Raw genomic sequence first — 144,179 nt, 5'->3', positions numbered from 1 at the left:
GCTGTACACGTCTCCAACATCTAGACAGAAGTCAGACTCACAGAAAGTGCATGATACTATTTGCATCTTTGGATTTGCTACTAGGCGGTGTATCCACCCCTTATTACATACCATCTACATCATGCCCAGGTTCCACACTTTCCAATACATTCCAATTGATCACCATCACCTTTCCTGTCTTTTGATATAAACACAGAGATATCATTCCCTTAGTCTATGGCCATCCCTCTAAAATGTTTGTTGAGTTCATTTAGTCCATGACTTTGGGCTCCATCTGTCATAACAGTCCTTCAGGGCAGGAGAGATGGTGTGAGGTGTTGGACTGTTGCATGCTGAAGCCAGTTCTGGTTCCATTATCACTGCGCTTTGCTCGGTTTTCATCAAACTTCATTCATCATTAATCTGGGTGATTCTTACTGTAATACAGTTGATATGGCATATAGCCACCATAGAAGTGATGATATACAGTATTATATAGTAAATTAACAACATACAATTTAATTCATTGGCTAGTCTCACCCAAATTCAAATCCCCTTAAGGTACACATCAGACTTCCCCATCCTCCTGCATCACCCACCAAGTGCACCCAGGTCCTTGAGCAAAAGCAATCCCACGGATGGGTTTGCCTTTGCCCGAGGCAGGAATAACCCAGACTGTCTTCCCCAGCATATATTCTACGTGCACTACAGGGACCTTATCCCCTTCGACAGTACGTAAAAGTTTTGACTGGGCAGGACCAGCTCGATTGGCAGATCCCCTCGTGTTGACTAACCAGGTGGCCTTTGCTAAAACATTGTGTATCCCAATGTTTGAACGTCCCGCCACCCATTGCTCTCAGCGTAGTCTTTAACAGTCCATTGTATCGTTCAATTTTCCCAGAGGCTGGTGCATGACAGGGGATGTGATATACCCACTCAATGCCGTGCCCTTTGGCCCAGGTGTCTATGAGGTTGTTTCGGAAATGAGTCCCGTTGTCTGACTCAATTCTTTCTGGGGTGCCATGTCGCCATAGGACTTGCTTTTCAAGGCCCAGGATAGTGTTCTGGGCAGTGGCATGGGGCACGGGATATGTTTCCAGCCATCCGGTGGTTGCCTCCACCATTGTAAGCACGTGGCGCTTGCCTTGGCGGGTTTGTGGGAGTGTGATATAATCAATCTGCCAGGCCTCCCCATATTTATATTTCAACCATCGTCCTCCATACCAGAAAGGCCTTAACCGCTTGGCTTGCTTGATTTCAGCGCATGTTTCGCATTCATGGATAACCTGCGCAATAGGGTCCATGGCCAAGTCCAACCCTCGATCACGAGCCCATCTCTATGTTGCATCTCTTCCTTGGTGGCCTGAGGTGTCATGGGCCCACCGAGCTAGAAATAATTCACCCTTATGTTGCCAGTCCAGATCCACCTGAGCCCCTTCAATCTTAGCAGCCTGATCCACCTGCTGGTTGTTTTGATGTTCTTCAGTGGCCCGACTCTTGGGTACGTGAGCATCTACGTGACGGGCTTTTACAACCAGGTTCTCCACCCGGGCAGCAATATCTTGCCACAATGCGGCAGCCCAGATGGGTTGGCCTCTGCGCTGCCAGTTGCTCTGCTTCCATTGCTGCAACCACCCCCACAGGGCATTTGCCACCATCCATGAGTCAGTCTAGAGAGAGAGCACTGGCCACTTTTCTCGGTCAGCAATGTCTAAAGCCAGCTGGATGGCCTTTACTTCTGCAAATTGGCTCGATTCACCTTCTCCTTCAGCAGTTTCTACAACTTGTCGCATAGGACTCCATACAGCAGCTTTCTACCTCCGATGCTTTCCCACAAGACGACAGGACCCATCAGTGAACAGAGCATATTGTTTCTCATTTTCTGGTAGTTCATTATACATTGGGGCCTCCTCAGCACGCGTTACCTCCTCCTCTGGCGATATTCCAAAATCTTTGCCCTCTGGCCAATCCATGATCACTTCCAGGATTCCTGGGCGACTGGGGTTTCCTATCCGAGCCCGTTGTGTGATCAGTGCGACCCACTTACTCCACGTAGCATCAGTTGCATGATGTGTACAGGGGATCCTCCCTTTGAACATCCAGCCTAGCACCGGCAGTCGGGGTGCCAGGAGGAGCTGTGCTTCAGTGCCGATCACTTCCGAAGCAGCTCAAACCCCTTCATATGCTGCCAGTATCTCTTTTTCAGTTGGAGTATAGCGGGCCTCGGATCCTCTGTATCCCTGACTCCAAAACCCTAGGGGTCGACCTCGAGTCTCCCCTGGTGCTTTCTGCCAGAGGCTCCAGGTAGGGCCGTTCTCCCCGGCTGTGGTGTAGAGCACATTTTTTACATCTTGTCCTGCCCGGACTGGCCCCAGGGCTACTGCATGAACTATCTCCCGTTTAATTAGTTCAAAAGCTTGTCGTTGCTCAGGGCCCCATTTGAAATCGTTCTTCTTCTGGGTCACTTGGTAGAGAGGGTTTACGATCAGACTGTAATTTGGAATGTGCATTCTCCAAAAACCCACGACGCCCAAGAAAGCTTGTGTTTCCTTTTTGCTAGTTGGTGGAGACATGGCTGTTATTTTGTTGATCACATCCATTGGGATCTGACGACGTCCATCTTGCCATTTTATTCCTAAAAACTGGATCTCCTGTGCAGGTCCCTTGACCTTACTTTGTTTTATGGCAAAACCGGCCTTCAGCAGGATTTGGACTATTTCCTTCCCTTTTTCAAAAACTTCTCCTGCTGTGTTGCCCCACACAATGATGTCATCAATGTATTGCAGGTGTTCTGGAGCTCCACCCTGTTCCAGTGCAGTCTGGATCAGTCCATGGCAAATGGTGGGTCTGTGTTTCCACCCCTGGGGCAGTCGGTTCCAGGTGTACTGGACGCCCCTCCAAGTGAAAGCAAACTGGGGCCTGCGCTCTGCTGCCAATGGGATTGAGAAAAACGCATTAGCAATATCAATTGTGGCATACCACTTGGCTGCCTTTGACTCCAGTTCGTATTGAAGTTCTAGCATGTCTGGCACAGCAGCACTCAGCGGCGGCGTGACTTCGTTCAGGCCACGATAGTCTACTGTTAGTCTCCACTCTCCATGTGACTTTCACACTGGCCATATGGGACTGTTAAAGGGTGAGTGAGTCTTGCTGATCACTCCTTGGCTCTCCAGCTGACGAATCAGCTCATGAATGGGAATCAGGGAGTCTCGGTTGGTGCGATATTGCCACCGGTGCACTGTGGTGGTAGCAATTGGCACCTGTTGGTCTTTGACCTTCAGCAACCCCACAATAGAAGGGTCCTCTGAGAGACCGGGCAGGGTGGACAGCTGTTTAATTTCCTCCATCTCCAAGGCAGCTATACCAAAAGCCCACCGGTACCCTTCTGGGTCCTTGAAATACCCTCTCCTGAGGTAGTCTATGCCAAGGATGCACGGAGCCTCTGAGCCAGTCACAATGGGGTGCTTCTGCCACTCATTCCCAGTTAGGCTCGCTTCAGCCTCCAATACAGTTAGCTGTTGGGATCCCCCCATCACCCCAGAAATACAGATGGGTATTTGTAGCTTGATGGCATTAGGGTACACTGTGCACGGGTGTCCACTAGAGCCTTATACTCCTGTGGGTCCGATGTGCCAGGCCACCGAATCCACACAGTCCAGTAAACCCGGTTGTCCCTTTCCTCCCCCTGGCTGGAGGCAGGGCCCCTCTAATCCTCGTCATAGTATTCGTTTCTCACTTCTTGTACATACGAGTCAGAAGTCTCTTCATTAAGATCAGAAGTAAGATCAGCCCTTCTACTCTGTCTGGGGAACTGCTCACTGGAAACTGGAGCAGCAATTTTCCTGGAAGAACCCCCTTTTGTGATTGTTTTCCCTTGCAACTCACGTACCCGTGCCTCTAGGATAGGTTTCCCATCCCACTTCCTCATGTCCTCTCCGGGGTCACGCAGGTAAAACCATAGGGTGCCCTGTGGTGTGTACCCTCTATATCCTCTCTCTTGTGCAGAAGAATGCTGACTCCTAATGGCTGAGATACTGGTCCATATAGGTGGGAAGTAGGACCTATCCTCTTTGAGTTGCTGGACCTTCCAGGACAGTTTCTCCACAGCCAAAATGAGGGAGGAAGAGAGACTTTCTTTGTATTGCCGGAGTTGGCCAGCCAATTCATCTACCGTTGGTCCCTCTTTTTCTTTCCAGGTCATCACTACCCATGAGTTGGCATATGATGATGGTGCGCTCCTTACAAACTTCTGCCACATGGGTCGTGTGCACTTGACTTCATCTGGATCTTTGGATAACTGCTCATTGTTCAGGTCATCATAAATCACCTCCAGCACAGCTAATTCTCTCAGAAACTGGATACCCTTCTCCATGGTGATCCACTTGCCTGGGCGACATATGACATCTTCCTTGAAGGGATACCTTTCCTTCACGCTTGACAGGAGTTGCCTCCAGAGACTGAGGGCTTGTGCCCCTTTTCCAATCGCTTTGTCAATGCCCCCTTCCCTGGAAAGGGATCCCAGCTGCTTGGCTTCCCTACCCTCTAATTCCAGGCTACTGGCCCCATTATCCCAGCATCGGAGCAGCCGGGTGACAATATGCTCACTTGGACGGCGGCTGAAATCTTTTCGTATATCTCGCAGCTCACTCAGGGATAGAGATCGCGTGATTACCATCTCATTTATGGGTTCTGCCTCTTCCTGCTTGTGTTCTTGTGGTGGCCCTGGTTCATCTTCATCCCTTACTAAACCAGCTGACTTTCGCTTCCAGCATTTCTTCTTGTGTGTACGGGTGACTGATACCAGCACAGGTTGGTTCTCTGGTTCAGCTGTAGTACCTCTTGTGGTGGTTTGAGTAGCCGCAGTGCCTGCCGCTGGAATTGGTGTAGCCACAGTGCCTGTTGCAGGGGTTGAAGTAACTGCAGTGCCTGTCACCAGGGTCGGAGTAGCTGCAGCGCCTGTCGTTTTGTCATCAGAGCCAGAGACCTTCTCTTCCCTTTGAGGGTACTGAATGGTGTTGAACAGGGCTCGGTAGGCATGGGCCAGGCCCCAGCACGTTGCAATGATCTGCATCTCTCTGGAGTTGCCAGGGTGACAGCATACTTTGTCCAAATATTCTACTAACTTTTCAGGATTCTGCACTTGCTCAGGGGTGAAGTTCCAAAACACTGGGGGTGCCCACTGTCCTATGCATTTGCCCATGCTATCCCACACACCCTGCCACTCGTAATTATCCAGCCTTGGGGCAGATCTCTGGATGATATTCTTAAATTGCTTATTAACCTTAGAGAAAACCGAAACAATATTCCCAAGAAATACCAATAGAAGTATCATCTTAACTACCCAAGGATGTTCAAAATACTGAAAAGTTACTGTAATGAAGGAGGAAACACCATAGAAGAAGGTAGCGACGCTGCCATTCTGTATTTCGTCCATAAAAAACCTCTCAGAGTAAGAACTGTAATTGCTAATTGTCTGCACGAGGTAGTACCTGAAGTACAGTAATGGCTTCAGTACAAAGCTCAAATACCAGATTAAGCTCAAGGCCAGTGTTTTAATAACAAACCTCCCAGGCAAAACATCACCAATCACTGCAGACCACAGCAGACTGCAAAAACCAACACCAATCTCTAACATGTACAGCAAAAAAACGAGCACGATGCAGATTATACAAACCAATATCGAGAACAGATGAATCAATATTGTGACCCGCAACTGTTAACAGATATAAATTCCTTAATGCGCTCTGGTTAATCTGTTATTATCTCAAACCCTTCGTGCCCCACGTTGGGCGCCAAAGAGGACTGTTGTGGTTTAACCTCAGCCGGCAACTGAGCACCACACAGCCGCTCACTCACTCTCCCCCTCCCCGGTGGGATGGGGGAGAGAATCAGAAGAGTAGAAGTGAGAAAACTCATGGGTTGAGATAAGAACAGTTTAATAATTGAAATAAAGTAAAATAGTAGTAATAATAATAATAAAAGATTATACAAAGCAAGTGATGCACGATGCAATTGCTCACCACCCACCAACCAATGCCCAGCCAGTCCCCAAGCAGTGGCCCCATGGCCAGGTTTTCCCTAGTGTATATACTGAGCATGATGTCACATAGTATGGAATACCCCTTTGGCCAGTTTGGGCCAGCTGTCCTGGCTGTGCCCCCTCCCAGCTTCTTGTGCACCTCCAGCCTTCTCAGTCGGTAGAGCATGGGAAGCTGAAAAGTCCTTGACTAATGTAAGCATTACCTAGCAACAACTAAAACATCAGTGTGTTATCAACATTATTCTCATCCTAAATCCAAAACACAGCACTATACCAGCTACTGGGAAGAAAATTAACTCTATCCCAGCTGAAACCAGGACAGTATATCAGAATAAATCTTTAGTATTATATGAAGAGTCTGACTCATATTCCTGCTGTGTTGAGCTGTGAGAGGGAAACCAAGAAGGGGAAAAGCAGAAGAAAAACTCCAGAGAAGGTAAGGTTGTTTTTTAGAAAAGCCAAGAATATTCACCATTCCAATGAGAGTCAATAAAAAGTTCACAAAAGAAAATTCATTAACTGGCCCCCTAATTGCAAAAAAAACAATATCTTGATGCTTATAAAACATCAACTCCATGCTATCTATCTTGAAGAAAGGATCTATAACATTCTCATTTTTCTCAAAGCCAAATATACCAAAAAGCAGGGGGAAAAGGCCTTCAGATGACCATGGGTTAGTTCACTTCAACTTATAAAACTGGAATGCAGATTATTCATGTTTTTATGAATGTCAGTGAGACATCATAGCTTTATGATAACTTTAGTGTAGTAAAAATGCAGGTCTTCTCTGTATCTGTATTTTTCAGGAACCAAAACTTCTAGGAAACTGACTAATCCTGAAATACTTCAAAGGAGAGGTGCAGAACAGATATGGTAAAATCATTAATACACATTTTATCAGGAGAGAGAAAATCCTGTAGTTACTCATCAAAGGAGGAAGCTAAGAAATTAGTTCTCAAAGACACCTATATCTCTCTTGGGGGAGCTCTTCCACTTTCTCAGTGTTTACCACAGATACTCCTTGTATGGTAGGTGCTCATGTTAAAAAAAAAAACAAATACAAATCAACATAGATGGTCAAAAGTTATAGGAATATAGCATGCAGAACATTTAGTAAAGAGGCAATTAAATCTGTCCTAGCAGCCCTTGTGTTATATTTCATGCTACATGCTGTAGCTGTGTATATTACATGTTTTACCAAATGCAAAATATTTATGTTTGTTTCCCTACAAAGCAACTGAGTCAGAAAACATAACAACCAGGCAATTTTCAAAACAAAATCAAGAGGAGGAATTTTTATAGGATTTCAAAACAGGTAAGAAAAGTACTTATTCCACAAAGTGTTCCAAGGTACTGAGAAGTAAAAGAGATAAAAATGCATCTTGCATCAATCAGCTGATATCTGTCATCAGTAAAGTTACTTTTTATTATTATTACTGAAGGCAAGTAAAGTTGATCTTATCTATCTGAATTTCAGTCAAGCATTTGCTGCAATGTTAGAGGAGAAATCATTAGCTAAACAGGAGTAGATGGAAATCAGTAGCAGAACTCTGGTTGTAAGCAAGGGAGATAGTGATGGTTGTACTGAAAGAAGAAACATAGAGCGAGAGGAAAAGCTCTATAAAATCATAGAAAAAATAGTAATTAGTAAAAATTAGTTTCTAAGGACTGGATGTGGCCTCATCTGAAAATTTGGGTACAATTCTAGTCACCCATGCCTGGGGGAGGAGGAGGTTTGGTAAAAAAAGGAAAGTATAAAATAGAGGAGGTTCAAAGGAATATCTGCTCAGAGCAGAGGGAGGTGGTAAAACAGTGTAGTTTGTTTAGCCTAGCAGAATGAAAGTTGGGAAAATCTTTGATTATCAGTAAGCTCCAGGGAGAAGAAATGACTAAGCTAAAAGGGTAGTGCTGAGACATATTTAGGAATTAAATAAAAATAAAATCAAACCTGCAACAACATATGATCCTAGAAAAAGTAATGAAGGCAAAAAATTTAGTGTGTTCTTGCAGTAGTATGAGATCAGACTCAAGTGACCAAAAGAGGCCAGTTTCAGTCTGAAGTCCCATGTCACATGGGAGAATAATATCCTGATCACTGTGGTAATAAAAGATGTGAATATATTAGATTACATTTTATTTTGGCAAATGTACTGAATGAGAATGAAATAGGAAGAGAAATAGCTTCACGTTTCTGACATTAAAGAGCAAGAAAGAGTTAAAATATGCCAAAAATGCTTGTTGAAGTAAAAAAGTCAATTTATGAAGTATTTAACTGAATGGTTGTTCAATATAAACAGCATCCAGATGTCTATTGTTACAGTAGTCCCATAAGACTCTGTATATACAGTATCTTCAGCTTGCTTTATACATAAGTGAATATAGTTATGATTTTTTAAAAAAATCAACCTATTTTCTCTATTTCCTTTGGTTTTATTACTGACAAACCAGCTAGCCAGCAACTTTACAAGCTGAGTAAAGGTTTGTATAATGGTATAAAACCAGAAAATCAGTGAATTTGGAAGCAGACATCGTTCCACATCTTCTAATCCCTGCTTAATCTATTTTACAACTACAAGTCTCTGGCTTTCTGATGTGCAAAGTATATATGTGCATAAAAATGAGTCCTGAAAGATTTATATTAATGGCAACTGACACTGTTAAAGAAGAATTGTTGATACTTTCTTGCCAAAAATAGTTAATAACAATTATTTAAAGATTACTACATCTGTTACAGAAAAATTGTAGGAATTTTAATTTATACCGGGACTAAACTTCATTGGTAGCTGTTTTATCATTGCTATACCATCTTTACTCCTGCTGTGATAATTTAGGACTTGGCAGAGCTTTGTGATTCAAGACAGCTTTTTTTCCATACTCTTTTATCTTCAAACAAAATTTCATAGATACTTTTTCTTAATATAGACTAATCATAGTAATGGTGATTTTGGAACAAATCAAGTGATAAAATGAGATTATTTATATGGCTCCTTTTTTTTTTAGGTAACCGTTATAGTGATTAGTCTCTATTAAGACTAAAACATCTCTGAAATTTCATTTTAAGATAAAATAACTTACAAAAGAAAATAAAGAAGAAAACCTGCTTTGAATAGCAAAATTCTGCCACACTGCAAATTATCACAGCAGGGTAAAGATACACTTTCCCAAAGCTAGCAGGGCACCTTAGAGTATTTTCTACAGGGAGAGAAAAAACCAGCACACATACAAACACACACACACAGAGACACACACTTAAAACTGTAACTTCGAGATGGTGAGAGACTTCATAACACACTACTAGTCTCATGAGCCATTGAGTCCTGGGGATTGGTAAATGGACTCTGAACCTTTCTACTACTAAATTCCTGTTATGAATAGCTTGAGTTGCTCAGGATAAGACATCATTACCATCCAATGACTGTTTGGTCAACTGTGTGAAATGAATTGGTGGCCTCAGTTCAGTTGCTAGTGTACAAGTAATTACCGCTGCTGTTGACCTGTGGGCTCTTTTTCACTCCGTTACACAGGTACAAACAAGTAACTCTAAAGGAATTGAACGAGTGTAAATGCAATTAGATTCTGGCTCTTTGGTGGCCTGTTGTAAGCCCGTGTGCCAAGTTTCATGCAGTTACGTCAATGTAAGCATTGCCCACATTAAGCAAATTCCAACGTAAGCAAGGAAGTCCACAGTGTTATGCAGAATTTACACTGTGTTTGTAATCTTGCTATAGAGCTACAGGACAGTCTAGGAGGAGTCTTCACAGTCTACAATATGTAATGAGGATGATGGTGGTTAGCATCAGCTGTTATGTGCACACCGTTGAGAAGAAAAAAGCACAATCTGAATTATGTTGATAGACATCTAAATTTAGGATTACACTGTAACAGCCCATGAACTTTCCTTGTGAAGAAATCAACATCTTAATTCACACATAAGATACTGTGTATGAGAGTAAAGTTATCTTTAAAATATCAGAGAAAAAGGGACATGTGATCTATTTTTTATCTTATTTTTTTTCAGATTAGAATATGCATGAGTAAAAAGCACACCCATGTACATATACTTTGGACTGCTGCCTTCCTGAATAGAAATGGATTTATGTAGCTTTTGAAATAACTTTAGCACTTTCAGAAAGCAAAATTAATTTCTTACCTATCAAAAAATTAGAGGTAATTAGGAAATGCTAGTTAAACAGTTCATTGGGGGCAGTCCAATTTATTACGGAAGATGCAATGTAAACCAAGTTTTCAAAACTTGTAAATCGATGTAAATCGAGCAAGTACCTCTTATCTTCCTAACTCTAAAAGTCCATTGGTGTAAATGCGAACATAACTGGGTATTCATAAGTAGGAGTTCCTGGAAGAAAGAGTTTTTCATTTAACATGTTGAGATTTGTCAAAACCCAAATGAGCAGTTTTCAGGGCAAGTCTGGGGAAAAGAAACCAATCCTGACCAGACAACAGGCAAGAAATTGGATTCAAATGCTTGCTCTGTTTGATGAAAAGCAGATATCTGAATCTACACTCCCCATGCAAAATGAAAACCTTAAAGATTAGGCTATTCATTCATTGATCTCAAATTGCTCCTGTTGGTACTATTCCCTTTCCAGAAAAACAGCTGAAAGGACAGGGAATTAGAGCTCAGTCTCCCAAAGCCAGATGAGAACATGAATGGCCATAGGAGTGCCCTAATTATTGCATTCACACTTATTCTACACCGCACTCTACCTCTCTCCTTTTAACCTACTAATCCCAACATTTTTTGCCTTGCCTACCATGTGGGATGGAAACAATTTTCATCTCACATGTTCACAGGATGAGAAAGTGTGTTCTCCTTGCCTACCACAAAAGGTACACAGAGTTTTGGCCACAGATAGGTAGCACAAGCTGCCGCATTGAGGCGTGTATGGAGCTGAATGTGTTAACAATGCAGTAAGTGCCTTCAGTGTCTTTGTTAATAGGGGTTTAAGTCTCAAGCTTGACATTATTTGAATGTCGTTCTCTGTGGTTTAATTACTATCATTATTATTATAGATACAGTAGTAATTATCTCTTCTTACTGTCTCATTATGTTTTGATTAATTCACATAAAAGTTTACTGTAAATATATGGTTAGGTGACATTAAAGAAAACATATAATTATGGAATATATAATAAAATAACTTCTAAACATTTGTATGTTTTCCAACAGTTAAATGCTTTTAAAATAAACAATTGTTTTTAATAGGCAAGATGCAGCTTTTGAGGCAATTAATATATAAAGCTTTATTTGTTGACCTCAAATTACTTTGCTCCTGTTATATTTATAACATCTAGGTTTCTCTAAAACCTGCTGGCACAAAACCTTTTCAGATTTATTAATGATTCAGATGGCAGTTTCTGAAGAGACAAGTCCCACAGAGAAGGAGCACTTGATTAATGACCTGGAAACACTTTTCCTTTTCAGCTGATTAAATAAAATTGACTGGATTTTTACATTTTTATAATAAAATGACGCAGTGAAAGCAGCATGTTCACTCTTCAACAGATTTTTATTTTGTCACTTGTAAAAATGAAAGGGCTAACCACCCAAGCAGAAAAATGCACTTTATCACCGTTCACTGCTGACATGCTGACAATTGCTGCATACAAATACAAAAACTAGGCTGTGTTCACACTCAGATTTTGTCTAATGATGAGAAAAGGTTTATGACTTCTTGGGGTTGGAGTGATACTATTTAATTATTATGCAAAATAGATTTATAACAACACTTCTGGCAATCATAAAAGGCTTTATAATATGGTCAATTAGAAGGGATACCACATACTTTTCCAGAAATTTACATATAACAAGAACTTCAGTTTTCTAAAGCAAGATGGTAGCTATTCTTAAACAAGTGAAACTAATACAGTTTGCAGTTAAATTAATTGGAGAAATTGCACTAGCCATTACAGAAACAAGACCAACTATCCTCTGCAACAAGTAAAAATAACAGATGAAATATATTGTCTCTAAACACACACACTTGCACTCACAATGGCGTATAAGGCTGTTGTATGTAAAGCTATAGAAGTAGCTGCTACGCCTAGTCTGCCTGAGTATGGCTCAGCTTAAGAACTCCATTCATCTCTCCCTTTTTGTTTTCGTTGTTTCCTTCCTTGACCCTGCCCTTTGCAAACAAGCACCTTAGCCTGATAAAACAATCAATAATTTCAGTCTGGTTAAGTAATCAAAACTGTTTTGCACTCTCTTAAAAGCTGTTTATGTGTCTTTCTAATACTAAACTGTATCAATATCAGTAACCCCTTGTGGGTTCAGTGGGCTGATATAAATGATCTATACCTCATATGAAATCTTATATGAAATCTATATCTTCTAGCTTAACTCTCCCCCTCTAAAACAGAGACACCTTATCCTGACTACTGGGAACAGTTCATGGCCAACCTTAATATTGTAATCAAGCCCAGATATTGGCTGAGAGTTTTAGATGGATTGAGTCAAATACACAACGAGTGTGGTAATTGTTAAATAGTGTCAATTATCATATCCCTGAGCCTTGACACAGCAGTAAACCTAGGGTTACATCTAAGAAAACACCAAAAATATACAGCATGTCCAGACCTTCCCAGAACTGCCAGGGTTACTGTTCACATGCAGAGTTTGTGTACAGCTTCTTCCTCAAGTTTCTTTTTAAGCCTAAAGAACTTAACGGTCTCCTTTGGAAAGAGTTTCTCCTAAAGAGTCGATGCCTTGGATCATTCCAACATCAGTTGTCTTCTACTTTGTTCTGTATCTTAATATCAGAGAAGCTTACAGTCTTCAAGCCTGCAAGGGAGGGAGATGCATAGCTTAACAACATTAATCTAACATTTTATTTCCAAGTTGGATCACTTCCATCATCTCTTTACAATCCAATATTTATCTGTAGCATGTAAACATGCATGGTTAAAACAACTGATATTTCTTTGCTTTTCACATGGGTGGTGTTGTGAGCTTAGGCAAGGCAGTTGGTAGAACCAGTGCGTTCGTATTAACGCTGCCAGGACTAACATAATTTACATGATTTTTGGCATCTATTCATTAAGAGCTAAGCTAGGACTTCAAACGTGGCTGTCACTTTAGCATCATTTTAGGTCATCTTCTCTCTAAAAAAAAATCTCCAGCAAAATAAAATTGTTAATAATGTGATGCAGAAGCTTGAGTATTGGGTCTCTTAAAACTGGGGAAGAAGGCATTTGCACTCTGCCATATGTTTTACTGTTTAAATTCAGTCAGAATGTGGTCTCATCTCTTAGACCCCTTCCCATCCATCCACACAGCCGGTGGGGACAAAGAAAGAATAAATATTCTTAAATTAGCTTATTTTTCATTATAAATGAAAACCATCATGGTAATGGTGCACAAAATAGTGCTCAAATACACTCAGCCTCCCACAAAATTATCTGATCTCACTAATTAGAGTGACGGGGACCCTTAAACTGGATAAACCAGATAAAATGTCAGGTTGGACATGAAATAACAGAAGAGGGGGAATAATCTACCATAGCAAGGTACGGCTATTACATCAACCCATATATTTCCACATTCATGGCAGCATGAATGATCAGAGATCTGGGAAAAATGGACTTGCAAGGAAAGAGCTGAGAGAATACGACTGTTTAGTCTAGAAAAGAAAAGGACTGAGACATAATGCTTTTTGAATCTTCAAATATATTCCATAGCTGCTGTAAAGAAGAATAATTTATTCCTCATGCCTGTGGCAAATACAAAGGTAGAAAGGGAGATTTAGATTGAATACTAGGAAATATTTTCTAACTATGAGAGTAGCAAAGCAAATGAATTAATTGTCTGGGGAGATGCTGGCATCTCCTCCATGAGAGAGGAGACTCTCTTTAAAAATAAATTAAACAAATGTCAGAAAGGAATAACACCGGTATAGCTGATCCTGCCTTGGGGCACTGGGATAGAGCTGATGACCTCCTGAGGTCACCCCCCAGCTCTGGGACACCTCCCAGGTTTGGTGACTGCAGCCAGATGTGAAGACAAACTGTTTGTTGACAGGCTCCTGTGGTCTTTTGAAATTCCTGAAATGCTACCATTTGCAACATTGAAGCATTTACTATGTCACCAAAAATACAGTGTTACCCAATAAGTACATTTTATGGCCAAACTAGGCTGAGATACTGTCTCTGAAAGGAGATGAAAGTGAAAAGTGCACAGCACAGAAATTTTTCACTTGTATTGCACTGAAATGTAAGTATATTACAAAATAGTGGCAAATGATTTTAAGGCACCCTAGTGGTTTCACTGCTAAAACAGGCCTTTTAATAAAGTTTATACTAAATGCATTAATAAAAATATGTATTTTTTGCTATTAGAATTGACTAAAAATATTAGAAGCTTTTTACCATATTTTTAGGTTCCATAGCCAGAGGTTTAACTCTGTAATGTTTTCTGAAAAGTCCTGAGGAGACTGATGCCTGGCAAGTTCCTCAGCACACTTAAAATGTGGGGAAAAAGGGAAATGCTATACATTTACTGCATAGAGGAAAAATTATACCACTGCATTCAGCTATATCTTTATGTTTTAAAGTATTACAAGAATCCAGAACACAAACTTTCTCAGGCATCTGTTCCTATTTAACTTAGGTAGCTAGAATGAATGCAGACCAGCGCAGTTTACTGATTTTTAATGTGGACAGTATAGAACATTTTCCTTTAATTGCCTATGTGGGAATATAAGACAGATGAGTTTGTTCTCTGTTCTACTGTATTTACTGCTGTATCCCTGATACTTACCTCCAATTTTAATATTAGACTAAAATAATGAATGCTCTTGAATCAATGAGGACACTTTTGTGCACCTTATAGCCTTATTGAGAGAAACTGCAGCCTAGCAGGTACCTGAAGTTGATAAGCTTTCATGTCGTATTACATATTTTCTAGTGTTCCTCTCTGGAAAGATGTATTTCTTTTGTCATTTTGTCCTGGTTTCGGCAGGGATAGAGTTAATTTCCTTCTTAGTAGCTGGTACAATGCTGTGTTTTGGATTTAGGATGAGAATAATGTTGATAACACACTGATGTTTTAGTTGTTGCTAAGTAGTGCTTACACTAGTCAAGGACTTTTCAGCTTCCCATGCCCTGCCAGTGAGAAGCTGGGAGGGGGCACAGCCAGGACAGCTGACCCAAACTGGCCAAAGGGGTATTCCATACCATGTGACATCATGCTCAGTACATAAACTGGGGAAAGCTGGCCGGGGGGGGCCGCTGCTAGGGGACTGGCTGGGCATCGGTCGGCGGGTGGTGAGCAATTGCATTGTGCATCACTTGTTTTGTGTATTATTATTACATTATTATATTATTATTATAATTTTATTTCAATTATTAAACTGTTTTTATCTCAACCCACGAGTTTTTCTCACTTGTGCTCTTCCAATTCTCTCCCCCATCCCTCCGGGGGCGGGGGGGAGTGAGCGAGTGGCTGTGTGGTGCTCAGTTGCCGATTGAGGTTAAACCACAACAGCCCTTTTTGGCGCCCAACGTGGGGCACGAAGGGTTTGAGATAATAACAGATTAACTTGAGTGTATTAAGGAATTTATATCTGTTAACAGTTGTGGGTCACAATGTTGGTTTCTCTGTTCTCGATATTGATTTGTATAATCTGCATCGTGCTCGTTTTTTTGCTGTACATGTTAGAGATTGGTGTTGGTTTTTGCAGTTTGCTGTGGTCTGCAGTGATTGGTGATGTTCTGCTTGGGAGGTTTATTTTTAAAACATTGACCTTGGCCTTAATTTGGTATCTGCATTTCGCAATGAAGCCATTACTGTACTACGGATACCACTTCATGGAGACAACTAGCAATTACAGTAACTTTTCTGAGAGTTTTTTTACGGAGGAAATACAGAATGGCAGTGTCACTACCTTCTTCTATGATGTTTCCTCATTCATTACAGTCTGATTGTAAACCCTCTATATCAAGTGACCCGGAAGAAGAACGATTTCAAATGGGGCCCTGAGCAACGACAAGCTTTTGAACAAATTAAAGAGGAGATAGTTCATGCAGTAGCCCTTGGGCCAGTCCAGGCAGGGCAAGATGTAAAAATGTGCTCTACACTGCAGCCAGGGAGAATGGCCCTACCTGGAGCCTCTGGCAGAAAGCACCAGGGGAGACTCGAGGTCGACCCCTAGGGTTTTGGAGTCGGGGATACAGAGGATCCGAGGCCCGCTATACTCCAACTGAAAAAGAGATACTGGCAGCATATGAAGGGGTTCGAGCTGCTTCGGAAGTGATCGGCACTGAAGCACAGCTCCTCCTGGCACCCTGACTGCCGGTGCTGGGCTGGATGTTCAGAGGGAGGGTCCCCTGTACACATCATGCAACTGATGCTACGTGGAGTAAGTGGGTCGCACTGATCACACAACGGGCTCGAATAGGAAACCCCAGTCGCCCAGGAATCCTGGAAGTGATCATGGATTGGCCAGAGGACAAAGATTTTGGAATATCGCCAGAGGAGGAGGTAACGCGTGCTGAGGAGGCCCCAATGTATAAAGAACTACCAGAAAATGAGAAGCAATATGCCCTGTTCACTGATGGGTCCTGTCGTCTTGTGGGAAAGCATCGGAGGTGGAAAGCTGCTGTATGGAGTCCTATGCGACAAGTTGTAGAAACTGCTGAAGGAGAAGGTGAATCGAGCCAATTTGCAGAAGTAAAGGCCATCCAGCTGGCTTTAGACATTGCTGACCGAGAAAAGTGGCCAGTGCTCTCTCTCTAGACTGACTCATGGATGGTGGCAAATGCCCTGTGGGGGTGGTTGCAGCAATGTAGGCAGAGCAATTGGCAGCACAGAGGCCAACCCATCTGGGCTGCCGCATTGTGGCAAGATATTGCTGCCCGGGTGGAGAACCTGGTTGTAAAAGCCCGTCACGTAGATGCTCACGTACCCAAGAGTCGGGCCACTGAAGAACATCAAAACAACCAGCAGGTGGATCAGGCTGCTAAGATTGAAGGGGCTCAGGTGGATCTGGACTGGCAACATAAGGGTGAATTATTTCTAGCTCGGTGGGCCCATGACACCTCAGGCCACCAAGGAAGAGATGCAACATACAGATGGGCTCATGATCGAGGGGTGGACTTGGCCATGGACCCTATTGCGCAGGTTATCCATGAATGTGAAACATGCGCTGCGATCAAGCAAGCCAAGCGGTTAAAGACTTTCTGGTATGGAGGACGATGGCTGAAATACAAATATGGGGAGGCCTGGCAGATTGATTATATCACACTCCCACAAACCCGCCAAGGCAAGCGCCACGTGCTTACAATGGTGGAGGCAACCACCGGATGGCTGGAAACATATCCCGTGCCCCATGCCACTGCCCAGAACACTATCCTGGGCCTTGAAAAGCAAGTCCTATGGCGACATGGCACCCCAGAAAGAATTGAGTCAGACAACGGGACTCATTTCCAAAACAACCTCATAGACACCTGGGCCAAAGAGCATGGCATTGAGTGGGTATATCACATCCCCTGTCATGCACCAGCCTCTGGGAAAATTGAACGATACAATGGACTGTTAAAGACTACACTGAGAGCAATGGGTGGTGGGACGTTCAAACATTGGGATACACAATGTTTTAGCAAAGGCCACCTGGTTAGTCAACACGAGGGGATCTGCCAATCGAGCTGGCCCTGCCCAGTCAAAACTTTTACGTACCGTAGATGGGAATAAAGTCCCTGTGGTGCACATCATAAAAAAATATGCTGGGGAAGACAGTCTGGGTTATTCCTGCCTCGGGCAAAGGCAAACCCATCCATGGGATTGCTTTTGCTCAAGGACCTGGGTGCACTTGGTGGGTGATGCGGAAGGATGGGGAAGTCCGCTGTGTACCTCAAGGGGATTTGATTTTGGGTGAGAATAGCCAATGATCTGAATTATGTGATGTTAAGTGCTACATAATATTATATGCCATACTAATGATATTACAATAAGGATCACCCAGATTAATGATGAATGAACTTTGATGAAACCGAGCAAAGCACAGTGATGATGGTACCAGAACTGACTTCAACATGAAACAATCCAACACCGCGTACCATCTCCATCTTTCCTGCCCTGGAAGATTATTACGACAGATGGAGCCCAAAGTCATGGACTAAATGAACTCACCAAACATTTTAGAGGGATGGCCCGTAGACTAAGGGAATGATATTTGTGTGTGTATATATATTAAAAGAAACCCAGGAAAAGGGGTGGTGATTAATGGAAATGTACTGGAAAATATGAGACTTGAGCATGATGCAGATGGTATAGAATAAGGGGTGGATATTGTCCTGGTTTCAGCAGGGATAGAGTTAATTTTCTTCCTAGTAGCTGGTACAGTGCTTTGGTTTGGATTTAGGATGAGAACAAGGTTGATAACACACTGATGTTTTAGTTGTTGCTAAGTAGCGCTTACACTAGCCAAGGACTTTTCAGCTTCTCATGCTCTACCGACTGAGAAGGCTGGAGGTGCACAAGAAGCTAGGAGGGGGGCACAGCCAAACTGGCCAAAGGAACATTCCATACCACATGATGTCATGCTCAGTACATAAACTGGGGAAAGCTGGCCGGGGGGGCCGCTGCTCGGGGACTGGCTGGGCATTGGTTGGTGGGTGGTGAGCAATTGCATTGTGCATCACTTTGTGTATTTTTATTATTATTATTACATTATTATTATTGCTATTATCATTTTATTTCAATTATTAAACTGTTTTTATCTCAACCCACGAGTTTTTCTCACTTCTACTCTTCCAATTCTCTCCCCCATCCCACTGGGGGGTGGGGAGGAGTGTGCAAGCGGCTGTGTGGTACTCAGTTGCTGACCGAGGTTAAACCACAACACATTTGGAAGCCATTACAATCTGGAAGTACAATAAATCATTTCAGCCAGTAGAGTGGGAATACGCTTTTAGAAAATTTTGCAGCCTCCATTTCTCTTCTAACATGTCAAAAGAATAGAGAATTAAAGTGTGACAGGGAACCGCAAGAGCAAGGTGAGCTGAAGAATTAGCTCAGAGAATTATCAGTAATTGACTGCAATCATCACGGAAATAATGAGCTCCCATAGATGGAAAAGCCCTATGGCAATGCCATCAGCAGAAAACTTACACCCTGAGTAATTTAGAAAGGGAGACCAGTGCCATGTTAGTTTATTTCTTGTGTAGAAGAACTTCAAGCTAATTGAAACTTTTTTCTGTAAAACTAGTTGGCCAAAATTGAGATGACAAATGAGGGTTTTCCCCAGAAAACAGACTCTCCCGCTTCCAGTGGGGAAAGTCACTCTGCCTATAAAAGGGTGGTAGCAATCCAGTGATGGAGGCACCTCTGCTCAACAGAAGCTGTGATCCCACAAAGTAAGGGATACGTTCAGAGAAATGCAGTTTTGGACATATCACTACCTGGTGGATAGCTTTAAGTAGTTTTTTGCTCACTGAATATTTCATATCTCTTTCCTAGCTGTCCACCCTTCCCCATACACTGTGCAGAATACTTAGGTAATTGATAAAGAATTAGAGATTTCACTCAAAGTCACATGTTTAAGTTAAGTGAAATGTCTAGATGTTCCATGATGCTAGATTTCTTGTAACACTGTTTGGAGGAAGAAGAATTAAGTCAAAATCAAATACAAGAAAAACTAATCGAAGATTCTTTCCTATGTGCTTTTAAGAAAAAAGTGGTAAAGAACAGATGTCTTCAAAGATACAGAGACCTTAAAATACAAGCAGAGCTTTTTCCTATTCTGATAACTCAGCATTTTAACAAGACAATTATCTGTGCAGTAAAAGGTGGGGAAAAAAAAACTTAAACCTTAAACTGTGAGGAATCCTTTTATAAGGAACCCTACAGGATTGAAATGGGGTGATGGAGCTGTTTGGGCTCTGTGGAAGTCTCACTCAAGGATAGGAGGGTTGTGTTGGATCAATTTTTCCTTAAAAGTAATTTTCTTAAGAAGTAGTCATTTTCTCTTTTTAGTCTCTGATTTGGGTTGTTTTCATTTGTTTTTAGGTGTGATACACATGGTTCTGTCCTCTCGTGGGAATGTATAATTCTCACTATTCTTGTAAAAGAAAAGTCTATGTTTTAATGTGTAGAATGGTAGGTTCCTTTTTTTTTCCTTTAAAAGGCTTCAGTATCATGTTCCAAATATTTTCCTAAAGGTTTATAGTGGTTTATTTCCATTCTCTTTGTGAGAAATTTCATTTTCTTAGTATTGTTTTTCTAGAATTAGATACTTAATCTGATCAGTATTTTTAAGAACAGGCATGCAAAACAGAGATTCTTTGTGAAGTTCACGATATTTTGAGCCAAACTGGATTACAAAGATAGAATTGGACAGAGTGTTGCCTGCTACTACTTCTTCATTGGCATTCAGCAGTAGCACATTCCTACTTCAAGCTATCTGATTTCAAATGCGCAGCAACCAGGAGTGAGGGATTGATGTTATGGGAATATGAAGCATTTTTATACATACTAAATCTGAAATGAATGATCATAGAATATATACTGTACATGAATATTAAGTCACTCTAGGACTAGATAGGGCCATTTGGGCGGGGGGGTTGATACCCAGTGCAAGTTAGAGAACAACCTTTCATTTGCAGGTATCTAAGCAAATCTAAAACCATATCCTTCAGCTTGTAATGTTGATTATACATATTCAGAAGAGCAGGAAGCTAAATGGATGCTTTACAGTTGGAGGTTGAACTAGCTCTCCTTGAGAGTTAAAAGGGTTAACCACTCATCAAGTATGTCAATGTCCCTTACTGCTTTCCAGAATCCTCTATCGTTTATAAAATCTACCTAGGGAAAACTTCATCCTTCTCAGCAATAATTATGGAAAAAAGGAGTACTGTTTACAATCAGATGTATGCATTTCTTGCAGCAATAAAAATCACTGTCTCTTACAAACAATATTTACACTTTTTTCCTCCTAGATATGAGTATTATTTCCTAATAACTGCTTAATTTTCCTAAAAATTAGTTTGAGCTACACAATAACTTACGAGAGCCAGATCATGAGTTTGGTTACTTTAGGGTAACTCTAGCTACAAACAAAACCACATAATGCATTTAGAATGTACAGAATTTAGTACAGTAACAAATAAAATTATTTTTAATTGAATTGCTTCAATCTATTAAGAGATTAGAATTATAGAATTAATGTAAAATTATTTCCTCTGCCATTTTATAAAGATACCTGGATTATAACATAACTTTTAATGTTTGAGGAGAAAGCATACTGCCTTTGAAAGAAATGATCCAATTTGTGGTCACTGCAAGCAGAGAGGTTTCCAAAAGCAACATTAGGATCATTTGTACTAGCACATATAATTCTGAATTTTTTCTTTTTTCTGTAGAATCCTGTTTTCTGATATTTTGCTTTGATCACTAATCACAAGTTAGCTACAAGCTGTTTAAAGATTCTGGAAAAAAATTTGTATGATTCATACAAATTCCAGAAACAAATTGTCTATGAAAGCTAAGGTTACCTATTCCTTTCTCATTTGTACTTTCAAAATACAGTGCCAACTTCTAAAAGCAAATATATTCAGCTGCAAGCAAAGCTAGTGCAGCATCAAGAAAATAGCTACAAACTATGCACATAGGACTCAGAAAGCTTACACTTGTGAGTGATATTTTTTGTTATGACTGGCCTATTAGCAAAAACCTCTTTGAAATAAAAATGTATGCATGTGTTTACATCACTTTATGGTTTATTAATTCTACGTGTATTTTTTCTTAATTTCTACAATCTGAGTCTTTCATCTTGCAAAGACTTTTTTTATTACGTCTACAATAAAGTCATTAAAGGCACATTCAGAAAGTTCAGTTTTCATTGATACTAATATGAATATTTTAGCTCTGTTGCATAATTTAAAATTATGTCCAAATCATTGATTTGAGAATAAATATTGAAAATTGTTTCGGAAGGTTACTTGAAGAGTGTTAGGCACCAAGACTTCTAAAACAACATCAGCTGTGGAACTGACTAAGAAAAATCAATGAACTTTCACAGCCTGCAATCAATTATATAGCCTTCTAACCCCATATATGAGACCTCATGCAGAAATGTGTAAACGACATTAAAAAAAATAAATTTCTTTATCAGTCTTCATAGCAGAATCCCAGCTCTGAAAATCTGTAATGAAAACAGTATATGGCATCATTCGAGGACAGAGGAGGAGGCAAGGACAGTAGGGAGATGGCATTGTAAGGGCTGATGAATAATGGGTCTGTTTAGTATTGTACATATAAAGCAACATCTAACTTTGAATTAAGTTTTGTCTTTTTTTACTCTCTTATGGAGAGAAATGTCTCTAAGAGACACTTCACCTTCAGTTCTACACTTCAAAGAGAATTCTAACACGTGGCATCTGGAACTCTTGTTTTTTAAACAAAACAAATAGTACAATTTCAGGAATTGTGAATATCAACCAGGTCAGACCTCAAATGTGAGAAATAGCTCAAAAGAGCAATTTGCATATGTAAGTAGGTTTTTGAAATACATTCTTTGCTTCTGAATATGGAACATTTCAGCCGTACAGTTGTATAAACCAGGACTGTATAGGTCTGGGAGTGCATTAGCTAGCTCAGCTCTGCAGTCACATAAATGACTCCTTTGTGGATTAAGTTTTCCAGATTAGCAAGCAGTGAAACACACAGAGTCTACAATTCGTCTGTTCCTAAGGTTTTTAAATTGTTTTTAATGACCATTATCTGAGACAGCTTCCACCAATATGGAAATACATATATTAGTAGTTGTTGTGGTTTAACCCGGCAGGCAGCTAAACACCACACAGCCCTTCGCTCACTCACTCCCCCCCACAGTGGGATGGGGGAGAGAATCGGGAAAAAAAACTGTAAAATTCATGTGTTGAGATAAAGACAGTTTAATAGGACAGAAAAGGAAGGGAAAATAATAATAATGATAATAATAATGATAAAAGAATATACAAAATAAGTGATGCACAATGCAATTGCTCACCACTCGCCGACTGATGCCCAGCCAGTTCCCGAGCAGCGGTCACCATCCCCCCCGGCCAACTCCCCCCAGTTTATATACTGAGCATGACGTCACATGGTATGGAATACCCCTTTGGCCAATTTGGGTCAGCTGTCCTGGCTGTGCCCCCTCCCAGCTTCTTGTGCACCTCCGCCTTCTCAGTCGGTAGAGCATGGGAAGCTGAAAAGTCCTTGACTGGTGTAAGCACTACTTAGCAACAACTAAAACATCAGTGTGTTATCAACATTGTTCTCATCCTAAATCCAAAACACAGCCCTATACCAGCTACTAGGAAGAAAATCAACTCTATCCCAGCCAAAACCAGGACAGTAGGTTAAGTTTTTTAGTTTTCAGTTTCTCTTTGATAATAGCTTCAGGTCCCTCAGTCTTTTCCCTCCAAGTTTAATAAACAGATATTTTAAAGATTTGACAACGACCAGCCTCAACTGTCTAAATCAGACTAAACAGACTGGACAAACTAATCCTGTCTTCCAAAGAGCCTTCTGTCATTGTGGTGGAGTTATCTTGCTTCCCTAGAGGTAGGGAGATTGCTGCCTTCATATGCTCTTCCCTTCAGTTGGTCTGTCAGAGACACTGACTCTAGCTACAGACTTCTGTTTGAGGAGGACTGAATCAGTAAATTCCTATTTTCCACAGCTCATTGTCATGGGCATGTGTGAAAATTGGCTAAAATGGATACCTTGGGGGATAGAGGAATGTATTAATTATCCTGTGTGAGAGTTACCTGTGAAAGCAATGCTAGGACAGGCAATGCCATACTTACCATGCAGAAATAGGGTTTCTCTACCTTACTGGTTTTTCAAGACCTCTGGAACTTTCAGGCAGCAAAGCATGCAAAATAACTATATATCATACCTGAGAACATTGTGCAAAGACTCACCTAGGGAAGATCTGAAGTTTTTTTTTACCTGAGACATTACTTCCCACTAGATTGCTTTGCTTAAGGGAAAAGCCTGAACTATCATTTATTTTCTAAATAAATGTAACAGTAACATATTCAGTGTAATAGAATATCGCTTAAAGAAATTTCCATGCTATCATGCAAGTGTTGAGCTTCTTGGAGTCCACTGAGCCTGTATGAAATTTATATCAGAAGTCAAATCATTACTGGCACTAAACTGTTTTGTAACTGCTGGATCTAATAAGTGATTTTTGGCAATATAATAAAACCAAAGCAAACCTCCCATCATTATTTAAACAGAATGCTCAAAACTGATTGCCAAATTCCGTGATGTCTGCTGTTTTTTATATTTATTTGAAGTTACTTCTTCATATGTTCATTCAATAAAATCTGTTCAATGCTGCTTATTTTTTATAGATTCAATTCTGACTACTGAACTAAAATTAGTATAGAAAGTCTATGGTTGACATAAACAGTAATCAGGTAACTCCTTACTGATAAAATATGCAGGTTTGGGGATTATTTATTCTTACCACTGCATGGTCAGCACAGGGGATGGATGGCCTGGTATCTAGAAATGTAACTCCGGGAAAAGTTCTTACACCTGCTTGAATACTGGCTGATTTATTTTTGATTTATCTACAATGCTTTTTCATATGCATTTTCTAAGCATTTCTTAATCAAATACTCTAACAAACTAAAATATATTTTTACAAGCTAAGCATAATTTTAATATCAAAATTGCAAGAACATTTATTTTAAATATTTATAAAAATGTGATTATTATGACTTAATCTTGCAGCTCCTTACTTAACAAAGAGAAGTTTAGCAAGAATTCAAGCATTCTAACATACAAAACCTTGTCTTTTTATTGTCCCTGCCAAACAGCAAAGAAGGTCACTGCAACCTATCTGTACAAAGGAAGCATGTGATGTTGCAAAGTGTTTGGTCCAAGCACACTTTCCAGGAAAATTTTTCCTGTTTGCACATCTACAAAGAAAAAACACCTTACTAAGAGGTTGTAACCTGGACTGAGAAGATTGGCAGTACTCTGTTATAGATATGCTTCCTGGCACATCCAGTTTGCACAGCTCATACTAGGTATATAAATGACTGTATTGGGTTTGCGTGGCCAGGTTTTGGTAGCGGGGGGGCTACAGGGGTGGCTTCTGTGAGAAGATGCCAGAAGCTTCCCCCATATCCGATAGAGCCAGTGCCAGATGGCTCCAAGATGGACCCTGCCGCTTGCCAAGGCCGAGCGAATCAGTGACGGTGGTAGCACCTCTGTGATAACATATTTAAGAAGGGGAAAAAAAACTGCTGTGCAACAGCAGTTGGGAGAGAGGAGTGAGAATATGTGAGAGAAACAACTCTGCAGACACCAAGGTCAGTGAAGAAGGAGGGGGAGGAGGTGTTCCAGGCACCAGAGCAGAGATTCCCCTGCAGCCTGTGGTGAAGACCATGGTGAGACAGGATGCCCCCTGCAGCCCATGGAGGTCCACAGTGGAGCAGATATCCACCTGTGCCCATGGAGTTGTTTTTCAGTAACTCCCAGAATAACCTTCTCCATAATTTTATCAGGCACTGAAGTGAGACTGACAGGCCTCTAATTACCAGGGTCTTCCTTCTTACCCTTCTTGAAAACTGGGACAACATTTGCCAGCTTCCAGTCGACTGGGACCTCTCCAGACTCCCAAGACCATTGAAAAATAACAGAGAGAGGTCCCACGATAACATCGGCCAGCTCTTTCAGTACCCTGAGATGAATCCCATCAGGCCCCATAGATTTATGCGCATCCAGCTGGAGCAGCAAGTCTCAAACAATTTCATGGTCAGCTGGGAGTTTATGATCCCCCCAGTCCCGGTCTTCCAACACAGGCCTTCAGGGGTCCCAGGGCCCATCATTGGTGATGAAGACAGAGGCGAAGGCGGCATTAAATGTCTCTGCTTTGTCTACATCCCTATTTGTGAGGGGACCGACCTCATCAATCAACGGCCCAATGTTATCTCTGATTCTCCTTTTGCTGTTAACATATTTTAAAAAGCCCTTTTTGTTGTCCTTCACAGTGCTGGCCAGCTTGAACTCTAATCAAGCTTTGGCCGCACAAATTTTCTCCCTACAGTGGCGAACAGCATCTCTGTAGTCCTCCCGTGTCACCTGTCCTTGCTTCCAATGTCCATACACTTTCCTTTTCCGCCTAAGTTCTAGAAGAAGATCCCTGCTCAGCCAAACTGGCTTTCTGCCCCGCTTGCTTGACTTCTGACACTTTGGAATTGTCTGCTCCTGCACTCTTAGGAGATGGCTCTTAAAAAGCGGCCAGCATTCCTGGACCCCAATACCTTCAAAAGCAGATTCCCAGGGGACCTTACTAACTAGCTCCTTCAGCAGCCCGAAGTCTGCTCTCCCCATATCCAGGGTCAAAGTTTCGTTGGCAGTTTTTCTCTTATCGCCAAAGATTTGAAACCTGTCTGGAAAATAACACCTAAATTTTGCTTGAATATGGAAAATAAAACCCATCAGCCTTCTATATATTAAGCCTCCAAACTGCCTTCCTTCTTTGCAGGCTACATTCAACATATAATTACTGCATCAGTAGTATATGCAATATATAATTTATTACACTGTTGAAGAGTATCTTAAGTTTTACTGAATCTTTAGGTTGTGAAATAATCGACTATAAGAACATTTTGATTCCAATAAGTTAGCCCCTATGGTAGCGTTATGTATTGGATGCTGTGTTACTTATTATTTGAGGCTGTGTTGCTTGAAGTCTCTATTCCCTATTCTCTGGACTCTCTAGACCATAAACAGAGCCTCTAGGTTCTATTGTATATGGGATGAGTTATTTGACAACCTGGCAAGGTAGATATCTAGCTGGCCAACTTGGCAACAAAACCTACTTTTAAGGTGTCCTGAAGTGAACTGCTTTCATTATAATACTAAAAAACACACCCACAGGTCAAGAAGACCCTTGCCCAGGTGAAGACCCTTCCCCCGCGCAAGCATAGTGACAGAAGAGAATGACATAACCGATATTATAATTATATGTAAATCACTAACCAGTCATTGTAACTGGGAGTGTACTACCTTATAACTTTTGTGTATAAATGTAATGGTGATCTAGCCATAGGTGTGCTTGATTTGTGGAATTCCACCTTGCACCCGGCCGTAATAAAGAATGCCTGCTTTCTAAAACTCCAAATTGAGTCTTAGAGAGTTCATCATCTGCCGATTTACGGTAACAACACTGTGTACCAGAATGTGCTGCTTTCAATGAGTTCTGTTTCTCATCTACATTTTTTGATTACTGTTAGCCCCCAAACTGCTCTAGGAATCAAGAGATTTCAAGAACACCATAAAAGTCAGATTATCACAGCAATTGATAAAAAGGACTTGAAGTATAATTGAAAGCACATAGTACAACAAATGAAAGTTATATAGTAGTGTAATAAAATAATGTTTTAAAAAGGGGAAATGTAAGATAAATATGAAGAAAGACTTTTGCTAGTGAAGTGTTTTATGATGAGAATAAATCTCCTAGAGAAAATAAGGAATCATCGCTTGTGGGTTTTCGCACCATGAATGAACAATGTTTTCATTAGATTATTGCATTATATGATTAGAGATGTCTTTAAAACGTGCTTTCTATCTTCTGCCTGCTATATCTGCTAATCAGAGAAGATATGTTTCTCAATGATTGCAGTAGGAATTATGTAAATTGCTTAAAGTCAAAATTTTCACTCATGTGTAACCTAGTTTTCCAACTTTACATTAAACAGTTGAAAATATATGCAAATCCCAATGTAACCATATATATAAAATGTGTGACATTTATATTTACTGTGAGAAAGTTGTTTTGTATTGATTACTTCAGGAAAAAGAAATTAAAATAGGCAATTGCATCACAGTGAACACCATAGTAATGAGATGAGAAAGGCTCCACATCTTTAAAAATATTGGCATTAATAAGCTGTCCTCAATGTTATGTTGTACAAGCTAATTAAAACAGAAGTCATACTTAATTTTTGAAAACCTTTACTATGATTACCTTAGTATTTCTTAACATTGTTACCTTTCTATCTTCTTCAGAGACAAAGCAACTGCACGGAACAACTGAATGAATTTACTGCACAGTATCTGCTAGTTTATTGGTGAACTGAGTAACAATTTTTACTATTTCTTTTCCACTACAATACATTTGAATGAATTAGTTTGTTATTATCTGGAAGGAAAACCCATGCACAAAAGCTGTGCAGAGGAATATGTGCAACCAGAAAAAAAATTCACTGTAAGTCTGTCCATTTTTGCCAGTCTTCCCCAAAGACAGGAAAAGTTCAAGGAAAATGGATGAAACACTGAAGGCAAAACTATATAGGAAAATATTTTAATAAGTATATCTCATTTGAAAAGCGTTGCTGCATGTTTTAGATACTTTTGAACTGAGTAGCATTTTTCTGTACTATGAGAGTGAAACAGTGAGTAAACTGTTTTGCTTCTGTTAACATTCTCCTCCTCAAACTTATGCTGGAGGACTCAGTGGCATACAGACAGCTCAAGATCACAAGGCCACAAAGAAGGCTTCAAATCAGTTTTGGAGGTACACACACAGTACAGTAGTTATACACACCAAAAGCTATGTGCTCAGCAGTGTAACTGTAGCAATCTGTGGGCAAAGAATGAGAAATATAGAGTTTTATCAGCTCTGGCCAAAATTGGCACTAATGTGATATAAATTTGTGTGAGTAAACATCAGCCAGTGGCCATCTCTGTGTTTGTCTGAAGACATAAATCTGCAGGTAAAATGTGTTTAGTATTCAAAGTAGCCCTACATTCACAAAGGGTTAAGGCTTTGGGAAGATCATTAGTATGGAAGTGGAAGCAGTTTGAGATTAAGTCCTCAGAACATACCTAAACATGCAAGTACTTGCAGATGTGGCAGTTCATGCTTGGCTCTCGTTTGTCACCGTGTATCCCTAATGTTTCCAGATGCTGTCAGATGATCATCCTCAGACAGGACAACCTATTGCAGGCTGCTCTCTTAGACCGGCTGGCACTGCAAGCAAGGTTAGACAGGAAGACTAATGTTGGGCTTCCCTGAAACTAATGTGACAGGCTGTAGCTGAGGGTAGATGTCCTGAAGGAGAGAGGCTGCATGCGTGCAGGGAAGATCCTGGAGTGCCATGTTCATAAAGAAGAAAAACACCCTGCTGGGTCAGACCAGTGATCCTTCTTCTAGCCCAGTATTCAGTCTGAGGGTGGCAGTACAAGATGCTACTTTGGGAAAGCATGTGAGCCTCACCGCTGCTGAGGGCCATTCCTCTCATAATTCCCCAGCATCCTGAAATATTAGACAATATAGCCCTGCTTAGCCCTTCTGTTGTCCTTATGAGGACCTGCTTAATTTGCCTAAACTCTTTCTGAACCTGCTAGTAATGCCTATCTCCACAATACCTGTGGCAGCAAGTTCCAGAAATTCACAGACTGCTGTATAAAGAGGTATTTTATTTGCTTTAAATTGATCTCCTACGAGTTTCATAAATTGCCCCCTAGTTCTGTCATCATGGGATTTGATGAATGGAATCATTTTACTTTCACCTTATCCACTGTCTTCATGACTTTGTAATTCTCAAAACTTCTATATGAGCTCAGCAGGAAGAAGAGATTCAGAATCTCTGAGTCTAGGATCTTATCTAAGGGCTCCTACTGAAATGTCTTAGGGTACATTTACAAATTAGATATCATAGAATCATAGAATCATTAAGGTTGGAAGAGACCTCTAAGATCATCGAGTCCAACTGTCAACCCAACACCACCATGCCCACTAAACCATGTCCCTAAGCGCCTCATCTACACGTCTTTTAAATACTCCCAGGAATGGACAATCAACCACTTCCCTGGGCAGCCTGTTCCAATGTTTCACCACTCCCTCAGTAAAGAAATTTTTCCTCATGTCCAATCTAAACCTCCCCTGCCGCAACTTGAGGCCATTTCCTCTCGTCCTATCACTTGTTACTTCGGAGAAAAGACCAACACCCACCTCGCTACAACCTCCTTTCAGGTAGTTGTAGAGAGCGATGAGGTCTCCCCTCAGCCTCCTTTTCTCCAGGCTAAACAGTCCCAGTTCCCTCAGCCGCTCCTCATAAGACTTGTTCTCCAGACCCCTCACCAGCCTCGTTGCCCTTCTCTGGACACGCTCCAGCACCTCGACGTCCTTCTTGTAGTGAGGGGCCCAAAACTGAACACAGTATTTGAGGTGCGGCCTCACCAGTGCCGAGTACAGGGGCACGATCACTTCCCTACTCCTGCTGGCCACACTACTTCTGATACAGGCCAGGATGCCATTGGCCTTCTTGGCTGCCTGGGCACACTGCCGGCTCATATTCAGCCGGCTGTCAACCAATACGCCCAGGTCCTTTTCTGCCAGGCAGCTTTCCAGCCACTCTTCCCCAAGCCTGTAGCGCTGCATGGGGTTGTTGTGGCCGAAGTGCAGGACCCGGCACTTGGCCTTGTTGAATCTCATACAGTTGGCCTCGGCCCATCGATCCAGCCTGTCCAGGTCCCTCTGCAGAGCCTTCCTACCCTCGAGCAGATCAACACTCCCGCCCAACTTGGTGTCGTCTGCACACTTACTGAGGGTGAAATCGATCCCCTCATCCAGATCATTGATAAAGATATTGAACAAGACCGGCCCCAAAACTGAGCCCTGGGGAACACTGCTCATGACCGGCCGCCAACTGGATTTAACTCCATTTACCACAACTCTCTGGGCCCGGCCGTCCAGACAGTTTTTTTTACCCAGCGCAGAGTACACCTGTCTAAGCCGTGAGCCGCCAGCTTCTCTAGGAGAATGCTGTGGGAGACAGTGTCAAAGGCCTTACTGGAGTCCAGGTAGACCACATCCACAGCCTTTCCCTCATCCACTAGGCGGGTCACCTGGTCATAGAAGGAGATCAGGTTGGTCAAGCAGGACCTGCCTCTCATGAACCCGTGATGGCTGGGCCTGATCCCCTGGTTGTCCCGCTCATGCCTTGTGAGCGCCCTCAAGATGAACCGCTCCATCATCTTCCCCGGCACCGAGGTCAGGCTGACAGGCCTGTAATTCCCCGGATCCTCCTTCCGGCCCTTCTTGGAGATGGGCGTCACATTGGCAAGCCTCCAGTCGTCCGGGACCTCCCCCGTTAACCAGGACTGCTGATAAATGATGGAGAGCGGCTTGGCGAGCTCCTCCGCCAGCTCCCTCAGCACCCTCGGGTGGATCCCATCCAGTCCCATAGACTTGTGAGCATCCAGGTGGCGTAGCAGGTCGTTGACTGCTTCCTCTTGGATTATGGGGGGTTCATCCTGCTCGCCGTCCCTGTCTTCCAGCTCAGGGGGCTGAGTACCCTGAGGATAACTGGTCTGCCTGTTAAAGACTGAGGCAAAGAAGGCATTGAGTACCTCAGCCTTTTCCTCATCCTCGGTGACAATGTTCCCCCCCCCCGCATCCAATAAAGGATGGAGATTCTCCTTGGCTCTCTTCTTGTCATTAATATATTTGTAAAAACTTTTTTTGTTGTCTCTAACGACAGCAGCCAGATTGCATTCTAGCTGGGCTTTTGCCTTTCTCATTTCTTCTCTGCACGACCTAACGAGATCCCTGTACTCTTCTTGAGTCGCCTGCCCCTTCTTCCACAAGCGGTAAACTCTCCTTTTTTTCCTGAGTCCCAGCAAGAGCTCCCCGTTCAGCCAGGCCGGTCGTCTTCCGGGCCCATTCTTCTTACGGCATACGAGGACAGCCTGCTCCTGCGCCTTTAAGACTTCCTTCCTGAAGAACGTCCAGCCTTCCTGCACCCCTTTGCCCTTCAGGACTGTCTCCCAAGGGACTCTCTCAACCAGCATCCTGAACAGGCCAAAGTCTGCCCTCCGGAAGTCCATGGTTGCGGTTTTGCTGCCCCCCCTCCTTACTTCACCGAGAATCGAGAATTCGACCATTTCATGGTCGCTAAGCCCAAGACGGCCTCCGACCACCACATCTCCCACCAGTCCTTCTCTGTTTGTAAACAGCAGGTCGAGAGAGGCACCTCCCCTGCCTGGTAGGCTCACTTACCAGCTGTGTCAGGAAGTTGTCTTCCACACACTCCAGGAACCTCCTAGACTGCTTCCTCTCTGCCATGTTGCATTTCCAGCAGACGTCCGGGAAGTTGAAGTCCCCCACGAGAACAAGGGCTAGTGATTGCGAGACTTCTGCCAGCCGCTTGTAGAATGCTTCATCAGCCCCTTCGTCCTGGTTGGGTGGTCTATAACAGACTCCCAGCAGGATATCTGCCTCGTTGGCCTTCCCCCTCATCCTTACCCATAAACACTCGACCGTATCATCATCACAAGCATTGAGCTCTAGACAATCGAAACACTCCCTAACATACAGAGCCACCCCACCGCCTCTCCTTCCTCGCCTGTCCCTTCTGAAGAGTCTATAGCCATCCATTGCAGCACTCCAATCGTGAGAGTCACCCCACCATGTTTCTGTGATCTTATCTCGATCCATGAGCCTTTCGTTATATTTTCTCTCCCCTGTCCAGCTGAGGAGGGGAGTGATAGAGCGGCTTTGGTGGGCACCTCGCATCCAGCCAGGGCCAACCCACCACACTATGGGACATGGTAATCTAGAGTATATTATTTTGCGTTGTGCAAGGACTTAAGATTCACTTGAAATTCAAAATGTACAATAATGCAGCAGCATCTATAAATCAAAAAAACAATGGAAAGAAATGGTGGTGAGGCACTGGAACAGGTTGCCCAGAGAAGTTTTGGATGCCCCATCCCTGGAAGTGTTCAAGGGCAGGTTGGATGGGGCTTTGAGCAACCTGATCTATTGGAAGGTGTCCCTGCCCATGGCAGGGGGGTTGGAACTAGATGATCTTTAAGGTCCCTTTGAACCCAAACCATTCTATGAATCTATGATTCTATGAAAGCAAAACTTTCTAACCTATTATTAATATATTTCATTTCACTCAGCAGATAAAATTCAAATTACTGATTTTTTTGAGATATTGGCATGAAATCACTTAGAAAAAAATGTATTACTGCACAAAAATACTCTTCCTGTATAACTATTGCATTTATAGTGTTATGTGAGCTCAGGAATAGGGTCTTTTCCATTTTCTTTTTTTTTTAGTTAGTTTTTTTAGTTTCTTTTTTTTTTATTTTTCTTAGTGTTTTGGGGGTTGGACTAGATGATCTTTAAAGGTCCCTTCCAACCCAAACCATTCTGTGATTCTGTGATTCATTTACCAGAAAAGGCATATTTACCAAAAGGAATTGTAATTTGTTCCACCTTAAACTAAAAATAAGATACCTGGTATCCAATTTATAGCTTTTGCTTTATTTATTTTTCATAATTATACTTCTGATTCATTTAAAATCCCTTTTGAAATGTTGAATATTGGAAAGGCAGCACAGATGCTGATTCTGTTTGCAATGCCCTAAAAAAGAAAAGTGCAAGCTTTAATCTGATGTCTAGGCTGCATTAAAAAAAATGGATTGAAAAGGATTAGATTAGATTAGATTAGATTAGACCTTCTGGATTTTAAAATGTTAAAACTTCATTTATGCTTTAACATAATCTCCTTCCACTCTCTGGAGCCATCAAGCTGAGCACTGTCCCTTGCAAGTATTTTTTATTATTAGTAAATTTGCTTCTTTTTCATTTTAAAATCCTAGTTTCTTATTTGTAACAGCAAGAAATCCTCTGAGACAGATCTAAAAGTTCTTTCTGACCTGGTCAATGGAAGGGCAGGCACTTAAACCTCTGGTTTTTACAATGATTTTATGTATTTGTGCACAGTCACAAATGTAAATATTAATAGCTAGTTTTTAAAAGCCAAATAAGAGTGAGTGCTTTTAAGAACTTTAGAGGCTTGTGAGAGTGGTGTTTTACAGTACAACAATTTATTTACAATACATTATTATGAAGAAATGCTCAGTTTAAAAAGCAATCATGCATTTTACTAAACCTGAAGTACCTATTACATACAGCATCTGTAAATAAAAAAGTTATTATAATATTTGCAAGATGATGCCTGATACTTCAGAATGCAGATTGGATTTTATTTCTCATAAAAATAAAATGAAAATATTATTTGAGAGTTATAGGACAGCATCTCTCAGGAGCAAAATGGAGGAATAATAATATCCTTCCTGGGATCAACACAACCTTTTCAATGATGATGATGACTACTGCTTAATTTCTGAGCATTCCACGCCATGGGTGGGACTATCAGTTTTTCCAACATCACTCACTCTGTATTAAGAATATTTCAGGCAAACCAAAGATATCTAAAAATATTCGATAATACTATCTAATATGTGAGAGAGATTATATCAAACCATTGACTCCATCTCTGTTCAGCCATGGTGGATCAGTCCTTTCTGTTCATCCATGGAGCTGTGATAAGTCATGTGACGGGGCACACCATCACACGTACCTTATTTTCTGCCACTAGGCACAGGCTCTGGATAACATCTAGAAGAGCCAGCATCATGATTTGGTCTGACCTAGCAATACAAATAACTAGGTGCTATTATCAGAAGGGTGGTGTTTGCTGAGCTGGGCTGGAGATTCCTTGAGTCATTCAGGATATCTGGTAGGACCCAGCAAGGAACTATGTTTGCTCTAATTAATGGACCCCACTGGGGAACCTGGTTCAGGATATTAAAAGTGAACTATCCAAACTAGTGTGAGTCTTTGTTGTGACACCATCATAATAAAATGAACAAATAATCTGGTCAACAATCCCCATTCTCAATGTAGCTATCATTATCGGTTCATCCAATAACTGAAAAGATATTTATCACATCTATAATAAAGAGTAAGGGTCACTAGCTAAAAAGTTTTGTTACTCAATTTGCTATGCTCTTTGTGAGGCTCAAAGCTGTCAAGAAGGTGTAACTAGCAGAACACCATTTTCCCTTAGCACCACCAGAGAAACTGAAATATTTGATCACTTCGGTGTTTTTTCAAATCTTAATCTGCTTGTTTTTATATACTTTCTTGACAGCCACATTTGAGAACACAGATGGTTTGCGTTCATAGCACACATTCAAGTCCAGTACCTGAGCCAGATTGCCTCTAATAAAGAGCAGGTTGGGTTTCAAGAGTTCATTTTCATCGTCCCTGAGATATGGGTCATGATATACCGTCCACACTTTCTCAACTTCTTCAGCTAAGAAAGAACAGTTTGTTATGTTATTTAGTACAGGAATCCTGTACTGCTGGATAGACCGCCAAAATATGAGCAAACACTGGGCCCATGAGGAGGAGTAATCTCAGATGTAAAACCCAGCTAGCAACTAAGAGTAGTTCCTATTAAGAGAGTCATAGTTACTCCCCCTGTAAAATGTACAAAGATCTGTGACTAGCCACAGGAAAACTGCATCACTGTTCGTCCAAACACGAGAAAGAAAAACTGTATGAATTGAAGATGTGCTGGTTTTGGCTGGGAGATGGCTGAACACCTACCTGCTGATGGGAAGCAGTGAATGAATTTCTTGTTTTGCTTTGCTTGCGTGTGTGGCTTTTGTTTTACCTATTAAACTGTCTTTATCTCAACCCACGATTTTTCTCACTTTTACTCTTCTGATTCTCTCCCCCATCCCACTGTGGGGGGAGTGAGCGAGCGGCTGTGTGGTACTTAGTTGCTGGCTGGGATTAAACCATGACAAAAGACTACAGAGTATCATTAACTTACTTATCCAATGCATTTAATTTAGCACTGATAACTGGAAAACTGGGAAAATCCGAGATGCACTGGTCCTAGGAAACGTATTTCTTGTCAGCTATTATTAAATCAGAGAGAGTGAACAGCTGCTACCAAAAAAAACCCACCAAAAGCAGTCTAGAACCCCCTTATTTAGAGGCTGAAGTGATTTAGGTCTGGGATTTGTCACTTTCTCCTCTACTCTGCAGTCAAGGTTATGACCAAAATGAACTATCATTAATGGGGGAAACAAAGCACCTGGCTACAATTAACCATTAATCCTAACAGCAGAGGCTGTTAGGCACTGGAGAGAAACTGGAAGGACTTCTGGAAACCAGATCACAATCCTTGCAATGAGAAGAGAAATGTGGGTCTTGGATGAAGTGCAAACGGAGGGAGTGTTGTAAAGTAGGTCGAGAAGATTGTGCTACTTTAGGAAAGAGTACCGAGCCTACAGTGCCTTGCTCACTGTGGAGGTAGACCTCCACACATCTAGCCAGATGAATTATCTCTAGTTTTGAGCTTATAGGAGTTGCATTAGGTCCCTTTTGATTGCTCTTGAATGGAGGAAAATATCAGGACTGATATTAATCAGTTTAAATTGACCTCACCTAAAAAAAGATTTTTATCAGCCACTATGATATTCCACTAGACTATTCTAATTATTTTAATATTTCAGTTCAATCCTGAATTGATACAAAATATAAAATACTGAAACTTCAGTTGGAATAGAAAAGTTAGAAAAACAAACAAACACCACAAGTTGATAGCAAGGCACTGCCTATTGATGGTTTTGATCTAAACATATTTAAAATTTTCCATGGCATCAATGGGGAATATTATTTTCTCCTTATGACTGAATAGGACTTTGAGATGCCTCTGATAGGCCACATTTTTAACTCTCACTTTGGCATTATCCAATAACAGTATGAAAATAATTAGGACTTGCCTTTTCCATGCTTGCTGTTGATGTCAGTTCCAAGTTCCAAAGTAGACAGACTGAATACAGCTAAAATGCTGCCAGTGAAGGATAAATATTTTTTGTGGAACCTTTTGAAATAGTAGGTCTTATACATTCATGGGGCATGAGAAAAGAAATTCCATGCCAGAGTTTTCCCATCATTGTGCCAACACAAATCTTTAATTTGTCAACCTAAAACACTTCCTCTTGACCTTGTTTTTCTATCTTTACCTGAGCTTTTTTATTTTAATTACTGTTGAAGTCGCAAGTGTTCCTATTTTGTCTTTATTCTGATCAAATTTCACCTTATATGATGAAGCAGGGTCTCTTTCACTGGCAGAAATACCACAATGGTATACCACGTTCTCCCAAGATTCTGGGTAACAAGGCATTTGGCATTAGCCATGGCTGAAAATATCTGTCAAATGATATAGTAAGAAATACTGATCTAGGGTAAAATTCACTAGCCCAAATACGTCTTCTTAAATTTAAGCAATTTAATTGCCATTAGAAAAAAATTTAAACTGGGCATATGCAGTGTGGAAGATGTGATTAATATTTTAATAGTGTCTACACTATTAAAAACTTTTGAAAGTCATTTAGATGATTGTACTTCATGGTATTTTACAGGTGACAAATATTTTCTAGGTAATCTTATTTTTTTCCTCTCTCATTCTGTGGTTTCTGATTAATTGCACAATCATCTTCACTATCATATATTCAAAGTACTAAACAGTATTGATTGTCTATGTGTTAAGTAAGCAATAGGATACAATTAGAATAAATAACTTCATGAAATATATGCAAAAAGCTATAATTCCACTTTCCAGAAAATATTATAGCTATTGCTAACTCATTATTAAATCCTAAACTGGCATGATTATTTGATCTGATAGCCTTAAATCTATTAAATAGATAGAAAGGTAATATACAAATATAGACTAATATCACTATGAAGCACTGCTTCTCTGATTTGCAGCTCAGAAAACATTTTCAAAAAATGTATTTGAAAAATTCTAACTTGTTTACATGATTTCTGCAGCCCAAGTCAATTAATGTATATCAAAACCTTATATTTAGTATTACTGTACAGAGTTTATAGAATCAGCACTTTTACTTGTATATAATCTTGAGGCTATGCCCTATAGCAAACTGTCAATGTGAATAACTACTCTTTTGACTCATCCTCACAGTAGAGCAGCTGGTTGAGGACTGTAAAGTTCCGCAGGTTAAAAGGCTGAGTAGGTCTTTACAGATAAGGAAAAACTACGAGAGGGAAAGGAAGACTTACAGGAGAAGGCTTAGGAAATGCCAGTGTCTGAGGACGTTGTGCGTAAAGTCAATTCCAAAGTGTTGAAAGTCAAGCAAGCAGGGCAGAAGGCCGGCTTGGCTGAGCAGGGATCTTCTTCTAGAACTTAGGCGGAAAAGGAAAGTGTATGGACATTGGAAGCAAGGACAGGTGACACGGGAGGACTACAGAGATGCTGTTCGCCACTGTAGGGAGAAAATTTGTGCGGCCAAAGCTCCATTAGAGTTCAAGCTGGCCAGCACTGTGAAGGACAACAAAAAGGGCTTTTTAAAATATGTTAACAGAAAAGGAGAATCAGAGATAACATTGGGCTGTTGATTGATGAGGTCGGTCCCCTCACAAATAGGGATGTAGACAAAGCAGAGACATTTAATGCCTTCTTCACCTCTGTCTTTAACACCAATGATGGACCCTGGGACCCCTGGAGGCCTGTGTTGGAAGACCAGGACTGGGGGGATCATAAACTCCCAGCCGACCATGAACTTGTTTGAGACTTGCTGCTCCAGCTGGATGCGTATAAATCTATGGGGCCCGATGGGATTCATCCCAGGGTTCTGAAAGAGCTGGCCGATGTTATCGTGGGACCTCTCTCTGTTATTTTTCAATGGTCTTGGGAGTCTGGAGAGGTCCCAGTCGACTGGAAGCTGGCAAATGTTGTCCCAGTTTTCAAGAAGGGTAAGAAGGAAGACCCTGGTAATTACAGGCCTGTCAGTCTCACTTCAGTGCCTGATAAAATTATGGAGAAGGTTATTCTGGGAGTGACTGAAAAACACTTGAGAGACAATGTTGAATATGTCAACAGTGTGCCCTGGCAGCCAAAAGGGCCGACCCTGTCCTGGGGTGCATCAAGCACAGCATAGCTAGCCGGCTGAGGGAGGTGATTGTCCCACTCTACACTGCACTGGTGCGGCCCCACCTCGAGTACTGTGTGCAGTTTTGGGCGCCTCAATATAAGAAGGCCATCAAACTATTAGAGTGTGTCCAGAGGAGGGCGACCAAGATGGTGAAAGGCCTCGAGGGCAAGACTTATGAGGAGCGGCTGAGGTCACTTGGTTTGTTCAGCTTGCAGAAGAGAAGGCTGAGGGGTGACCTCATTGCAGTCTACAACTTCCTCAAAGGGGCAGTGGAGGGGGAGGTGCTGATCTCCTCTCTCTGGTGACCAGTGATAGGACACGAAGAAATGGAATGAAGCTGTGTCAGGGGAAGTTCAGATTGGACATTAGGAAAAGGTTCTTCACTGAGAGGGTGGTCGGTCACTGGAACAGGCTCCCCAGGGAAGTGGTCACAGCACGAAGCCTGTCAGAGTTCAAGGAACGTCTGGATGACGCTCTTAGTCATATGGTTTAGTGTTAGGTAGTCGTGCGAGGAGCAGGGAGTTGGACTCGATGATCCTTATGGGTCCCTTCCAACTCGAGATATTCTATGATTCTAAAAAAGCCATACATACAACTTTCCCTCAGGGCTCTTTTTTGCCTCTTTCATGAAATGTCAACCTTGGTCACTGAAGTTGGGAAAGGCTCTTACACTTTTACACTAACCTAAGGAGCTATTTTCATTTTCCAGCTAAGTGGACTGTTTAGGCTGACAAGGCAGGGTGAGCAAACCTACCATCATCTGACTGCTGCAACAAGTCTGACTCCTCTTGTGCTCCCACCAGTTACCCTGAGTTAAGAAGTTGAGTTCAGTCAGCTCACAGAAGGACCCAGCCTGAAGGGGAGACTGGGACCACAGCCAGGAGCAGTGGCTGGGGGCTGCAGGGGAGCAGCCGTGGAGAGCCATAGGATCAGTTGAGCCACAGATGAAAACAAAGCCTTCATATTGCCAGCCTGCTCAGTTAAAATATCTGAATAACACAGACAAAGGAACAAATTTCAGTGAGAATATTGGTATCTGAAAAAAACTCCAGAAGAGTTCAAAAGCTATGTGTTCTACCAAGGAAGCAGTCTCCCCAGCAGGTGTAGCCCTAGATGCACAGTATGCCAGAATATAGAAGTCTGTAGGTCAATGGCAGGTCTAATGGATAACAGACAAGTGAGGGAAAGAAAAAGTTTTTTCCAATATTATCTCACAAAAGTAGATAAAGCAAAATACTTTTATACTTTTTCAGTGGTGTTTCCTGGGTTTAATGTTCTTAATAATTTTTTTTTGCTTTTAAATTTTTAATCTTAAGTGAGATTTCAAGGTAATTGAATTACAAGAAATTATTTCCCAAATAGTTGTATGGAGAATTTAGAAACTTAGGCACAAGTGTAACTGTTTTCTCTGTCACAGCAGTGGAAGGAGGAGGGCTGAATCTTTGTCTCAGTAACAATTCAGTCCTTGATGAGCTGTTGGGACAGTTCAGATATGTACTGCTCCCTGTCAAAACCATTTGTGAGATTATAGTATCTTGCCGTTCAAGAAACGAATCTTAAAATGCCCCTGGTTGCAAGCTCTGAGCTGAAATGCCTATGCCCTGTGCAAAAGTTCTGACAGATATTTTTGTTGTGTATTTTGGTGTGATTTTAGATTGATTTTTCTGCTACATCAGATCTTTGACATTTGCTGTAGTACATTTGCTTGGTTGATTTTTTTTTTATTGTTTTTTTTTGATCTTGAGCTTACCCTTCTGAATCTCCCATAAATCAGAAATCAGTGAAAATTTCCACTGTATACAGCTACTCATGAAATAATAACCTGTTTCTCTTTGTGCCCTTCTGCACTTCCATTAGTTTTGATTTCACAACCTTTAACAAGAGATCAATGGATTGAATCACCAGTGCCAGTAAGCCTGCCTATCATTTTGCATTTTGCAAAGATTTAGACAGGAGGAAATAAATTTTTCTTAACTCAAGATGAGCTAATTAGCTGCTTCTGCTTATTCCAATTGGATTTGTGGGTTATAACCAGTGCACTTATCGGATCTAGTCTGTCTATACATATGACAAGGACTGCCATGGTTCTATCTACAAGAGCAATGATGGTTATTTCCGAACAGCATACTCTCATAAGCAGGATGCCTTGCCTTCATATTCCAGTCACTGAGCTTTTAAAGAAACATAAACACTGAAGGAGGCAGATAACAGAAGGATAAAGACAGATGTGAAGGTAGAAAGAACTGACAGACAGAAGGGGGAAAGAAAGGGTGAGAAGAAAACAGAGGTTCGCACTCCAGTGGCATTTGTGAGAGGAAGGAAATGCATTCTAGAGTATACACAGTATTTTGATGCACACACTTCATGTAAGTACTTCTCCCTTAGGGATGGTCGCATTGTGAAGTGTAGAAATACATTTCTACTTTTATTTTGCAAAGCTTGTAACCCATAATATGTTCCTAGTAAAATCTCTTCTCCCTGCTCCCTTCCTCCTTTCATTTGCCCCTAATAACTAAATCACCCTTAAATAACTAAATAGCACTCTAATTAGATGACATAGATTTAAAATCTCCAAGTTGATATCTAATCCTAAAAGCAGTCTGAAGGTGTCAGAATTTTTAGCGTGGAACTACAACTTCAGCACTTACTTTGGAAGGTTTCAGCCTTGGCAGAGTTAAACACCTCTGTGATTAGCAGAATTAAATACTGTTAGGATTTACAGATGAACGACCCTTTGTTTGTGCTCTCGCAGGCCTTCATCTGAGAGATGTGCTCAAAATACAGAGTATACTCTAAAAAATGTAGCTTAGCCATGGCCATAGCACTGTCTAGCATGAGTCAGGGGCTTAATTGTTCAACTTGGGTAGTAGCAGGTTCAATTTCTTTCTAAGCATGAGGATTTAAAACCCTAGAAGTAAACACTGACCACCAGGAAACTGGCTTTTGAAATGGAGGGATACTGTGACTCAGACGTTGAAAACTGTCCCATTTGCTTGGCATTATATAGAAATTAGACAAGTAGAACTGACCAAGTTGTTTAGATGGTCCACTGAAAGGGAAAATTTGGACTCTAGTCCTTAAACTGACTTTTCTACTATTTTACATGCACTGTTATGCAAATATTTGAACACTGTCTTGAATAAAAATATGATTAAGAATAATGCAGGAATTAGGATCAAAATAAGAAAAAGTGGTTTGCAAAAAAATGCCAGAATTCATTAAATTTGTATCCATTATTCATCAGTTTTCTGATAAATTTTCTAACATCTGGTTTTATCCTTTTGTTCAAAGCATTTATTACTTTTTTGACAGAAATCTACATTCTCATGTAAATGCAATATACAATTTCTGCATATTAGATTAGTAAAATGATTCCATATTTTTTATAACTCTCACGGGATTTATATTTTTATAGATAGAGTGATATACTGCAATAGGATTTGTGTAAGTTTTGGGAATTTTCCTTAGTTTCCAGTCAGTGAGTTTCCAATCTTTAGTGAGTTTATGAAAAGCACAGACTGCAGAGTCATCACTACCTGCCCTAATGAGCTTAGCTGAAATACACTGACATGATGGAACAGATCCTTTTTCCACCAAAATTGACAGTTTTCTACTGACTACAAAATGGGTGAAGACCAGGCTGTGCGATACTTTTTTTCTTATCTCTGTACAAAAATAGTTCCCATTCAAAATATTTTCTAGGTCACTCAGCTTCCTCTTAGGTCCTTTTTATCTGCTACTCTGATAATATTTAATTTGAAGTTATGCTAAAGGAGAAAAACTGAGAAAACACTGTACTGAAGGTTGCGAGGTAAACTGTTTCAGTAGGCACATAAGGATATAAAGCAGAAAACAGAGTTTTCTATATATTTCTATATGCATTGAAAATCAGACACTTAGAAAACACCTCTAAGCAATGATCTTTTCCTAAGGAGATTTACTGGATGACCTAATAGGTAGTTCTTTTTTGTTCAGTCCTAGACTCTCCATAAAAATAAAACATCTATCGATTTCAGAAATAGACTTATCAAGTAAAGAATTTTGCATGTAGTCCTCATGCTTCTTTACATCATATTCATAATATTTGCAGATATCATCAAAGTATCTAAAATTTATTTAAATCATCTAAAATTTTTCAAAACAATGTACTTTCTCCTCACTTTAAAAGAGGAAACCCACAGTTCCTAGATTTAGGCATAACAATATCGGACATTGATTTCCAAATGATGACATTTCTTCTCGGATTTTTTTTTAAATACACTAAAAGCAGGGGAGGATGTATAGCTATTTAGAGTCCCTATATGTCTTTTTGAACAGTAAATAGGCATGTGAACTGCATGTGTTATCTTGGATTTACTACATCTGAACACATTGCTTCATATGTGGGGTGTTCACATTTTTGAGACTTGCACATGCTAAACACTTGGAAATCTTAGGCAAATGCACTGAACTGGGCAGTATCAATGGCAGTAGCTAAAGTCCTTTTAGCCTCTACTTCACCACAGATTTGTTTACTTGAGACAGTGTTCCTGAATCATGAGTAGCCAAATTAAAAGTGTTCATTTAGATAAAAATTCATAGATGAAGTTGATTATTAATATTCTGTTGATGTAAAAGTATCATGTGACACTGAGTGGCTGCCATCAGACATGAGTAATGGATGCTGGACATTTCATACAGACCCATCTGCCATCATCCTGTCATCTAGCACTTTGAAAGAAAAGCACTTGCAAGATCAAGGAATGGTTTGCTAATATATATCACAATTGGAATAATCATTTCTTCTTATTTGTTCAGGTCATGTTAATGTAGCTTACCTGTTTATTTTAAGTCACTCTTGCTCTTGGCTGAATACAGTATAGACAGGAATACATTCTGTCTTCATTTGTACCTTGCAACTGGACTAATGAAAATGAAATTTTATGACCAATAATTGTCTACAATGTAGCACATACAGTAAAAAGTTGTGTGTCCTGACTGGTGTAAATTGGCATAACCCTACTGAAAGGATTGTCTAGCCTCCAAATATCAAAGAAAATATATGTAATATATTTAAGCAATATTAGAAAACAGTATATTCCTACTCAATTCCAATCTAAGCATTAGCACTTCAGAAACAACCTTGATTCCAAGTATTAACATTCACTTAATCAGATGAAATGATATAGGTGTGGTTTGGTTTTTTCTTTTTTTTTTAAATAAATTATCCTCAATTCCTCTGGAAACTTTTAGCGCCAATGAGACTGAATTGTATAAGATCCACTGTTTTATAGAGTGATTTTTAAAAGCTGTGCAAAGCACTACTATCAATAATTCAAAGATGAACTTAAAGAAGGGATTTGTTTTTACCTAGCTCATATGTAATAAATAGTATGACAGTTTTCTCATTAAAATTGAAATTTGGGGACAGCAGCCACCTTAATTCAGGTAGCCATTTATAGTTCTGCAGCCTGGAAACAGACTGTATTTGGAAAGCAACAATCCTATTGTGTGTCTTATCAGAAGCAAATTGCTGTGATGTTGCATCTATGAAAGGATTATCCAAACTGATGGAAATTTTTCATAAAATGTTTTAGCAAATAATTTTTTTCTATAATTGTGCATAAAAAGAGGAAAAAAATGTGGCCAGAGATTGGTTAAATATAATTTTAAGTGTTGCTATGAAATATAGAAACTTCATGCAGAATTCATTCCAGATTCAGAGAACAAAAAGTGAGAGAGAGTGCTGGGAGACATTTTCCTTTCTATAAAGCCTGGTCAAAACTGTGCCTTCCACATTTTTTAGATTTTTGTTTTCTTTCCACGTGCATGAATAATTCTGTAAAGATGGCCCTATGGAGAAGAGTACACTGAGATGCAGGATGTTGCTGCATTCTCTTGCTAACTGCTGAGTAACTCTAGGGAAATCACTGCATCTCTGCTTCAGTTCCCTTTGTGTGAAGCAGGGACTGCTTCCACCCTTCTTCTGTGTTTTTTTCCCCTAGAAAGTGTTTATTCCTAAATAATCTCCTATTGTATCTTTGTACAAAATGCGGTGAAACCCTGACTTTAACTGGACAATTTGAATTCACTGATCAAAGATCAAACACAGCTGTCCAATTTGCCAGTTTTAATTCAATAATTTAGAGTTGTGCCAATAATAAAGATTAAAAAAAGAGGTAGAGATTAATCTCAGATTATTTGTCAATAATTTTAAAATAATTAAATAAGTGTGGTTCTCTGGGTGTTAAATCTTGCTTATTCTGCCATAAAAACTTGCAAGTTTAGAGTAAATTGCCTTGAAATGAATATGAGCCATTCATTAACAGAGTGTCGTGGGAACAAAGAGAGTTATGTTTTCCACTACTCAAAGGGTATTAACCTTTCTTTAGTCAGCCCTCTCCCATTTGTGAAGTGAAACCATCAATGCTTTAAGGAATGGTAACAATCTTTGAAATGTGCATGATCTAATTTTTCACCCAGATCACAGCGAACTGACATTTGGAAGACTCAGAACCTAAAAATTACTTGTTCTCCTCCCTTCCTTGGAGAACCTTGTTTTTTAAGAAAGTGAAGATTGAATAAAAGTTCTCAGTTTCAAAAAAAACCTCCAAAACAAACAATATATTTGTTGTTCACTAATCAGTTGTACAATACTGCTGCCAAAGCTAATTCTGTGGAAAAAAAAAAAAAAAGACGGGGGAGAGAAAGAAAGATACCCCAGAAAAATCTGTATACACATGGGTTGCCAGTTTTCCAGGACACTTATCTCTCAAGTGCATGCTGCACACTTCTGCTAGCCCTCTAGCTTTTAAAGTCTCATTCTTTATGATGATAATGAAGATGACAGGCAGCAGATGCTTCATCTTGACCATGAAAGAGAGGCAAAAGTGTGAATCTGGATGATCTTAAGCAAATGAAGATTGTGATCAACAGACACTTGGGAGATTAGCATAAACACTGTGCTCAAAGCACATTAAAAAATGTGGAGAAGCTCATTAATGTTATAGCATATGACTACTCTCCAGGGTTAAAGAAACATGATAAAGTTTATGTTAGCGTAGATACAAGTAGACTACCAAATAAACAATTCAATTAATTTGAACTCTCTGTCTCTTATTGTGAAGAACCTCTCCTTTAATCCTGGTGCATGTTTCTTTTTTCTTTTGTTCCATGGAAAAACAAATAGCTGAGCTTGCTGAGCACGTGCACTTGTTACCAACATTTGTTATCTGTGAGCTAGTATACAAGCCAAAGAACATTAAAAGTGAGCAAGCTCTTCAACTCCCATGAAAATTAGAAACCAGATAGAAGTGCGAGGGAGAAATAGAGAATGGCAGGATATATTTTGAAAGATGAAAGGAAGCTAGAAGAGCAACAGTCTAATTAAACCAGAAGTGGATATGCTACAACCAGAGCACTCTTCTGTAAATGATACATTGTTAAAAGACATTAAAGCTTCATTCCTGAGGAAAATTATTACAACTAAAATAAGAGATGAGAAAAACATGAGAGAGACTAAATTAATGTTATAAACTCCAACCCCCTAAGAATAAAGATAAAGGACTGGAAGAAAAATACCTTTTAAATAAACTAATTCTGGAAGACATCAGAGAAAACAAAATACAGAATATTAGAATGAAAAAAATAGCTAGTCATAAGAGCTACAATGTTGGTTATTATTTTCATATCTTATACTATCCTATTCATATGATCAAAATATTCTTCATAAACTTGACCAAGGTGCCAGAGCATTCATAGTACTACACAGTAATCTTTTATTGATGCATGGGGGCAATAGAGGGCAACTTTTCAAAAGCAGTCATAATTTTTTGATACTGTAGCTTTTAGGTACCCAACATATAACTTAAAATAGGCCTGTTTTCTAGGCGAGCTAAGTACTCTCTATTCTACCTGAAGTCTGCAGGATCTCCTGTGACATCTTTTGAGCCCAGGGCATTACTCTCTGGTCACAAAAAATGGATGCACCCATTACCTGTAGCCAGTTCTGCAGCAGGGGCTGTAAGTCATGAATCACAGAAGTCCATGGCAGGGCCAGAAGTAGAAGGATTTATACCTGACTACTTTTTTTTTATTTTTCACAGCTTGATCCTCTTATTAGGCTGTTATGGATAGCTGCATCAAAAAATTAGGAAGCAGGTTCAGCAAAACATTGCTGAGAAGATGCTGTAATAGTGATATGATGCTTTTGCTTCCTCTTGACAAGCATATATCAAAACACAAATGTTCAAGTGTAACTGAACTATATGTGATACTCAAACATTTATTAGTAATGTGCAAAAGACTAGCAGATAACCTTAAACTCTGCAACAGGAATAATAACTAAGGTCAGTCGTAAACTGAGATGGTTCCATAAATGACCCCAAATGAATAGCGATTCATCAAAAGTCCATTCCAGGAATATGGAAATAATTGTTCCCCCAGTTTTTTCACTAAAGCAGCTATATTTACAATGTGGTTTTATTTGCTTGGATGAGGGCTTGCACTGCAGAACAATTTGCAAGGTTAAGTATGCTGAATGGAAAAGCAAGGGTGTAAAAAATTGGTTGTTGTGAAAACATACTAGTATTTCAAAAATTACATTTCAGCACAGTTAATTGAGATGTGTTTGACATTCAAAAGAATCAAAATATTTTGGTCTTTAAGTCAATAGAGGAAAAAGATAAAATAAAAGACACAGGACCCTAGTCTCTCTCAATGTGATCTATTGCAGCATTATTCATCTCAAATAGTCCCTTCACAGCTTCCACCAGAAAAGAATATGGATTATATTTTCTTAGATTATACATTTTTAAGAAGTGACTGTGTTCCACTTGCTCAAGGGAGCCCTAGGGATCACAAGGATTCTGAGTACTATATCCGTGTAACTGATAAAGAGTTGCATTTAATCATTTATGTTAATACAGAAATAAAGAAAATTGAATAGTAAAAACAGTAACTATCAAGTTGACATTAAAAATGAAGTCAATTTAAATCTCCACAGACTATTGCTATGTCAGATGGTGCTTGAAGAAAGACCAAACCCAAGCTGAATTTAGGCTTGTTGCAAAGGCAATATTCTTGCTGCGAGTCAAGTCTCAGGAGAGCTCAAGATAAAACAGCTAGTTCAGAAATACTGAGTAAGATCATGAGCATATAGTTAGTCTGTAAACTGAAATGACAGTTGTTAGGTAGTGGACTGACCTACTCTATGTTCAGATCTTCAGAGGGTTTGCAGGAAGCAAAACCAAAAATGTTGTCATAGTACAGATAAAGTGCACAGAAGAGAAGCAGGAACAAGCAGATGAAAAAGGGATCACTACTCTCCACAGGACCTGGAGGAAGTCACATGCATACCTTTGCTGTGCAGGCACTATGGGAAATTTAATCTCTTTTTTGTTGTCTACATTGTAGATTCACTGTAGCTGTTCTTACTATCTCCAAATAAAGCTTACTTTAAAATGTTATTTCAAATGCAGTCTTAGCAATTCTTATGGAAGTACTCAAACTTTGCAAAATACGAGATTGTTCAGCTCTCAAGTTATATTCATGATCTTAGGACTAGTTTCAAGGTATGGAGTTGATAATTCCTCGTGTTAAACAAAAATTCCCTGATATTTGCCCCAGTATGAATGGATATAGTTTTTAAGAGTTTCAGTTGTGATATATTCCTTTGAGAAGCTTCCTTTTGCTTTTTACAGTAATTGTTATCTGCATAACTTTCACAAGAGAATTTGATGTTAAACTGTTGGATATGACGTGGGTAAAAACCTGGGTCATGGCTAATACATTTGAATAGCACAGAAGCATTCTCCAGCCCTTTTGAATGGAGTAGTGGCAGCAGCACATGTACTGAGAGGAGATTCTTGAGTCTCTGAAAACTGACTCTAGTGACCCTCTAAGAAGTACTCCTGGTTTACCAGGATTCTCAGCATAACACATGTAGTTAGAAGATCAGTAACTGTCAGGCAGAGCCTTGGAGAGGAAAGGGTACAAAGGGGTGAGGAAAATTGTAACAAAATCACAGGTAGGCAAGACAGAATTTTTAGACAGAACTTCTGTCACCAAACAATGCAGGGAGAGAAAAAAAACTTTCTTCAAGACCAAATGGACTCATGAAAAACCCTGACAAAAAGAATGGAGGCAGCAAATCCAACAGTGATGAAGAAATGCAGCTGGGGTCAGTTTATGTTGTGCAACAAAGGTGAAACAGGCCATGGCACAGGCTGAAATTGCAGTCAGTTGTGGAAGGAATCAATTCCTTCAGCGCTGCACTTATTGATATTAGTTCATAAAAGTAAAAGGAATTTGTTCTATTCTCAGATAATCCATGCCCTTGTTTTATTAATATAAATACTGAGCTGCAAATGTAACTATTTAATACTTTAAACTGGATGTAGAGCCTTTGGCCAAAGTAAGCCTCTTCCTTACACTGTGGTGTAATGAACCAAGTGGTTTTCAGTGAAGCAGTTTAGTATACATAAAGGTGTAAGTGAAAAGAGCATTTGGTCCACTGAGTGCAGTTTGCTGGGGATTCCTAAGGATTTTGAAAAATTATGATTTTTTTTTTCCAGATCAGGAGTTTTAGTACAGCAGAGGACTCTACTTTCCACTTGTGCAAAATGAATGCTTATTGAAGATTAAAAAATAGCATTAAAGGTTAACAAAGGCCCAACATTTAGGTTACAGAAATGCTTTCAGATAGCCTATATTGAATTTAAAAAAGATGGTGTGATATTTTTTTATTACATTTCTCCAAAGGGAAAAATACAATCCTTACAGGATTTGTAACCTAGTGGAATGTATGAAAAATAAAACAAGAAGCTGACAGGAAGATAAGTCAAATTTGTGCTGCCTTGGATGTCCTAAGAATGTGTACCTTCTGTAAATGGAATTGAAGCTCTTTCTTATAAAAGTGGCATTTTTACTATATAGAAGCTTAACTAGTATATAAAAAGTACCATTCCCCAAGATGTTATCTTTCAAATTCTGTCCCTTTTTCTCATTCTTGGATGTGGGGGGTAAGGGGAGCAGGAATTCATTTCATGGAAGTATGTTATAATCTAAAGGACATTACCAGTCTCTCTAGGGGAAATCTAAAGGATGTGCACCTTAAAATGACACCTAGTAAGTCCTTCAATCTAAAGATCATAATGAAGATTACTTTTCCAGTATTAGAGTCTATAGCGTTAGTTTTTCCTGATGCCCTGTTTTTCTCTTTGTCTGTAACTGATATAAAATAATATGGCTTTGGAGTATGTCGTGGTTTAACCCCAACCAGCAACTAAGCACCACACAGCCGCTCGCTCACTCCCCCTCAGTGGGATGGGGGAGAGAATCAGAAGACTAAAAGTGAGAAAAATCGTGGGTTAAGATAAAGACAGTTTAATAGGTAAAGCAAAAGCCACGCACACAAGCAAAGCAAAACAAGGAATTAATTCACTACTTCCCATGGGCAGGCAGGTGTTCAGCCATCTCCAGGAAAGCAGGGCTCCATCACGCGTAACGGTTACTTGGGAAGACAAAAACCATAACTCCGAACCTCCTCCTCTTCCTTCTTCCCCCAGCTTTATATGCTGAGCATGATGTCATATGGTATGGAATATCCCTTTGGCCAGTTGGGGTCAGCTGTCCCGGCTGTGTCCCCTCCCAACTTCTTGTGCACCCCCAGCCTACTCGCTGGTGGGGTGGTGTGAGAAGCAGAAAAGGCCTTGACTCTGTGTAAGCACTGCTCAGCAATAGCTAAAACATCCCTGTATTATCAACACTGTTTTCAGCACAAATCCAAAACATAGCCCCATACTAGCTACTGTGAAGAAAATTAACTCTATCCCAGCCAAAACCAGCACAGAGTAGCAAGGATAGTTAATGTCGTTAATGCCTCCCTTACACTGTAGTGATAGGGCAATCGCTACATAGCATAACTTATCTCTAAGTACTTTATGAAACTGAGCTTTAGAATTTATTTTTATAATCAAGTAAGAAAGAAACATAACCATCAGCAAAATCTGTTGCTATATTTAAGTGTTGTTACCAAGGTGAATGCAATGCTACAGATCTGTGTACAGTGATTCCTCATTTCATCATATATTCGCTCATGGCCAGTGCTGGCCTGAATTTGGGTCACACTGACACTTCAGTCAGTGGATTCGCTTTCAGCTGATGGCTTCTTTCTCAGTCATCACAATTAACTCCTGGTTTAGTCTAGTTTCTAGAGTGGGATATGCTCTTTAACAATGGCCCTAATAATGGTATCTCTTATTAACATTATGAAGACTATGCTTCTATCCCTGGTCAAGAGTCAAGCCCCTTTGGGGGGTAACGCTGGAGAATGTGGCACTTGTCTTACTCTTCTTGACAGGTTCTATAGAGGAATAAACATCAATGGCCCCTCACTCATACTTGCATTCTTATCTTTGGGGATGCAGCCTTCAAGGAAGCAAAGAAAGGATCATAATCAGCCGTTGAGACTTTCCACATTGCTGTCTATCTGGATGAAAGCAGCAGACTTGTCAGTCACAAAGCAAGAAAGGAACTGAGTTCATTAAATCGGGATAGCTAAGAACTGTCATTAACTATCTTCCTAAAAAGGACACAAAGCATGTGTCAGACTTACTGTTGGCCCAATGGATAGGTGAAATCTTGCAATCAACATTAAGAGGGGAGAAATGAAAGGGAAAGAAGAGCTACTTACAATGCTTTGTTACCTGCATTGTTTCAATAAATTACACTGTTTCTTTGTACAGATGGTAAATGTTATCACATCTACAGCTCTTAACTATGCATCCAGTGCTGGTGTTCATAACATCTCCTACAAGCTTAAAGCTGAATGATTTGTCATCTCATTAAGCCCTTTGGAGACAGTTATGCCTCAGGGGGCTCAGTCAATCAACAGCAGTAGAGAAGAGCTGAATTTCAAATTTTCTTATTTATAGAACTTGAATAAGCAATGAAAGTGGGTGCAAAATACTTTTAAATTAATCATGCAATCATCATAACTTGGAATCTGAACAGATGACATTCAAAGTTGAGCAAATTGCTTATGTTTCAGAAGACACACCAGAGTTAATCGGCAATCAGAGATCGTTCAGCTGGTATGCAAAACAGGAATGGGGAAGAAGGGCAGCAAAATGACTAGGAAAATGGTGGAGATGAACAACTGGAAGAGATCATTCAATCAGTAATATCACCAGCAAAAAGTGCAATAATACAGTTGTCATCAATTGTCTTGTGTACATCAGCAGGGGAATACCCACAGAAACCATGACTACAGCGTGGTTATACTCTATCCCAACAGGTACCCAAAGGATGCTGCATATAACGTGCTGTGTCAGAAAATGCAGAACAGGCAGGACAAGGCACACAGTGTTTTAAATTACTACTATACACATGTGATACTGGGATGACCGACAGAAAGCTGAAGAACATCGCTGTGTGGGATAATTGACTTGATATTTCTGGGACTGAGATTTCAGCAGCTTCTAGTGACAGACTTAACAGTCTGAGCTTTCAGGCCACAGCACTACACAGCCTTTCAGGGATGTCCAGCTCCTGCGAGACCATTTTGATCTGTATTTTTAATGTCCTTGCTTTGTGTGTATAAGAACATGCTAAATAATACAAGATATAGAACGAGTCTTTCTGTACTCATTGTCCCCTCTGTGCTTGGTAAACATGTATCCAGAGCAAATATATTACACAGAGCATAACCTTCTACGTAATGGGCAGTGTTCAAATGCAAAGCCTTTGCTGCTGACACTTCAGTGCTGCCAAAGCACTTTCACCCCTTTTCCATAGATCAGTTTTTACTCTGCATTAACGTGGCCATGTAAAAAATGGGCCGGTCAATGCATTTTATTCCTGCACAGTTCTATTGCACGTGGTTTGCAGTGTTGAGGTGTTGAAGTCTGGAAGCAGTGGGTCATAACCTCAGACAATATACATCAGTATAGCTCTACAGAAGTCATGAAGTAAAACCTTTTTTTACCAGATGAAGAGCAGTACTCCTTATCCAAAACCTGTAGCGTGTGGATTGTAATTTCTAAATTGACAGCAATAACTTCTACTCAGCTTTTCTTCCTTTAAGACCTAGTCCACCTTAAATCACATATGTGTATATCCTTACTATTTTAAATACTGACAGCTGCCATTTCTGTTATTGATTTGATCCTCCCTTTATTCTGCCTCAGTAAACTGTTCTTGAGGAAATTTAGTTTTATGACATGTCTTAAGAGCACACAGGACAGTCTGAGAATATTAGTAGAGTTTCTACTAATTTGCAAAAACCAGGCCCACATATGAGTGATTAAGTGTGCAAAGCCCAAAACATATTTTTTCCTGTAATTATTTAGTGGTTTAGGCTTCAGTGTCAGAAATTATGTCTGAATTACATCTGTAAATATTACTTCTTATTTAGTAATATGCCTGAAGATCCATTCAGTATGAAAGCCTTAAAATCAAACGATTACAGAGAGTTTTCTTAAAAACAAAACTTCAAGTGGAAAAATGAGAAATGTGGGAAGAAACTCTATTGTTAGCATTGGAATATATATTTTCACGTAAAAGAAGTTAAGATCATCTGTTCTTTTCTGCAGAAAAAAGAAATATTTCATCATTGCTAAATGCTATCTTCCAGTCAAGAAAACATGAATGTGAGACAGTCTGCTTTGGCACAGGGACAGCTCCATGAAGAGACATTCTAAAACAGGAACTGAGCAAAGTAGTTTATGCTAAGAATATTAATTGGCTGCCATAGAGGTACCTGGAAAACTCCCACTAATTTCAACGGGAGTTGAACTTGACTGTATGTTTACAAGCCATTTCCAAGAAGTATGATTAAGGAAAAATATCAGTAGAAAAATGTGTTAAATACAAATGCCACTAGATGGGGAACACAATCGTATTCTTCAGTAAAAGGGAAACTTAATTATTGTGTCATTTCAACTGAAAACAGATTCATTAAAAGACATTAAATATATAGGAAACATATTAAACAACTGCAGTACATATAATCAGAATGTGCCCCATTTACAGGTCATTTACAGTTTGCTAAAGATATTTTTTAAAGTGTCCATAGAGAATATTTAGAAACAAATTTAATAGAGTAACTGTCCTGGTTTCGGCAGGGATAGAGTTAATTTCCTTCCTAGTAGCTGGTGCAGTGCTGTGGTTTGGATTTAGGATGAGAACAAAGTTGATAACGCACCGATGTTTTAGTTGTTGCTAGGTAATGCTTACACTAGCCAAGGACTTTTTAGTTTCCCATGCTCTGCCGACTGAGAAGGCTGCAGGTGCACAAGAACCTGGGAGGGGGCACAGCCAAACTGGCCAAAGGAACATTCCATACCATGTGACGTCATGCTCAGTACATAAACTGGGGAAAGCTGGCTGGGGGGGCCGCTGCTCGGGGACTGGCTGGGCATCGGTCGGCGGGTGGTGAGCAATTGTACTGTGCATCACTTGTTTTGTGTATTATTATTATTATTATTATTATTATTATTATTATTATTATTATTTTATTCTATTTCAATTATTAAACTGTTTTTATCTCAACCCACGAGTTTTTCTCACTTGTGCTCTTCCAATTCTCTCCCCCATCCCACTGGGTGCGGGGGAGTGAGCGAGCGGCTGCGTGGTGCTTAGTTGCCGACTGAAGTTAAACCACGACAGTCCTTTTTGGCGCCCAACGTGGGGCTCGAAGGGTTTGAGATAATAACAGATTAACCGGAGTGTATTAAGGAACTTATATCTGTTAATAGTTGTGGGTCACAATGTTGGTTTCTCTTTTCTCAATATTGATTTGTATAATCTGCATCGTGCTCCTTTTTTTGCTGTACATGTTAGAGATTGGTGTTGGGTTTTGCAGTCTGCTGTGGTCTGCAGTGATTAGTGATGTCTCGCTTGTAAGGTTTGTTTTTAGAACATTGACCTTGACCTTAGTGTGGTATGTAAATTTTGCAATGAAGCCGTTACTGTACCACAGATACCATTTCGTGGAGACAACTAGCAATTACAGTAACTTTTCTGAGTTTTTTTACAGAGGAAATACAGAATGGCAGTGTTACTACCTTCTTCTATGATGTTTCCTCCTTCATTACAGTAACTTTTCCGTATTTTGAACAGCCTTGGGTAGTTAAGATACTTCTATTGGTACTTCTTTGGAATATTGTTTCGGTTTTGTCTAAAGTTGGTAAGCAATTTAAGAATATCATCCAGAGATCTGCCCCAAGGCTGAATAGTTATGAGTGGCAGGGTGTGTGGGACAAGATGGGCAAGTACCTAGGCCAATGGGCACCCCCAGTGTTTTGGAACTTCACCCCAGAGAAAGTGCAGAATCCTGAAAAGTTAGTAGAATATTTGGACAAAGTATGCTGTCACCCTGGCAACTCTAGAGAGATGCAGATCATTGCAACGTGCTGGGGCCTGGCCCATGCCTACCGAGCCCTGTTCAACACCATTCAATACCCTCAAAGGGAAGAGAAGGTCTCTGGCTCTGACAGTAAAACGACACGCCCTGCGGCCACTCAGACCCGGGCAACACGCCCTGTGGCCACTCCGACCCCAGCGACACACCGTGTGGCCACTCAGACCCCGGCGACACACTCTGCGCTCACTTCCCCCCCCCCCGTAGGAGATAGTTCATGCAGTAGCCCTGGGGCCAGTCCGGGCAGGACAAGATGTAAAAAATGTGCTCTACACCGCAGCCGGGGAGAATGGCCCTACCTGGAGCCTCTGGCAGAAAGTACCAGAGGATACGAGGCCCGCTATACTCCAACTGAAAAAGAGATATTAGCAGCATATGAAGGGGTTCGAGCTGCTTCGGAAGTGATCGGCACTGAAGCACAGCTCCTCCTGGCACCCCGACTGCCGGTGCTGGGCTGGATGTTCAGAGGGAGGGTCCCCTGTACACATCATGCAACTGATGCTACGTGGAGTAAGTGGGTCGCACTGATCACACAACGGGCTCGAATAGGAAACCCCAGTCGCCCAGGAATCCTGGAAGTGATCATGGATTGGCCAGAGGGCAAAGATTTTGGAATATCGCCAGAGGAGGAGGTGACGCGTGCTGAGGAGACCCCACTGTATAATGAACTGCCAGAAAATGAGAAACAATATGCCCTGTTCACTGATGGGTCCTGTCGTCTTGTGGGAAAGCATTGGAGGTGGAAAGCTGCTGTATGGTGTCCCATGCGACAAGTTGTAGGAACTGCTGAAGGAGAAGGTGAATCGAGCCAATTTGCAGAAGTAAAGGCCATCCAGCTGGCTTTAGACATTGCTGACCGAGAAAAGTGGCCAGTGCTCGCTCTCTAGACTGACTCATGGATGGTGGCAAATGCCCTGTGGGGGTGGTTGCAGCAATGGAAGCAGAGCAACTGGCAGCGCAGAGGCCAACCCATCTGGGCTGCCGCATTGTGGCAAGATATTGCTGCCCGGGTGGAGAACCTGGTTGTAAAAGCCCGTCACGTAGATGCTCACGTACCCAAGAGTCGGGCCACTGAAGAACATCAAAACAACCAGCAGGTGGATCAGGCTGCTAAGATTGAAGGGGCTCAGGTGGATCTGGACTGGCAACATAAGGGTAAATTATTTCTAGCTCGGTGGGCCCATGACACCTCAGGCCACCGAGGAAGAGATGCAACATAGAGATGGGCTCATGATCGAGGGGTGGACTTGGCCATGGACCCTATTGCGCAGGTTATCCATGAATGTGAAACATGCGCTGTGATCAAGCAAGCCAAGCGGTTAAGGCCTCTCTGGTATGGAGGACGATGGCTGAAATACAAATATGGGGAGGCCTGGCAGATTGATTATATCACACTCCCACAAACCCGCCAAGGCAAGCGCCACGTGCTTACAATGGTGGAGGCAACCACCGGATGGCTGGAAACACATCCCGTGCCCCATGCCACTGCCCAGAACACTATCCTGGGCCTTGAAAAGCAAGTCCTATGGCGACATGGCACCCCAGAAAGAATTGAGTCAGACAACGGGACTCATTTCCAAAACAACCTCATAGACACCTGGGCCAAAGAGCACGGCATTGAGTGGGTGTATCACATCCCCTGTCATGCACCAGCCTCCCAGAAAATTTGAATGATACAATGGACTGTTAAAGACTACGCTGAGAGCAATGGGTGGCGGGACGTTCAAACATTGGGATACACAATGTTTTAGCAAAGGCCACCTGGTTAGTCAACACGAGGGGATCTGCCAATCGAGCAGGCCCTGCCCAGTCAGAACTTTTACGTACTGTAGATGGGAATAAAGTCCCTGTAGGGCACATAAAAAATATGCTGGGGAAGACAGTCTGGGTTATTCCTGCCTCGGGCAAAGGCAAACCCATCCGTGGGATTGCTTTTGCTCAGGGACCTGGGTGCACTTGGTGGATAATGTGGAAGGATGGGGAAGTCCGATGTGTACCTCAAGGGGTTTGATTTTGGGTGAGAATAGCCAATGATCTGAATTATGTGATGTTAAGTACTAATTATAGTTATATTAGTTATACTAATAATACACAGATATACTAGTAATACTAATAATATTATATGCCATACTAATGATATTACAATAAGAATCACCCAGACTAATGAAGAATAACTTCAGTGAAACCAAGCAAAGAACAGTGATGATGCTACTAGAACTGACTTCAACATGAAACAATCCAACACCGCATACCATCTCCATTTTTCCTGCCCTGAAATATTATTATGACAGATGGAGCCCGAAGTCATGGACTAAATGAACCCACCGAACGTTTTAGAGGGATGGCCCACAGACGAAGGGAATGATATCTCTGTGTGTATATATATATTGAAAAAAAGGGGGTGGTGATTAATGAAAATGTACTGGAAAATATGAGACTTGAGCATGACGTAGATGGTATAGAATAAGAGGTGGATATTGTCCTGGTTTCGGCAGGGATAGAGTTAATTTCCTTCCTAGTAGCTGGTACAGTGCTGTGGTTTGGATTTAGGATGAGAACAAAGTTGATAACACACCGATGTTTTAGTTGTTGCTAGGTAATGCTTACACTAGCCAAGGACTTTTTAGTTTCCCATGCTCTACCGACTGAGAAGGCTGGAGGTGCACAAGAAGCTGGGAGGGGGCACAGCCAAACTGGCCAAAGGGACATTCCATACCATGTGACGTCATGCGCAGTACATAAACTGGGGAAAGCTGGCCTGGGGGGCCGCTGCTCAGGGACTGGCTGGGCATCGGTTGGCGGGTGGTGAGCAATTGTACTGTGCATCACTTGCTTTGTGTATTATTATTATTATCATCATATTATTATTATCATTTTATTTCAATTATTAAACTGTTTTTATCTCAACCCATGAGTTTTTCTCACTTGTGCTCTTCCAATTCTCTCCCCCATCCCACTGGGGGGTGGGGGGGAGTGAGCGAGCGGCTGCGTGGTGCTTAGTTGCCGACTGAGGTTAAGCCACGACAGTAACAAATATATAACATCTTACAGGAATGCATAACAGGCATAAAGTTATTGCTTTAGAGGAGTTATATAAGTATATAAGTATTAAACAGCTGTGAAAGAAAAATCAGCTAGAAATTAATAGTAAATACACTTAAATTGAAATACATGACGTCGCCCTGCCCTATGACTGGAATTTAGCCAGTTGTGAAACAGTTTGACAAAATATATTAAAAAGTCAGCACTTATTCACAGTTTTAAATGTACATAAATTAATTAGATTAATTTTCATTTACAGATATACCACTGCCAGGATGTATGCTGCTATATATTATTATAGCTTCAGATATCAATTATTTAAAATTATTACCTTTGGGAAGATGGTCTCTGTACTGCTGCAGGACAATCCCTAGTTAAGAAAGTAGCATTGAATAAATTAGAAAATATTTTGGAACATATACATTTAAGCAACGGTGAACATGTGTTATATATGCTTCTCTCCATGGAAACTACAGAGGACATCTATCTGCTACTGATCTTAGCTATAGAGTATAAACATTCAGCTCAAATTGTTTCCACAGACGTGGCATATGGTTTTCCATTCAATACCTGTGTCAACCACTATGATAACAATCATGTAAATAAACACTATTATTCTTTTATTTCTGATGGAAGAAAATGATTTTCCTGGGATAAAACAGTGAAGCAAGGGAAGTGGGGGTGGAAGACACGTTATAGAAGGCATACCCATAGACCATACCAAACCAAACACACAAGACAATTTCCTGATGCCTACGCTCTCTGTCTGTCACTGTGTTCCAGCTTACATACAGTACTCAAAGCAGATCTGATAGTGATTGACAGGAGTTTGCTATGTCTTTTTTTTTCTCCTTTTATTATTACAACTTGCATAGATAACACTCCCATATGGAAATCAGTTACTCCCACATTTTTTACAGTTTACAAAGTAAGTTTCATAGGTCCCACATGCAGATCACATGCAGGAAGTAATCATCACCTAATACCAGGCATACTCTTTCTCCCCAACTCTCTTACCTGCATACACCACACACACACACAAGAGCCCAGAATTGTCTGAGATGGAAGAGTTAAAATCATTACCAAGAATACTGTATGCCCATAAGTAAAGCTTAAGATTTAAAAGAAAACAGCAATAGCTTCAATGCTGCACTAAAAGTTGAAGGCAAAAACATATTGCAACATCCTCTGAATAATGTAATATACTATAAAAACCTTTGAAATATTATTTCAACCCCAGACATTAGATGATGAGTTGGATTTATTCTTCGTGTTCTCTAACAGTCCAACTATCAGAAAAGGAATCCAAGTTCCTTGCCAAGAAGTCTGAGGTAACACCACAGTGTGAAAATATGGCCTTCCATTTATTTTTCTCCACTCTAAGCACTGAACATCTTTCATTCATATTCATTAAGGAAGTACTCCCCAGGCTTCCAAACCTCATACCCAGATTCCAGTTTGATTATCTACCTTAATCCCATTAGACACTGATCTTTGAAAGAGCAGGAAAATTGCTGACAAAACACCACCAAGAACATTAAAATTCCATTCACAGGGGGAATTTAATTTTACAATTAGTTGCAGTAGCAACATAAACATTGTAATTGTTTACATTTATTTAGCTACTGAGTGAGAATTAAAAAATGTTGAAGGAAATATCAAGAGCAATTGTTCTATAAATGAAAAAATGGAGGAGGAAAGCAAAACAATTTCAATTTCTAACCAACAGGACTAAGTTCCATTTGCTTCTAACTTAGGTGTTGTTGATAACTTTAGTCTAGTTATTAGAAAATAGGACTTTTTGCTTCTCTGCATAAATGAAATCTACATTTCTTTTAGAGTTATGTTTATGAGAAACAATCCCTTAAAGAATTGTGTGGTATAAGGAAATCTGAAGTTTTCCATCATTTGGGGAATCAACCTGATGGCAAATGATCCCATTTACAAACCCAACTGTACTACAGGGGATCTTATCTCTGCTTCCCTTTACTGAATCCCTTTATCCCAAGACAGGCGTATCCTGTCCTACCTCTTTCCTGCCAAGTATTTGCCTAATCCATTTGAAACAACCTCTAATGATAGGGATTCCACAGTCTTCTGAAGCAACCATTTTTGGTGCTTCACCCTCATTACTACTTGACTTGTCTCCCTAATGTCTAACCTAGATCTCTCTTGCTGCAGTTTAGGCCATGACCTCTTTTTCTATCTATCATGGCTAGGGACAGCACATTTCTCCTTCCTCTGTGCATATTTGAAGGTCATCATACTCAAATGATGGAATGGGCAGACAATAACCTCATGAAGCTCAACAAAGGCAAATGCATTTCCTGCACCTGAGGGAGAGTACCTTCAGGCATCAGTGCAGTCTGGGGCCCAGCTGGCTAGGTAGCAACTACACAGAATGGGACTTGGGGATCCTGGTGGATAACGCCTTGAAAATGAGTTTGTCCTTTGTTTTTCTAGTCAACTCTTTCTGTAGATGTGTATGTGTAGGTGTATGAAGAGGAGTTATTGAGAAGAGACAGCAGACTCTTCTGGGAGGCGCACAGTGGAAGGAGAAGGGGCAACACATATGATGTCGAACAAGGGAAATTCCAGCTGGACATACAGACAATTCTTCCCCATGAGGATGGTTAAACATTGGAACAGGTTACTCAAAGAGGTTGCAAAATCTCCATTCCTGCAGGTTTTGAAACCTCAGCTGGACAAGGCCCCAGGTGACCTGCTTTAAGTCTGAATTTAGCCCTGCTTGGAGCATTTCAGATAGGAATAATGAAGTTCTAAGAACAACCTTCAGCCAACTAGCAAGAAGTGAATTAACATCCAGAAAAACCAAATGCTTTTAAAGGAGACACATAATATTAATACACTGGAAAGCAGACTAAAAGCGGATAAGCTGAGCGCCTTATAACATGCTGAACATAGCATCCTTGACATTTTTTAGGCTATGTTCCAGGTTCAATAGTAAAATAAATTGTCAGGCAACTGAACAAATGCACAGAATTCAAATACTTCAGCACTACAAGAAGTTACCAACATATATATTAATGGTATTTTATTCATAATGTACAATGTGCCTTTTGACATTAGCTTATAGCTGTACCTTCTAGCCTTGCAAGCCATTCTTACACAATTTTCTATGAAATGTCTTCCAATTCTGCAAAAGCGAGCCAAAACATCTTCAACATATTGTGTCATTATTTTCAAGATTCTATTTTAAAAAACAGTCACTCTGGATTTGAAAAAAAATCAGAAATATCCTAGCATTCCTAAAAATCCCAATTTTATTCACCCTATTAAAAAAAGAGAGAGATATTTTTTTTAATTACTTCTTTGCTTTTATGTGACAGTTTAATTTTTTTCCTTCCTTATTTTTCCCTGTTCAAAGACTAGCTATTTTGGTAATGAGCATCCATGCAAACAAGTGGAAAATGTGATAGTTGAAAGGAAATTCACAAAAGCATGCATAAGTGTGTGCAAGTGTGAACATGAGAATACACATTCACAGTGGTGAGGGTTAGCAAGCCACCTTTAGGAGGAGTAGTAATGTGAGCAGTAAAATATTCAACAAATTATATATATCATCTCCCCTATTTTCCAGATTTTTCTGTGAGAAGCAGCAGCATTTTGGCCCCAGTGTATAAACTTTTCAGAAGAAAGTCTTAATTTCATTCCTGTTTTTTTCTGCTCAGCCTTTCTGAAGATGTACATTGGTTCTACATCCCCCCTACTGTACTATAAGGAATCCAATTCCATATTGCAAAAGATTTGTTTGTTTCCTGCATGTATCTTTGGATTAGGAAGGGGTGGCTATTTATTTTTATACAATATTTTCACTATTATAGGAGAGAGAAAAGGAGGAGGAAATTGAATATGGGTATAAAAGAACCTATGAGAGATTTTATTCTGAACTTTTGTTGTGTCTATTCTGAATTGTATTTTACCAAAGCTGGAAAAAGATAAAGGAAAAGTCCAGCATGCAGTCTCTTCCTCCTGTTAATATTTTAAAAGATATATATTGTACAGATGAGCCAATCAGACTTACATCCCTTCCCCTAAAAAGTCTTTCTGATCATAACAAGTACTTTAAGATGCGAATATAGGAAAGGTCTGCATCAGTCTGCCATCAGTGACCACTGCTGACCAGAACTGAAGAGCACCAGATAGGCAGACATTTGCTGCCCTCTTTTGGAACATGTAAGTGAAGATTCAGCAGATGATTCAATGTGTTTTTGTTATCAGATGTTTCCCTTTGCCACATTGCCGGCAGTCAATGGATTTTTTTTTTTAGTCAACTACTTGTCTTACTGAATTAAAAATTCACTGTTGGGTTAGGCACTTAAACTTCCACCAAAACAAAAAAATTTTTTTACTGAGATGGATTTTTCTAGTACATGGGCCATGTGGATACATTGAACACATTCTTTTAATAAGTGAGTAATCGAACATTTATTTTAGTGGATAACTCTCATATTTTTTCTGTTAATTTTAATAAAAGAATTTTTATGCAAATGTGTGAAGTGTCCTTGAAAAAATAATAGTTGGTGTTTCTGTTGCGATAGAAAAAAGAATTCATAAAGAGTAGTAATATCTCTTTATTAGTAAAACCTCTTTATTCATTATTTATTCTGCCTTCACTTTGACCTGACAGACATGTCACTGAATATAAGAACTAATAAACTAAGAATCAAATGAGATGCAGCATAAAATTTTAATCTGAAATACTACAGAAGTCTAAGTAGCTTATCAAAATTGTCATCACCTACAAACACAGCAAGGAAATCATCAGCAAACTATCAGAGATGCTAACTGGGGCATTAGGACAATAGAAACAGGACATAATACCCGTCAAGGTCATCAGAACTGTACTAGAAAAAATGGCTGTTTGAAAAGAAAGCAAGGAGGAGTGTTTTGAAGCAGTTATGTTTCTAAATTAAGGAGATTCTGCTAAGCAGGACAGGTTGCTAAAGATAACATTATTGTATGCACAAAAAAAAAAATCCATTTACACTACAAACAATCACTGTACACAGAGGTTAATCTGTATCAATGTTTTTTCCTGGCTTTTTTTTTTTTACCATGAATATAAAAGATAGATACCATCTTCACTACAATTTAAATTTTTGGACAGGAAAACATCAAGCAAATTAGATGACCCATTTTTATTCTAAATAAATATTGTCGTATACCATTTTTATACATGATAATTGTTTCAATTCTATGCTTTAATAATATGTGATGTGGTAAAAACAGACTACGGCAATTCCTATTTTTATCAAACTCTCTGTAAAGGCAATTCTGAATAGACTTCACTAAAATCAATTCTCTATGCTACATGAGGGTCTCAACCCTGAAACCAGATCCTGAGTTGGGTATTCTCCATGTTTAGGTAGTAGCTATTTGACTTTCATGCAATGCCTGTTTTATGTCTAGAACAGGCTCTATCAAGCTTCAAATTCAAATTATAAAAAGAGTTTAAAATTTGTATCTTCATATGTGATCTGACTGGTTTGGAGTTAGAGAATACAGTTACTGGGCTGTGAGAGTCTAGAATGAATTATATTGCTTGGTGTGATTTCTGTGATTAAGACTACCAAAGTAATTAAAATGTTGACGATGTTTTATCAACATGATAAAATATGAAGAAGAGGATTTTAAATGACTGTGTATCTTTTAGAAGATAACTATATGGTGACAAATTTGACACATTCAATGCAATGGCTCCACAGCCCCCATTCAGTGAAGTATCAGGATTAAGCAAAGCACATATATAGTTCCTTTCCAGAACAGGGCTTACTTCCTAGAGAGGAAGTTACAAAAATACATAGGACATTAAAGTTTGCTTGGATTATATACAGTGTTGAAGTATTCCTTCTCCATTACTTACCTGATTATTAAGCTTTCAACCTTAAAAAGCTTTTGGCTGTAAAATACAAAATTAAAGCAATACATTACATGTTTTTGCAGTATAAATATATCTCTCATTGTTCAGAAAGACCCAGGAGCCAGATCAACCCTTACAATTACTCTGCCATTTTCCTTGTTGATTCTGGACTTAGTGTGATTAACAGTGTACTTTGCTGTCCACCTTAAAAATTTCGAACCAAATTGTCTCTTCCACATTTTGTTTTTTGCCAGTCTTTTCTGTAGTTCTCCACTAAAAGGCTTAATTAAACTTCAACACTAGTCTCCAAATTCAGACTATCCCTAAAATGTTGTTTTGGGAAACCTGAAGCATATTTTTATTGCCCACTACATCACTGTTAACTGTGCTTATTTACTATTCCTGGTATTGTGTGCATAAACACAGGAGCAGGAGCAATCCTGACCAAAATATACAAGGCCATCAGTGGTACAGGGATTTAACAAATCAGTGGATTCTTGCACTTTTTGCACAGTGTTTCCATATCTGCACTGGAAACCCCCAAAGAAACCCCTCCATAGATTCGTGTAGAAAAATCCAATGTATGTACTACACATGACACTACATGTGGCATCCTATATTCCACTGCAAAATCTCTTCATGCACTGAGATTTTTTTTTCTATTTTGACAAAAAAAGTATATATTTCAGACTGAATAATTTTTTTAAAGGGAGGCTGTTTCAGTTTGTTTTAGTCTGGTAACCCATCATCATGTCCATTATTCACAGAAGGATTCAGAGGAGACGATGAATCTCTGTTATTGTCTTTAGAAACTCAGTGAATAATGTTAGTCTAAGCCTACCAAGAAAGTGCATTTCACCTACCACAAACATGGCTGACTGATTCTGATCTAATCGTAGAAGTCAACAGAAAATTTCCCTACAGTAAGAGAAATCTAACTTGTTTTAAGTGGAGCCTGCAACGATTTCTCAGTCTGTCAACAACCAATATTAGAATTCCACTGAAGCAGATTTATCAGATGATATAATAGAAGACAACTTTTATTTATTTTTTACTTCCACTTCACCTATAGTACAGGAATTTGAAAACTTTCTCAACCATAACTAGAGCATAATTTCTGCCAGTGGTACTTCCAAACATGCATCAGTCATTGTCATCCATAAACTATGATGACTTTAGAAAGTGGTATATGGGAAAGAGAGTTTAGGAGCCACAGCACTGATGATCTCGGACAATAGATCATTGCAATGTCCTTCAGGGCCATCAATGGAATGGCTCATCACCATGAATTATTCTACACCAATGAATTATTCCACACCGATGAATTATTCCACAAAGAATTAAGGGATATCTCTAGATCAGCTGCCCTTGTCCTTATGGGTGATTTTAACCTCCCAGACATCAACTGGGAATATCATACAGCAGACACAAACAGGTCCAGGAAATTCCTGAAGCATGCTGAAGATAACTTCTTGGTGCAGGTACTAAGGGAGCCGACTAGGAAAGGTGCCCTCCTAGATTTGTTGTTTGTAAACAGACAGGGACTCATGGGCAAAGTGGTAATTGGTGGCTGTCTTGGTCACCGTGACCACGAAGTAGTTGAGGTTCAAATCGTTGGCAACAGGAGAAAAACCGCCAGCAAAACTTCGACCCTGGATTTGGGGAGAGCAGACTTTGGGCTGCTGAAGGAGCTAGTTTGTAAGGTCCCCTGGGAATCTGCTTTTGAAGGTATTGGGGTCCAGGAATGCTGGTCAATTTTTAAGAGCCATCTCCTAAGAGCGCAGGAGCAGACAATTCCAAAGTGTCGGAATTCAAGCAAGCGGGGCAGAAGGCCAGCTTGGCTGAGCAGGGATCTTCTAGAACTTAGGCAGAAAAGGAAAGTGTATGGACATTGGAAGCAAGGACAGGCGACATGGGAGGACTACAGAGATGCTGTTCGCCACTGTAGGGAGAAAATTTGTGCAGCCAAAGCTCAATTAGAGTTCAAGCTAATGATTCTATGTAGCCTGCAAGTGTTGCAAGGAAATTAACAGTTAATACAAATCTACAGTGCTATAGAAATCCACTTTCTGCACTAACCAAGTACAAAAACAATCTCACTGTTTCCTACATTCTGGCTTAGGGGATAATTGCCTCTTACAAAACCTTTTCATAGAGAAATGAGGTGCAAGTTCATCATACCTGTTCCTCTCCCAGCCTTAAAGCAGGATCAACTCTAACTTGGTTCTTTATGCATAAATCCTAAGGGCTAAGCACACATTCAAGGATAAAACATATAAAAAAGACTTCGTTCTCTGTCCAAGCCTTCTAAATGTTAAAGAAAAGCAATAATAAAACAGGCAAATCAATGCTGTTTTTATGAAAATTCAGAGATATTCTGTGTTCTAGTTGCTCAAAACCAAAAATGTATTGCTTTTGATATTCCAATTTATTGTGTATGGAGATATACAACTCCCCATTTGCTTGTTTCTATTATATTTAAGTAAGATAACTTATTTCAGAGTTTCACCTGAAATGATGACACCAAGCTGAGTGGTACGGTCAACACGCCAGAGGGATGGGATGCCATCCAGAGGGACCTGGACAAGCTGGAGAAGTGGGCCCGTGTGAACCTCATGAGGTTTAACAAGGCCAAGTGCAAGGTCCTGCACCTGGGTCGGGGCAACCCCCAGTATCACTACAGGCTGGGGGATGAAGGGATTGAGAGCAGCCCTGCCGAGAAGGACTTGGGGGTACTGGTGGATGAAAAGCTGGACAAGAGCCAGCAATGTGCGCTCGCAGCCCAGAAGGCCAACCAAATCCTGGGCTGCATCAAAAGAAGCATCATTAAGAGGTCAAGGGAGGTGATTCTGCCCCTCTACTCTGCTCTGGTGAGACCCCACCTGGAGTACTGTATCCAGCTCTGGAGCCCTCAGCATAAGAAAGACACGGACCTGTTGGAGCGGGTCCAGAAGAGGGCCACGAAAATGATCAGGGGGATGGAACAGCTCTCCTATGAAGAAAGGCTGAGAGAGTTGGGGTTGTTCAGCCTAGAGAAGAGAAGGCTCCGGGGAGACCTTATTGCAGCCTATCAGTACTTAAAGGGGGCTTCTAAAAACGATGGCGGCAAACTTTTTAGCAGGGCCTGTTGCAACAGGACAAGGGGGAATGGCTTTAACCTGAAGGGGGGTAGATTGAGACTAGATATAAGGAAGAAATTTTTTACGCTGAGGGTGGTGAAGCACTGGCACAGGTTGCGCAGAGAGGTGGTGGATGTCCCATGCCTGGAAACATTCAAGGTCAGGTTGGATGGGGCTCTGAGCAACCTGATCAAGTTGAAGATGTCTCTGTCCACGGCAGGGGGTTGGACTAGATGACCTTTAGAGGTCCCTTCCAACCCAAACTATTCTATGATTCTATGATGGCATGGAGCAGTACTCTGGAAAACAGATAACCGGACTTCATAAATTGTCTATAATCTAGAATAATAACCAAACATTTTACCACACACAGTATAGATGAAATTGCATGCTATTATCAGTATCTGGAATAAAGGACACTATTTGTCTACTACCCTACAACAGATATTCATGTCTGCACATTCACACACACACTTCCAGCTACAGAACTGAAGAGATACATTATGTAAAACCACTTCCAAATGATGGAAGTATTTTTTTATCACCCTGACATCTATAAAATATGCTTTGTGCACAGAACTATATTGAATAGGGAACTCAGTCTAAAATAAATTGTGTTGTTTTTCTTTTCTTGAGTGTTAATTTACTTTTAAATATTTTAGACGTACCCTCTTTAAAATGGTACGTTCTGTTTCTATTTTACTTTATTCAGCAATCAGTGTTGATTACTCTTTGTAACCATGGCAACAAGGCAGCTAACTGTACTTAAATCTTCATTTGTCCACTACTTTTACAAAATACTGCACAGTTAAGAATGCTTTCTTACTAAAGATACGGGGAAAAGCTGGAAAGGAGAAATGCATAACCTCTTTTAACTAATAATGTGATTGGAATATGTTCTGTAAAATAAACATTTATTCTCTTTGGGATTTAAACATTCTTTAGAATCCTATAGTAATAGCAATTTCAGTTTTCAGGATCTTCAAGGCTTCACTATACCCTAGTATTGTTCATTTCTTGTCTGTATTTTAAATCTTCCCATTGGACCTCCAGGTTCTTTTCTGATATTAGGAGTTTGCCTTCTGTAATAATTATAATATAATATAATAATACTTTTAAAACTGGTATGAACAACCACTTTTTTGCTTTTTCTAATTCAGATGAAATCTCTTGTTCTTTAAAGTTAGGTTCCAGTGTCCTGTAGTGAAGAAAAGTGGTGTCTTTCACAGCAGTTTGCTTGGCTCCACAGGCAGAGCCGTAGCTGCCTGGCAGCCCTATGTATAATTATGTTTTACCCATACAATATAGGCAAATGGGGAACTCTGCGTAGAAATGGGGCACACTGTGGGCATAGGCTACTGATAGACTTGAAGATTTGGTCCAAATTATTCTCTCTGCTCTTTCGATTTGTGTATATCTTTTGCTGTGATTATTGAAAGTAGCTGTTAAGTCACCCAATAATTACTTTCTTAGTATAACAAATCCACATCATATATATTTTTAACATAAATTTGGGCATGAAATAATATGTCATAAATTGAACAGCTGCTGTGATTGTAATTTTGGTAAATCTTTAATCTAAATAGAATCCAACTCTTTAAATGAGCACCCAATTCTTACCAGAAGAGAAACTGCCTTCCTACTTCTCCAGTCTTCCAAATCACATTACACTAACTCCTTTCCAAATCTAAGTGGAACCATGTCTCTCATAAGACTTTGGTTTAATTTCCTTTCCTTTAATTTAACATCATCAGAAATGCTGTCTCTGTGACATAAGGGTTAAAGAAAAACATATTCTGACAATATATAATTTCTACTTTACTAAGATATTTTTTGTTTTGCTTTATTTTTTTTTTTCAAAGGGAAGTATCTATGATGTTGTCAGGCCTGTTACTGAGATTACTGTCCTACATTTGGTAAACTGAAAGGAATATCAGAGTTTTCCATCTATCAAGTGCTCCCAAATGTAATGTTTCAGGGAAAAAAAATTAAAACTCCAGCTGGGCTATAGCTGAACCTTTTTCTATCACTGCAGCTGAGCTGAAGGCATGAAATATAATGGTAAAATGTACATTGGAACCAAATAAAAGGCCACTACAACACTGCCATTGTCATACCATTACAAGGATTTTATAATGTACAGCTACTGCTTTTTTCAACTGACATCATATAGGGCTCAGCTAATGGAAAGAGATATGGAACATAATGCACCAACTAGATGCTGGACAGGAAACAGTAAATGGATCATGAATCCAGCCCCCTTAGCTAAAGCAGTCAAAACTCTGAATAGCAGGAAGACTAATGTTTTTAGCCATTTTCCCTTCCAGACATAAGCCAAAAAAACCCAGCACTGAAGTGTTTTCATTTTCTGGCTGCCCACCCTATTGTGAAAGCCAGCCAGCCATGCTCAAAAGCATTTGCTTTTAAATGAATCATGGCAATACAATAAAGACGCAACATGCAGATTAAGTTCAAATCAATGACAGAAGCCAGGGCTCACATTAGTATGTTCCAAAGTGCAAAAATTGCTCACAGTCAGAGAAAATTCATCCAATAATGTGCCACAGGGGGTGAACAGAGAGCAACATGCTGAGTTCAGTGCGATGGCCTTGGTGCTACTGCTGTTCTCTTGAGCAACTTTTGGAATTTAGTAAATCTGTCAGCGTTGATAAAATTTTCACCCATACAGTGCGATGGCTGTTTAAAGCAGTAAATCTTCTGCCACATCTTTTTAGCTCTTTGGCTAGGTTACGTACTGTAATTGTCAGGCTTCAGTTCTCCAGTACATGAATAAACCATGCTTTACAGCACTGCTGGTTTAGACAGTGTGAAAAAAGTCTTTGTTTAGAAAGAGATAACAACTAGTTCTCCACAGGCTGGAAGCTTGTGAAGTTTAAGAGAACCGTGGGTTTTTACCTACAGTTTTCCTCAAGAATCTGCAGGTTCCTGCAGTACTGGAAATATTCTTTTTTGCTCTACAAGCTCATCTTATTGAGAACATGAAATGTCAATTTGTCTTTAAGCTTCTCCCTAATGCAATTGCTGAAGTCCTCAAAAGACAGTGCTGGGAATGAACCACAGCCAGAGCTCCACAGTCAAAAACAAAGTTCTCAGTTGATTTATTTCCTTTTTTTTGACTGACATCTATATCTAAATTCTCTTCCAAGGGCTCACGACCAGTGTAAATACAATCCCCATTTCTTCAAATTTAAAATTAGGCACTTCAATGCTAAAGACCTCAGTAAACTGCCTGATTTTTCAAAGGTGCTGAGAATATAAAACCTCTGAATGTTGACCTGTGTCGCACCTGATTCTAACCAGAAAGTTTTCAAAATTTGGACCTTAAGTACAGAATATATGGATGTCATGATCTAAGTAGAAATAATAATGGCACCACTGGATCATACTGACTCTTGTATATACTGCACTTTCTTGAAAGCTATAAACTGAATCTTTAATTTGTCCCTAGAGCTAATTAGGGGGGAGAAAATGCAATTGTTTTTGTTAATAAATCTCTCTCTGAATAATGTTTTCACAATAAAATAAATCAAAGATAAATAGCACCATCATACTTCTTTTAAATGGATGTTTTCTTTTCCAAGAAGGAAAGCAGGACATCCGAAAAGAAAGGAAGCCCTTTCTTTCAGAAAACTGCTATGTTTTCCTATGCTTCTGAGTAATTTGCTCTGAATTTAAGTATCTGCATTAGCCCTCAGCCTTCCAAAAGGTGTTATACACAGCTTACTGTATATTTTCCATAGCACATTTGGTTTTTTAATGCTTGTGTTAGTAAATTTTACCCCTGCTGAAAACTAAATTGACTTTTGCAGCTTGCATCTACCTTTTTCTTAAGTTATATTTATAGCACATTTTGCAGTCTGTGTTTCACTGCAGTCTGAAAATAACAAATATTCCTAGTGTTTGTAGGGTTTTTACATTTACTTGTATTAAAAAAAAATTTCCAAAATGCACCATTTTGTGCTGCTTTGGAGAACTCAATGAAATAGAACTTCCCTAAAACATATATATTTCCATATTCTGTCTACTCTTTTATATATTGTTACTAGGTTGAAATGTAGTGCCACTTTGTAGTAGTCAATATAAAGAGCAAAACCAAATTGCATTTCAAAGCACAGAGTTCTAATCGTTCTTTTAAAATTAAACTGTAACATATAACAAATGTTATATAAAACACACTGGCTTAACGCTGGCTGTGGTAAGGGAGAGTCATTTGACAATGGTGATTCTCTGTTTCATAGATAGGCCACTAAGGGGCAGCAGTATATGATCGCAAATATACGTATGATTAAAACCTGGTAGAAAATTTCACATCTTTAACTACAGTGTCAATGTCTTTGTGGTTTCTAATTTCATAAATATGAAAATATAAGATATACTTGGAATATTTCATTCTTCTTATATTATAAGTAATAATGGATGGCTTACAGTCTCTGAACCGCTTGTGTCATATTGCTTATAAATAAAGTCTGTGAGACTTGGAAGGCTTTAATCCACACCCAAAAAAAAGAGAGGAAAAAAAGGAAATCCTTAAAAAATGTTGATAAACAGAGGGATGTGATTAAATGGCATGGAAGTATAATTCCTTTTTTTCACCAAATTATATTTCTGAATATATCATAGAATCATAGAATCATAGAATCATTGAGGTTGGAAAAGACCTCTAAGATCATCGAGTCCAACCGTCAACCCAACACCACCATGCCCACTAAACCATGTCCCTAAGCGCCTCATCTACACGTCTTTTAAATACCTCCAGGGATGGGGACTCAACCACTTCCCTGGGCAGCCTGTTCCAATGTTTCACCACTCTTTCAGTAAAGAAATTTTTCCTTACATCCAATCTAAACCTCCCCTGCCGCAACTTGAGGCCATTTCCTCTCGTCCTATCACTTGTTACTTCGGAGAAAAGACCAACACCCACCTCGCTACAACCTCCTTTCAGGTAGTTGTAGAGAGCGATGAGGTCTCCCCTCAGCCTCCTTTTCTCCAGGCTAAACAACCCCAGTTCCCTCAGCCGCTCCTCATAAGACTTGTTCTCCAGACCCCTCACCAGCCTCGTTGCCCTTCTCTGGACACGCTCCAGCACCTCAACGTCCTTCTTGTAGTGAGGGGCTGTCGTGGTTTAACTTCAGTCGGCAACTAAGCACCACGCAGCCGCTCGCTCACTCCCCCCCACCCGGTGGGATGGGGGAGAGAATTGGAAGAGCACAAGTTAGAAAAACTCGTGGGTTGAGATAAAAACAGTTTAATAATTGAAATAAAATGATAATAATAATAATATGATAATAATAATAATAATACACAAAGCAAGTGATGCACAGTACAATTGCTCACCACCCGCCGACCGATGCCCAGCCAGTCCCCGAGCAGCGGCCCCCCCCGGCCAGCTTTCCCCAGTTTATGTACTGAGCATGACGTCACATGGTATGGAATGTCCCTTTGGCCAGTTTGGCTGTGCCCCCTCCCAGCTTCTTGTGCACCTTCAGCCTTCTCAGTCGGTAGAACATGGGAAGCTGAAAAGTCCTTGGCTAGTGTAAGCATTACCTAGCAACAACTAAAACATCGGTGCGTTATCAACTTTGTTCTCATCCTAAATCCAAAACACTGTACCAGCTACTAGAAAAGAAATTAACTCTATCCCTGCCGAAACCAGGACAATATCCACCTCTTATTCTATACCATCTGCGTCATGCTCAAGTCTCATATTTTCCAGTACATTTTCATTAATCACCACCCCTTTATATATATATATATATACACACACAGAGATATCATTCCCTTCGTCTGTGGGCCATCCCTCTAAAATGTTCGGTGAGTTCATTTAGTCCATGACTTCGGGCTCCATCTGTCATAATAATCTTTCAGGGCAGGAAAAAAAGAGATGGTATGTGGTGTTGGATTGTTCCATGTTGAAGTCAGTTCTGGTACCATCATCACTGTGCTTTGCTTGGTTTCACTGAAGTTATTCTTCATTAGTCTGGGTGATTCTTATTGTAATAACATTAGTATGGCATATAATATTATTAGTATTATTAGTATATCTGTGTATTATTAGTATAACTATTATAACTATAATTAGTACTTAACATCACATAATTCAGATCATTGGCTATTCTCACCCAAAATCAAATCCCCTTGAGGTACACAGCGGACTTCCCCATCCTTCCGCATTATCCACCAAGTGCACCCAGGTCCCTGAGCAAAAGAAATCCCATGGATGGGTTTGCCTCTGCCTGAGGCAGGAATAACCCAGACTGTCTTCCCCAGCATATTTTTTATGTGCACTACAGGAACTTTATTCCCATCTACAGTACGTAAAAGTTCTGACTGGGCAGGGCCTGCTCGATTGGCAGATCCCCTAGTGTTGACTAACCAGGTGGCCTTTGCTAAATGCGTATCCCAATATTTGAACGTCCCGCCACCCATTGCTCTCAGTGTAGTCTTTAACAGTCCATTGTATCGTTCAATTTTCCCAGAGGCTGGTGCATGATAGGGGATGTGATACACCCACTCAATGCCATGCTCTTTGGCCCAGGTGTCTATGAGGTTGTTTCGGAAATGAGTCCCATTGTCTGACTCAATTCTTTCTGGGGTGCCATGTCGCCATAGGACTTGCTTTTCAAGGCCCAGGATAGTGTTCCGGGCAGTGGCATGGGGCACGGGATGTGTTTCCAGCCATCCGGTGGTTGCCTCCACCATTGTAAGCACGTGGCGCTTGCCTTGGCGGGTTTGTGGGAGTGTGATATAATCGATCTGCCAGGCCTCCCCATATTTATATTTCAACCATCGTCCTCCATACCAAAAAGGCTTTAACCGCTTGGCTTGTTTGATTGCAGCGCATGTTTCGCATTCATGGATAACCTGGGCTATAGTGTCCATGGTCAAGTCCACCCCTCGATCATGAGCCCATCTATATGTTGCATCTCTTCCTTGGTGGCCTGAGGTGTCATGGGCCCACCGAGCTAGAAATAATTCACCCTTCTGTTGCCAGTCCAGATCCACCTGAGCCACTTCAATCTTAGCAGCCTGATCCACCTGCTGGTTATTTTGATGTTCTTCAGTGGCCCGACTCTTGGGTACGTGAGCATCTACGTGACGGACTTTTACAACCAGGTTCTCCACCCGGGCAGCAATATCTTGCCACAATGCGGCAGCCCAGATGGGTTTGCCTCTGCGCTGCCAGTTGCTCTGCTTCCATTGCTGCAACCACCCCCACAGGGCATTTGCCACCATCCATGAGTCAGTCTAGAGAGAGAGCACTGGCCACTTTTCTCGGTCAGCAATGTCTAAAGCCAGCTGGATGGCCTTTACTTCTGCAAATTGGCTCGATTCACCTTCTCCTTCAGCAGTTTCTACAACTTGTCGCATAGGACTCCATACAGCAGCTTTCCACCTCCGATGTTTTCCCACAAGATGACAGGACCCATCAGTGAACAGGGCATATTGCTTCTCGTTTTCTGGTAGTTCATTATACATTGGGGCCTCTTCAGCACGCGTTACCTCCTCCTCTGGCAATATTACAAAATCTTTGCCCTCTGGCCAATCCATGATCACTTCCAGGATTCCTGGGCGACTGGGGTTTCCTATTCGAGCCCGTTGTGTGATCAGTGCGACCCACTTACTCCATGTAGCATCAGTTGCATGATGTGTACAGGGGACCCTCCCTCTGAACATCCAGCCTAGCACCGGCAGTCGTGGTGCCAGGAGGAGCTGTGCTTCAGTGCCGATCACTTCTGAAGCAGCTCGAACCCCTTCATATGCTGCTAATATCTCTTTTTCAGTTGGAGTATAGCGGGCCTCGGATCCTCTGTATCCCCGACTCCAAAACCCTAGGGGTCGACCTCGAGTCTCCCCTGGTGCTTTCTGCCAGAGGCTCCAGGTAGGGCCGTTCTCCCCGGCTGCGGTATAGAGCACATTTTTTACCTCTTGCCCTGCCCGGACTGGCCCCAGGGCTACTGCGTGAACTATCTCCCGTTTAATTTGTTCAAAAGCTTGTCGTTGCTCAGGGCCCCATTTGAAATTGTTCTTCTTCCGGGTCACTTGATAGAGAGGGTTTACAATCAGACTGTAATTTGGAATGTGCATTCTCCAAAAACCCACGACGCCTAAGAAAGCTTGTGTTTCCTTTTTGCTAGTTGGTGGAGACATGGCTGTTATTTTGTTGATCACATCCATTGGGATCTGACGACGTCCATCTTGCCATTTTATTCCTAAAAATTGGATCTCCTGTGCAGGTCCCTTGACCTTACTTTGTTTTATGGCAAAACCGGCCTTCAGCAGGATTTGGACTATTTCCTTCCCTTTTTCAAAAACTTCTCCTGCTGTGTTGCCCCACACGATGATATCATCAATGTATTGCAGGTGTTCTGGAGCTCCACCCTGTTCTAGTGCAGTCTGGATTAGTCCATGGCAAATGGTGGGGCTGTGTTTCCACCCCTGGGGCAGTCGGTTCCAGGTGTACTGAACGCCCCTCCAAGTGAAAGCAAACTGTGGCCTGCACTCTGCTGCCAAAGGGATTGAGAAAAACGCATTAGCAATATCAACTGTGGCATACCACTTGGCTGCCTTTGACTCCAGTTCGTATTGAAGTTCTAGCATGTCTGGCACAGCAGCACTCAGCGGTGGCGTGACTTCATTTAGGCCACGATAGTCTACTGTCAGTCTCCACTCTCCATTAGACTTCCGCACTGGCCATATGGGACTGTTAAAGGGTGAGCGGGTCTTGCTGATCACTCCTTGGCTCTCCAGTCGACGAATCAGCTCATGAATGGGAATCAGGGAGTCTCGGTTGGTGCGATATTGCCGCCGGTGCACTGTGGTGGTAGCAATTGGCACTTGTTGGTCTTCGACCTTCAGCAACCCCACAACAGAGGGGTCCTCCGAAAGACCAGGCAAGGTGGACAGCTGTTTAATTTCCTCCATCTCCAAGGCAGCTATACCAAAAGCCCACCGGTACCCTTTTGGGTCCTTGAAATACCCTCTCCTGAGGTAGTCTATGCCAAGGATGCACGGAGCATCTGGGCCAGTCACAATGGGGTGCTTCTGCCACCCGTTCCCAGTTAAACTCACTTCGGCTTCCAATACAGTTAGCTGTTGGGATCCCCCCGTCACCCCAGAAATACAGATGGGTTCTGCCCCTATATAGCTTGATGGCATTAGGGTACACTGTGCACCGGTGTCTACCAGAGCCTTATACTTCTGTGGGTCTGACGTGCCAGGCCACCGAATCCACACAGTCCAGTAAACCCGGTTGTCCCTTTCCTCCCCCTGGCTGGAGGCACGGCCCCTCTAATCCTCATCACAGTACTCATTTCTCATTTCTTGTACGTACGGGTCAGAAGTTTCTTCATTAAGATCAAGAGTAAGATCAGCCCTTCTACTCTCTCTGGGGAACTGCCCGCTGGAAACTGGAGCAGCAATTTTCCTGGAAGAACCTCTTTCTGTGATTGTTTTCCCTTGCAATTCGCGTACCCGTACCCCTAGGGCTGCGGTAGGTTTCCCATCCCACTTCCTCATGTCCTCTCCGTGGTCACGCAGATAAAACCATAGGGTGCCCCGTGGTGTGTACCCTTTATAGTCTCTCTCTTGAGCAAAAGAACGCTTACTTCTAATAGCCGAGATACTGGTCCGTACAGGTGAGGAGTAGGACCTATCCTCTCTGAGTTGCTGGATCTCCCGGGACAGTTTTTCGGACAGTTTCTCCACAGCCGAGACGATGGAGGAAGAAAGACTTTCCTCGTATTGCCGTAGTTGACTAGCCAATTCATCCACTGTTTGTTCCTCTCCATCTTTCCAGGTTATCACTGCTAACGAATTGGCGTATGACGATGGTGAGCTCCTTATAAACTTCCGCCACATGGGTCGTGTGCACTTGACTTCGTCTGGATCTTTGGATAGTTGTTTATTTTTCAGGTCACCATAAATCACCTCCAGCACAGCTAATTCTCTCAGAAACTGGATACCCTTCTCCATGGTGGCCCACTTGCTTGGGCGACATATGACATCTTCCTTAAAGGGATACCTTTCCTTCACGCTTGACAAGAGTCGCCTCCAAAGGCTGAGGATACGTGTCCCTTTTCCAATTGCTTTATCAATGCCCCCTTCCCTAGAAAGGGATCCCAGCTGCTTGGCTTCCCTACCCTCTAATTCCAGGCTACTGGCCCCATTATCCCAGCATCGGAGCAGCCAGGTGACAATATGCTCGCCTGGACGGCGGCTGAAATCTTTTCGTATATCTCGCAGCTCACTCAGGGATAGAGATCGGGTGGTCACTGCCTCGTTTATGAGTTCTTCCTCTTCCTCCTCCCCGATCAGCGGCCGAGTCTCCTCCTCCCGTTCTCGTGATGGCCCTTCTCCAGGGTACTCGTACAGTTCTTCCTCCGGTTCCCTTTTAGAAGAAGCTTCTTCCTCCCTTACTAAACGAGCCGACTTCCGCTTCCAAAATTTCTTCTTGTGTACAGGGGCGACTGATACCGGCACAGGCTGGTTCTTTGGTTCAGCCACAGGGCCTGTTGCTGGGGTTGGAGTGGTCGCAGTGCATGTCGCCGGGGTTGGAGTGGCCGCAGTGCAAGTGCATGTCACCGGAGTCCGAGTAGCCGCAGGGCCTGTTGCCGGGGTCTGAGTGACTGCAGTGCAAGTGCATGTCACCGGAGTCTGAGTGGCCGCAGGGCCTGTCGCCGGGGTTGGAGTGGCCACAGTGCAAGTGCATGTCACCGGAGTCTGAGTGGCCGCAGGGCCTGTCGCCGGGGTTGGAGTGGCCACAGTGCACGTGCATGTCACCGGAGTCTGAGTGGCCGCAGGGCCTGTCGCCGGGGTTGGAGTGGCCACAGTGCAAGTGCATGTCACTGGAGTCTGAGTGGCCGCAGGGCCTGTTGCCGGGGTTGGAGTGGCCACAGTGCACGTGCATGTCACCGGAGCCTGAGTGGCCGCAGGGCCTGTTGCTGGGGTCTGAGTGACCGCAGTGCATGTCGCCGGGGTCTGAGTGGCCTCAGTGCATGTCGCCGGGATTGGAGTGGCCGCAGTGCATGTCGCCGGGGTCTGAGTGGCTGCAGTGCATGTCGCCGGGATTGGAGTGGCCGCAGTGCATGTCGCCGGGGTTGGAGTGGCCGCAGTGCATGTCGCCGGGGTCTGAGTGGCTGCAGTGCATGTCGCCGGGATTGGAGTGGCCGCAGTGCATGTCGCCAGGGTCTGAGTGGCCGCAGTGCATGTCGCCGGGGTCTGAGTGGCTGCAGTGCATGTCGCCGGGATTGGAGTGGCCGCAGTGCATGTCGCCAGGGTCTGAGTGGCCGCAGTGCATGTCACCGGGGTCTGAGTGGCCGCAGTGCATGTCGCCGGGGTTGGAGTGGCCGTAGTGCATGTTGCCCGGGTTTGAGTGGCCGCAGGGCCTGTTGCCGGGGTCTGAGTGGCTGCACGGCCTGTCGCTGGGGTCGGAGTGGCCGCAGGGCGCGTTGCCCGGGTCTGAGTGGCCGCAGTGCGTGTCGTTTTACTGTCAGAGCCAGAGACCTTCCCTTCCCTTTGAGGGCACTGAATGGTGTTGAACAGGGCTCGGTAGGCATGGGCCAGGCCCCAGCACGTTGCAATGAGCTGCATCTCTCTGGAGTTGCCAGGGTGACAGCATACTTTTTCCAAATATTCTACTAACTTTTCAGGATTCTGCACTTGCTCAGGGGTGAAGTTCCAAAACACTGGGGGTGCCCATTGGCCTAGGTACTTGCCCATCTTGTCCCACACACCCTGCCACTCATAATTATTCAGCCTTGGGGCAGATCTCTGGATGATATTCTTAAATTGCTTACCAACTTTAGACAAAACCGAAACAGTATTCCCAAGAAGTATTAATAGAAGTATCTTAACTGCCCAAGGATGTTCAAAATACTGAAAAATTAATGTAATGAAGGAGGAAACATTATAGAAGAAGGTAGTGACACTGCCATTCTGTATTTCCTCCGTAAAAAAACTCTCAGAAAAGTTACTGCAATTGCTAGTTGTCTCCACGAAATGGTCTCCGTGGTACAGTAACGGCTTCATTGCGAAGTTTACATACCACACTAATGTCAAGGTCAATGTTCTAAAAACAAACCTCACAAGCGAGACATTACTATTCACTGCAGACCACAGCAAACTGCAAAACCCAACATCAATCTTTAACATGTACAGCAGGAAAAAGAGCGCGATGCAGATTATACAAATCAATATTGAGAACAGAGAAACCAACATTGTGACCCACAACTACTAACAGATATAAGTTCTTTAATACGCTCCGGTTAACCTGTTATTATCTCAAACCCTTCGAGCCCCACGTTGGGCGCCAAAAAGGACTGTCGTGGTTTAACTTCAGTCGGCAACTAAGCACCACGCAGCCGCTCGCTCACTCCCCCCCACCCGGTGGGATGGGGGAGAGAATTGGAAGAGCACAAGTTAGAAAAACTCGTGGGTTGAGATAAAAACAGTTTAATAATTGAAATAAAATGATAATAATAATAATATGATAATAATAATAATAATACACAAAGCAAGTGATGCACAGTACAATTGCTCACCACCCGCCGACCGATGCCCAGCCAGTCCCCGAGCAGCGGCCCCCCCCGGCCAGCTTTCCCCAGTTTATGTACTGAGCATGACGTCACATGGTATGGAATGTCCCTTTGGCCAGTTTGGCTGTGCCCCCTCCCAGCTTCTTGTGCACCTTCAGCCTTCTCAGTCGGTAGAACATGGGAAGCTGAAAAGTCCTTGGCTAGTGTAAGCATTACCTAGCAACAACTAAAACATCGGTGCGTTATCAACTTTGTTCTCATCCTAAATCCAAAACACTGTACCAGCTACTAGAAAAGAAATTAACTCTATCCCTGCCGAAACCAGGACAGGGGCCCAAAACTGAACACAGTATTCGAGGTGCGGCCTCACCAGTGCCGAGTACAGGGGCACGATCACTTCCCTACTCCTGCTGGCCACACCATTTATGATACAGGCCAGGATGCCATTGGCCTTCTTGGCCGCCTGGGCACACTGCCGGCTCATGTTCAGCCGGCTGTCGACCAGCACCCCCAGGTCCTTCTCTGCTGGGCAGCTTTCCAGCCACTCTTCCCCAAGCCTGTAGCGCTGCATGGGGTTGTTGTGGCCAAAGTGCAGGACCCGGCACTTGTCCTTGTTGAATCTCATACAGTTGGCCTGGGCCCATCGATCCAGCCTGTCCAGGTCCCTCTGCAGAGCTTCCCTACCCTCGAGCAGATCAACACTCCCGCCCAGCTTGGTGTCATCTGCAAACTTACTGAGGGTGCACTCAATCCCCTCATCCAGATCATCAATAAAGATATTAAACAAGACCGGCCCCAGTACTGAGCCCTGGGGAACACCGCTCGTGACCGGCCGCCAACTGGATTGAACTCCATTCACCACAACTCTCTGGGCCCGGCCGTCCAGCCAGTTTTTGACCCAGCGCAGAGTCCACCTGTCTAAGCCGTGAGCCGCCAGCTTCTCTAGGAGAATGCTGTGGGAGACAGTGTCAAAGGCCTTGCTGAAGTCCAGGTAGACCACATCCACAGCCTTTCCCTCATCCACTAGGCGGGTCACCTGGTCATAGAAGGAGATCAGGTTGGTCAAGCAGGACCTGCCTTTCATGAACCTGTGCTGGCTAGGCCGGATCCCCTGGTTGTCCCGCTCATGCCTTGTGAGCGCCCTCAAGATGAACCGCTCCATAATCTTCCCCGGCACCGAGGTCAGGCTGACAGGCCTGTAGTTCCCCGGATCCTCCTTCCGGCCCTTCTTGTGGATGGGCGTCACATTGGCAAGCCTCCAGTCATCCGGGACCTCCCCCGTTAACCAGGACTGCTGATAAATGATGGAGAGCGGCTTGGCGAGCACCTCCGCCAGCTCCCTCAGCACTCTCGGGTGGATCCCATCCGGCCCCATAGACTTGTGAGTGTCCAGGTGGCATAGCAGGTCATTGACTGCTTCCTCCTGGATTATGGGGGGTTCATCCTGCTCGCCGTCCCTGTCTTCCAGCTCGGGGGGCCGAGTACCCTGAGGATAACTGGTCTGCCTGTTAAAGACTGAGGCAAAGAAGGCATTGAGTACCTCAGCCTTTTCCTCATCCTCAGTGACAATGTTCCCCCCTGCATCCAATAAAGGATGGAGATTCTCCTTGGCTCTCTTCTTGTCATTAATATATTTGTAAAAACATTTTTTGTTGTCTTTAATGACAGCGGCCAGATTGCGTTCTAGCTGGGCTTTTGCCTTTCTCATTTCTTCTCTGCACGACCTAACGAGATCCCTGTACTCTTCTTGAGTCGCCCGCCCCTTCTTCCACAAGCGGTAAACTCTCCTTTTTTTCCTGAGTCCCAGCAAGAGCTCCCCGTTCAGCCAGGCCGGTCGTCTTCCCCGCCCATTCTTCTTACAGCGTACGGGGACAGCCTGCTCCTGCGCCTTTAAGACTTCCTTCTTGAAGATCGTCCAGCCTTCCTGGACCCCTTTGCCCTTCAGGACCGTCTCCCACGGGACTCTCTCAACCAACGTCCTGAACAGGCCAAAGTCTGCCCTCCGGAAGTCCATGGTTGCGGTTTTGCTGCCCCCCCTCCTTACTTCACCAAGAAGCGAGAATTCTATCATTTCATGGTCGCTAAGCCCAAGACGGCCTCCGACCACCACATCTCCCACCAGTCCTTCTCTGTTTGTAAGCAGCAGGTCGAGCGAGGCACCTCCCCTGGTAGGCTCACTTACCAGCTGTGTCAGGAAGTTGTCTTCCACACACTCCAGGAACCTCCTAGACTGCTTCCTCTCTGCCATGTTGTATTTCCAGCAGACGTCCGGGAAGTTGAAGTCCCCCACGAGAACAAGGGCTAGCGATTGAGAGACTTCTGCCAGCCGCTTATAGAACGCTTCATCAGCCCCTTCATCCTGGTTGGGTGGCCTATAACAGACTCCCAGCAGGATATCTGCCTCGTTGGCCTTCCCCCTCATCCTTACCCATAGACACTCAACCGTACCATCATCACAATCGTTGAGCTCTAGACAATCGAAACACTCCCTAACATACAGGGCCACCCCACCGCCTCTCCTTCCTCGCCTGTCCCTTCTGAAGAGTCTATAGCCATCCATTGCAGCACTCCAGTCATGAGAGTCACCCCACCATGTTTCTGTGATGGCGACTAAGTCATATCTCTCCCGCTGCACAATGGCTTCCAGCTCCTCCTGCTTGCCGCCCATGCTGCGTGCATTGGTGTATATGCACTTGAGCTGGGCTATCGATTTCGCCCCCGGCATCGGCACGCCACCCCTCGGCTCATCTCTAGCGAGCCTGGTTTTATCCCCTTCCCCCTTCGAACCTAGTTTAAAGCCCTCTCAATGAGCCCTGCCAATTCATGAGCCATGATCCTTTTCCCCCTGTGAGACAGCTGAACTCCGTCTGTCACCAGCAGGCCCGGTGCCATGTAAACCTCCCCATGATTGCCTCCCCATAAACCTCCTCTCCATAAACCTCCCCAACAGCGTTGGTGGTATAGTGGTGAGCATAGCTGCCTTCCAAGCAGTTGACCCGGGTTCGATTCCTGGCCAACGCAATTTCAACTGATCAACGCGTGGCTCAGGGGCTGGTGCCATCGGAGGAATTTTGGCTTTTTTGATCATGGGGAGGTGTACATGGCACCGGGCCTACTGGTGACAGACGGAGTTCAGCTGTCTCACAAGGGAAAAAGGATCATGGCTCATGAATTGGCAGGGCTCATTGAGAGGGCTTTAAACTAGGTTCGAAGGGGGAAGGGGATAAAACCAGGCTCGCTAGAGATGAGCCGAGGGGTGGCGTGCCGATGCCGGGGGCGAAATCGATAGCCCAGCTCAAGTGCATATACACCAATGCACGCAGCATGGGCGGCAAGCAGGAGGAGCTGGAAGCCATTGTGCAGCGGGAGAGATATGACTTAGTCGCCATCACAGAAACATGGTGGGGTGACTCTCATGACTGGAGTGCTGCAATGGATGGCTATAGACTCTTCAGAAGGGACAGGCGAGGAAGGAGAGGCGGTGGGGTGGCCCTGTATGTTAGGGAGTGTTTCGATTGTCTAGAGCTCAACGATTGTGATGATGGTACGGTTGAGTGTCTATGGGTAAGGATGAGGGGGAAGGCCAACGAGGCAGATATCCTGCTGGGAGTCTGTTATAGGCCACCCAACCAGGATGAAGGGGCTGATGAAGCGTTCTATAAGCGGCTGGCAGAAGTCTCTCAATCGCTAGCCCTTGTTCTCGTGGGGGACTTCAACTTCCCGGACGTCTGCTGGAAATACAACATGGCAGAGAGGAAGCAGTCTAGGAGGTTCCTGGAGTGTGTGGAAGACAACTTCCTGACACAGCTGGTAAGTGAGGCTACTAGGGGAGGTGCCTCGCTCGACCTGCTGTTTACAAACAGAGAAGGACTGGTGGGAGATGTGGTGGTCGGAGGCCGTCTTGGGCTTAGCGACCATGAAATGATAGAATTCTCGCTTCTTGGTGAAGTAAGGAGGGGGGGCAGCAAAACCACAACCATGGACTTCCGGAGGGCGGACTTTGGCCTGTTCAGGACGTTGGTTGAGAGAGTCCTGTGGGAGACGGTCCTGAAGGGCAAAGGGGTCCAGGAAGGCTGGACGATCTTCAAGAAGGAAGTCTTAAAGGCGCAGGAGCAGGCTGTCCCCATACGCCGTAAGAAGAATGGGCGGGGAAGACGACCGGCCTGGCTGAACGGGGAGCTCTTGCTGGGACTCAGGAAAAAAAGGAGAGTTTACCGCTTGTGGAAGAAGGGGCGGGCGACTCAAGAAGAGTACAGGGATCTCGTTAGGTCGTGCAGAGAAGAAATGAGAAAGGCAAAAGCCCAGCTAGAACGCAATCTGGCCGCTGTCGTTAAAGACAACAAAAAAAGTTTTTACAAATATATTAATGACAAGAAGAGAGCCAAGGAGAATCTCCATCCTTTATTGGATGCAGGGGGGAACATTGTCACTGAGGATGAGGAAAAGGCTGAGGTACTCAATGCCTTCTTTGCCTCAGTCTTTAACAGGCAGACCAGTTATCCTCAGGGTACTCGGCCCCCTGAGCTGGAAGACAGGGACGGCGAGCAGGATGAACCCCCCGTAATCCAGGAGGAAGCAGTCAATGACCTGCTATGCCACCTGGACACTCACAAGTCTATGGGGCCGGATGGGATCCACCCGAGAGTGCTGAGGGAGCTGGCGGAGGTGCTCGCCAAGCCACTCTCCATCATTTATCAGCAGTCCTGGTTAACGGGGGAGGTCCCGGATGACTGGAGGCTTGCCAATGTGACGCCCATCTCCAAGAAGGGCCGGAAGGAGGATCCGGGGAACTACAGGCCTGTCAGCCTGACCTCGGTTTCGGGGAAGATTATGGAGCGGTTCATCTTGAGGGCGCTCACAAGGCATGAGCGGGACAACCAGGGGATCCGGCCTAGCCAGCACGGGTTCATGAGAGGCAGGTCCTGCTTGACCAACCTGATCTCCTTCTATGACCAGGTGACCCGCCTAGTGGATGAGGGAAAGGCTGTGGATGTGGTCTACCTGGACTTCAGCAAGGCCTTTGACACTGTCTCCCACAGCATTCTCCTAGAGAAGCTGGCGGCTCACGGCTTAGACAGGTGGACTCTACGCTGGGTCAAAAACTGGCTGGACGGCCGGGCCCAGAGAGTTGTGGTGAATGGAGTTCAATCCAGTTGGCGGCCGGTCACGAGCGGTGTTCCCCAGGGCTCAGTACTGGGGCCGGTCTTGTTTAATATCTTTATTGATGATCTGGATGAGGGGATTGAGTGCACCCTCAGTAAGTTTGCAGACGACACCAAGTTGGGCGGGAGTGTTGCTCTGCTCGAGGGTAGGAAGGCTCTGCAGAGGGACCTGGACAGGCTGGATCGATGGGCCCAGGCCAACTGTATGAGGTTCAACAAGGCCAAGTGCCGTGTCCTGCACTTCGGCCACAACAACCCCATGCAACGCTACAGGCTTGGGGAAGAGTGGCTGGAAAGCTGCGCAGCAGAGAAGGACCTGGGTGTGTTGGTCGACAGCCGGCTGAACATGAGCCGGCAGTGTGCCCAGGTGGCCAAGAAGGCCAATGGCATCCTGGCCTGTATCAGAAGTAGTGTGGCCAGCAGGAGTAGGGAAGTGATCGTGCCCCTGTACTCGGCCCTGGTGAGGCCGCACCTCGAATACTGTGTTCAGTTTTGGGCCCCTCACTACAAGAAGGACATCGAGGTGCTGGAGCGTGTCCAGAGAAGGGCAACGAGGCTGGTGAGGGGTCTGGAGAACAAGTCTTAGGAGGAGCGGCTGAGGGAACTGGGGTTGTTTAGCCTGGAGAAAAGGAGGCTGAGGGGAGACCTCATCGCTCTCTACAACTGCCTGAAAGGAGGTTGTAGCGAGGTGGGTGTTGGTCTTTTCTCTGAAGTAACAAGCAATAGGACGAGAGGAAATGGCCTCCAGTTGCGCCAGGGGAGGTTTAGATTGGATGTAAGGAAAAATTTCTTTACTGAAAGAGTGGTGAAACATTGGAACAGGCTGCCCAGGGAAGTGGTGGAGTCCCCATCCCTGGAAGTATTTAAAAGACATGTAGATGAGGCGCTTAGGGACATGGTTTAGTGGGCATGGTGGTGTTGGGTTGACGGTTGGACTCGATGATCTTAGAGGTCTTTTCCAACCTCAATGATTCTATGATTCTATGATCAAAAAAACCAAAATTCCTCCGATGGCACCAGCCCCTGAGCCACGCGTTGATCAGGTGTGTTTTCCTGCTCCTTTCGGTATCATTCCCTGCCACTGTAGGGATAGAGGAAAACACTACCTGTGCTCCCGATCCTTGAACCAGTCGCCCCAGTGCCCTGAAGTCCCTTTTGATCGCTGCAGGACTTCTCTCTGCAACCTCATCACTGCCAGCCTGTATAACCAGCAGCGGGTAGTAATCAGAAGGCCGTACTAAACCAGGGTGCTTCCTAGTGATGTCTCTGACCCGGGCCCCAGGGAGGCAGCAGACTTCCCTGTGGGACGGGTCCGGTCGGCATATCGGGCCCTCTGTTCCCCTCAGAAGGGAATCGCCTATGACAATTACCCTCCTTTTTTTCTTAGCAGCGGCAGTCATAATGCGTGGGGCTGACTGCCTCACCCTAGGCAACCCCCCGGATGGACCTTCATCTACATCCTCGCTTGCCTGGCCCTCAAGTTCCAGGGCCCCATATCTGTTGTGTAAAGGCAACCAGGAAGGTGGGGGAGGCCGGGCGGGGGTTCGCCTGGCACCCCGAGCAGGGACCCGTTTCCATTCCCCCCCGTCGCTTAGGTCCCCTCTTTCTACCTGGTGGCAAGAAGGCAGGGGATCCTCTGCTTCTCGCGGAGCCTCCACCTGCTGCCTCTGCCTCAGGGACGGTAGGGTGCAGCTCCACCAATCTATCTCCCTCTCACACTCCCGGATACTCCTCAACCTTTCCACCTCCTCCTTCAGCTCTGCCACCAGGCCGAGCAGATCATCCACCTGGTCACACCGCACACAGGTGGTGTCTCTGCTGCCCTCCGGTACAGCTGACAGGCTCAGGCACTCCCTGCAGCCAGAGACCTGGACAGCTGTATGCTTGCGTGTGAGCTCTGTCCGTGTCGCCACATTCCTTCTGGCGACGGCTTTCGGCCGAGTGAAAACCATAGCCGGTCCTCTTCTCGGAAGCCGACGATTACCAGTTGAGTTAGCCTCTGGAGCCGGGAGCGGGGCTGCGCCTTCCCTGCGCGAACTGCCGCGCAAACTGCCGCGCCGCGCTCCGGGTCGCTCGCGCTCCCTGGGGCTGCTCTTCTAAGTGAGGGGGTTAGGCCGCCGCCCCTCTTGTCCCCGCCCACGCTGAGTCAGAGCTGCCGCTCGTCAGGAACGCCCTCCTCCGGCTCGGGGAATGGGGGGGCTGGGGCTCCCTCTCGCTCCCTGCGCTTTTGCTTTTCGCGGGTTTGGCCGCGGTTTTTTGCCGCTTCAGGAAGGGTCCCCCGTCGCGATCCTCCGCTCCGGAGCCCTTCACCTCGGTGGCTTCGCTGAAATGGCGGGTACAGTGGGTTTTTAAACTGCCACCGCCCCTCTTGTCCCCGCCCACGCTGAGTCAGAGCTGCCGCTCGTCAGGAACGCCCTCCTCCGGCTCGGGGAATGGGGGGGCTGGGGCTCCCTCTCGCTCCCTGCGGTTTTGCTTTTCGCGGGTTTGGCCGCGGTTTTTTGCCGCTTCAGGAAGGGTCCCCCCGTCGCGATCCTCCGCTCCGGAGCCCTTCACCTCGGTGGCTTCGCTGAAAATATCAACTTCGCTGAAAAATATCAACTCAGATCATGATTGCTTATGCTCATGCATAAAAATAAACTATCAAGATTGAAAAAAGAGATTAGTTTGCGGAGTTCTCTGCTTACAGACATATCCTTTCTCTTCTTATATTAACCAGAGTACCTAATATCCTGATCCTAATTAGCTGTTTGTTAGAAAACTGTAACTGCTTCATCAAGACTTTCTTTGTTTTCCTCAGAATTGAATACACTGTGTACATACCCTCCTGGGATTTAATGATCACTATGAAAAGTCAGGACATATGGCACTTTATTCTTTCTGTGAGTACTGGCCTAATTTCCCCTTATTAGGAATTCCTTATCAGATTGAGATGGAGTCTAACCTCATCACTAAAAAAACACCTGTAAGATAATTTGGAGTCATATTACTAATAAAACTGCAGACAAAGATTTCCTCCCTATAAAATTAGCATTAGCATTTCATAGAATCATAGAATCATTAAGGTTGGAAAAGACCTCTAAGATCATCGAGTCCAACCGTCAACCCAACACCACCATGCCCACTAAACCATGTCCCTAAGCACCTCATCTACACGTCTTTTAAATACCTCCAGGGATGGGGACTCCACCACTTCCCTGGGCAGCCTGTTCCAATGTTTCACCACTCTTTCAGTAAAGAAATTTTTCCTCACGTCCAATCTAAACCTCCCCTGCCGCAACTTGAGGCTGTTTCCTCTCGTCCTATCACTAGTTACTTGGGAGAAGAGACTGACACCCACCTCGCTACAACCTCCTTTCAGGTAGTTGTAGAGAGCAATGAGGTCTCCCCTCAGCCTCCTCTTCTCCAGGCTAAACAGTCCCAGCTCCCTCAGCCGCTCCTCATAAGACTTGTTCTCCAGACCCCTCACCAACTTCGTTGCCCTTCTCTGGACACGCTCTAACACCTCGACGTCCTTCTTGTAGTGAGGGGCCCAAAACTGAACACAGTATTCGAGGTGCGGCCTCACCAGTGCCGAGTACAGGGGCACGATCGCTTCCCTGCTCCTGCTGGCCACATTATTTCTGATACAGGCCAGGATGCCATTGGCCTTCTTGGCCGCTTGGGCACACTGCCGGCTCATGTTCAGCCGGCTGTCAACCAGCACCCCCAGGTCCTTTTTTTTTTTTTCCAGCCATCTCTGAATGAAATGACAGGAGGTAACTCCTCTGCATATCAGATATACCAGAAAGAGAAACCCTATTGCAGTAAATCTGAAGAAAACCCAGGAGTCACCATTGAGCTAAATGAATCAGGGATGATACAATCATAAGAGATAAAAACACATTAAACAAATGAGGATATTTTACAATATGCTCCATGATTTAAAATTCACCTTTTCCCAACACAAGGTGAACCATGTAGCCTGAATATGGATGTTATATTACTAGCAAAGTTTTAGATTTCAAAGTGTAGTTAAACTAAGAGGAAACTGCCTATGAGTAAAATGCTGAAAAAAATAATTTTAAAACCTTGCGCTTTTGCTTTCCTTTTGTTCCCACTTTTAAAAAAAAGTTATTATTAAATCAACATAAAGGATAAAAAAAAAAAACCTCTAAAATTAAGCTACGCTTTTTTGTAACTTATGATTTTTTTGATCTTTGAATGCTGAACCCCACCCCATTTTCCCTTATTCTTGCACTAACCAGTTTCAGTGAATCCATATATTTTTGTTACATTTCCATCAGAGTGTATCTATATTTTATAGACTATATCCCTCTTCTTTGTTTTCCAGCACTCTCATGCTTTATAATGTGATTACATTTATCCTTTGGTGTTCTGGCCCAGACTGGCCTTTCATAAAACTCATACCATGCAGTTTAAGGTCCCCAGCCATCTGCTACCCTAACAAGGAGTCTTCAGAGTAAACCCCAGATACATGGACAATTCAGGCACACAGAGGGTGCTAGAGAGGGACATGAACAAATAAGAAAAATAAAGATACCTTTCTCATCGTTCAAGAAGCCCAGTGCTCCTTTGGGTCATCATAGTTTTGACTGTGAGAAGAATCACTCTAAGATGGACAATGTGTCAGCAGGTGTGGGGATGGGAATCTCACTAACGGACATTCCTGAGTTTGATTTTAATGAGCAAACACTGTACCACCTGGCATGACAAGGCACTTAAGCAGAAAATAACGGAGAAAGGAATGTGCAGCTGGAAGGAGAAAAACAAGATAAAGGCCATGAGGGCATTTCGCATGATCAGAAAGAACGGGCCAATCTGCTAGAGCATAGATGCGCGTGAACACAAGGCTATAACCTATCTGCAAGCTGCAGGTAGCGCGTGTACACTTCTGCTTGCTATAAAAGATGCTAACAAAAAGCAATAAAGGTCTTTGGTTGCCGTGTCTGCCGGAGTCCGTGCTGCTTTTCACCCCCACAAGCAGGGGCATAAATGTAGGGAATTGTAGAAAATATCTTGAAGCATCTACAATATTCACACAGGCTGTCCTCAGTTTCATTGTCTCAGCAGACTGGTATTTCCTTTTGGTAGCTAACCCTGCACAGATTATAAGAGTGAGGACAAAATGGGAAATTATTTGGCTCATAATTGTGTTTCTCTGAAAGCATTAGCCTAGAGATATCTAAATCTTAAACCTGCTTCTTTTTTAAAGGTTAATTTTTCGGTGCTCCTTCTCTTCTGCTTGGGGAGGGTTTGTCTGTGTGGGGTAGGGTTCCTTTTAACCAAATACATTTCATATTACACATACACTAATTGCTGAGGAATTAGGATGTAAGAACTACTGGGAATTAGACTTATTACTTATAGCTCCAAATAGTTGCTACTTCCTGTTTTTATATGCTTCTGAGTTAAATCCAGAAGGAAGCTAAAGTTTCACAAATATCTCATCTTTGCATTTCATTCTCTTCTTAAGAAGCAACAAAGACTGAGGCAGAATTCTGACTTCTTTATTTTTATATTGCATGTTGTTTATATATGTTTGCAGGCCCAGCTAACTACAGAACAAATCAACTTATATTCCTAAAAAGGAAATGCAAGGACAAATAATTATGATGAAAATTCAATAAAATGTGGTGTTTCTTGGGCACAAACATAGCATATTAGCGTTCATTTGCAGAGATAAGAACATGGACTGATGAGGAAATAGCGAAATCCAGCCACAAAATTAAACCTGTGATTGCCCTCCTTTGCAGTTATTTATATCAGAAATAGCAACTCAGAAAAAATAGCTAATATTATCATGAAGCTAAGGTACCTGAATGTCAGAATAGCTGTATATTAATTGTTAGGTGGAAAGAGTAATTACAGCTAGGGTTTCTTTTATCCTTATGGTTATATGAATTAACGATAATGAAAATATATAAAAATAATAATAGAACCATTCTGAACTCACAGTGCAATTACATGGTAATGGACATCAGTGGAGCACACTTGTCCTTCTGGGACTTATTCCCAAGTCTTTTTCTCATGATATCACACAGGTCTCCAGTTCTGTGCCTGCCTGTGCAAATTTAGTCTAGCTAATGAAAACATTTAGTCTATTCAATGATGGATGGCACAGTTCATATGCATTTTATTTGCTCTGTACTTGTGTAACAATGCAAAGGGATGGAGAGATGATCCAGGAAAGACAGCGATCAAGAGACAGCTAATATCACTGCTATCTGCTGCATGGCCTACATCAGAGCTCAGTATTTCCCAGGAAAAAACTTTTGTAAGTAGATGATAGATCACATGAATTCTCCTGGCAAGTTGCCTGAGGAACTCAGCCTGTAAGCTGAGAATCCCTGCTTCAAAGAGCAGTCCCATTTCTAAAACAATGTACATTCAGAGTTCCTGAAACTTTCCATCATCTACAAATATAGCTACTTCTCTACTATCCTATCCGCAGGCCTGCTTACAGCCTGGTGATACACAGGGGAGCTTATCCACACCTACAAATTTTTATGCTAGAGAAGTATTGGTGTTGGGACTATGTGTCAATCTGCCAAATCTTTTCTTAATTTTGCTCATGTTTGAATAAAGTTCAAATACAGACTGCCCTGGTACATTTGACAGATAGCTGTGTGTCAGCAGAATAAAGGGAAGATGTTAGAAAATAATGATACAGTAGATTAAATCCTACCTCTTTCCTCAGGTTAGTTTGTGTAGTTTCTATAATGGCCATCCAAGAAGCGGGAAAATAAATTGAAATAAAACCCATATATACTCCCTTTTTCCACTTGCATTTTTATTCTGGCATTAGCAACTCAGGTCATATAGTCAGGATATTTTTGAGATCTCTTTATCTGAGTAGATTGGTCAAAAGATACTTTAATGCAACGATGTACATATTTTGAAGGAAATACTGTGAATATACTGTTATGTTTTCCATACTGCTAAAATAAAAGGAAATCAGTGCAAAAAAGGGGATGTGTGAATGTCCTTGACGCTTCAAAAATCTGAACACACACGCATAAGCACTTGAGAAATAGGAATGAAACTGACTGTCAAGTGAAAGGGAAAATAATCAGTTTGAGTTTACTTTCCAGGCAAAACAATACATGGAAAAAATAAATACTAAGATAGATGACAAGAAAAACAGATTTTTTTTCCCCAGTTCTTTCTAAAGACCCTGAGTACAGAAATAAAGACAGAAGTGATTATGTGCAAAGTTGCTGAGTATTGCTGGTCTGATCCACCTTAAACTGACAATCTGGTCTTTTTACACTTTATTTGTATTTTACGATTGCAATGAAGACTAAACTGCAGTATAACTAAAGATTGGACTGAAAAAAATTTAGAAGCATAGTCACCAAAAGGAAGGAATTTTGGAGCATATTGCCTCCTCCATCACCATATATTTTTTATATATATAATATATAGCAAGTCTGTTTTCAGGTTTGGTGCTGCTGATGTAGCTAACAATACTGTGTCATACAGCTATTGTCTAAACTAACCAGTATATGCAAAATATTTTTTGCATAAATTTTGGAAATCAGGTTTTGGAAACCAAGCTTTTAGAGTCCATTGTTAAAAATTAAATACACTTTTCCTTGCTAATTTACTTATTTTATTTTAATATGTTATTTTAAGTAGCAGGTTAGACCTTAAATTAGTATACAGATAAGGGTATTATCATGAACAGCCTGTTATTTGATCCGTAATCCTGGGGAACACATGCCAGTATTTCTATATAAGCCAAGTGATTCTGTTTGTAAATATTTTAGAAAAAAATCAAGCAAGTTTGAACACTACTGAAGTAAGTATCCATCTTCCCTTTATACAATGGTTTTCTAATGCTGTTTTTAATTAGTTCTGTGAACTTAAGATCCAAATCACACTTTCCCTTATTCAATTCACAGATCCATCTAAAGATTGAAGTTTATACTACTGTTTCATCACAAGCCTCTGTCAGAATCACACCAGTTGATTCTGCCCAATACAGACACGTACAGCTTCTCCCATGAAAATTTACAACCCAATTTCCTTTTGCCACAACAGTCTTCCATGTGTTCAGTCTTGACACCTTCTAAAAAGATTTAAAAGCAAAAGAGCATATTGAACATAGTTGATAATGCCTTTGAGGAACTTAGCTCTACTGAAGGGAAGATATGACTGTGATACAAGCATAGAAAGTAAAAGAGAGGAGGAATACAAACAACACTTCCTCTGAAACTGTCTAAATTATCTTTCCCATTGCTTAGGCTGTCCCAGGAGTAGCTAAGACACATGTATCCACCACTCACCAGCAAAAAAGTACTACAGTATAAAGCTGGTTGTCTGCCTACATTGCGAGACTATTGCAAGTTTTCTCTTCCCCCATCTCCCTATCCCAGATGAAAGATGAAAGAACTGAGACAATGAAAACAGAGGGAAAACACAGGAAAAATCCACCTGTGTGAAAGTTTGGGCTCAACTGCATGAACACGAGTCAGTTAACTGAGCTGAGAAATAAGTGAGTGACAGAAGTCAAGAAAAAACACAGAGAACTTCAGGCTCAGGAAGAGTAACATTACCCTGCAATAAGCTGAAGCAGCTCTCAGTGTTACAGGCTGGTAACACTGTGTGTTAGAAGACCTCCTCTGGCACAGAAAAACATTGTCAAAATAGAAGGACATGCTTAGAGCAGAAGGAGCACACTAACAGTAAATCAGGTGTGGTCTAACTGTCCCCACGGTGCTAAAGGTGATACAGAAATAAAATTCAGAAATGTTAACAAGCCATTTACAGTTAGTCTAAGCTATAATATTCTATAATGCTCTTCACCAATTTAAAATAAATTACAATATTTAAACTTGGCTTATACCTTCTACACTATTCAGGATTTCAGGATATTAATATGGGTCTGTGCTCTGAAATCCTTTATTGACTGTACTTTATTATGTACTCAGGTGAAGTTATTGATTTCAGTGGGACAGAGAAAGGACTGAGATATTCTTCCCTCTTATTGACTTCCACTTTCTGTTCTGTGCCAAAGTAAGACTTAAGGATTTGGTTTATTAAAACTGTTCTACTAATGCACAGGAATGTGTTAGGAGCTCAGAGCAAGAATTACTGTATGAAATTATAAGACTTATGTTATACAGGAGGTCAGACTAAATTATCATAATGGTCCCTTCTAGTCTTAAAATCTATGAATGATCGGTGTCTCCATCCTAGCATAGACTGCTACTTCATCTAGTCATCATATTTCCCATAGAGGCTAGCACCTGAGATTTCAGTGGAAATCAAATCCCCTTTCACCCTTCTAATGTAACTAGATAATTACACGATGATAGAAAAATTTCTTCCCAACTCTTGTAGGCTATGATACTATAAATGAAAGTAAGATACTTGCTTCCTTCCTGCTGTAATAATGTTTTAACCCATTAAAAATTAAAGTATTATACTTCATAAGTTATTAACACATACAGCTGCATCCAATAACCATTTAGTTGATACTAGTGGGGCATTTATGAACCAAACCTTAATTGGGAGTTTTGTGATGGAGGAAAATTTTTAGCAGCGAGGTAGCCAAGAAAAGTTCATCCAGAGTTTATAGAACCCTTCTGCAAACTCAAACGCACAGCTGCACAGAAATGGCAGCCTGAATCTGAAGAAGGGTATCTTCCCTGTTGTATCACAGTGTCAGGAAAGCCTATACCAAGTAAGAATGCACAGCTTTGCTGTAAATATTTGTGTGCTCAAGGATTTTTTTCATTTTCACTCTATGTTTTTCTCCAGTGTTGGAATGCTGCCATATCACACCCTCAAGATGAAGTATAAAAGAGCCACATGCTGAAGTGAATTTTAGCATTTACAAAAATGCAAACCTGGCAGTGATACAGTGAGATCCATATGCATAAAAGAGGCTAGGAAAAGGTATGAGGTGAACTACCAGACTAGCCAATGAAACAGGGAGAGAAGTGGTCAGCCAAATTAGACACGACATCTTCAACCCAGCCGCATCCTTTTACCATTCTTTCAAGACAAATTCAGGATGAGCGATTAGCTGTGCAAAGCCCTTAGTTAATTCTGTCAGCATTTCTCAACCCCAGGGACTAAAAAAGGTATGAACCCAGCAAGCTTGTTCAAATTGCGCAACCCCAAACATCAGAGTTGCAGTACAGCAGTTCCTAGTTCTTCTTGCATGGAGGTTTGTTAAAGTACCCTGATCTGCAGAAACCGCTGCTGCTGAATGAGGGAGAGTCCATTCTCTATGGTACAGAAGGAACCTATGCCACATGTTCTCTCTTAGAAACTCTGGTTTTGTTATTCTTTGTTTTCCTGTTTCTCTTAACGCAGTAATATTCAGAGCAAAAGTGATCTCCCTACATCTAGAATGCAAACTTTGAGTATAATTGGAATTGCTGCGTTCACTTGCCTACAATTTTCGCTGGAGCCACTGAAAAATCTGTGATCTAGAAACCACAGCTAAACACAGCTACTAGGTGTCAGGAAATGTAATTGGACTGACACCTGCACACAAAAAGAACTGGAAGGTAGGGATGAGATGGGGGCATCTGAACAGGGAGAGCTATTTCATTCTTTGTATAAAAGCCTGTGACACTAAGTCACACTAACAGTTCCTCAATGCATAAAGTTTGGTGAGATCTGACTTCTAATTTCTAAAGCACATGTTTATAATTATCACAAAGAAAACACTTCACTTCTATAGAATTTGCGGAGGTGCACCAGGAGCCACCTCTGAGAATTCACAGAGCTACAGACTCCTTTAATACATTTCTGTTGCTCTCTGTGCACCTCCAAATGTAGAGTAAGGGGTTCTAACCACACATTTCCTTTGTGCAAATAGGGTGATACATATTCTAATAGTGATTTAAGGTCTTTTGGGAATTTATATTGCAAAGATGGGTTGTGAATCATCATAATTACTTATATTTCGAAAAAATTATATATGAAAGCATCAGTATTTTCTCTGTATGCACTTATGTATCAAAATATACATATATACCCACATATACACAGTCACACAGATGAAATCCATATTTTCATAATCTCCTTGACAGAGCCCAGAAGAAAGTACAGGTTTACTAAAAGTGAACATATTTAAAGGTGATTTAATAGTGATGTATACAATTTGGATATTGATAAATTAGTGTATTTTAGCGTGAAAAGCTGCCTACCCATATTCAAGAAGGCATAGAATAGAAGCACCTATTCTTTCCAATGGCAAGAGAAGTAATTCTTCATTCCAGTACACCCAAACTGAACCAGACCACTGGCAAGCACCTCCAAAATGATCCCCTCTAAGAAGTGTGTACTATGAGTCATTGACCTGATCATCTTAGAAACCCATATGTGCTAATGGATTAAAAAAGACTGGGATTTAGCTGGGGAAGTGAGAGAGATGACCAAGAAAGCACAGCTGCATGAAATATGTAATAAGGAGCCTTGGTCTCTTCTGGAAACCACAGAATCAGTGTGGTTTCTTTCTGCTTTCAGCCCACCGTTCTGGGAGAGCTGCCAAAAGTAAAAAGAACTGTAGGATGATAGTGAAGCTGACTGGAAAGGAGGAAGACAGTTAAAATAAAAAGGGTTTTCTCTCTGAGAGAGAAATCTGCAGAACACAGAACCTGCTGGTAGGGTCATCAAATGATGAAGGAAATTTCTTGGGCCAATAGCACCTCTCCTCCCAAATGGAAACTGGGGAAAGGATCCCATTTCCTCTCCACTAAACAATGGCCAGAATTGTTGATTTTCTGGGCTCTGTCTTGGAACCAGGATTTGGCAAAAAATAATTTTGGAGAGGAAAAGCTTGGGATAAGGCTCTGTAATAAAGATAGCCAGGTGTTGGAAGGAGTACTTCAGGAAAATTAACTGGAACAAGATGAATTTGGGGTGAACGGCTGCATCATAACTGATCATACTGATGAAGCTTCTTTGTGATGGACGGACCTTGACTGCTGCATGGAGGTGCACTGCTCTGAATACACATCCCATGTTAGAAGCGGTAAACATCTGCATGGAAAAGAAGGAGCTTGTGAGGAATGGATGTTGATGCTTAAATGCTCAGGGAGGCTGTAGCTCCAAAGACAGGTAGAACAAAATCTGCATAATTGAATTAACCACCATAAGATAGGTGATTATTTTCAGTAGAGGAATGGAGGCAATGGCTTCATTCAGCAGGAGGAAGGGCAAAGTGCCTGAAACAAATTGAGCAAGATGCAAGCCATAAGACTACTGCAACTTCTACAGCACTTCTCTTCCCAAATGGCAAACTGGGAAGGTACTGCACTTCCACTCTAAGCAGTGTTATTTGGACTCTGGCCTGGAACAAGGATTTGGCCAAAAATAAGACACTAAAGCAACAATGGAAAATAAATGCTATTAAGCAGTCATGCTCTTATGTCTATTAAAGAGGCTATTAGATTCCAGAAAGCGATTTAGAAAATATGGTAAATGGTAATTTATTTTATATCTTTTGCATATATGGGGGAGGAGGGTCTCCTTTTTTTATATTTTTCATTTTATTCTTTACTGCCAAGCCAAGGGCTGAATGACAGCTCTGTAACAAATTGTGCAGCACTGTAATACCGAATCTGCAAACTCTATTCCAGAAGCACTTAATACGTGCATAAATCAATCAGTTGCTAATAAACACAAGAAATATTTTAAAATAAAAAATAATGCAAATTGCATTTTATTGACTAATACTGCATAGATCATAGGTATTCTTTGAAGAAAAAAGCAGATAATTTTTTTAATAATAATTTTTAAATAACCATACTTTAAATAACTGCCAGAATTCTGATTTTTGAAATGTAGATACTGGAAGTGTGTTAGTAGGAAAAAATCTATTAAGTGTAAAGAAATAGCTCTGATTTAAAATAAACTTAATATTCAAGGAAACCGTTGTGGTTTAACCTCAGTCGGCAACTGAGCACCACGCAGCTGCTCGCTCACTCCTCCCCCGCCCCCAGTGGGATGGGGGAGAGAATTGGAAGAGCACAAGTGAGAAAAACTCATGGGTTGAGATAAAAACAGTTTAATAACTGAAATAAAATAATAATAGCAATAATAATACTAATGTAATAATAATACACAAAGTGATGCACAGTGCAATTGCTCACCACCTGCCGACTGATGCCCAGCCAGTCCCCGAGCAGCAGCCCCCCTGGCCAGCTTTCCCCAGTTTATGTACTGAGCATGACATCACATGGTATGGAACGTTCCTTTGGCCAGTTTGGCTGTGCCCCCTCCCAGCTTCTTGTGCACCTCCAGCCTTCTCAGTCGGCAGAGCATGGGAAGCTGAAAAGTCCTTGGCTAGTGTAAGCATTACCTAGCAACAACTAAAACATCGGTGGGTTATCAACTTTGTTCTCATCCTAAATCCAAAACACAGCATTGTACCAGCTACTAAGAAGGAAATTAACTCTATCCCTGCTGAAACCAGGACAGAAATGAATAGCTGTACCATTGTACCTGATATTAAAATGTTCATAAGAAGTTTTCCTCGCTCATAATTTCTGGTAGTTGTACCACAGTGGCGGCAACACTCAGAGCAGAACTGCTAGCAGGTAGATGGAAGAGGAGAGTAGGATGGACCTGCAGGCAACCTTGAAGATGGGGGCTTTTGTCAGTCAAGCACTTCTGACAATCCTTTTTTGACATGAAACTTCTCTAAAAGCACAAAGCTCTCTTTTTCTATAGTGTTTGTCAGAGGAAATTCTGAACACATGTTTTTAGCAGTTACATTGGCTAAATTACTAATTTTAAATTATTACTTTAAAAATTAAAAACTTTCTTGTCCCAACAATCCAATACTCCACTAATTTCAGTCACCAATCTCAGTTATTTATTTCCAATTTTATAACAACCTGCAGTGCTCTTATCTTTATTTAATTAGCTTTGATTTCTAATGTTAAACTCCTGAATTAGATTAAAAAGGCCATGGTAAGCTACATGCTGTCTGTAAATAAGATGAGTCTGTTGTGAAAGCTTCATATTCAAATGCACACTGTTGATGACTAGGAAAGCTACAGGTAATCAAGGCTGTAAATCTGTCATTGTGACATAGAAGTAGTGCACTTAGTGCAAGGGCAAATATGAAAGTGTAAAACTTGGAGATGAGTACTGTGAAGAAAACAAGGAAATAATGCCAAACGCTAATTGGAGAGCTCTGGTTAGTTTAGGGGAGTTAAACCCTGCATCTGAAGATTACTAACTTGGGTTCACTACAGATATGGAAAAAAAACCCTCATTCTGTGATAAACCATTTGTCTGTTGAGAATCACTATCAAAATTGATAGTGCTAGATAATTATCTCATCAGAATGAGCAAGCATTTCAGTTGGACAGATGCTGAAAGGTATTTTGTATCTGAAAATCTTTGCAAATGGAAGGAGTGAATCTGATATGATAATATTCATGAGTCCTTTTTATTTATGACGTGCACACCTGGGCTGGAAGAATTTTGCTGTTTGCTCTGTTTTTGTACTTGAGAAAACTGTTATCTTCTTCCTCCAATCCTGTTAGTTTTTAAAGATATGGATACTTATTCCCAGATTGCTCAACAGACTGGTGTGACTTTTATTAGAGTTTCTGCAGCATTGATAGAATTGAGTAGGGGTAACTGGAAAGGCCAGTTCAAGCCCTCTACATGCCACATAACTGCATTTATACATTTATGTGAAGTCATGTTCAGTGGCTGAATGAACAACACAGTGCATCCTCTGTTAAAGAAAGTAGAGAAAACTGAGACTTGTGCAGTGAAAACTTGTTTTTCTCCAGCATGCTGCTATATCTTATTATGTGCCTTCTACAAAAGATGTTATGATTTTGTATATCATGACAGCAGTGAAAATCCTAACAGCAATACCCACTGAATCAAGCTGTTAAAGCTGAACTTCTATGATACCACAAGAATTACCTGTAGCAAGGTAAATCACTGAGAAAGGCAGAATTACTGGGACCTAATAAAAAGCTTTAATGTCAACCTACCTCTGGCCACCATATCCTTTGAGGGTATTCTCCCATCTTATGTTACTTTCCTGCACCTTTCAGTTGCTTCCCAAGTTCACACGGGACTTTTTGCTGCCCATCCAGAAGCAGTACAAAGTATCAAACAGAGGTAATACCAAGTATCTACAAGATAATGAATGAACAAAAACATTAATTAAAAAATCCATTCTCCTATTTGTCACACATTGTCTATACACGTACAAGAAGAAATGACAATGGAGTAAATCCCCATGACGAAGAGTATCTCACACCTCAAGTAATTTTACTGATCTCAGTGTCACGGTCCCAAACTACCTTTTTTTGCTACTGCTATCTCACATATTTAGTTTTATCAAAAACTTGGATGATAGTGTGGAATGGAAATATCTGGGCTTTTAACAAAAACGCCAACATGATTTGAATACTACATGCCACTCATAAAATTCTCTAAAATTGCAGCACTGGTATTCACACTGAGGACAGTAAGGAAAGACGTGTCATGGAAATATCGAAAACAAATAGTTCTGCAGTGACTCAGTGTTGTGGTTTAACCCGGCAGGCAGCTGAACACCACGCAGCCATTCGCTCACTCACTCCCCCCCACAGTGGGATGGGGGAGAGAATCAGAAAAAAAAAGTAAAAATCGTGGGTTGAGATAAAGACAGTTTAATAGGACAGAAAAGGAAGGGGAAATAACAATAATTATAATGATAAAAGAATATACAAAATAAGTGATGCACAATGCAATTGCTCACCACCCGCCAACCGATGCCCAGCCAGTTCCCGAGCAGCGGTCACTGCCCCCTGGCTAACTCCCCCCAGTTTATATACTGAGCATGACGTCATATGGTATGGAATATCCCTTTGGCCAGTTTGGGTCAGCTGTCCTGGCTATGCTCCCTCCCAGCTTCTTGCTGGCAGGACACGGGAAGCTGAAAAGTCCTTGACTAGTGTAAGCACTACTTAGCAACAACTAAAACATCAGTGTGTTATCAACATTAGTCTCATGCTAAATCCAAAACACAGCACTATACCAGCTACTAGGAAGAAAATTAACTCTATCCCAGCCGAAACCAGGACACTCAGTTTTGACTGTCTCTGATGATTCAATACATTGATGGACAGGTAGAGAACAAGAAATAGGTCAAAGTCAAAGCAGGGCTGTTCTCAAGAAAGATTCCTGCATGGACAAGGGAGCATGAATTTCTTCAAACCAAATGAGCATATGAGATTTCCACCATACTAATCGTCTGAGCTAATAAAATTATATTTTTTGTGCCCATTTCTAAAAGCAGTGGTATTGTGGGCTGAGTGCTTGGGATAACCATACCGAGATTAATCCTTTAACCAAATTATCTCAGATCTGACAATTCAATGATCAGGTCTTCCTGTCTCTGCACATCTGTCTGAGGAAGGTACTTTATTATCACCAAATATTATCTTAGCCTGTCTTGAGACACTGAGTGTATTTAAGTGATACTGGTGTTTACAGTGTAGTTGTATCCGTGAGACAGCTGCAAAGGAGTGACACAACAGATCAAAGCTCTGTGGAAGTTCTTCAGGTAATGTTTCTAATCACAGCCTATTAAAAGAAACAAAATCCAGTCTGACTCATGGAGCAAGTGACCTGTAAACAATGCTGCCTCATGAACTCTATGGACAGTTCTCTGCCACACACCTTCTGCTTCAGAAAATTTACGTCAAACAGATTTTCAATTTTTTTCTAGCAGATTAAATTGGGTCATGTTCCTAAGAGAAGTGGGTCATTTTTCCCTATAAATAAACAGTTTCATGCCTGCACATCTTTAGTTCAAAGGCTCTATTGTTTGTACTCAAAACTGCACAATTTGAAGGCTGGACGATCTTCAAGAAGGAAGTCTTAAAGGTGCAGGAGCAGGCTGTCCCTGTACGCCGTAAGAAGAACGGGCGGGGAAGACGACCGGCCTGGCTGAACGGGGAGCTCTTGCTGGGACTCAGGAAAAAAAGGAGAGTTTACCGCTTGTGGAAGAAGGGGCAGGCGACTCAAGAAGAGTACAGGGATCTCATTAGGTCGTGCAGAGAAGAAATGAGAAAGGCAAAAGCCCAGCTAGAACGCAATCTGGCCGCTGTCGTTAAAGACAACAAAAAAAGTTTTTACAAATATATTAATGATAAGAAGAGAGCCAAGGAGAATCTCCATCCTTTATTGGATGCAAGGGGGAACATTGTCACTGAGGATGAGGAAAAGGCTGAGGTACTCAATGCCTTCTTTGCCTCAGTCTTTAACAGGCAGACCAGTTATCCTCAGGGTACTCAGCCCCCCGAGCTGGAAGACAGGGACGGCAAGCAGGATGAACCCCCCATAATCCAAGAGGAAGCAGTCAATGACCTGCTACGCCACCTGGACGCTCACAAGTCTATGGGGCCGGATGGGATCCACCCGAGAGTGCTGAGGGAGCTGGCGGAGGTGCTCGCCAAGCCGCTCTCCATCATTTATCAGCAGTCCTGGTTAACGGGGGAGGTCCCGGACGACTGGAGGCTTGCCAATGTGACGCCCATCTACAAGAAGGGCCGGAAGGAGGATCCGGGGAACTACAGGCCTGTCAGCCTGACCTCGGTGCCGGGGAAGATTATGGAGCGGTTCATCTTGAGGGCGCTCACAAGGCATGAGCGGGACAACCAGGGGATCCAGCCTAGCCAGCACGGATTCATGAAAGGCAGGTCCTGCTTGACCAACCTGATCTCCTTCTATGACCAGGTGACCTGCCTAGTGGATGAGGGAAAGGCTGTGGATGTGGTCTACCTGGACTTCAGCAAGGCCTTTGACACTGTCTCCCACAGCATTCTCCTAGAGAAGCTGGCGGCTCACGGCTTAGACAAGTGGACTCTGCGCTGGGTCAAAAACTGGCTGGACGGCCGGGCCCAGAGAGTTGTGGTGAATGGAGTTACATCCAGTTGGCGGCCGGTCACGAGCGGTGTTCCCCAGGGCTCAGTTTTGGGGCCGGTCTTGTTTAATATCTTTATTGATGATCTGGATGAGGGGATTGAGTGCACCCTCAGTAAGTGTGCAGACGACACCAAGTTGGGCGGGAGTGTTGATCTGCTCGAGGGTAGGAAGGGTCTGCAGAGGGACCTGGACAGGCTGGATCGATGGGCCCAGGCCAACTGTATGAGGTTCAACAAGGCCAAGTGCCGGGTCCTGCACTTCGGCCACAACAACCCCATGCAACGCTACAGGCTTGGGGAAGAGTGGCTGGAAAGCTGCCTGGCAGAGAAGGACTTGGGGGTGTTGGTCGACAGCCGGCTGAACATGAGCCGGCAGTGTGCCCAGGCGGCCAAGAAGGCCAATGGCATCCTGGCCTGTATCAGAAATAGTGTGGCCAGCAGGAGTAGGGAAGTGATCGTGCCCCTGTACTCAGCACTGGTGAGGCCGCACCTCGAATACTGTGTTCAGTTTTGGGCCCCTCACTACAAGAAGGACGTCGAGGTGCTGGAGCGTGTCCAGAGAAGGGCAACGAGGCTGGTGAGGGGTCTGGAGAACAAGTCTTATGAGGAGCGGCTGAGGGAACTGGGGTTGTTTAGCCTGGAGAAAAGGAGGCTGAGGGGAGACCTCATCGCTCTCTACAACTACCTGAAAGGAGGTTGTAGCGAGGTGGGTGTCGGTCTCTTCTCCCAAGTAACTAGCGATAGGACGAGAGGAAATGGCCTCAAGTTGCGGCAGGGGAGGTTTAGATTAGATGTAAGGAAAAATTTCTTTACTGAAAGAGTGGTGAAACATTGGAACAGGCTGCCCAGGGAAGTGGTGGAGTCCCCATCCCTGGAGGTATTTAAAAGACGTGTAGATGAGGCACTTAGGGACATGGTTTAGTGGGCATGGTGGTGTTGGGTTGACGGTTGGACTCGATGATCTTAGAGGTCTTTTCCAACCTCAATGATTCTATGATTCTATGATTCTTTTGCTTAGCCAAGAGGCAGTATTTTTTTTTCTTTTTTCCCAAAGGGCAGTCTGTAGCCTGACCCAGTAAGACACATGATGTTTTTCAGTATGTGACAGTGAAAAGCGTCCCTTTTCTGTCTTCCCATCAAAACACTGACTGGGGACAAAAGCCTTAGTGTTGATTGTTTTGCTCCACTGACTTCAACAGAGCTGTTCTGATTTGTATCATGTGGGAATCCATGCTAAAAAAGATCAGTGTCCAGTGCATAAACATAGAAACGTTTTTGCCAATTTTCTAACACACCACAAAAGATTTTTCTCACGTCTATTCAAGTGAAAATAAAGACCTTAAGGTGGAGAACATGGTGCAACTCTCTTACAGGGTATTCTACCTGTAAAGATTCAAGCTGAACCAATGATTCAGCAGGCAAGGGTTAGTTGATTTACACAGAATGGTTGAGATAATTGTTATGACAAAACAAATATCTAACAATGATATCATCTTCTCTCCTAGTTTTCTTTTCAATATTAGGCTTATCAATGTTGTTATCATTTACGTCATCATGAATGAAAACATGAGAACTCCATGTTGCTTAGATAAGTTTCCAAAGAATTACATACTTGTCTAATGTCCATAAATACAGCCAGCCATTTAAAGTTCACATATGTGAATATTATGTGAGGTGATTCTTAAGTCAATTTTTCCCCAATTCTTTTTCTTCTTTTTCTTTTCTCTAGTTCACAATTTTCTTCTAATGTCTACAACAATTTTTTCCCTGTGTTGTTAGCCTTTCACTGTACGTCCCACAGAAAACCCAAGGACTGAAACATTCTTTTTTTAATTCACAACTTTCTTGCTCTCAAACTGACATTACATGCGTGTGCCTAACAAACCCCAAAACACCTACTGTCTTTACAAGTTAAAGTCCTCTCCACTATTATTTCTTCATTATCAAAAAAGGAATGGGTTCACGTTAAATATAAACAATCAAAGTTTATTACAATCTCAAATTTCAGCAAAGATAGGCAAATTAAACATTTTAAAAGAGCATTAATTCTTGAAAAAGTTATTTATATTTTTAATTATAGGAATAATGTTTATCAATTTTTATTTTGTGGAAGATCTAGTCCCATATTATTGACACAATTTACTTTTTTATCTTCTGTACTACTTTACATGCTTCAAGAAAGACTATATAATATATTTTAAGTGTAACAGCAACAGACATAAATGCTATTCTTACTCTTTAGTCACAAATTTAATCTAGTTTTAATATTAGATATAATGTCTGTATATATAATAGGCTCACAGAGAGTCCTTCCAATTTGGTTTTCTGTGGTTTTTGGAACCAAACCTTTGAACAGAGACATACCAACACCTGTTGATTTGCAAAGTCTTTCCAAAACGTCTTAGAATTTCCCAGCTTCAGAGATACTCTAGAGGTATCTTGCCATACTTTCAGGAGAAATGAAAACTACAGCCAGATTTGACAGCATTTCTACGTTTGCTAACATTTTGTCATCGATATCTTGGTTTATTGAACAAACAATAAAAGACCTCTACTGTTGGCAACGTTATCTAAATTAATTTGAAAAAACTTCCAGCAACTGTGCTGTGTCTCTTGAGTGATTTTGCTCTTAAAGCATTCACTTAGCTATTGTAACGCACAGGAACATAACTAACTTCAGTGAACCTCTGCTTCTGAAATGCTTCTGAAGATAAACAAAACTAAAAGTAAGTTTTATTCTATGTCAAAAGTAGACTGTAGAATAATAACAAAATATCCAGTCCAACTTTAAATGAGTAAATGAGTCCTTTTCAAATTGGTTTTATGAGAGTGATAATCTTATTCTGGTGATTTACTTATATGTGAAAGAGGAAAAGTGGCAACATCTATGAACACAAGTACCTTGTGTGGATTAGATTGAAGGGGAGTAATTCTTCAAGAGGAACACAGCACATCCAGCAGAGATTTGGACTGTACAGCCTCAGATGATCATAGAATCATAGAAGAGAATCATAGAATAGTTTGGGTTGGAAAGGACCTTTAAAGGTCATCTAGTCCAACCCCCCCTGCCATGCGCAGGGACATCTTCAACTAGATCAGGTTGCTCAGAGCCCCGTCCAACCTGACCTTGAATGTTTCCAGGGATGGGGCATCCACCACCTCTCTGGGCAACCTGTGCCAGTGCTTCACCACCCTCAGCGTAAAAAATTTCTTCCTTATATCTAGTCTAAATCTACCCCCCTTTAGTTTAAAGCCATTCCCCCTTGTCCTGTTGCAACAGGCCCTGCTAAAAAGTTTGCCGCCATCGTTTTTATAAGCCCCCTTTAAGTACTGATAGGCTGCAATAAGGGCCCCCCAAAGCCTTCTCTTCTCTAGGCTGAGCAACCCCAACTCTCCCAGCCTTTCTTCATAGGAGAGGTGTTCCATCCCCCTGATCATTTTCGTGGCCCTCTTCTGGACCCGCTCCAACAGGTCCGTGTCTTTCTTATGCTGAGGGCTCCAGAGCTGGATACAGTACTCCAGGTGGGGTCTCACCAGAGCAGAGCGGAGGGGCAGAATCACCTCCCTCGACCTGCTGGCCACGCTTCTTTTGATGCAGCCCAGGATATGGTTGGCCTTCTGGGCTGCGAGCGCACATTGCTGGCTCTTGTCCAGCTTTTCATCCACCAGTACCCCCAAGTCCTTCTGGGCAGGGCTGCTCTCAATCCCTTCATCCCCCAGCCTGTATTGATACCAGGGGTTGCCCCGACCCAGGTGCAGGACCTTGCACTTGGCCTTGTTGAACCTCATGAGGTTCACACGGGCCCACTTCTCGAGCTTGTCCAGGTCCCTCTGGATGGCATCCCGTCCCTCTGGCGTGTCAACTGCACCACTCAGCTTGGTGTCATCTGCAAACTTGCTGAGGGTGCACTCGATCCCACGGCCTATGGCATTGATGAAGATATTAAACAGTACCGGTCCCAATACGGACCCCTGCAGGACGCCACTCGTCACCAGTCTCCATCTGGACATTGAGCCGTTGACCACTACCCTCTGGATGCGACCATCTAACCAATTCCTCACCCACCGGACAGTCCACCCATCAAATCCATACCTCTCCAGTTTAGAGAGAAGGATGTTGTGGGGGACCGTGTCAAAGGCCTTACAGAGGTCCAGAGAGACGACATCTGTAGCCCTTCCTGTGTCCCCTGATGTAGTCACTTCTGTATAGAAGGCCACTAGGTTAGTCAGGCAGGACTTGCCCTTGGTGAAGCCATGCTGGCTGTCTCGAATCACCTCCCTGTCCTCCATGTGCCTTAGCATAGCTTCCAGGAGGATCTGTTCCATGATCTTCCCAGGCACAGAGCTGAGACTGACTGGCCTGTAGTTCCCCGGGTCTTCCTTTTTTCCCTTTTTAAAAATGGGGGTTATGTTTCCCCTTTTCCAGTCAGTGGGAACTTCTCCGGACTGCCATGATTTCTCAAATACGATGGATAGTGGCTTAGCAACTTCATCCGCCAGTTCCTTCAGGACCCGCGGATGGATCTCATCGGGTCCCATGGACTCGTGCACCTTCAGGTGCCTTAGATGGTCTTGAACCTGATCTTCTCCCACAGTGGGCGGCTCTTCATTCTCCCAGTCCCCGCCTTTGCCTTCTGCAGCTTGGGCGGTGAGGCTCGAGCACTTGCCGGTGAAGACCGAGGCAAAAAAGTCATTGAGTACCTCCGCCTTCTCCGTGTCCCGGGTAACCAGGTCTCCCGTTTCGTTCCGGAGAGGGCCCACATTTTCCCTTGTCTTCCTCTTATCCCTGACATACCTATAGAATCTTTTCTTGTTGCCCTTGACGTCCCTGGCCAGATTTAATTCTCTCAGGGCTTTAGCTTTCCTAACCTGATCCCTGGCTGCTCGGACAATTTCTCTGTATTCCTCCCAGGCTACCTGTCCTTGCTTCCACCCTCTGTAGGCTTCCTTTTCATGTTTGTCATCGATGCAGGCCTCCTGGCGTTTTTGCCTGACTTCCTCTTTGTTGGCATGCATCGCTCCTGAGCTTGAAGGAGGTGATCCTTGAATATTACCCAGCTTTCTTGGGCCCCTCTTCCCTCCAGGCCTCTGTCCCATGGCACTCTACCAAGCAGATCCCTGAAGAGGCCAAAGTCTGCTCTCCTGAAGTCCAGGGTAGTGAGCTTGCTGTGCGCCCTCCTCGGTGCCCTAAGGATCTTGAACTCCACCATTTCGTGGTCACTGCAGCCCAGGCTGCCCTTGAGCTTCACATTCCCCACACAGCCCCTCCTTGTTGGTGAGAACAAGGTCCAGCATAGCACCTCTCCTCGTTGGCTCCTCTACCACTTGGAGAAGGAAGTTATATCATCGACGCATTCCAGGAACCTCCCGGATTGCTTATGCCCTGCCGTGTTGTCCCTCCAACAGATGTCGGGGTGGTTGAAGTCCCCCATGAGGACCAGGGCTTGTGAGCGTGAGGCTGCTCCCATCTGTCTATAGAGGGCCTCATCCGCTCAGTCTTCCTGGTCGGGTGGCCTGTAGCAGACCCCCACCGTAATGTCACCTGTCCCTGCCTTCCCTTTAATTCTGACCCATAAGCTCTCGGTTGGCTCCTCATCCATCCCCAGGCAGAGCTCCATGCACTCCAGCTGGTCATTGACATAGAGGGCGACGCACCCTCCTCGTGTCCCCTGCCTGTCCTTCCTAAAGAGCCTGTATCTCTCCATCCCAACACTCCAGTCATAGGAGCCATCCCACCACGTCTCCATGGTGCCAATAAGGTCGTAGCCCTGCAGGCGTGCGCATGTCTCTAACTCCTCTTGGTTATTCCCCATGCTACGTGCGTTTGCATAGAGGCATTTAAGTCGGGCCCCCGATGAAGCTGTCTTACTGGCTGGAGTTCCTTTGTGCTGCTCTTCAGGCGCTCTCCTGCTGACCTGTGTTCCTTCTCCAGGCTCTGGGCATCTATCGCTGGCCCTGGCATCAAACTAGTAGGAGTGGGATGGATTGAGGTTCCCCTCCCCCGGCATCTCTAGTTTAAAGTCCTCTTCACCAGCTTGGCAAGCCTATGACCGAAGGTGCTCTTCCCCTTCTCTATCACACACAAATGTAGACCATAGAGCTGTGTTCTCAGATGAGGTACTTGACAAGTGTTTTTCATTACATACCCACCACTGTGTACTTTGAAAACATGGTTCTGTATTAGTACATATATATATGGATTTTGCAGTTTTCTCATAATAGCATTGGACATTCTCATATCATGGGTAGATTCTATGTTGGCTATTACACATCAGATGTGTGATAAACTAAATGAGCCAAAGGAACCAGATTTCATTCCAAAAGTATGTGAATCATTATTTTTATCTATCTGAAAAATACTATATATTATATAAACTTTGTTGGAGATAAATATAGCACTAAAGAGATGGTCAGTACCAATATCAGAAAACCAAAGAAACAAAAATCTGCACACAAAAAAGATGGAGAGTGAAGCTGCACAGTCCTAAAGGCTAGCACTCGATTGTTTTTCAAACTTAGGGGTTGCATTCATCTATTCAGCTAACCAACAACTAGCAGATTGAAAGGGCATTGATATGAAGATACCAGCTCTTCAACTGGATGCAGTGAAACAGAATGTAAATAAAGCAGAGGAAGGAGATGTAAAGATAAAATATATCAAAATGAGAAACTAATATTTGGCAAAAATTTCCTTCTATTTTTTGGTGGTGATTTTTCAGAAAGAGGAATATAAGTGTTGAGACTCTCTCCAGAATGAAAGTAGCTAGAAATGAAAAAACATAGTAGTGAGAGAGAAAAGAACTAAAAAGGAGGACTGAATTTGAGATACTTATGAAACTTTTAAAAGTCCTCAGAATTCTTTGTAGATAATGTGTGATAGGAACTAATGGGTATGGGATTACATATGCCAAAAGATAAATCATGACTTTTTTCCCTTCTTTCAAAACTGGAACAAGAAAGCTAATAATCAAAGTAGTCTCAGGATATGAGAAAAGGAAAAGGAAGAAAAAGTAGAAGAATTGTATAAAAAAATTATCAACAAAGCAAGAGGAGACTGAGGTATCAAAGGAGCAGACTGGGATGAACCCGTGAGCATGGAAAAAAATTTCAAAAGGTTAGTGTAAGAAACAAGAATACTACTGGCAACCTAAGAAATTGAAGAGCTGGTGTAGGAGTGATTTGATAATTATGTAACTACATTCCCAATTCTGAAAACACACCAGGACTATCCACCAGTTTTGGTAATATTTGTGAGGTTTGTGCCCCTATCAACATTATACAGCCCAGTGTTGATCAAGGCCACTATTAACCAAGATGAAAATAATACTAAATCTCTTTTAACAGCCTGTCACAAAACTCATTTTAATAGTACTTTTAGCCAACAGTCTTATCATGCTTTTACCATGTGATCGATATGAGCATTATATCTAGCCTACAATTTCATTCACCACTTCAAAAGCTTCATAAATCATCAGCTTTTATAACTTCTTGATTACTTCCTAATTTTCATACAAAACAAGGATAAAAACAAAAATCACCCTCTGATGAAAGCATGCTGAGCACTTGAAAACCTTTTATTAAATGATATCCAGTTAGCAACACCCTGTTGGGCCATCACTGTGCAGTGATGATTATGGAGTGCTCTTTCACATAAACTGAATAAATCTCATTAATTGTTGATGGAGGTGCTTGAAAATATCAGGTATTGACCAACTTTACCCCAGCAACAGAAGAGAATTGATTTAGTTTTCCTCTCTTCTAAGAATTTTTATCCCTAGCCTGGGGCTTGAGGATTGTACAGCAAACAGATCAATCCCATGTACTTCCAAGGGCTGGAGAAAACTGTTCAATCCATGTCTGGCTTTCTTGAAAACTCTGCATCTTGCTACCTGATTTAGTGATGCTTGCCCACAATATGACAAGAAAGGGGGATAAGAGTAACCCATCTTTAACATCAAAGACAGTTCAGATAGGGATGATTAAAGCTAAAATTGTCAGGCTGGTTTTTATGATGAGGTTGGGTATACAGCAGACGTGTAATTGAATTCCAGTGCCACTCCAGCCCCAATTCTTCCTGTCCTTTCCCTTCTCTGCTTTGACTGTTCCAGGGAGTGTGCAGAGACAACAGGCTATGCTGCACATGACACGTGATCTATGTGCCTACAGACAGGCTTCTTAGGCAGTGCAGCTACACCCAGATTACAACCTGAGGACAGAACAAAACCAAAACAGCATTGTAAAGGAGATACTAAGACCAGAAATGCCTTATGTTTCTGTTCCACCTCTACAAGATTTGCACAAGATTTGTTTCACGATACTTTCGAACTGTATAATATGGGAAATATTTTTGTTTGTCCACAGCCTTCAGAAAAGAAAATCCGTGAACAAATCCTTCTACTGACAAAAAAAGTTTGCTGTGGTGAGATAACTATACAAAAACAGGTGAATTCAACTGCAGTAAGGAGTCTTATATCTCATCAATGTTGTCCTTGCAATAACATGATATCTTACATTTGGGTAACATCTCAGGAATACAGAAAGCAAGGCCTTTTAGACACTAACTCTGTAAGCACATGTGACAAGGACCATTGGCTTCCTTGGGACTGCCGGTGCATTTATCATAGAATCATTAAGGTTGGAAAAGACCTCTAAGATCATCGAGTCCAACTGTCAACCCAACACCACCATGCCCACTAAACCATGTCCCTAAGCGCCTCATCTACACGTCTTTTCAATACTTCCAGGGATGGGGACTCCACCACTTCCCTGGGCAGCCTGTTCCAATGTTTCACCACTCTTTCAGTAAAGACATTTTTCCTCATGTCCAACCTAAACCTCCCCTGGCGCAACTTGAGGCCATTTCCTCTCGTCCTATCACTTGCTACTTGGGAGAAGAGACCGACACCCACCTCGCTACAACCTCCTTTCAGGTAGTTGTAGAGAGCCATGAGGTCTCCCCTCAGCCTCCTCTTCTCCAGGCTAAACAACCCCAGTTCCCTCAGCCGCTCCTCATAAGACTTGTTCTCCAGACCCCTCACCAGCCTCGTTGCCCTTCTCTGGACACGCTCTAACACCTCGACATCCTTCTTGTAGTGAGGGGCCCAAAACTGAACACAGTATTCGAGGTGCGGCCTCACCAGTGCCGAGTACAGGGGCACGATCACTTCCCTACTCCTGCTGGCCACACTATTTCTGATACAGGCCAGGATGCCATTGGCCTTCTTGGCCACCTGGGCACACTGCCGGCTCATGTTCAGTCGGCTGTCGACCAGCACCCCCAGGTCCTTCTCTGCTGGGCAGCTTTCCAGCCACTCTTCCCCAAGCCTGTAGCGTTGCATGGGGTTGCTGTGGCCGAAGTGCAGGACCTGGCACTTGGCCTTGTTGAACCTCATACAGTTGGCCTGGGCCCATCGATCCAGCCTGTCCAGGTCCCTCTGCAGACCCTTCCTACCCTCGAGCAGATCAACACTCCCGCCCAACTTGGTGTCGTCTGCAAACTTACTGAGGGTGCATTTGAAATGAACAGACTTGTAAATGAGACAGGGCAAAAAGATGGAAGTCTTTTAATATCTGACTTCAGTGCCACTAGCCATGAGATTGAATTGTCTCATGAGCTCTGAGGTGCTTAGGGACCTCTGTAAAATGCTTGTGTGGAATTGTTTTCCTTATAATTCAATCCACAAAAGTCAACTTATCCAGTGGAAAGTCTCCTATACAAGGCAATGAGAAACACCTTAATAAATCCCCAAATGAATGAGATGTGCATTGAAGCCTCTAATGGATGTTTATTGATCCAGACATGGCATCGCCTAGAGACTTGGGACTCCCGTCTCATCCAGCTTGTGATTTTCCTTTTGCTCCCATCTTATCACAGAGAGTGGAAATAGACTTGAATTCAGCCTTTCAGGTCTGTGGGCACATAGGAGCATGATTTTCATGATTACCTTCAATTTTACTGTATGTAGAGATCATTGATCCTACTGAAACTGTTACAGAAGTAGCATGGTCTGGTACTGTAAGGTGCTTCCTTCATGAAGGTAACATTTTTAAATAAAGTGGAATCTCCAATATTATATTGTCTGATTCATTCTTTCTACATCTACATCCAAGGAGTTCTAATTTAATCAAAACAATTCAAAGCTGGCAAAGGTCTTTGGCTGCCTTCCTACAAGGCAGTTTAACATCCAGAAACTTCGAATCCCTGGTAAAATATACTGGGAAAGGAAAGAAAAACAGCTCTACTTTTCTTCAAGAGTTCCCTGCTAAGGGAGTAACCCAGCAAACAATTAGTTTTAAATTGTCTGTACTCCTGGAGCTAGATCTGCCTCCCACCTGAGAATCAATCCTTCTTCTCCCCCATAAATATGCACCAGGTGGCTTAGGAGAGCCTTAGGAAGGCCTGAAAGGGTACACTACAGAAGAGCTGTAGTGTCACATTCCGGAGGCACTGAGTATTCTTTCGTGAAACCTACTGTCTCTGGGCTGTTCCTCCAGAGATGACCTTAATGCTGTGTGGGAGACTGGAAAGGATTAAATTGACTGCAAGTCAATAAACTATGTTATGAATCGACATTAAGGGAAAGATTCTCACATAGCTATATAGTTACACTGTTAACAGAAATGGAAAACAAAAATAAATGTTTTACTGACCTGAAGGCAAACGGGTATGATTCTAAATATATAGAAGGAATAAAGACGTGGTCCAAAAAGGCATCAGCCATTTTTCATAGTACAGCTGCGCTCAGGGAGAAAACAGACAACTATGGAACAGAGGCAGAAAGCATCTTCTTCCAAGCTCACTTCTGCCAAAGGGACAGCATGCTATTTGCCATGGAAATGCTGCATTTACTTTCCTCCTCTCTTAGTGAGACTTTTATTTATTTCTTTAAATGCAGCACTATGTCTAAGGCCATATTTCCTCAGCTATTTGTATGTGCCTATGACTAGTCTCTTTTATCCTTGGGGAGAGGCCATAATATCAAGTTCCTAGCAGGATCACAGTGAGGGAAGACAAGGTTTTAGGTTTAACAGGAGGCCCAGGCATATGAGGAGAGCATGAATATATCTACCGGACTTTTGTTACTGCTTGTCACAAGTCAGCTCAGCCTTTCTTTTCCTTATTGTAGGCATGGAAGGAACAGAAGCCCAAAAGTTTTCAGCATGCCTGCAATACAGGAGTAAAAAGATTCAAGTTTTCAGTTTGTTCAAATGCAGCCAAAAGTTGGCTAATAATTTACAGCTAGGTACAGTTGACAAACCCTGAAAAGATGGGTTTTACCAATGCAAAATGTAATGGCTAATCCATTTTTTTTTTATTAGTATCGGCTATACCAAATAAGGGGTTCTTCTTTCCTACTACATCTATCTTCAATAAACTAATTTAAATCCAGCATCAGTTTTAAGACTTTTTAATGGAAAAGAACAAAATAGAATGAAACTTTAGCATTTTTCTTTAAAAAAAACAATAACAGTGCACGATAGTCTGACTTAAAATTTCTCAGTGGCAAGTTGTCATTGTTTAACCCCAGTTGGCAACCAAGCACCACACAGCCGCTTGCTCACCCTCCCCCCCAGGATGAGGGACAGAATCGGAAGAGTAAAAGTAAGAAAACTCGTGGGTTGAGATAAGAACAGTTTAATAATTGAAATAAAATATAATAATAAGAAGAATAAGAATAATAAATTGTAATGAAAAGGAAAAAACAACAGAGAGAGAGGAACAAAACCCAGGAAAAAAGTGATGCAACCACTCACCACCCACCGATGCCCAGCCAGCCCCCGAGCAACTGCCCCCTGGCCAACTCCCCCCTCCCAGTTTATATACTGAGCATGATGTCATATGGTATGGAATATCCCTTTGGCCAGTTTGGGTCAGCTGTCCTGGCTATGCCCCCTCCCAGCTCTTGTGCACCTCCTCGCTGGCAGGGCATGGGAAGCTGAAAAGTCCTTGACTAGTGTAAGCACTACTTAGCAACAACTAAAACATCAGTGTGTTATCAACATTATTCTCATGCTATAATCCAAAACACAGCACTATACCAGCTACTAGGACGAAAACTAACTCTATCCCAGCCGAAACCAGGACACAAGTACTGGGCTTCTGAAAAAATCTGCTTTTTCTCTTCAGTATTTGAATAGGAGCCAAACGCTTTGCAAAATTTATTAGGATATTACCTTTCAAAAGCATTAATCAGCTCTTGTTTATAACATTCATCTAATGAGCCAAACTAGAAATGATATTTTTTCTGAATACTCTTGCTTTAATACCTGCACACAGCATGTAATGGTTAAGTCATTCCCTCTCTTCTTTGCCCCAGCTACTTCGAAATAAGCACATGCCTGCTTACGCTTCACAATTTTTCAAAGCTATTCACAGACATCTGTATACATATACAAAGTCCATTAACTGGTAACAATGCATGCAAGTACCTCCTACATACTCCTTTGTAAAATCCTTCCCTCTAAATGAAGGAGAAAGGGAGGATTGCTATGACAAGAAAAAAACTGAACAAAAAAAGGCAGCTTGTGTGATGCTGTGTTTCAGATGTAAGAGGGTTATGGGTCACATACCTTATGTGCAGATAAAAGTTTCCCAAAAGTGATGATCTTTGAATACAGGCCAAGAAGGTTCATATCTGAAGTTCCTCAATGCTTAGAAATTTTAGAAACACTAGTTTGGGATTGGTCTATTTTCTTTTAGTGCCTTCGTAGGCACCATTTCACTATGTATCACATGACAAATAGGACATCACTGCATGCTCACACCTTTCAGAAATAACCCTAAAGGCAGAACAAATAGTCCTCCAATTGCCCAAGTAGTAAAATTTAACTGTGAGATTTTCTATTTCTTAATGCCTTCTTAACATGAGTTCTCATTCCCAGAATTACTCAGAGATGGTCATTTTAGCAAGTAAGCTGCACTCTATCAGACTTGCAGATGGTGACCTGTAAATACAGCATGAAGCATTTTGATCTGTTACTCCACTTATCCTTACAGCCTAGTGAGAGTGCTAAGGGGAAACCATTACCTGAAAAGGTGTCAGGTCAGTGCAGAACTGAAAAAGAACCGTGCTATCAGAGAAATGTGATGCTTAGTCACAAGAAATTTTTTTGATGTGCACATGATATTTACCTCCTGGATTCATATCTGGAACAAGGCTGACTAACATTTTCTAAAAAATCCAGGAACTCTCTCCAGTAAAATTCATTGCAGAGAACATGTTCAGGAGGGAAAAAAATATTTTCTCAAAGACCTTGCCTGACACAGCACAACGGGAAAAAAAACACCACAAAACCAAAAAACCCTAAAATACAGCCTTAAAGGTCAATACTCCCATCTTGTGGCTGATGAAGAAAACGTACATGTCTAAATAAAAATGAAAAAAATGTTTCATGCAGATAGATTATAAATGAAAATTTAGTTGAATAGAATTTTTCTTCCATGTCATAATTAAATTTGGATCTTAGAACTGTCAATGTTTCAGAGAAGGAAGGATGTGGAATTTTTTTCATGCACACTTAGCCACAAGACATGGAGTTTCTGTAAGAAATTCCTAATTGCAGGAAGTTGGGAGGATGAAATCCTCTTTTGCCATACTTTGAATTCAATGGGTGTTGAATGAAGGCAGGATATGCCTCATTAAAGGTCCTATCTTGTAAGGTACCCATATATCCTACTTACTTACGCAAATTATTACTGAATAAACTTGTTTCCTCTATCATTTCACTGTGTCCGTACAGGTCCTAAGATAGTATGTATCCTGATCCTAGATTAGCATCTCAAAGTAAAAACAGTGATAATTAATAATGTGGCTAATGCCAATACTAATGTGAGAGTGTTTCTGCTCCTCTAGATTAAAAGTTGTTTGGAAGACACTGACACTGAAACCATTCCAAATGGTTTCAGTAACAGAGCTATTTTCTTTAATGTTTGGACATAGCCATTTCCTAGGAAATGCCAAGCATACAGTTTCAGAAGATAATGCTCTCGGTGGAAACACACCTGGAAACATGGTTTTAAGGATGGAATGGATGACAATTATAGAGATGATGAGTCAGGTGGTATCATCTTAATGAGAAGAACCAAATATGGAAAGAAAAAACATTCTAAAGGAACCTTGAACATCATTTAAATATGCTGGGTCACATCATACAATTAAACATATAGAATGGGAAGATTTAGGGAAGATTAAGGCTCAAGCTCATATACACTATGTTTTGTTCTCATCTATCTCCCCATGTGATTGAAATGAAACAGAGGCCCAATCTACTGACTTAGAAATGCGACTACTTGGAAATATGTGAACCCTGCATGTAGTAAGGGGTTCTGTCTTACCAAAGTGGAAAGGGTGAAACACAGTGAGCTCTCCTGCAGGTTAACAGCATGGACAGCAGGTGAAGCTGGCCTTGAGAGCAAGCTTAGTGCTCAACAGACATGGTAGATGTAACATTTCAAAGCAGAAGATTCGTGAAGTGCATTTTCAAAGACAGCAACAACCAGTCAGGAGAGCTCTAATTGTTCGCTAACAAACCTGCTGGCAAAATGTCTCAACAGAAGTGCTCAGCTAAGGTTCCTAACTTTACAACTCCTCAGGTGAATGGAGTTCTCTATCTGCAAATTTGCTCATAAACCAGACCCCCAAAGCAGTGTAAAATTATGAAGGAGCACAACGCTGAAGTCAGGGCATGTCAGTCTCAGATGAATAAAATGCCATACTCATAGGATACAGACTGTAAAAAGGGATATAGGCACAAGAATAGCAGTAACAATAACATCTTCAACTCTCCACACTGCTCTGTAAGTACAGAGGTCAAAACACCCAAAAGGGATTAGCAATTTTGGTTAGTCTTTCAGTTTGTTGGTATGTTTTAGTTTGAGTAGATAAAAAGGAGTCTGACTTTGAAACAGAAGCTGTTCAGTGGTTATTGAAAATTGGGTCTGATAACAACTAAACTTGGCATGGGAGATGTTCACCATATTTAAACATGAGTGAGGAGTGTACCCTTGCAGTATGAAGATGAAACATATGCTGGGCTGTATTAACAACAGTGTAGCCAACAAACTGATGGAAGTGACTATGCTGCTGTACTAGGCACTTGTGAAGCTGCATCTGGAATACTGGGATTAGTTTTAGACACACACACCCCCCGTACAAAAGAGATACTGATAGGCCTGAGAGAATCTAAAAGACAGACAGCCACTAAGATTATCAGGGACTGGGGAACATGCTGTTAGAGAAGCTGAGAGAACTGGGTTTGCTAGCCTGAAGAAGAGGAGACCTAATTGCTGATTCCAGTACTGGAAGGTGCATTCTAGTCTTCTCTTCTGACAGATGCATAAGAAGAGGTAATGGTCAGAAGATGCAACAAGGGAAATTGTAATTGGACATGTAGAAAAAATTCTTCTCCATGATAGAGCTGAAGCACTGCAAGAGGTTGCTCAGCGAGGGTGTGGAACATCCATTCTTGGAGGTCGCTAAACTCAACTGGACAAGGCCCTGAGCAACCTGATCTAACCTTGGCATTAGTCCTCCATTAAGTCCTGTGTTGAGGCCTGGCATGAGTCCTGCGCTGAGTAAGAGGCCGAAGTAGAACACCTGCAGAGGTCCCTTTCACCTAAATTTTTCTATGACTGCATAGTTTAAGAGCTTAGCCATAATGATATAAAAAATATTGTAAAAAAGACTAGAGATTAAGTTATATCAGGGAACATTGTAAGTAGAAGTCATTGATTTGTCTAGAGTATAGATAGAGCATCCACAAAGGCAAGTTGGACGGCTTCTCTGCCAGTCTGGTCTAGTCTCACATAAGATCATCAGATATCACATCAACTGTATCCCAATCCAACGTGATAGCCTTAGTCCAATGTGATAGATGCCAAAGATAAAATGAGGCTAATCATTTACTTGCTGACTATAGGCTAAGAATGATACCTTAACAATTAAAAACTGGTTTTGTGGTCAGCAGAACTAGTGAAGCCTTGTTTCAGAAGAATTTGTGTTCTTTGCTCCCTCACATCATTCAACACACATCTTTCATGTCCTCACCAGGGAAAGAATCAGCAGTACTGTGGCTGGTCTGAAATGCTAGCTGGCAGCCATCTGCTGCCAAATAAAATGTGTAACAGTCGAGTTCTGTCTCAACTTTGTTCTGAGGACACAATGATCTGGGTTCCAGTCATCTATCCAGCTGCTGTACTTGTAAAATGTATAGTAACACACTTACTGTTGAGACTTGTTCCCTCCTTTAAATGTAGTTGAAATTAGCTAGCAATTTCAAATCTTAGGGTGTACTAGCAAACTGTTGATGACATAAGCTTTGTTTTCTAGGCTCAATACAAATATTTATATTCATTTTAATCATAGCATTCATGCAATAGAGGCAGGTAAAAGACAGCTGGGAAGAAATTCTGACCATGAATTTTTTTTCCATTAGAAGTCAGAACAAAAAATAATTCTACCATAAAACAGAATTTTTCAAAATGTTACTTTGGGTCAGGCAAGCTGTATTTATAGCCTGTAATTTATTTCAAATCACAAGTAATTTGAACTGAAGAAGACTGCGTTTCATTTTCATATTGCTAGGAAATATTGAAAGACCAGAAAAAGTCAGAATGCTTTAACTCTCTTCAAGCAAATTTTACAAAGTTTTTGTCAGATTAATATATTCCTATAGAAAACATAGGTTTTTCATGAAAAGTTCTTCACATAGAAAAAATTTACATCAGAAAAAAATTGTCCAGCTGTAATGTGCTGCAGATAAATAGATCTTTTAGTACATAACTGTTGCTGTTAGACGTAGTAAGCGTGCTATATCTGTAACAGTGCAATAGATATAATGGTCTTCAGCCTGAGGCAGCTCCTGAGGTTATATCTTCAAAATAATTGTGCATGAATTTCTACTCCCGCTATTGTTGAAATATAGATACCAAGGGGGGATATACATAATCACCAAATTAGCACACAACTGCTTCCTACAAGTACAGAACTCCAAAAGGCTTCCTGCTTGCTGAATTATGTTACTAACTTCTTATGCTAAGAAGAGAATTTAATTGCTAAGTAAAACCATAAGGTTTCAGATCTTCGAGTGCAAAATGAAGTCTACATTACTAAACAGGAGTGTTGATACTGATACACAGTGTTAAAATAACTGTATTACAAAAGGTTACATTGATCATATAGAGCCAGATTGTGCTTCCATGCAAAACATGGAAGCAAACCTGATTCAATTACTAGATCAGCTGCTTTTTGCTTATCAGTTATGAAATCAGAGTCTTAATAATTCAAAAGAAAAAATTTTGGTTTTGGTGAAATCTTCATGTCTCTGTTCTCCTCGTGTGTTTTTTTGTTTTGTTTTTTTTTTCCACAGAGGGAGGAAACAAGTGTATTTCGTAGAACTTGAACTGACAAGTCATAGAATCATAGAATCATTAAGGTTGGAAAAGACCTCTAAGATCATTGAGTCCAAGTGGCAATGTTTGCTCCTCCCCACCATGCTACTGGGGATTTTCAGACTGGTTTACTGCCTGGCCTGACATTTCAGAAAAAATAACTGTATGCCTATTTGCTTATCTGAGACAGAATATTTTGCGTGCTGAGACTGTGGACCAGTATGCCATACCTGTCTCTTTCATAATCACACTAGGCCAGTGTTCGCTAGGTCAAGAAGTTTCAGTCCATCAGAGGTTAAGTATCCAGCGACTCATTTTTAAGTATGCCACTCACAATGGCAGAGTGTCAAAAAACAAAACTGGAAGCAGTTTTCCACTACACAAAGCTTATATTCTACTAATTAACATATTTCTTGGAAAGTGGGAAGCCTTCAGTCAATGCACATAACTTATTTAAGTGCCCTAAGTGGGTGGCATCCTAACAACCAACTGTTGGGTATTTTAGCTTTGTTTTCTTACTGAATCATGACTGTAGCTTCTCTTTTACCTTTTGTTTTTCGACAGATATATAAATCTAGCTTTTCATCTTCATGGCTTTATGTTTGTTAACAATAATGAAAATGGAAACAAGATCTTTCAAGTGTGACTCATTTCACCTAACTTCAGATTTCTATAATGTAGATTTTTACATCTGAGCAAATCCTTTTAGGCTCTCTATATAGTCAGTGGAGACAAACAGACAGTTTTAAGACATGATTCAGCTGACCAATTGTAGACACCTATTTTAGGATATTAACCACCGCATTCCTCTGTGGTTATTTCACAGAGCTTAGAGTAGCTTAGATGCAAATATCTACCTGTACCCAGATGAACCTTTCATGCTAAGGAAACTTTGGCTAATAATTTCCATTATCCATGTGAACATAATGTTATTCTTGGGCTGAGTAATTTTACATTATTCAATGTAGTAATTGGACTATTATTATATACTAAATGTTTTTTTATTACTGCCTCACCAAGCCTTTGAACTGAAAAATGACAGTTTGCACTGTCCTACCCTTATGCCATGTGTGGCCGATCACACTGTGCAATTTCTGCATCATTATTAATTGTATTTACAGCAGTACCTAATTACGAACAAGAACAGGACCATCCATAGTGAACACGACACTCTATAAACACCACCTTCACACAAGCAAGACAAGTGAAAAGCTGGAGAAAAACAAATAAATAAATTCAAGCAATATATACTGTAACACCGCAGATAGGGATAATATAAACAAAGACAAGCGAAGGTGGACTAAACAGATGAGAAGAAAGAAAGGTATGAAGGGACTGGGTCACCTAGCTGATCTGCTCAGGGCAAAAAGCAATTAATCAGGACTGTAGAAAACACTACTAGGATCTCTTCCGCTCTGTTTAACCTATGTTAACAGTTGCTTTGCCAGCTTCAGTCTCTGCTTGGCTCCTCCTTGCTGTTTCTTTCCCATGTCTTATCTGTCAGACTGAGAGCATTGTCTGGGACATGATTTCCCAAGGATGTCCAAGACTACCCAGACAAGGCTGTCTCTGAGTGTGGGATATTCCAGCTTTTTTCTCCCAAACTCAGCAGTACAGCCTCATCTATTCCAGCAGCCACTTGGACAGATTTGCTCTTTAATTTCAGAGTGCATTACAAAATAACCAAGACACAAATATTCATGACCAGTCCTATATCCAATAAAAAATTGCACTCTTGTCAAGAATCAGTTGGCCATTGATGGTACCTGGGCAAAGGAGGAAAGTGGCCCTTCTTGCCTACCATCAGCTTAATCATAGAATCATAGAATTATTAAGGTTGGAAAAGACCTCTAAGACCATCAAGTCCAACTGTCAACCCAACACCACCATGCCCACTAAACCATGCACCTCAAATACTGTGTTCAGTTTTGGGCCCCTCACTACAAGAAGGATGTCGAGGTGCTGGAGCGTGTCCAGAGAAGGGCAACGAGGCTGGTGAGGGGTCTGGAGAACAAGTCTTATGAGGAGCGGCTGAGGGAACTGGGGTTGTTTAGCCTGGAGAAGAGGAGGCTGAGGGGAGACCTCATCGCTCTCTACAACTACCTGAAAGGAGGTTGTAGCGAGGTGGGTGTCGGTCTCTTCTCCCAAGTAACTAGTGATAGGACGAGAGGAAATGGCCTCAAGTTGTGCCAGGGGAGGTTTAGATTGGACATGAAGAAAAATTTCTTTACTGAAAGAGTGGTAAAACATTGGAACAGGCTGCCCAGGGAAGTGGCTGAGTGGCCATTCCTGGGAGTATTTAAAAGACCTGTAGATGTGGCGCATAGGGACGTGGTTTCGTGGTGGACTTGACAGTCTTAGGTTTACGGTTGGACTCGATGATCTTAAAGGTCTTTTCCAACCTCAAAGATTCTATGATTCTATAAACAAATCAAGTTCCAACTAAAAAAAACATTTAAAGCCTTTTGTTTCTGTTACTTCAATGAGAAGGTAACTCCAGTACCTTGCCGCTCTAATTGTTTGAAACCTTCCAGTGTAAATGTATTCACAACCCATTTATACCCAGTCATTCTTCTGTCTTCTCAGGAATCAAGATAAATAGCTGTACATTGCAATTATTGCCCCAGACGTTCAGTTACATGGGGCCATTTATTTGTAGCTGTGTATTTGAACCTTTTCTGTGTTTGGACAGTTTTTCATGTAAGACCCCCAAAAATGCAGTGTGCAGTGTGAGAGATGGCATGAAACCTGTAGGGATATCACATTTCATAGTTCCTGAATGATGGCACAGATGCCATTCCACAAGAACTGGGCACTACTGAGTATAGTAAGTACAGCTGGATTTCCTGGAGGGCAGCTCCTGAAAAATGACTGAAGTCTATCAGTCAGAAATGAAAAAAAACCCAAACAAATCCCAAGCCAAAATAGCCATCTGACCCAGAATTAGAAAACTTGGTATCTGAAAACATTCTAGACACAATAAACTGTAAACCCTGGCAAAGATATAACAACAATCAATTTTAACAGCTTCATTTATATGGAAGAATATGTGGCACATGACTAAACATATGTGCATTTATAAATTGGCATATACATATTCATGTATAATTAAGCACTCACAAACCCAACACATTTCAAAAATACTTTAAAGAAATTACATCAAATCTTGGTTCTCCATTCTGAGCTCACCTGGCTGTGACTGAGTGCTGCAGCATATAGAACATCCCACAGTTTATGGAGAACATAGCAAGAGAGGAAGTATTATCAGCTCTGAATTAATGTCACTCACAGACACTCACACAGAATGGCCCTTTGTGATTTATATTCTTTCTTTTAATTGAGAGTGACACAAGCTACTGAATAAATAAAATATTGCCCACCTGTGAGTGGAATACTGAAAAGTTATATTTGTTTCAAAGAAAGCAACACTTGGTGTTATTTTATTCAGACTCAACACTTGTATATTCTTTCATCACATAAGGTAAAATGTAGCTTTCATTTAAAAAAATGCAGCCTTTCCTTAAACCACTGCAATGGCAGTGGTATAAATTAGGGCAAAATTCAGCACACTGAGTTTTAATGAAAGGTAGTTAAAAGAAATGTTATAATGTCATTATTAGCATCCAAGCACACTGAAAAATAATGTTATCTGGTCAGTATGGATGTGACCAGTGTCTGGCTTCCTTTCCAGCCTAACATAACATGCTATGTTCTCTACATATACAATTAGATCAAATCTTGCAGTCATAATTCATGCAAAACTCTATTGACTTCAGTGGGAATTTTGCCAGAGTGAGGATTGTGGATTTTGGCCAAAGGAAATTAAGACCTCTAATATCAATGCAATGCTATGTTTGTTATATGAGGCGATGTAGAAAAATGATGGAAAAAATTTACCTGTGAGGAAACAGAAGGCTCCAAATGCTCTTCAGTTTCTGCCCGTCATTGCATCAACTGTTTGCCCTCTCTGCTGTGGGTTTTCTCCACCAGAAAGGTGTCCGTGTTTTAATCAAGGGGCTGTAGCTCCATCATCTGCTTCTTTCTCTTGCGTACTGTGGTGACTTTTGTCTGCTGTGTGCTGAGGCTTGCGCTCTTGCGGCTCTGCTCCTCTCCCACTTTCTCCCCAAGTGCCTGGGCCGTGTTTAACGCTTTTGTTGGCTTGATTGTAGCCTCTCTCCCACTTTCTGCTTTTACAGATGGATTGACTCCAGCTTCTGCTGGTGCTACTGCCTAAATGGTGACTGCAAAGCTTACCTAAGCTTTTAACCGCCACCTACTGAATAACTGTGGAATATGTATATATATGTATATAGGCTGTAATTTTCTGGCTATCTCACCAAATGTAGTACATTTTTACAATTAATATTTAACTCATCCAAATATTTAGTAGTTTAGCATTTAAAGCTGTAGTTTGCATTAATCTGTGTGCATACTTAGCCTTTCCTTTCAGCAGCTAAAAATGGAATAAGCCTGTTCATTTAACTTTAGAAAGCTTATAAAGCCTATGGTTAGGCTAATCCCCAGTGGGCATAAACCAGCATAGCCCCATTCAAGTCAGCGGGGCTGTGCTCATTTCTATTAGCTGAGAAATTGGTCCCTTAGGTCTAAAATTTGTTTGCAAAAATACATTAGAAATCAAGAACTAAAAATATGCCATAAAAATAGCTTTAGTCTAACACAACCCCTCAAACTTTCACTCACCTGAAGCAGATGAGAGACTTTTTACTGTCTTTTTAGACAGCAGAGTAAAATAGTTTTCTTGGGTTTTATGAGCAAACATAAAGAAAGCAAGTACATACTTTTTCCATCCTTAATGGTGATTTTTTTTTTAATCTAAAGAAAAAATATAATCTTTCCTTCACCTGTTTCTTTTTAAAGCAGCTTCTAGAAACAGACAGCATGGCTTCACCAAGGGCAAGTCCTGCCTGACTAACCTACTGGCCTTCTATGATGGGGTAACTACATCTGTGGACAAGGGAAGGGCTACAGATGTCGTCTCTCTGGACCTCTGTAAGGCCTTTGACACGGTCCCCCACAACATCCTTCTCTCTAAACTGGAGAGGTATGGATTTGATGGGTGGACTGTCCGGTGGGTGAGGAATTGGTTAGATGGTCGCATCCAGACGGTAGTGGTCAACGGCTCAATGTCCAGATGGAGATTGGTGACGAGTGGCGTCCCGCAGGAGTCCGTATTGGGACCGGTACTGTTTAATATCTTCATCAATGCCATAGACAGTGGGATCGAGTGCACCCTCAGCAAGTTTGCAGATGACACCAAGCTGAGTGGTGCAGTTGACACGCCAGAGGGACGGGATGCCATCCAGAGGGACCTGGACAAGCTCAAGAAGTGGGCCCGTGTGAACCTCATGAGGTTCAACAGGGCCAAGTGCAAGGTCCTGCACCTGGGTCGGGGCAACCCCTGGTATCAATACAGGCTGGGGGATGAAGGGATTGAGAGCAGCCCTGCCGAGAAGGACTTGGGGGTACTGGTGGATGAAAAGCTGGACAAGAGCCAGCAATGTGCGCTCGCAGCCCAGAAGGCCAACCGTATCCTGGGCTGCATCAAAAGAAGCGTGGCCAGCAGGTCGAGGGAGGTGATTCTGCCCCTCTACTCTGCTCTGGTGAGACCCCACCTGGAGTACTGTGTCCAGCTCTGGAGCCCTCAGCATAAGAAAGACACGGACCTGTTGGAGCGGGTCCAGAAGAGGGCCACGAAAATGATCAGGGGGATGGAACAGCTCTCCTATGAAGAAAGGCTGGGAGAGTTGGGGTTGTTCAGCCTAGAGAAGAGAAGGCTTTGGGGGGCCCTTATTGCAGCCTATCAGTACTTAAAGGGGGCTTATAAAAAAGATGGCGGCAGACTTTTTAGCAGGGCCTGTTGTGACAGGACAAGGGGGAATGGCTTTAAACTAAAGGGGGGTAGATTTAGACTAGATATAAGGAAGAAATTTTTTACGCTGAGGGTGGTGAAGCACTGGCACAGGTTGCCCAGAGAGGTGGTGGATGCCCCATCCCTGGAAACATTCAAGGTCAGGTTGGACGGGGCTCTGAAGCCACCGAGGCGAAGGGCTCCGGAGCGGAGGATCGCGCCGGGGGACCCTTCCTGAAGCGGCAAAACTGCGGCCAAACCCGCGAAAACAAAAGCGCAGGGAGCGAGAGGGTGCCCCAGCCCCCCCATTCCCCGAGCCGGAGGAGGGAGTTCCTGACGAGCGGCAGCTCTGACTCAGCGTGGGCGGGGACAAGAGGGGCGGCGGCCGAACCCCCTCACTTAGAAGAGCAGCCCCCAGGGAGCGCAAGCGACCAGGGCGTGGTGTGGCAGTTTGCGCGGCAGTTCGCGCAGGCAGGGCATGCAGGGAAGGCGAGCGGGCAGGGTGCAGTCCCCCTCCTGGCTCTAGAGGCCAATTCAACTAGTAGTCATCGCCCTCCCAGAAGAGGACCCAGCTATGGTTTCCACTCGGCTGAAAGCCATCGCCAGAAGGAATGTGGCGACCCAGACAGAGCCCTCACACAAGCATACAGCTGTCCAGGTCTCTGGCTGCAGGGAGTGCCTGAGCCTGTCACCTGTACTGGAGGGCAGCAGAGGCAACACCTGTGCACAGTGTGACCAGGTGGATGATCTGCTCAGCCTGGTGGCAGAGCTGAAGGAGGAAGTGGAAAGGTTAAGGAGTATCTGGGAGTGTGAGAGGGAGATGATAGATTGGTAGAGCCAAACCCTACCATCCCTGAGGCAAAGGCAGCAGATGGAGGCTCCACAAGAAGCAGAGGATCCCCTGCCCTCTTGCCACCAGGCAGAAGGAGGGGACCTAAGTGATGGGGGGGAATGGAAACAGGTCCCTGCTCGGGGTGCCAGGCGATGCCCTGCCTGGCCTCCCTCACCTTCCTGGTTACCATTACAGAACAGATATGGGGCCCTGGAACTTGAGGGCCAGGCAAATGAGGATGTAGGGGAAGGTCTATCCAGGGGGTTGCCTAGGGTGAGGCAGTCAGCCCCACGCATTATGACTGCCTCTGCTAAGAAAAAAAGCAGGGTAATTGTCGTAGGCGATTCCATTCTGAGGGGAACAGAGGGCCCAATATGCTGACCGGACCCATCCCACAGGGAAGTCTGCTGCCTCCCTGAGGCCTGGGTCAGAGACATTACTAGGAAACTCCCTGGTCTGGTACGGCCTTCTGATTGTTACCCGCTATTGGTTATACAGGCTGGCAGTGATGAGGTTCCAGAGAGAAGTCCTGCAGTGATCAAAAGGGACTTCAGGGCGCTGGGGTGACTGGTTGAAGGATCGGGAGCACAGGTAGTGTTTTCCTCAATCCCTACAGTGGCAGGGAAGGATACTGAAAGGAACAGGAAAACACACCTGATCAACACGTGGCTCAGGGGCTGGTGCCATCGGAGGAATTTTGGCTTTTTTGATCATGGGGAGGTTTACACGGCACCGGGCCTGCTGGCGACAGATGGAGTCCAGCTGTCTCACAGGGGGAAAAGGATTCTTGCTCATGAATTGGCGGAGCTCATCGGGAGGGCCTTAAACTAGGTTCGAAGGGGGAAGGGGATAAAACCAGGCTCACTAGAGATGAGCCTAGGGGTGACATGTCGATGCTGGGGGCGAAATCGATAGCCCAGCTCAAGTGCATCTACACCAATGCATGCAGCATGGGCGGCAAACAGGAGGAGCTGGAAGCCATTGTGCAGCGGGATAGCTATGACTTAGTCGCCATCACAGAACATGGTGGGGTGACTCTCACGACTGGAGTGCTGCAATGGATGGCTATAAACTCTTCAGAAGGGACAGGCGAGGAAGGAGAGGTGGTGGGGTGGCCCTGTATGTTAGGGAGTGTTTCGATTGTCTAGAGCTCAACGATTGTGATGATGATACAGTCGAGTGTTTATGGGTAAGGATGAGGGGGAAGGCCAACGAGGCAGATATCCTGCTGGGAGTCTGTTATAGACCACCCAACCAGGATGAAGGGGCTGATGAAGCATTCTACAAGCGGCTGGCAGAAGTCTCGCAATCACTAGCCCTTGTTCTCGTGGGGGACTTCAACTTCCCGGACATCTGCTGGAAATACAACATGGCAGAGAGGAAGCAGTCTAGGAGGTTCCTGGAGTGTGTGGAAGACAACTTCCTGACACAGCTGGTAAGTGAGCCTACCAGGCAGGGGAGGTGCCTCTCTTGACCTGCTGTTTACAAACAGAGAAGGACTGGTGGGAGATGTGGTGGTCGGAGGCCGTCTTGGGCTTAGTGACCATGAAATGGTAGAATTCTCGATTCTCGGTGAAGTAAGGAGGGGGGCCAGCAAAACCACAACCATGGACTTCCGGAGGGCGGACATTGGCCTGTTCAGGACGCTGGTTGAGAGAGTCCCTTGGGAGACAGTCCTGAGGGGCAAAGGGGTGCAGGAAGGCTGGACGATCTTCAAGAAGGAAGTCTTAAAGGCGCAGGAGCAGGCTGTCCCCATGTGCCGTAAGAAGAACGGGCGGGGAAGACGACTGGCCTGGCTGAATGGGGAGCTCTTGCTGGGACTCAGGAAAAAAAGGAGAGTTTACCGCTTGTGGAAGAAGGGGCAGGCGACTCAAGAAGAGCACAGGGAACTCATTAGGTCGTGCAGAGAGGAAATGAGAAAGGCAGAAGCCCAGCTAGAATGCAATCTGGCTGCTGTCGTTAGAGACAACAAAAAATGTTTTTACAAATATATTAATGACAAGAAGAGAGCCAAGGAGAATCTCCATCCTTTATTGGATGCGGGGGGGGAACATTGTCACCGAGGATGAGGAAAAGGCTGAGGTACTCAATGCCTTCTTTGCCTCAGTCTTTAACAGGCAGACCAGTTATCCTCAGGGTACTCAGCCCTCCGAGCTGGAAGACAGGGACGGCAAGCAGGATGAACCCCCCATAATCCAAGAGGAAGCAGTCAATGACCTGCTACACCACCTGGATGCTCACAAGTTTATGGGGCCAGATGGGATCCACCTGAGAGTGCTGAGGGAGCTGGCGGAGGAGCTTGCCAAGCGGCTTTCCATCATTTATCAGCAGTCCTGGTTAACGGGGGAGGTCCCGGACGACTGGAGGCTTGCCAATGTGATGCCCATCTCCAAGAAGGGCCGGAAGGAGGATCCGGGGAACTACAGGCCTGTCAGCCTGACCTCAGTGCCGGGGAAGATTATGGAGCGGTTCATCTTGAGGGCGCTCACAAGGCATGAGCGGGACAACCAGGGGATCAGGCCCAGCCAGCACGGATTCATGAGAGGCAGGTCCTGCTTGACCATCCTGATCTCCTTCTATGACCAGGTGACCCGCCTAGTGGATGAGGGAAAGGCTGTGGATGTGGTCTACCTGGACTTCAGCAAGGCCTTTGACACTGTCTCCCACAGCATTCTCCTAGAGAAGCTGGCGGCTCACGGCTTAGACAGGTGTACTCTGCGCTGGGTAAAAAACTGGCTGGACGGCCGGGCCCAGAGAGTGGTGGTGAATGGAGTTACATCCAGTTGGCGGCTGGTCACGAGCGGTGTTCCCCAGGGCTCAGTTTTGGGGCCGGTCTTGTTTAATATCTTTATTGATGATCTGGATGAGGGGATTGAGTGCACCCTCAGTAAGTGTGCAGATGACACCAAGTTGGGCGGGAGTGTTGATCTGCTCGAGGGTAGGAAGGCTCTGCAGAGGGACCTGGACAGGCTGGATCGATGGGCCGAGGCCAACTGTATGAGATTCAACAAGGCCAAGTGCCGGGTCCTGCACTTCGGCCACAACAACCCCATGCAACGCTACAGGCTTGGGGAAGAGTGGCTGGAAAGCTGCCTGGCAGAAAAGGACCTGGGGGTGTTGGTCGACAGCCGGCTGAACATGAGCCGGCAGTGTGCCCAGGCGGCCAAGAAGGCCAATGGCATCCTGGCCTGTATCAGAAATAGTGTGGCCAGCAGGAGTAGGGAAGTGATCGTGCCCCTGTACTCGGCACTGGTGAGGCCGCACCTCGAATACTGTGTTCAGTTTTGGGCCCCTCACTACAAGAAGGACGTTGAGGTGCTGGAGCGTGTCCAGAGAAGGGCAACGAGGCTGGTGAGGGGTCTGGAGAACAAGTCTTATGAGGAGCGGCTGAGGGAACTGGGACTGTTTAGCCTGGAGAAAAGGAGGCTGAGGGGAGACCTCATCGCTCTCTACAACTACCTGAAAGGAGGTTGTAGCGAGGTGGGTGTCGGTCTCTTCTCCCAAGTAACTAGCGATAGGACGAGAGGAAATGGCCTCAAGTTGCCCCAGGGGAGGTTTAGATTGGGTATTAGGAAAAATTTCTTCACCGAAAGGGTTGTCAAGCATTGGAACAGGCTGCCCAGGGAAGTGGTTGAGTCCCCATCCCTGGAGGCATTTAAAAGACGTATAGACATGTTGCTTAGGGTCATGGTTTAGTGGTAGACTTGGCAGTGTTAGGTTTACGATTCGACTCGATGATCTTAAAGGTCCAACCTAAATGATTCTATGATTCTATGCTGATTTCCCAGAAAAAGTTTTGGGGAATTTCTCCATAATGGTGCCTTGTAGGCACTTCCTTGCTTACATACAAATGCTGGAGATGACCCCACTTGAGTCCTTTTTTGTTGATTCTGCGATCCTCTTCCATCACATCACTCCAGGCCCTTTGCTCATCAGGTTTGTCCGTCATGCCCCCTAAGGGCTGCTGGTTACTCTCTCCCTCCCCCATCATTCCTTGCTTAAAGTCCTTCTTACCAGGTCAGCCATCCCGCAGGCAAAGGGATCTTTGCCTGGCTATCCTGGTTTCGGCTGGGATACAGTTAATTTTCTTCCTAGTAGCTGGTATAGTGCTGTGTTTTGGATTTAGCATGAAACTAATGTTGATAACACACTGATGTTTTAGTTGTTGCTAAGTAGTGCTTACACTAGTCAAGGACTTCTCAGCTTCCCATGTCCTGCCAGCAAGAAGCTGGGAGGGAGCATAGCCAGGACAGCTGACCCAAACTGGCCAAAGGGATATTCCATACCATGTGATGTCATGCTCATTATATAAACTGAGAGGAGTTGGCTGGGGAGCAGCGATCGCTGCTTGGGGACTGGCTGGGCATCGGTCAGTGGGTGGTGAGCGGTTGCATCACTTGTTTTTCCTGGGTTTTGTTTCTCTCTCTTTTTTTGTTGTTTTCCTTTTCATTATAATATTATTTTATTTTTATCATTAAACTGTCTTTATCTCAACCCACGAGTTTTCTTACTTTTGCCCTTCCAATTCTCTCCCCCATCCCACGGGGGGGGGAGTGAGCAGCTGTGTGGTGCTTGGTTGCTGGCTGGGGTTAAACCACGACACCGGCTTAGTGAGGTGTATCCCATCTCTCCCAAGCACACTCTGATCTGCAAACAGGGTCCCTTAGTCGTAGAACCCAAAAACCCTGTCACCAACACCAGTTCCGCAACCAAGTCCCCTCATTATCACTGTCCTCCTCAGACCATTTCCCCTCACCAGCAGGATTGAGAACACCACCACCCAGGGCCCCCATGCCCTTGACAACCACTCTCAGAGCTCTGTAGTCACTTTTGATACTCTCCAGGTTGCCCCTGGCAGCATCATTGGTGCCTGCATGAAAGAACAGCAGGGGGTCATAGTCAGAAGGTCGGACAAGCTTTGGCAGTCCCAGCATCCTGGATCTGGGGCCCCAGCAAGCAGCAAACGTCTCCAGATGATAGGTCAGGTCAGCAGATGATTGCCTCTGTCCCCTGCAGCAGGGAGTCACCCACTACTATCAGTAGTAGTCCTGGTGGTCTTGCATGGTTTAGGGTCAGGTGGTCCAGATGCTTTGCCTGAAGGCACATTTGGCGCCTCTTCAACTTTGAGGGTGGTGAACCTATTCCATAGCTGCAAGTCTTCAGGTGAGGCAGGAGCCTTCCTCTTGGTGCCAGAAGTCACTGGCTTCCATTCTTCACCTTCTCCACAAGTTGCACTTACCGTTTTACCGGGGATGGACACTGCCTGTGTCGCCACTGCAATTGGGGTCTGGGGCTTTTCAAGCTGTTGGCATCTCCAAGAAGATCCTATTTCTCTTTCATCCTCTCCGCTGCTGTGCAGCCTGCTCACTTCCTTCCATAACTCCTCCGCTTGGCAACACATCTCCTCAAAGACAGCACACCTCCTTTTGGAAAGAAGACCTTCTCTCCCAGCATCAGGGAAAGGCCCCAGGCACTCCCTGCAGCCTGGGACTTGGAGGGCTGGATCCACCATCTGAAGCGCTGTCTGGGTCAAAGCCTCTGCCTTTGCAGGGACAGCTGTTCCAACACCTGCTGGGGGAAGTGCCCTGTGGCACATAACCATCATACCCAAGACTGTTTACACTGTTTTTAACTCAGATGAGGCCCTCTTCTTTGTGCCCTACTGTACGTAATGCTGTGTCTGTTAGCTGCACTCTAGGAGCTGTGCTCTTGGCCTGGCCATTTTATAGGCCTGTCCTTAGCACTAGCTAAAAGGGTGCTTGATCCTCCCTAATCATAATAACTTTAAGGTAATTATCTCAGAATTTACATCAGTATGGAATGTAGCATTAACATTATACTTAACCCCAAAAGTACCACAGTACTTAATGCACTTAAGTATCCATATAATCACCATAAAATGTATGTTTCTCATTCTATGCATGCTTAATTCCTTACAGCTTTTATGTGTGTTATGTAAGGAGAGAACATAGGAAAGAATCTTACAATGAAAATTTGTACTGCTGTTCACAAATGCACACATCTTGCTTTCAAGAATACTTATTAAACAAAAAAATTAGAAAAAATTGCATATTCATATTCAAATTTTTTTTCTGTGTATAATCAGAAAACTGTAGAAGTTACAAGTTAGGTGCTTAAAAGGTCACCTTACACTAGAACAGGTTGTTTCAGTCATCATATTTTCATTATTCTACACTGTCTAATGAGCTTTTCTTACATCTTGCCCACGTAGAAGATACTTGCTCCAAACTACTTTCATGCGTTGCTCACAGAGCATTACATTAAAAAAAAACAAAGGTAGAAAAAAGTAAACCCTATTCAAATGAAGAGCTTAGTCAGGAACTCTTTTTGACCACTACATGGCTCTTGATCTTTTGTCCCAGTTCAGTCCCTTTACTCATCTTACTATAGGTGGATGAGTAAACTAATCAGCTGTCCCCAAGTCTCCTTCCACATTCCTGTTTGGTCTTTGTAGCAAGGTTCATATTCCTATTTATTATTTTTTAATTATCGTAGAGTCCAGTGCCTCAGTGACACTGCTTGCTTTTGAGCAAACCTTTCAATAAATCAATGGGTTTACCCTTATCCTTGTCTAAATATAAGGGGTGAAAGAGAAGCAAGCTAAGGGTAACAGTATGGTCAGCATAGATTCTTTGTAATGCTCTCCAGGTGAAGGTGAGTTGTCCTGTTTTCCTGAGTTTTGCTCCTCTATTTTGTATGAATGTTCTGCTTCCCTACATGAATGAAATATGTGAGATGATACTAAACTCTTGCCTTATGTCTGGAGTACTTGCTGTCTACAACACTGATCACATCACTGGTGCGAAAGCTACCTAGGAGGAAGTGGGTACCTAATTTTCCTATGTATTTGCATATTACTTTTTTTTTTTATGTAAGAAAGATAGCCATGATACTTGCTTGCACTTGTAGCTTCCTTAAAAGTCAGATGTCATGCCTATGGGGAGAGCTGCACTTCAGACCCTCTTTTACTGTTATACACAACTGCATCTCTCAGGTAACCAACTGCACTTCCTTCAGCCCTCTCAGGAGTAAAGCCTTACATTCAGCCCTTTAGGGACTGAATCTCCATCTTATAGCCTCACGTTTGTAACTGTGCTAACTTGACGGGCTCAGCATTATTTGGCCCCTGTAGGAATTTAAGGGAGGGGAAAAATGTGAATCCAAATGCATTCTCTTCTACTGTATTAGTGATCCTAGACGGGTATTTGAACTTCAGAAAGGAAGGCAATATTTGAAGGTCCAGTCCAAGAGAACAGACATCTCAAATGCAGAAATTCTTCCAAAACAGATAAGAAGTTTTTAACCATTATCTAATGTTTTCTGTGTATATTTGGATCCTTGCATGTCTGTGTGGCACTATACAATTTCAAACATTTCCAAACATTACACTGAACACTTTTCATATATCAGGCAAGCTAAAGAAACCTTGCCTAAAAATCTATCAACATTACCCTGTTTTGCAAGCATAAATCAAGGCTTTGTTGTCTGAAACAATTATGAATAAATGGCTTGTGGAATTTAAGAGATCATAAGGAATCATGTGGCTCTTCTTTCAGTAATAATTGAGAAATCTTCCCCATATTTTATGAACTTTTTATAGCAGACCTTCTTGTTTGTTTGAGCTTTGAACTTCTCCATTTTATGTTCTGAAGAATTAAGAAATAGTCCCTCATCTCCAGAGATGAACTCTATGTGTCTGCCACTGCCATTTGCAGTATAGTAATTTTCTTTTGATTATATGGATTGTTGTTTTTCTCTTTATCTAAATTGCAACCAATGGATTTTTTCTCTGTTCTAGGAACTATAAACTAGTAAAAAAGAACAACATTTTAAAATGTACCCATCACAAGAAGGTGTCGAAACATCTTTTGCCCAAAAAGTGAAGAAAAGTTAGTTTTTCTTGCTCTTTAGCTAACAATGAATGGTGTCTTGAATAAAAAAACATAGGACGATGAGAAATTAAAATCAGATGTAAGAGTTGTTCTAACTGATCTGTGGAATGCAGGATTTCTGTACAAGCAATTTTTCATAAATTCAGACTACTGAATTTGTCACATTGCAGGTAAAACTCTAAGTTGGAATAGCAAAGTCAGACATATCAACAACTGAAACCATGCAATGCTCACCCAGCTACAGTAGGCCAAAATTAAGTATTGTCAGTGCAAGTTTCTAGTATATCCCTCAAATTATTGTCTTGATATTTTTCATAGTCTCATTATAAACTTTTTATTGAGTTTTCAGGAGTAGCATGTGGTAATTTTAAATATGGAATAACCTAGCAAATGACATATATTTTCATTAAATAGGTCATTGATGTGCTGTAGCCTAGCATCTTTGTGAGAAGCAGTAATATTTAGGAAAGAACTTGAAGTTTTATTTATATTTGATGCACATTTAGTGTTATACATATGCATTTGTCTTCTGTAGAAGATTGTGTGAGTTTACTTTAACTTTTGTAGGGAGTGGTAGGATTAAGTTATCTAACTATGAACTCTCTCACATTCAGGGTCCTTCTGCTCTGTATGAACTCAAACTCCAAATAAATCTTCAGTAAATGCCAGTGAAAGAGAGCAGTTTTGTAGTGGACACTATATCTTGGAGCGCATCATAAAATAAAAAACTCTTACAGGATAATTTTAGACAGTAGGACATTTGCCTGTACTCTAGGTCTTGGAAATAGGAATGCAGCCTGCATAAGAGAGTTTCTGTTTTCTTTGATACCATCAGAAAGATGGCTAAAATGGCCAGGTGAAGGGAGGAATCCAGAGATGGCTCTTACATTGTACTCATTACAGTGGGATGTGAATAACCTTCTTTAGGGCATAGGCAACACAACTAAACATGCCAAGTGTTACTTTTTCTCTCACATTTTAGCCCAGCTGAGAAGCATATGGAACATGTTTAAATTTGGGTTTTGTTGTCTTTTGGGGGGGGGTTGGTTTGTAGGTATGATAACCAAAGCAAAGTCAAAGAAACAAATCTTGCACCTGGAACAGAGGTTTTTCCTGTTCTTTCATTCAATCTATTGGACAAACCTTCTACTCGGGCAAGCTTTAATCTCCTTATAGAAGGGTCTGTTGTGCCAAAGAATCATCATCACCCACAGTCTTCATCTCAGAATTATAGGAAGTCTTTGTGATGTCCTTGTCTCAGAGCATCCAGCACCTTAAAGAGATGTGTTTTAATGCTTTGTAGTGACTGAAGTTTACCAAAGAATGAAGACTTCTTGGACAAATATTCTGGGCATTCCTGGGATATGATAGGCAATCTGGTCCTGCAAATATGCAAGTTGCTGAAGCCAAATCATTGTCTGTGCTGGAATGAAGTCTCTTCACCAACTGGAGACTGTGGAGAATATCACCCATGGCTGCTGCTAACTGAGGTCATAGTGTCAATAAGAAATCCAAGATGTCTAAATACAGACCTATCACACATACTTACCTTTTACCACACAAGACTCAACCATATCTACTGTTTCTTCAAAATGTTTTCATCTGCCCATCTGTGCCATTGTCCTGCTGGAGTCCAGAGCCTACTTTGGCTTTTGTGGCATTTATTGTACTTTAAAAAATTCTGAATTTGCTGTGAACTGCTAAATCACATTCCACCTATTTTTACCTGGTTTTCTAAAGAAACAGGCTCATGCAGTCACTATCCTGTCAATGTCTCCCTGATAGCTTTTTAATTTGGAAAAAATTTCTCAGAGGAGAGAGTCTCACAGATAGTTCAATAAATCATTTGTGGGAATAAATGAATGTGCGGAGAGGAGAATGAGCCAACACAGTGTCTCCAGTGCAGGAAAACATGAGCTCCACATTTACCCTTTTTTCTTTTTTTAAGCCTGCAAACAGTACATGCGTAGCTGCAGCATGTGTTTCCCAGCCATCCAGTAGTTAATACATGAGGAAGAAACTGAGAGTACTTGGGTAGGGGTAGTCAGTTGGCATTTGTGAGAATTTTGGAAGAAGGAGCAAGAGGGAGCCTAATGGGAGGAGCCTGAGTTATTCCTTGAAGGCTATAGTCCATTAAGTGACAGGAAAAGAGGTCCTGTTCACAGAGCAGTTTGCTGTTTCAATGACAGTTTTGCATTCATTAGTTTGAGCTAAAGATGAAAACTTAAAAGAGTATTGAAAGGAAACCCAATTTTTCCTTTTTTGCAAACTTCTAGACAGTTTCTGCTTCTAAAAAAAGGGGTCAGATAGAGCAGTGTGACTGATTAACAGAGCAGAATGATTGAACAGCCACTTGCCCAATACCTCTACCCCTATGCTGACATGGTGCTGAATAACTCATTGTGTTTTTCCCCTTTGCCAACAGTGCTGATACTTTTTCAGGATCAAGAAGTTTGGTTTTATGACAAACAGAATATAAAGAGGAGGATAGAACCTAGTCTAGGTAATCTATGTCTTTAGATTCATCTCAGTGGCTTATACAATAGCCTAAAAAACTATTGTGGGGATTTTTATTAGAGCATCTTGTTTAAACTTTTATTTCTGTTCCTTTGCCATGTTTAAATGAAACTTTGAACAGAAATAAAAGAAAAGTAGGTCACTGAATAAGAAGAAAACAGTCCTTAAAGGAAAGATCTTTAGCAGGTTTAATTTGTGTATTTTACTTCAGCAGTGCTATACATGTATACAATGGTGGAGTTTCTGACTGCCTCTCTTCAGTGAAGAGTGAGGCTCTGACTCAAATCCACAAAATTTTAATTGCTTTAACAAAGCTAACTATTGAAGTTAGAGGTAATATCCATATAGTTATATATATATATTCCATAACTGATATACTGGAAAGGAATGTATAAAGGCTGAATTCGTCAAAACCAATATTCTTTCACTTGCAGAGCTGAACTTGACTGTTCAGGATAACAGATTACTTCTTTCTAGCTTAAAATGGATCATAATGGGCTTTATAGGAAAGTGAAGAACTGTGTGAAGAACTGCAGCCAATAGATAGGAAGACAGTCCAGGCTGATGCCATTACACATTAGCAGGTCAGCCATTTGAGGGTCACTAAAATTCAAGCTCCAGCAAGAACAAGGACCAGTTCTAGTCCCACAGTCATTCATCCAGGTGAGGATCCTTCTGGAACACAGAGCATCTCAGTTTTAATTTGGAGGGATTTCAGATTTCAGCTCCAACCTTACTGGCATATATCAAGCTTAGTGGTATATGTCCACAGGTGACACCAAAGGTACAATCACAGCTGGCATAAATACACTTAAACTATTTTCATATCTGATGGTTTGGTAATGACAGCACTGCCAAAAGAGCAGCGTGAAGCTCAGCTTCCTGAGCATTTATCCAGATTTCCAGGTAAACTTTTAAACTGACAATGAATGTCCTGATGCACCAGATTCACTGCTTTCCCTATCTGAGATGAATAATTCAATTTAACTTGGTGTGACTATGCATGCTGCCCCTTTGGAGAGCAGTTTGGAACATCTTTTAGAAAGAATAGATAAATTTTACTCAGAGGCTGTTGATCCTGTGCCTACATATCACTTCCATTTTTCTGTGTGTTCTGTGACTTCTAATGGATAGATATGAGTTTTCTGAACTTTTTTTTAATATTCATAAATATGCTGAATTATCATCAATGGAAAAACTTGGCCATAGAGATCACACAAATATCAGACCACCAAACAGAACTTGTGTCTGGCTGTTTAATCCTGAAGAGAGAATAGCAAATCTGAGACTAAGCAATATGCTCAGGAGTAGTTTGATCTAAAACACAGCAAAGTCAAAGTGTGGATTTTAATTTCAGTAGTCATTGGGTCAGGATCTTTAGTATTCAGGGAGTGACTATTCTTTTTAGATATGAAGTTCTAGCTTTTTTGTTTGTTTTGTAGATATATGAGTCTGAAATGGAAGGTACTGGGAAAAAGATGTGTAGATTTCCATGAAAATAAATTCCCACAGTTAGAGAGTGTGGTGGCACTTTTCTGTTTGAATTTTATTCACTACAACATTACTGAGGTGTTTTGAACAGCTAGCACACAGTGCTGTGCCATTCTTGGCATGAGAATTATATAAGATTATTTTGGCCTTTTTTTCCAAATATGTCTGTTTAGCTGTACAGCAGTGGTGGAGGGCCAAAATGGATTGTGCTACATCACATTTCTGTGTCCAGGCCCACCTCATGGCCAAGTTCCCGATGGAAACCCCCTGCAGTCTCAGGTTTAATGTTTGGCAGCTGTTGCCCTCTGTCCCAGTTGTTGCTGCTGTTGAGGGCCATAAAGATTTTTGTGGGATTAAAAAGTCTACAGATTGTTCTTATTTTGTTTTAATTGTCCTGGAATATAATTTACGCTCTTTGCTCTCAATTCCTACAACCTTCTTGAAAAACCTAGCAGCAAATCTGTTTCCTTCCACTCTTCCTGGCAGTGAGACTGATGATTTGTACTCTGCCTTCAAGGAGCACGCTGCCAGAGAAGGGATGATGTGCATTCATCTCCTAACCAGCAGTTTCTGTAGTCCAGCGTGAAGGAAAGAGGATGACATGAGGATGTCTGGGAGCCATGAATAGTCAGGAATGAAGTGCATATAAGGAAACTGGAGAGAGCGCAATCCAGGTTTCCATATTTATAATGACTTTTGGATTAATAATTAAATGATCAAGCAGATCATTTTCAGTAGAATGTTTCTGAAACTTTATGTATATAGCGATTTTAATAAGAAAAACTTTTTCATACAGCAATTAAATTGTGGAATTCATGGCAACGTAGTGTCACAAAAAAAAATATTCACATATTCATTTTACAGTGCCTTTAGTTCTGCCTTAGATAGATACTCAAAAAATGCATTCAGTTAAAGGAAAACCCTCTTTGTCTTTATCTGGTGCAGACAAAAATGTCCTTATGAATGGTATTTTGTGCGATGATGACTTACTGGTTACTGCCTTTTGCTGTTATAGCTTTCTTTGTAATTAATGTATCTTTTGTTTATTAATCCATTTGGATTAAGACCATGAATGCTCAGAACCAAGAGATTTAAAAGGGAAAGTAGAAGAGAATTTTGTCGAGAAAAATGCCAGAAAGATTACCTTAAGCAGAAGTGATCTTTTGAAACCACTGACTGACCTTTGGCTGCGGATCACAAGTAATAAATAAGATGTAATATGCAGCTCTGTTTTGTAGGGCTGCAGTAGCTCCACAGCTCTGATCTGTCCCTTCTTTGGAAAGGTGGGAGACGACCAGAACATTCACACAACAGATGGCTTGGCCCTATCTAGATTTCTGTACTGTGTGAGCCTTGTTCATTTGACTTGCATGCTCCCTTGCACTTTGCCCGCACTTCATAAATTCACAGAGCAGCACAGATATTTCTCTCTTGCTTTTTGACCCAAGCATGAGACAGCAGATTGGCTGTTGTCCACTGATGAGGCATGTCTGAACCAAGTGGCAGTGAGGCCATAGCTCTGCCCGCTGCAGAGCTTCCACGGAAGGTATCAGCTTGAAGCACCCTGTGCTGAAAGGCCCTTTGTTAAGAGACCTGTTCTTCAGTTGCAGCTTTGCACCAAGGACCCACCCTTCTTACATGTTCTGCCATAAAGTCGTCTCCACCCATGCTCACATGACTCAGTCTTGCACTTTGGCCAGCTGCAAGCTGAGAGTGTTTTTCTCACTTCTACTCTTCCAATTCTCTTCCCCATCCTACTGGGGGGGGGAGGAGTGAGCGAGCGGCTGTGTGGTACTCAGTTGCTGACTGAGGTTAAACCACGACAGTAGTGTTGCCTGGTTAGCCTATAATCTGGATAATCCATTTAGGTATAACAGAGGCTGCTTGTTACTTATTGTGTCTACCTGAGAGTATTTAAAAATTAATTTGTCACAACTGGACTTAAAAGTAAATCAAAATTCTGGCAATGAAGTTTTGAGATATTTCCTAAGGAAAGCTTTCATTTAATAAGCACAAATATTATATTACAAACATAAGAATGTACTGCTAGTTGTATTTAGCATTTCATGTATTCTATGAAAGCTATTTTTGAGATGGAGTTTATGGAGGCGCAGGCAATAATACTTAGTGGGTTTTTTCCCCTTCAAAAATTATTTTTTCTAGACTGAAAGAAGATGTTAAATTTTTCCTAAATGGAGTTCCTTCCTTCTCATGCCACATGATCTGTGGATATAACAACCTCTGACCGCTCCTGATTAAACCGTGAATTGATCTTGGAAGCACTTGGAGGGAAAAGTATATGAAAACCGCATAATGTTGCAGGAAACCATTCATGACTAAACGTGTGGACTTGGTATAACATAAGTAGTTGCAGTTGTAGACCGCTTCATCTGACAAAAAAAATACCTTCAAATATTCTTGCAAGAATACGAGTCTTATTGGTGTCTTAATATATTCACTGTCTATCCACTTATATGTTCTCACCAGATAGCTAAGGTATTCTATCCTATATCTATTAGTCATTTAAGTGTCACTAATAAGAATAATAAATCAAATCCAGCTTTTGCGTTCTGATGTCTCTACTCCAGTGACTTGAAAGAGACAAAAGTAATTCCAGCACGATACCTAGTTGTTCAGGCAGTGTAAACCTGCCATGGGGTTTAATGAAAATTAGTTTTTCTGCTCACAATGTAGGTAAGAGGCTGGGATAACTCAGGGAAGAGGGGCCACAGGAAGAACAGTGTTTCTGTAGTTAAAGTCCTATAGAGTCCTTGTGCATGCTTATTGAAATAAAATATATGATTATAAGAGAATATTTTTACTGTTAAATTAAGAATAAAATAATTGAAGCCATTTATATTGTCTTCATTATTCCTCAGAGATGCTGAACTTTGTTCTCTCATCTATTTTTGTTGGTAGTGCACCTTCATATTATTTCAATATAAGTAAGCTGTTCAAAATGAAAGCTGTTCAAAAAGACACTATAGTATTGATTTTTATTTTTTCAACATTACATGCCAAAGGTGGTAGTCTGGGAAAAGTCTATGAGAGATGAATGTTAACTATTTTAATATAGGACTTTTATCCATAGTCAGCCCACTTTTACACTGGGATAAGCTACTGTTATAAGGAAAATTAAAATGGCACAAAACTGGAATGAAGAACTCTTCTTACTGAATCTTTCTTACCTAGTTAATTACTTTTATTGGGAAACACCTCAAGGCCAGAACAATAGGATAAATAGAGGTATTCAGGCAAGCAAAAATGTCAGGCCTCCATATGGCTAGACAAGGACCAGAGGAGAGGGAAAGAGCTGTAGGAAACTTATAGAGTTATGGGAAACTGTTACATTACTGTATAACAGGGAGAAACTTTCTATCGGGATTTAGAAAGACAATTTCTAACAAGATTTTTTTTAAAAGCAAGCTTTTTCCCAAAAGCTTTTAAAACATATATTACCGACATACCATGTGTGAACTGCCATCTTACTGGTTTATTCTCTTTTTTCAACTCTACTCATATCTCCTTTCCTTTCAGATATAAAACATTGGTTTTCTAATTGGAAAGAAAAAAGCATGACTTCTAACATGGTTAACACCACTAACCATTTGCCATACTTCTTTGGCAATATTTCATGAGAGGAAACTGAGTATGATACAAGGAGGAATCAGTGATGGACTATACCTGCTCCACCAAAGCCAGAATTACCTAGGCAGCTTTGCCTTATCCTTGGACCATGGAAGGAAAGTTCATCATTATACAGTTGAGAGGGAGCTAAGTGGCTCATACACTATTGCAGGAGGGAAGTCTCATGCAAGTCCTACTGAACTCATTAACTGTCACGCAGAGGAAACAGATGGCGTTATCTGTCTACTGACAAAACCTTTCAACCGACCACCAAGCATTAAGCCCAAAACAGGACCATTTGAAGATTACAAAGAGAACCCTATCAGAGAATATGTCAAACAAACTTGGAATTTACAGGTAAATCCAGACAGGTTTTGCCATAAAGTGATCTTTGAATTAGGAGAAAAAGGAGAGATTGCAGTATTTGTTTCTAGCTGTTGCTGCTGTGTATTAGTTTAGGTTTGTCATATGCAATCATAACTGCTTGTGTTTTATAAGCAGGTTTTTTCCCCCAGTACACTGCAATAATTTGGACATAAGTGTATTCTTTCCTGAAATTTGACAAGGCTTATCGCTTTTAAATGCCTTAGGCCAGCATAGCCTTCTTCCACTGCACTAACATTTTCCACTCAGCTTTTTACATAAGCCAAAAATTAATAAATGTAATTAATAAGACACAGAGATGGTTTCATTGATTACTTTTGATTCTGAATTTATACATATTGTGTGTGAGTGAAGGTAGGCATGGCCACATGGTGACTTGTTTTACATCCTCCCCCCTTAGCCTGTCTTGTTTCTCTGATGGTTATTTAGATAGGTCTCTCATTTTTTGCTATTTTTTGCTCTTTTGCTATTAGCAAGTAACCCTATAAGCCCAGCTGTGTAAAACATTTGGAGCAATGCCCAAAAAAATAGAAGCCTGAAACTCAAACTATATTTACTACAACTAGTGCTGAGGTTTACAGATTTTTCTGATGAGCTTGAGCCCAATCTACATGGAAGTTGCTGAACTGAAATTGAAACCTGCTGACACTATTTCTTTTTGCCCTAAGATGCTGGACCAAATTTAGAAGTGATAAGCTGTAGATGGATGAGATGTCAGCTCTTTAAGGACATTTTTCTTAGAGCGCAAGAGCTCTCAATTCCCACGTGTAAGAAATCAGGCAAGGAAGACAGGAGACTACCATGGCTGAGTAAGGACCAAACTAAACTGAATAAGGTCAAACTAAAGTGTAAGAAAGAAATGCACAGGCAGTGGAAACAGGAACATGTACCCTGGGAACAATATAGGGATGCTGCCCAGATATATTGGGATGAGATCGGAAAGCTAAGGCACGGTTGGAGCTGAATATGGCAAGGGATGGAAAGAATAATAAGAAGGGCTTCTACAGGTACGTTGGCCAGAAAAGGAAGATTAAAGAAAATGTACACCCCCACCCCCCCGTAAATAAGATAGGAGAACTGGTGACAACTGTGTCCTGAGGCTCCAGAACATCTGTAGTACTTTGAAGACATCATTGTGTGGGGCAACACAGCAGGAGAAGATTTGAGAAAGGGAAGAAAATAGTCCAAATCCTGCTGAAGGCCAGTTTTGCCATAAAACAAAGTAAGGTCAAGGGACCTGCACAGGAGATCCAGTTTTTAGGA

At 42.2% G+C, this 144,179-nt stretch overlaps 1 protein-coding gene and 1 non-coding gene across 2 annotated transcripts; one reads left to right on the top strand and one right to left on the bottom strand.

The window, feature by feature from the left end:
- Nucleotides 1-34,958: 34,958 nt before the first annotated feature.
- LOC143172166 (uncharacterized) lies at nt 34,959-132,586 on the bottom strand. The gene is made up of 4 exons (XM_076361421.1): nt 132,016-132,586; nt 131,741-131,854; nt 106,407-107,774; nt 34,959-35,164 (listed from the first exon to the last, which is right to left on the bottom strand). The coding sequence occupies exons 1-4, from the start codon at nt 132,584-132,586 to the stop codon at nt 34,959-34,961; spliced, it is 2,259 nt and encodes a 752-aa protein (XP_076217536.1).
- TRNAG-UCC (transfer RNA glycine (anticodon UCC)) lies at nt 82,773-82,844 on the top strand. Its single transcript has one exon. It is a non-coding gene; the product is annotated as a tRNA-Gly (tRNA).
- Nucleotides 132,587-144,179: the final 11,593 nt, after the last annotated feature.

The sequence above is a fragment of the Aptenodytes patagonicus genome, chromosome W (genome assembly GCF_965638725.1).
Source record: "Aptenodytes patagonicus chromosome W, bAptPat1.pri.cur, whole genome shotgun sequence".
Taxonomy (NCBI): Eukaryota; Metazoa; Chordata; class Aves; order Sphenisciformes; family Spheniscidae; genus Aptenodytes; species Aptenodytes patagonicus.
Note: the sequence above shows the minus strand (reverse complement) of the source record. Positions and strands in the feature narration are given on the sequence as shown.

Bases quoted from the DNA above. Each gene is read 5' to 3' on its own strand.
- LOC143172166 (XM_076361421.1), bottom strand. From the start codon at position 132,586: ATGGTTATGTGCCACAGGGCACTTCCCCCAGCAGGTGTTGGAACAGCT. The intron at 107,775-131,740 runs GTGAGGGGAAAT...TTGTCCGAGCAG, and splicing joins TGGTGTTCTCAATCCTGCTG to CCAGGGATCAGGTTAGGAAA. The intron at 35,165-106,406 runs GTATCCAGCTCT...GTTCTTTCTTAG, and splicing joins GAGACCCCACCTGGAGTACT to CTGAAGAAGTTGAGAAAGTG.